At 32.4% G+C, this 144179-nt stretch overlaps 8 protein-coding genes and 1 long non-coding RNA gene across 11 annotated transcripts in view; 4 read left to right on the top strand and 5 right to left on the bottom strand.

Moving 5' to 3' along the window:
- LOC134281323 (uncharacterized) overlaps positions 1–2413 on the bottom strand; it is a 5048-nt gene extending 2635 nt beyond the window's left edge. The window contains exons 1-3 of the mRNA XM_062763807.1: positions 1996–2413; positions 1318–1371; positions 1034–1192 (exon numbers count right to left, since the gene is read on the bottom strand). Of these exons, the coding sequence (XP_062619791.1) occupies positions 1034–1192; positions 1318–1371; positions 1996–2319 (537 nt within the window). The 5' untranslated portion in view covers positions 2320–2413. The remainder of the gene's footprint in view (positions 1–1033; positions 1193–1317; positions 1372–1995) is intronic.
- Positions 2414–11767: 9354 nt separating this feature from the next.
- On the top strand, positions 11768–14535 carry LOC134281322 (uncharacterized). The gene is made up of 2 exons (XM_062763806.1): positions 11768–13628; positions 14201–14535. The coding sequence occupies exons 1-2, from the start codon at positions 11768–11770 to the stop codon at positions 14533–14535; spliced, it is 2196 nt and encodes a 731-aa protein (XP_062619790.1).
- Positions 14536–34994: 20459 nt separating this feature from the next.
- LOC134281327 (tyramine beta-hydroxylase-like) lies at positions 34995–43186 on the bottom strand. The gene is made up of 9 exons (XM_062763811.1): positions 43080–43186; positions 42312–42504; positions 39685–39814; positions 38527–38625; positions 37967–38146; positions 37110–37264; positions 36439–36682; positions 36080–36176; positions 34995–35701 (listed from the first exon to the last, which is right to left on the bottom strand). The coding sequence occupies exons 1-9, from the start codon at positions 43088–43090 to the stop codon at positions 35125–35127; spliced, it is 1686 nt and encodes a 561-aa protein (XP_062619795.1). The 5' UTR covers positions 43091–43186; the 3' UTR covers positions 34995–35124.
- Positions 43187–62455: 19269 nt separating this feature from the next.
- On the bottom strand, positions 62456–76372 carry LOC134281321 (tyramine beta-hydroxylase-like). Its single transcript, XM_062763804.1, has 9 exons — positions 76315–76372; positions 72846–73126; positions 70593–70722; positions 68163–68261; positions 67322–67501; positions 65781–65938; positions 64952–65195; positions 63993–64089; positions 62456–63333 (listed from the first exon to the last, which is right to left on the bottom strand). Exons 1-9 carry the CDS (start codon positions 76370–76372, stop codon positions 62685–62687), a joined length of 1896 nt encoding a protein of 631 aa, XP_062619788.1. The 3' UTR covers positions 62456–62684.
- A 5243-nt stretch (positions 76373–81615) lies between these two features.
- LOC134281312 (uncharacterized) lies at positions 81616–106167 on the top strand. 3 transcript variants are annotated; one of them, XM_062763797.1, is made up of 8 exons: positions 81616–81677; positions 101012–101097; positions 101497–101625; positions 101898–102023; positions 102579–102713; positions 103439–103516; positions 103851–103927; positions 104276–106167. In XM_062763797.1, exons 2-8 carry the CDS (start codon positions 101025–101027, stop codon positions 104891–104893), a joined length of 1236 nt encoding a protein of 411 aa, XP_062619781.1. In that variant the 5' UTR covers positions 81616–81677; positions 101012–101024; the 3' UTR covers positions 104894–106167. The 3 variants fall into 3 exon arrangements, with proteins under 3 accessions (XP_062619781.1, XP_062619782.1, XP_062619780.1); XM_062763798.1 differs by lacking the exon at positions 81616–81677 and adding an exon at positions 98334–98402; XM_062763796.1 differs by lacking the exon at positions 81616–81677 and adding an exon at positions 100307–100382.
- LOC134281313 (uncharacterized) lies at positions 81815–83183 on the top strand. Its single transcript, XR_009995055.1, has 2 exons — positions 81815–82215; positions 82531–83183. It is a non-coding gene; the product is annotated as an uncharacterized LOC134281313 (long non-coding RNA).
- A 7137-nt stretch (positions 106168–113304) lies between the features above and the next one.
- On the top strand, positions 113305–125185 carry LOC134281320 (perlucin-like protein). Its single transcript, XM_062763803.1, has 5 exons — positions 113305–113407; positions 114463–114545; positions 114700–114781; positions 123213–123405; positions 125158–125185. The coding sequence occupies exons 1-5, from the start codon at positions 113305–113307 to the stop codon at positions 125183–125185; spliced, it is 489 nt and encodes a 162-aa protein (XP_062619787.1).
- A 5462-nt stretch (positions 125186–130647) lies between these two features.
- On the bottom strand, positions 130648–137910 carry LOC134281319 (uncharacterized). The gene is made up of 5 exons (XM_062763802.1): positions 137710–137910; positions 136818–136988; positions 134939–135202; positions 134188–134441; positions 130648–131653 (listed from the first exon to the last, which is right to left on the bottom strand). Exons 1-5 carry the CDS (start codon positions 137880–137882, stop codon positions 131034–131036), a joined length of 1482 nt encoding a protein of 493 aa, XP_062619786.1. The 5' UTR covers positions 137883–137910; the 3' UTR covers positions 130648–131033.
- A 2448-nt stretch (positions 137911–140358) lies between these two features.
- Positions 140359–141510, bottom strand: LOC134281332 (uncharacterized protein KIAA1958 homolog). The gene has a single exon (XM_062763818.1). The coding sequence runs from the start codon at positions 141508–141510 to the stop codon at positions 140359–140361; it is 1152 nt and encodes a 383-aa protein (XP_062619802.1).
- Between the last annotated feature and the right edge of the window lie 2669 nt (positions 141511–144179).

The raw sequence follows: 144179 nt of genomic DNA, 5'->3' as shown, positions 1-144179 counted from the left end.
TAGTATGTGATTTATATTTATAAATACCCCATGTTGAGTTTCATCAGATTTCTTCCCGTGTGTAGAAGTTCCAACTCCCCGTCGAGTTTCATTTGGAAGTAACCTGGAATTACTTGGAAGTATTTGGAAGCATTCGGAATTCCAAGTACTTCCATGTCATTCGGAAAATTTTATTTGGAAAAATCTTAACTCAATTTGGAATTTAATTGGAACCATTTGGAAGTGCAGAGATTTAACTTAGTCTGTATATTTAAATGAGCAGGTGTTATGTTAACAACTGATCGGGCTCGAGGTCTTGTCTCGGGCTCGACCTCGTAGAATTTGAAATCAGGCGGTTCAAACGTATATACAGTGTTGCATCTGAGTTGCATCATGATCACGTTGAATGGATGATAAATCTTATGTGTAGACTAGTAATCCAAAGGACAAATTTCACATTTTTAAGTGTGTGACTCCTCCAGTGGTACATGTATCTTCATTTTCCCGTGGAGAAACAGTAACATCAGTGGACAGTTTCAAACTGGATTTACTGAAACTGTGTGAAAAGTGCATTTCAAGATTTTTGGAATTATTTATTGCCTCGATACATGTTCTTGATAATAATAAAAAGGGTTTTATCATCTCCGTAAGTTCGTGAACCAAGCAAATACCTTGATTTACCGGAATTGACTCTTAATTGTGATTTGAATTTGCATATGATCGGTTGATGTTTTAATTCATAAAACAGTTTTGCGGGATAGTAGTTTACCAGGGAGGTTTGTTTTCTTGTAAATACAATAATAATATAATTGAATAAAAATATCATTAAATGATGCCAGGAGAATAATGTTTTTGTGATGAATATATTTTCAAATTGCTGGTTGTTGGTTATCTAAATAACATGTTTAAATGGGCCAATGGACATCTTGCATTAATTTGTTGAATACATTAATTTGATCATTTGGAAGTCATTTGGAAGCAACTTGGAAGTCATTTGGAAATTTCTAGAAATTTCTAGAAGAAAAAGTATGAGTTTTAGTCATTCGGAAACTACTTGGAAGTCATTTAGAACCATTTGGAAAGTTGTTCCAATACTACGAATGGTGATTCGGAAATTCCGAATGAAGAATTCCAAGTGATTTACTTGGAAATTCCAAATGCGACTTGGAACTTCTACACACGGGTTACTAGGTCCCGGAAGATCTTGATTATTCTGTTTTCAAATAAATCAATGAATACTTAATTATCATAATTGGTTTTCTTCTTATACAAGCATAAAGAATTATTTGAAATTGTTTTCTTTAATTTCAAATAGAAAGATTTTAACTTAATAAATACGTCATGTTGAATTTCATCAGATCTATAACTAGCTGCTGGAATATCTTGATATTTCTGTTAAACAAAAAAAAAATACATTTAATAGTTTTTACTTTGGAAATAAAAGAGGGTGGGGATATAATTAAAATTTTAGATGTACATGTTTAAGAATATTGTGTTTGATTCAGATTTTCTCCGATCGTTTGTCTAATTTCATTTACTAGAAAATTGATTATATTTGTTCCTAAATATATAAAAGGCATATTAGTAAAAAAATTTTTTACTTATTTAATTCATTTCTAGAATTTATAGTCAAAATTGTAAGATTGTTTTTGACACTTGTCAAAATGTTTGAGTTTCTCTCTCGTTCTGTTTTTGTCATTATTGCTTCCTTTTTGAAATACGGTATTAATAGGTGTAAAGTCAATTAAAAGTAATTTTTCTCTTATTGTAAAATAAGAAAGAACAACAAAAAAAAGAGTGTAATATGCCTTTTTTTTAAATGAATAAAATAATTACTTGATTTTTATGTCTAAAACCAAGAATCGTTAAATATTCTTTGCCAGTTAAGAAGTACCACATTTATTAAATATAAAGGTATTATTTGGAGAACCCCATCGTTATTTAGTCGAGCATGTTTAAGAATATTCTTAAACACGATCGCACTTCCGTGTTTTAATTTATGTAAATAATTCATACCTTGCATCTTCCTAGATGATGCTGAAGAGTCTTTTCACACAAGTATTCTTTTTTGCACCTTTCACATTTCAACAACTTATCCCTGTGTTCTTTAAGTATATGGATACGTCGTTGAATGGAAGTTTTGAAACATTTCTCGCAATGGGAACACGTTTTACTCTTTTCACATGTCTTCAAATGACGTTCGAAATTGTCTTTCCGATTTATTTCTTTTCCACAAAAATGACATTTCAATTTCACCTTGTTTGAATGTATGTCCAAATGACGTTTTCTTGCAAATTCACTGCTAAACGTCTTGTTGCAGTGAGGACAAGGATGCTCCATCGCTATAATTTGTCAATAACATTTATTCTCCGAATTTGTTTCAACATATTTTAACGTTCGTTTTATACATAACCAAGTAAATTCTGTATCTCTAGTTTCTCTTCTTATATGTTTCTGCTCATTTAATATTTTGAAGTACACGTATATATTATTATTAACGGAAACTGACGACTAACTGATCCTGATTTGTGTAATACGTTATAATGCAGTACCAGAATAGCTTTATTTCGGAAAATAACAACGGATCTGAATAAAGGAAATTTATTTGTAAATACAAATCCTTAATCATATTTGACTACATGATTTTACATTTGACTAAATTGTGAATCAAGTCAATTTTTTTCTCTTTGTCCAGTTGCAATCTTTGTATTTACTACTATCCAATCATGTAAATAATCTCGGCGGTGGTAGTTGTATTGTTCTTCCTCCACTGAGCTTCTCAGTTCACTTTAATATACTTTGATACATAAATATAATTCGTCAAATTTTGTGTCTCTCGTGATGACAGAGTTGAGTGCTGTTTAGTATTAGTTTATATCTCTCCAATTCCAATTTCTCCGTCTCTCTTTATTTGAATATTTCTTCTCTAAAATTTATTAAATGTCTATTTCTTAAGCAAATAGAGGTTTCACTCCAGCATGTTAATCATGTTTTAAGGTCTGGTTATAGACGTTAGTCTTGACTCAAAATTAGGCCTCATATACTTAAAATTTCTCGTTTCATTTGTTTGGTCTTAACACTAAAAAGAAACCGTTCGTATAAAAAAATACTATGATGAAAAAAGGCTATATACTTCTCATTTCAATAAATCAGTGATTGTTATAGTGTTGTAAAATATTGCTCTCATTCCCACTTCTCCGTGTCTCTTTTTTTATTTCTTCTCTTCAATTTATTAAACGACTAGTTTTTGAACATTTTCGACTTGTTTATCATTTTTCAAGGTTTTGTTTTAAAACTTGTGTTTTGACTCAGGCCACATGTTTAACATTTCTCGTCTCATTTGTTCGTATAGGACAAATCATTCTTATCAAACCCACTTTTATGAATCAAAGCAATATATACGTCTAATTCACACACTTTAGGATCTTTATACATTATTGTCGTAGTAAGTTTCAACTCGTCATAACATTAATATATTCACAGGACTAAACGTATGTGTATTAGCTAATCATAAGTAAAAAATCATCCGGGTTTGCTTCCCTATAAATACACATAGTCATTATCAGCATCCGGATTTACTTTATACTTCCGCCTTTAAAGTCCACCTCTCCACCTCAGATCAGTTTGCACCTCAAATTAGCATAAAAACGATCACTCTATACTACTCATAGTTAGGTTTTCCCGTACTCCAGAAATGTAAACATGACACGTTTTTTTCTCATGCTCATGTCTTGTTTAGCTATGCCCTGAGAAATATTGAGTTCAGCTTCACCAATCGAAATTTTTACAGTTAATCAATAAATGACGAACTTGCATTTCACCGTAAATTTCCAAATATTGAATAATAGGATTTTTTGCAAATTAAGTTTTTTGTTGTTTCAGTTGTCTTAAGAAGTACGTAATTTTCCGTCTTTAGATGCGGTGTGACAAAAGAATCTTGCTTTTTTGAATTCTTAACCATATTCATACTCTGAAATATTTTAAAAGACACATGTTCGCTGACATATTTTTTATCTATGCTGAAAAAATTCAATTTTCGTCCGAGTAATGGGCCCAGAAACACGGAGAATCAAAACTTCACTTTGACACTGTGGGGCAAAGTATTTGTTACTCAATATCTCAAAAATAAGTCTAGAAACATATTGGTATATCTGCTTTAAGGTATGTGGGACATACTAAATTAGAGATCTACAAAATATGAAAAAATTGAACGACAGGTATTTTTTCAGCTAAAGGTCCTTCTTCCCCTTAATACGATCAGCCCTGACTATTAAATTGAGGTGTTTAGAACATTTTTTTCGCGAAGAAAGTTGGTTTACAGTATTAATAAAGAAACACCCATTTGTCGTAATAGTCAGAGTATTACCTACCTTGTAGAACAAATATAAGAGCAAAGGATAGAGTTATCCTGGACATCTGAAAAATAAAATATAATGTATTATTAAATCACAATAATAGTATTCAAAATTTGTGTACTTCAGATCATTGATATACATGTACATGTATAATGATATAAATTAAATGAATAATGAAGGAAAAGAGTTTTTTAATTGTATCGATCTTTTATATCATCATGTAAAAAACAGTTTCGTAAAACGCTATTAGTTTGCAGCAAAGAATCATAAAGTTTATCACACACTGTATTCAGATAACTTTTTTAAAATTATTTTTTATTACATTTTTCATTATCACAAGAAAAAGTACCCCTATTCTGGAAACGGTTCCTCGGCCTTACTAGAAAATCATTGATTTTCAACAATAATTATGATTAAAAAAAAAAACACCTGCCGCTAAGAAAGAATAACATTGTATGATGAGACAACTTGCGAATACAGCGAAATCTAAAGAAAACTGTAACTTACATTCTAAATTCATTTCTGACGTGGATATCCGATGTAGATTACAGTACTTTTGTGAATACTTCTTTCAATATGTTTAATTTAAATTAGAATCTAATACATTCTTGACAAAGGAATAAAAAAAAGCGTTTTTACTGCAAGATCTGAGGTCAAATATCATACTTCAGAAATATGATTTTTATGATGTGATAAATCCAACGCTAATTAAAAAGACAAATGGTTTGTTATTGAGTTTGTGTGGTGAGTGGTAAGGTAATAAAATATCATTATGTTTATTGTATTTAATTTTTTCCTTAACTTACCTTGTCTAGCAACTTCCTGGCTCTGAAATAATTTCCAGAATGCAGGCCTCGAAGTCTCGAAAATAATCAATTTAAATTATTGAAAAACAATTTAAGAATGCAAAAGAGAGACATGACAGTATGACTTCTTAAAGAAAAATGTTAACGTAATCATGACATAAATGGTATTATTATATAGTCTATTTATAGTTCCTATATAATCCATACAAAGGCAAACAGTTCATAACACTACATATTCACTGGATTTTAGGTCGTCTTCTTCGGAGAGTCAGTGCGCGTTTTTTGCCGCTGAGTTTAAATAAGTAGCATATAAGTGGATATAACTTTCTTTGTTAACTTGCGCATTCTGTACATGATGTTTTATGGGTTATTACGCTTAATCAGTGATTTATCTGTACATCATATGATAGCTCATGTTACGTTTTATTTTATGCATTTGGTCTTTAAACCTTAGAAAATTTTGGGTGAACACGTAGTACCTGAGAAAATCGATTTGTGGCATTGACAAATTAAAACGTGCAATGGAAAAATATAAGCAAAAAAAATATTCTGTGCAATAATAAATTTATTTACGTTTAAGTATCGTTCCTTTCAAATTTAACATTCATTTAAAAAAACCATGAACGTAACTTTTGAATTCCACAATTTCTTCTAAAAGGTCCTTATAAAAATGACTAATAGAGATGTTGAACAATTCTAACATATCACGGTATCTGAACACCCTATATATGTTTTTTTTTTATTTTTTCTCGATACACTGGATGTCTTCTAGAAGAAAGTGCTTTATGATTGCTAAAATAATGTGATTGGATCTGCTTTCATCAAGAAAACTCCAATCTGTTCACTGTGCGGTAAATTACATACAGAATTATACATTTTTTGATACTCCAAACATGTGAATGTTTATTGCTTTAATTGGTTCTAATGAAAACAATTGACCTATATTCGAAATATATTCAAAAGAATATTTTGAATATTTTTGGTTTTACTAAATATCCTTTTAAAGTTTTTCAGTCTTTTTTCTCGTGGTCAATCATCGGAAAACCAGTTAATTTACCTTTCAACCTTTTTTACTATGTTGTAACCTGTGATTGATACATGTTGTTGTGTCGTTCCCAGCTCCTTTCCTGTATGACCAGTAGTCAAACCTCACTCCACACAACACTGAGTAATATTTAGGTGTGCCGCAATTTTGCTCAACGTCGCCCTTTTGTGCAGTATCTAACTAATATGTAGTACTGTAAAAGCACAAATATTTGTGGGGGATTAAATTTCGTTTATTTCATTGTTAACAATTATCAACGAAATTAAATCCCACACGAAATTTTATGTGACTATATATTGAATAGGGTTAATTTCAAAACAACGAAATTAATCCCCACGAAAGTATTCTAGATGACAAAACAACGAAATTTTATCCCCACGAAAATTTGTGCTTCTACAGTATCTGTGCGTAAAGGCCATATTTCTGCTGTTAATGTTATTCCAAATTATTACGTTTTTAAGGATTAAACTTTCGTCTAATTCTGTTTCCTTATAGCCTGGTTATCAAAAAAAACATTGCTGCCAATGCTATATTTTGAAAGTCAAGAATTTGTCTCCTGCCGACCACCTAGATTTGGAACCCTTTAAATGATATCTACAAAAGCAAATGTCAACGAAACCTTGTTTATTAACCGGAAATGACAAAATTAAAATTTCTCAAAAGTTTGCAAAGAAATATTCTATTCAGGTAGTTTATAAAATATTCAAAAAAAAATTTACTGGGACAACCCCGAGGCTCGCAAAAACAGACATCTGTTTAAAACACATTGAAGTGACATCTATAATAATGATGAAAATTCAATTTGTAAATTAATATTCACATACCATAAGCTACTTATAAATTTTAAATGTTTTACTCGCATAATTTTTTGCATTCACGGAAGAGTGGTAAAATGTCAGATACAAACAAAAAACCAAAGATAGCTGTAAAAACAACGATACCGACACTCCCAATGGACTTTGAAGAGAGTCGATAATCTGACGCGCATGTGAGTTTTCGAACATGTGAAGAAATTTGTGTTACATTTACACTTAATTCTTTCTTTCTTAGACTAATTAGATCCTCTAATGTTATGTTAGAATTTTTTACAGTTACAAACACATTTAACTGTCCCATTTGTTATTTGTTTCATAACAGTTGATTGATCGGTAACAATTATGTATTCCGTTGATGTTAAGGTTTCAAAACTACTTGAAGTGTCAATCTCATGACTTGTAGTCTGTTGATTTGTTGTCTTCTTTTCTGTGGTAACGGAAGCAGCTGTGGTTTCCGTAGTTCTCGTGGTTTCCATAGTTACTGTAGTTGTGGTTTCCATAGTACTTGTGGTTTCCAAAATAGATGTGGTTTCAAGGTCATTTGTAGTCATCTCCTCTTCAGTTGTAACCAATTTCATTGTTGTTTTATGTGCCAGTGTTGTATCACCTGGACACAACACGGGCCCGGTTGTTGGTTTCTTATCAGCAAAATAGCAGGTGCTGCAAGAGCTGTCGAAAATGTAAGTGTTGCAGGTACTGAGAAAGCATCCCCGATTAGAAGTATCAATAGCATATCCTTGACAAGATGGATCGTGGGTACACAAGGATTCACAATCAAAAACACTGTACTGTGTTTGGTAAGGAGAAGTTGCTCGCTTATAATTGCCGACATAATTGAAGCCAGACTGTACTAGAACCAGGGATAAAAAACAAAGCAATTGCAAATCCTTATACCTTACAATGTATTTTAGATCACGTTTAGATTTACTTCATTTAAACCTCTCTAATTATACTGCTATGGGAAACGGATTTTTGGGTCAGAATAGGCAGGGTGTCTAACTGAACAAAGTAAAAATGCAGGGGAAGTAATAATTATGCTTATGGCACATTTTTATCTGATACTAGAACGTATTTGAAAATCTCATTTGTTAGGTATAAAGCTTTCTATTGTCATATTGCCTATCTGAAGTCCTACTGAATATGCCTCTAAAAATTGAGCTATCGTAAAAAGATAAATAAAACAAAAACTAATGTAAAAAAATCAAATCATAAATGGAACAGTAAAGTATGATTTTTTTTTTACATCAATATTTAAAAAAAAAAAATGGGAGTATCATTAATGTTAATAAAGGAGCAAACAATCAGTTTTCAAAGTACGAAATAAACCTTCAAAATTTTTAAGAATTCAGGATGGTTGCTGCAGATATTCAAAAGTGGCAATATTTGACTCAAATTATGTTCAACTTTGAAAATTTTTACTTTTATCTGGAAAAAAGTCTGTAGGATTTCTAAAATTGTTCTTTTCATCTTTTTATGTAGATTAATTCTTATGGTTATAAAAACTTGTGAAGTATATTAATTATCTAACTTACCTTGCAGGAAAAGAAACGTCATCAAAATCAATGAGTAAACGGACATCTGAAACAAAATTAATATTCTGTAAACAGTAGAGTGCAATAACCTTGAACAATTAAGAAAAGCAAACACTCGAATTAAGTTTACAGAGAATGGAAGAAACAAGTTTCTTGTGAAAACTAAATCAATATCTTAGTTTTGCTTTCTCACATGTCAAACCTAATTTCTGGACATGTTTTATTTAACTGTAAGTAAACAAGACAGATATAGATGTAGAATCACCTTACTGTAACCACGCACCAGATACCTTTCTGAACATTATAAACGTGGAATTATTCTTATAAGGCCTGATGAAGTAGATCTATAGGAATACAGCTACTTAAGCTGATGAATTTGAATAGCAGGTTTATACGTTAAACTGGTTTAGGGTAGAAAAAAAATGTAAATTTTTCATTAAAAAAAGAAAAAAAAATTATTCTTACAGTTAATGAATATGCACTGATTCAAAAAATACGTAGGCAATGTTCATCATCGTCATATTATTATTACAAGATTATAGATCAGCATATTTTCGTAAATAAAAAAATTATTTTGTCGAATTTGTCCATTTTATTAAATAGAACTCAAGTTTACCGATTTTAAAAGCAACATGTTTTGTTACCACGGAGCACGGTTAACCAACATTGTAACGTCAAAAACAACATCGAGAAAGTTTCTCAAAATTACTCTGCTTTTTAATTTTATACACGGTTTGTAGTGTTTTGTCCATTTATAAAAACATATCCGTAACACTTATTTTAGGTTTCTAATAATTGAACAAATATTTTGAACTAGATTGTCAGTGTTTTCAACTTCCTTACTGCGTAACTCTATCAGTTTCGCAACAGTGAAGCGCACATCACGTTTAATGATTTCCTACCTCTTTTGACAAGATATTTATCTATAACCTGTTTCTTTACAGGCCATCCATCGTCCGATTCAAACTCGCTACCACTCAAAAATTGTATTTTCCTTTTTATACAAATACACAGCTTATTTTTCATACATTTTATGGCTTATACAGAATTTTTTAAGTTTGTTAAAGACGTTTCCCGAATGCAAAGCAAAATTTTGTTGCTACTCGCTACTCCGTGACGCCCTCAGTCGTCATGGTTTTTTGCCTTTTTAATTCAAGGCTATATGTATTTAGAAACTGATATCTTTTAACGGAGTGATATATTACACTATCTGATAGCATTTTAAGGAATACAAAAAAACTTCATTAAAATATGTAAATTTTATTTCAATTTAGGTCCATTTATTAAAAGTATGGCTATATTCACTATAAAGTGAAAATTAGATATTTACTCAATGTTGACCCCATTCCTGCTATTCTAAATCTTTGATGATTTTTATTAAGGTATGTCACAAGTGAAATTTGTTAAATCAAGGATTTTTTGAGAAGTATATTTCGGATAAGTACTCATAAAGTATGACTCAAAATTGCAGAGAAAATAGGGGGTCAGTGTGCGTCTTACTGAGCTACGGTACAATTAAGTTGACCTTTGTGCACTTAAAATTTAACTCTTCGGTTTATTGCATTAACCTTTCTAATATTTTATCAGAGGTAATCATGGCAATAAATATAATCTTATTTTACGTAACATAGTTTGAATAATATTTATCATTGAACAAATATTGCAAATTAATGCGCGTTAATTATTGTGTGACCTTTTTGCACTAAAAAGTAACATATTTGGGGTATTAAAAATCTAAATAGGCAATAAAATTTTTCTTGTATCAAACTCTTTACGACTTTAGTGCTGATCAGTCACAAGTATCGAGTAGTTTAAAGTAATGGAAGAAAAAGTAGAGGTCAGTGATGTTGATTTTGAAATATTGGTCAAATCGTGTGATTTTCAGGCGAAAAACACTGCAAAATTTTTCTTGACTTTTTAAATATATCTTCATTTCTCGGCAAAGTTTGTTGAGAGAAGGTGTAAAATTTGTTCTAAAAATATAAATTGAGACTAATACTAAATATTCCTAGCATATCATAACGGAAAATATTCTCCGAGTAAAAGTATGTGAGACTAAAGTTCCAAGATATTAAATTTAATGAATGTGCAGATTTGCAGAATTTTCTGCTAAATATCCTTCCACCACAAGAAATAGTCCGTCATAAATCTCGCTTCTTAGTGGATTTTTGAGCAGATTTTCCATTGAATGTTGAAAAGTATACATTGTTCAGTTTAAATATGTTATGAAAATTGACTTATAATAAATAATTTTGAAGTAAGAGGCTCTGCCTGAACTTTTCTAAAAAAAAACTGACGATTGACATACCTTAATATTAAGATATATTCCAATTTTTTACTCAAATTATTTATATTTGTTGTTAAAAATTTGTGTACAAATTTGGATAATATTATAATATGACGTTAAATAAAAAACTTAATTAGAACAAACAGATCACCAACACTTCGTAAGAATGCACATGTAAATTTATTTGGTTGACCGGTTTCGACCAGAGACGGTCGTCATCAGAACAATTATACAATAATATTCTTTGCTGAAGTCAAAAATGCGGATGACGTTACTATAAACAATTAGAAATGCGGAAGAATTATACAGTATGCGGATGACGTTGCTATGAAAATGCGGAAGATTTGTCCAGTATGCGGATTAGATTTACATTATTATATAACTTCTTTAACACTTTGACATTGTCAAATATAAACTTAAGTATGATTTACAATATAATGCATGGAATATTTTTTAAGGTAATTAATTAAATAGTCCATAAATTCCCCACTCCATCAAAAGCAGCCACCCCAGATAATCCCGACGGATCAACCGAGGTCCAAAAAATATCTGAAGAAAACGTAGCCATTTTTAGAACCCTCAGAAAACTATACATCAAACTCCACAGAACAAAAAACCACGCCACATATTTAAAGAAATGCCAAGAACAGGATTTGATACCCAAGACTTTAAGAGTGAAAATTATTCCGCAAATCCCGGATAGCAACGCCACATTCCTCCTAAACTGGGAGGAAGCACACTTGAACTTTAGTCGCAGCCTCATCCGCCTACTACATGATTATTGGAATATCAGAGTCGATACTATCAATACACAGATCCTTGAGCTTAAATCCAATCTCAAAAATACAGACAACGTCACTGAAATGGAACACATCAACAAATTATTAGCCGCAATTCCTACCTCAATGAACTACAACAGAACACAAAAGGAAACCAAAAAAGTCCCCGATGCCAAGAAAAAAGCCCAATAGAAAATTCATCCCTAGGCAACAATACAGAAAATTAAATAAACATTACAACCATAATAAAACAGCAGTCGTTAACCTTTCTAATTATCAACTAAGTCAACAAGAAATATCAGTTCTATCCAAAGGCCTATCTTTCTGCCCAACTCCAAAACCTCCAGACCAATCAACTATCTTAAGAGACATTTTTATTTTCAACCGCCGCCTCAGACTAAATGTACACTTTAAAGATCAAACTGATAACATCAATCCAAATCCATTTCATATTCCATCAGGATGGACCCCTCCGAGTGGCAAAAACATTTTCTTAGACTCATTCATCAACATACTAACCCACCAATGCACTCAAACGAATGAAAAACGGATCCCCTACCGCAACCTCACTAATGAAGAATTTCAAGCTTTATCCAACCTCAAAAATAATCAAAACATCATCATAAAACCCGCAGACAAAGGTGGAGCAATAGTCATTTTAAACCGTGAAGATTATATCTCAGAAGCTCATAGACAACTAAACAACCAAGAAAACTACACATTGTTGGAAACGGATATCACTCCAAAAATTATTAAAACCATCAATGAGTTCGTACAAAGAGTCAAACATTTGATACCACCAGAAATACTCAGATACAACAAACTTCAAATCAACCAGATACGTACACCAATCTTCTATATGCTTCCAAAAATACACAAAGCTGGCAATCCAGGCCGACCCATAGTATCCGCAGTTGGCGGACCAACCGAAAAATTATCAGCCACAGTCGATTTTTTCCCTAAACCACTCGCTCAAAATGTAAATTCATACATAAAAGACACAAATGATTTCCTACTAAAACTCCAGAATTTAAAAAAAGTTCCAAGAAACAGCATTTTAGTAACAGCAGATGTCTCTTCTCTCTACACGTCTATCCCACATCGCAATGGCATATTAGCATGCAAGAAAACACTGGACACAAGAGAAAATCCCACAATACCCACATGGATTATACTCCGATTCCTACACCTCATTTTAACTAAAACATGCTTCGAATTCAATGGTAACTACTATTTACAAACCCAGGGAACAAGTATGGGAACAAAATGCGCACCAAACTATGCAATTATATTTATGGACCACCTAGAAACTGAATTCCTCCGACAATCAGAAGTGAAACCGTTAATTTGGTGGAGATACATAGATGATATTTTCCTTATTTGGACGGAAAGTAGCGAGGATCTGCATGCCTTCATGTCCCATCTAAACGAATTCCATCGTACAATCAAATTCACCTATGAACATTCTACAGAAGAAATCAATTTCCTTGATACAACCGTGCGGATTAATAACCTAGGAGAACTATCTACCACCTTATACACGAAACCCACCGATGCCCACCTATATTTACACTATAATTCCAACCACCCGAAACACATGTTGAGGAGTATACCATTCAGCCAAGCATTAAGGATCAGACGAATATGCTCATCGGACAACGATTTTGAAGCACACGCAACAATAATGAAGGAACATTTTTTAGCCAGAAGCTATCCATCATCGATGCTTGAACAAGCTATAGAGAAAGCCAGGAAGCACAACCGTAACAATCTGCTCACTGAGAATAAAAATAAAACACACGAAAAACGAGTAATTCCACTAGTTACAACATTCAACAGACTTAATCCAGAATTCAGATCAATTATCAATAAATACAAAACGATCTTAGAACAATCCCCAGATACAAAAGAATTGATGGAGAGAATAATCATAGCATATAAAAGACCTCCAAATTTAAGAAGTATCCTAGTCCATTCAAAGTTAAACTCCAGTCCTGAAAACATCGGAAGCCACCCATGTTATGAGAATTGTAAAATTTGCCCTTTCGTCAGTAATACTAATAGCATCCTCATTTCTTCCACTGGCAAAACTTATTACATAAAACAAAATCTTGATTGCAACAGTACTTCAGTCATTTATGCAATCACATGTAAAAAATGTTTTATTCAATACATTGGCCAAACAGGAAACTCCCTAAGAGAAAGGATGTATGGACATTTCGCCGATATGAAAGTCGCCAATCAACATAAACCTGTGTCTCGTCACTTTACGTCACAAACTAATACGTCACAATCAGACACGTCACAATCACACACTCCACATGATGTTTCCATCACGCCGCTCGTGAAAATCAAAAACAATATAAACCAACGCCTAAGAACGGAGGAAGCCTTTATACATATATTCAAAACTCTACATCCACAAGGATTGAATCTAAAATATGGTTAAGGTTAAATATACCAAGAGAAAACAGATGGATAATATAGAGAAATCGGAAACAAACAAAGCGGACTTCCAGTGTACTACATGCAACCGTAAATTCAAACAAGCCAGCAATCTAAAGAGGTATAATGAACTTCAACATAATCCAATTGTAACTAGATACTACTGTGATATTTGTAAAAAAATCTTACTGTCGTAAAGATGTTGTTCAACGCCATATCGCTAAAGAGCACCCAGATACGGAATTTAAAGAAAGTTTAATATTCACCTGCACCAATCTGAGAGAAATAGCCGAAAAACCTAAAGAATGGAAACGTCCGTTTGAAAGCCGACCAAGATCTACAAAAACTCCAATCTTCAGAATTTTACCAGCCAACAAATCATACGAACCCACGCAATCAACATCCACAGAAACCGTATGTCAAGATGAACTTCCACCAGGATTACAGAACAGATCGATCACAGTTCACGGAATTTATGGACTATTTAATTAATTAACTTAAAAAATATTCCATGCATTATATTGTAGATGATACATAAGTTTTTATTTGATAATGTCAAAGTGTCAAAGAATTTATATAATAATGTAAATCTAATCCGCATACTGGACAAATCTTCCGCATTTTCATAGCAACGTCATCTGCATACTGTATAACTCTTCCGCATTTCTAATTGTTTATAGTAACGTCATCCGCAATTTTGACTTCAGCAAAGAATATTTTTGTATAATTGTTCTGATGACGACCGTCTCTGGTCGAAACCGGTCAACCAAATAAATTTACATGTGCATTCTTACGAAGTGTTGGTGATCTGTTTGTTCTAATTAAGTTTACTACTTTTGATCCAGACACTATTGAATACCACGTGGTATCCACTCGTAAGAATCTTCCGCAATTTTAACCTCAAGGTGTTGGTCTCCAGCTTTAATTTTGTTAAATAAAAAAGTAAGGACAAAAGTTTACAAACTTTTGGAATGACCCGCGTATTTACGTATTTATCATATATATTTTCTTCATTTTCAATTCTCTTTATATTCTAGCTTTTCGGTGTCTAAAATAATCTCTGTCGGTTAAATGAAATTCTTCTATATTTGTTTTATTAAAAATTCTTCAATTAAAAGATTTTTTACAGTTCTTCACCGATTTGTTAAATTTAAATTTAATATTTGTATAAATTTAGAATAAATAGCTGAATCTGATGAATATATTCCTGCAATAACTTGATAATTTCATCATGGGTTTTCTTTAAATACGTATTTTCTCCCACCTTTTGTGTTTACGGGGGTCATTTTGAATAACCTGCTCACAGATTTTTCTCATAAATTGAAGATTTCATGAGATTTTATTAAAAAAATCAATTTTAGAATTTAAATTTTTTTTTATCTAAAAGAAATAGTTTTCAGCTTACCTTCACTGTTCTATTATTTTGTCCAGCTGCACTAAAGAGTTTAAATTAAAGCTACACCGAGTAATTAAAGAGTTTAAATTTAAGATGGTCTTGAATAAAATCAATTAAATTGGTGAAAAGGGCAATAAAAACAGGGAAAGAACTGACTATTTAAAGAGATCATATAGAGACTGGGTCTTAGTTTTGAGTTGATAATTTGAAACATAAATGCTATTTCTATACTCTCTTAAAGGATAAAGTATTAATAGGAGAAACATTCAGAAAATCATCTTTTGTAAAAATAAATGAAAAAATGATAAATAAATAATTTATTATTAATTGATTATTTAAATAATGCTTAGTATACAAACAACCTAAAAAAAATGTTTAACCAAATCCGTGGAAAACCCAGAAATGAATATCAGAAATATATGTAAGCTTTTTGAAGAAAAATCTATTTAAATCAAGCGCGGATAAATTACTGGCCTCTCTGAGTATCCTAATCAGTCTTAAAGACCTCTGATAATTGTAGGATTCTGTGTTCTATATTCATTACATTCTTTTAATGGATATTGACTTTGATAATGGTTTTCTCAGAGGCCCATGGGCTACAATCCTTACCTGATTTCTTATGGTCTTTTCTTCTCTCTTCTCCTTTTCTTTGAATTCTTATGTATAACAATTGACACATCTTAGAAAATCAGGACATATCAGAACAAAAAAAGTTGCTTTCTTCGGAAATGTTCAATGTGTTGTGTGTCGCAACGCTTTTTTGCATCCCTGGGCGATTTTACAAAAATCGTTTGATCAAAAACTCTCCATGTTATACAACTGATAATGAATATTGATATAAATACTTTTTAAAAATTCAGGAATATTCCTTCAAGCTTAGTTGATAGAGCTCTCGTTCAGGTTTAAAAAGTTATTAGTTTGAACCCCGGCTTCAACAGATCCCGGTCTATTTAAGTCATTCCATTTCTTGCTATGCATGGCCATACTTTTTAAACACCCATATTAGAAAATAACACAAACAAATTTAATAGTTCTTCTATTTACTTTACTGGTCATCATATGTGAAATTTCTCTGAATATTCTTTATCAAAATGACAAAAAAGCATATCTGCAGCATATAAAATCTGTGTTGGGCAAAGGATATATTTCTTTTATTACAAAAATGAATGACTTAGTGAAATATCTTTTTTTAATGACATAATTTTAGAAGGTCTGTGTTTGTTCTGCTCATGATATTAATAATTGTTTGAAAGGCCTTTTGAGATTGTTCGTTATTTCCTTATATTTACATTTTCAAAGTTTTTGTCGGATTTAAAATTACAAATTGTAAATGTACTTTATTTCTACATTAATGTACTGGTTCATCGAAACGCGCGGTTTAAAAAATCACGTGCGGGGCGGAAAAATTAGAGACAGAAGCGGGGCTTAGTGAACGTTGTTTTGCGAATTAAGACTATGTAAATATAAGCAATAACTGTCAGTTTTATTTGTTTCATGACGATAATCAATCGTATCGCTTGCGTGATCATTTTATGCATATAATTACGCAAGTGACTTGATTGATCACATCATGAAATCAAAAAAATTTGACAGGTATTCCTTGAATACTTTGTACATGTTTTTCTTGCATACATGTATAGAATACTCGTTTTTTTTCTTTGGCTCCTTTTTGCGAAAAGTGTTGTGACTTTTTCAAAGATAAGTGGACGGTTAAAAGAAAAAAAGATGTCCCGATTGTGTAAAAAAAAAGAATACGTCTCCATTATATATTTAACATTTCATCCGTAGATTAAAAAAAGTCACAATTTATTTGCATATTTCCATAAATTATACATTTAATTTTAAAGTAGTAAAATATCTACACTACTTTTTTAAATACTTGTTCATGAGGTTTTCCTATTGTGCATTTAATGACTGAACACTTTCAACTTAAAGGTGTCTTATTTTCAAATTAATCAATGTTTAGATTTTTATCTAAATGCAGAAATCATACAAAAAATAACGAGATTTTATCTATGGTTCAATCTATAATCACGATTTAAAGATTTTAAAAAAAAATATTGAATAAAATTTTCTGTGGCATCCTTCTTGAAATATATGTTCATTTTTGTACAACAAACCCATCGAGTTTTAATATCTTTTAACACATAATCTCTCCCTAAGGATGTTTAGTGTAAAATCAAACGATGCTTGGTTTCTCCTTTAAAGTTTTTAAAAGTGGTTTCAGTAAAAGTTTTGCAAAAACATGATAAAGGAAAAGGATCCCCGAACAGATATCTGCAAATGATATTAATCCTACCACTAATACCAAAACACCAGCACCAACTGAACCAATTGTTGTAGAGGCAAGCCGAAAGTCAGGAGCGCTAGTACGTTTTCGAGTCGTTGAGGAAAGATCTTTCTTTTCCACTGTTAACTTTTTTTTCCTTTCCTCCATCGCTTCCTCCAACGTGGTTTTGGTATCTTTGCAAACACATATGCATTTAACAGTTCCGTTTGTAATTTCTACTGGTTGACCTTGTGATTTCTGTGTTGTGGATAATTCTTCGGTTGATATACCAGAAGGAAAACTGGTTGTATGGGTATCAGTATGCATACTTGAAGGATAATTGGTCTTTTGATCTGTTGTGTATGTCCTAGTAGAGACCGTCGATATATCGATATTCTCTGTTTGTAGTGATTGAGTGGGCGTCTCATTTGTACTCAAAGAAGATTCATGTTTTGAAGAGAGGAAAGTTTTTGTGGAAGTAAATGGTAAAAATGACACATGCGGAATCAATGTTGAAGAATCACTTTTTGAAGTAGAATCCGTTGCTTCCATCGATGTTGTATCACTCTGACCTATACTGGTGTCGGGTGAAACTGTCGTTATTGTATCTGCTACTAAGGACTTAGACGAGGTAACAGTCTGTGAGTTGTTTTCAGCTGTGGGGGATTGCGTTGTGGTGATGTTTTCTGTTAATGTCATAAATATGTCTGTTGCTTGAACATCCGAAATGGAACTCTCTGTGTTTGACGTTGATACTGTTGATGCAATAAGGGAAGTCAAATCAGGATTAGTTGAATACAATGGCTCTGATGAAGATATTTGAACATCAGTTGATTCTGATGAAGTCGATTCTGAGAATGAAAACTCATTAGTAGTTGTTGATGAAAAATCTGTATTCGTCGTCTGCAATGTGTTACTAATAGACGATGAGAGATTGTTGCCAGTATATTTTGTTGATAATACATCTGAGCTTGTTGGCGTTGATTCTGAATAAGAAATGCTCATTCCGTTTTCTTCTGTTGTATTGGACCCTGCAGGAAAATTTGTACTTGTACTTACTTCTGTTTGTTGAGAATTTAACGTTGTTAGCAAAAGAATGTTGGATGATGTTGTTACCAAATCATCATCAGAAGTAGACTTCCTTGATTGTGTAGAGGAAGAAACAGTGTGTGCTTCAGTATTTTCAGGAGAAACTTCGGTATTTGTTTCTGATGAATGTAAAACAGAAGAAGATGGATATCCTACAGAAGACGAGCTGTGTGTTGTTGTAGAGAATACTGTAGGTTTTTCTGATATGGTTTGCGGTGATTGAGTATCAGGAAATGGACTCGATAATGCAGTCGTACTTTGAATTGAATGCATTGTTGTACCAGTTTGTATTGAGAAAGAAGCAGTTTCTGTTGACAAAGTTTGGGTTTTTTCTTCTGTACTACTAATTGTCTCTTGTTGTAGATTTAACGAAGAGGTAAATGATGAAGTTAATGGTAATGATGAAGTTGATGACGATGATGATGTCGATGATTCCGATGACGATAATGATGTCGATGATTGCATTGACAATGATGAAGATGATGCCAAATGTGATGTATGGTTTTCTGTGCGTATGTCGCTTGTAATGGCATTTGTTGTTTCTATGGCTGTTATTGAAGATCCAAAAAAGGAAAACGTTCGTAATGAAATTGAATTCATGTCAGTAGATACACTTTGGGTTGTAGAATCCTTGTCTGTCAATATATATGGCGAAGTTGATTCAATCGTTAGATACTGCATTGTTGCTAAAAATATTAAAGTATTTTTTTTTAGGTTAATTATACATAATTTATAAAAAAGAAAATTATCGAACAAAGCAACAAACGTCATTGACGACAATTTGCCTTTTAATAATATGCAAGAATACATCGGAGATAATTCGACACATACTTATCTCGCGAGGCTGCTTCAAAGCAAAATTGCACAATGGACAGCTGACATTAAAGGAAGTGACGTTACTCAGACGACATATACTACTTCCGGTAGAGTTGTATTCGTAGCTCTGACAAGAATCCTCTCTGGAGCATAATAATTCACAATCAGTCCAGCTATAAACTTCAAGTGAGGAAGATATCGAGAAAACCCCAAATCCATGGTTCTGATAAGTGTAACAATGGAAAATATGCTGGTCTGTGTTTGTTTGCAGGGAAGAAGAATTTTCTGAAACTTTAATAAAAAAAATCATACTACAATATGTAATGATTATAAGTTCTCAGACGAAGAAAAAAATTATATGAAAAAGAAGAAGTATAACTCTTTTTTTCTCAGTGCTAAAAATATCGTAACTTGCACGATTTTCTAAGAAAATTAACGTTTGTAGTTTGTTTATCGACTGATTCAAAACAAAATTTAAGTATATAATAATTTGGTTATCAATGATAAATTGATTTTTATGTAGTATGAATTAAATTTAGATGACCAAGAATTAAGTCTACACGGGAAATATTTTATCCCTACGTACGTTATAGATTTCGTTCAATGATATGAATTTATAATGATTTAGATATACAATTAACCAACTTTTAAAGTTAATAAAGTTAAGACCATTCACTGTGTTACTTGTTAATATTGAGAAGGGCAAAATAACAATGTGTAAAATGTGTACTTTCGAAGCTGACTAAAACATGATCTTTTAATCAAATAACTATACCTACCGACATCGCATCTCTTCGCTGAAAACAAACAAAATTTACAATAAGGAAGCTCAACACTGACACTAAGGTAGCTCATTCGACATCTTTGAAAATCAGCTCGAAAGACATAGCTCACACACCGAAAGTCAGTCGAACACAAACTTTCGCATTCTGAGAGTGAGGCCACTTTTTTCCCATGAAAGTCAGAGGGACTACGTCGGCATACTTTACTCGTTGAATTAAAACGGAAATCCTTACACATGAGGTCTTCGAAGCATAAATTTCGGCAATGGAGATAGGAACTTGCGTTTTCAGACGTGTATTCAAATGCTATTCTGAACCGAGTCTTAGCGGGTATGAATGAAGTACTGTTACAAGTTTCGGGAATGATAATGTCTGGAAAAGATAAAATAAGAAATTTAAATTTTTATACCCCTTTAAAAGCATATATTGTTTTTTTTAATATTATATATTTTCTTTTGCCGATATCAATAAAAGAAAAGTACGAAATGTTTAACATTCATACCTGTTTCACATTGTTTCGAGTAGAAGTTACAAAATTCACAATTTGGTGAGTCGAACACAATTTTAATGTTACTTAATGCGCATTTCTGTTTATCACTGATGTAGGTGTATCCTTTGCATGTATCATCGCTCTTGCATTGCTCCTCACACTCCAATAGCGTAACAGATTGCTTTACTAAATCACTGGCACTCAGTTTGCATTGACCATTCTGGAATCTGTAAGCTCTGCACAGTTCATCGTTGAAGCACATCATTTCACATTCGGATGTAGAATTTGACGCCAATGTGATGTAAATATATCTGGTGCCAGTGTTCCCTCCATGGTCAATAAATGAGACGTTGAAACAAGTTTTGCTTGTTGTAGCACTTATCACAGCTGAACCTTTCAGACAAAAAATAGATAAAAAGGTTAATGTTCAAGGATTCTAAAAAAATAATTTATATCAGTTACCATTTTCATTTAGTAATGAGATATAACAATGAACTAAGGAAAGAAATGACGACCTTTCAATGTAAGTTTATTGTTAGGTACTAGACTAATACATGTATAGATATCATGGTAACTGCTTCGATTTTCTCTAAAGCATCTATTGGTCTGCTTGGTTGGCAGCTGTATCTAATTTTTTGTAATTTTTCATCAGGTTGTCACCTTATTTCTAATTACATTGATACGGCTTTAGTTCAAGTTCACACATTGTTGAGTAATAGAAAAGAGAATTAATCAGATTTTATTGATTATATACTCAGAAATAACAAAAAATATATTTAATTGAGAAGGAATATATATGCGTAAATTTAATTTCAACTTTGCTTTAAAATATAAATATATGGCAAATATTGCTTTAATGTTTTGACAAGTGTTTGAAATTTCATAATTAAAGATATGAAGGGATGCCTAGCGGTCTTTTGTGAGAAGCGTTGACGTTTACAGTTGACGGTTTACTTTGACATTAAAACCAATATCATGTGTGGAGGTACAGAATTGATTATACATAAGAAAACCTTTCTAGTGGTCATGATACCGTGTTAGGGACACTAACATGTGAAGGCCGGGAGTTGAAGGTAGGGTGGTTGTCGTTTTCTTCAAGGACACCTTATATATGCATTGAAATAACCTGTTATTTTCGTTGAATGAAATGTTGAGATAAATATTTATATCGTATAAGAGTTTCTCTACAGTGTCCTAGTGTAAAAATAAACCGTCAACCGTAAAAGTTAGCACGTCTCGCAAAAGTCCAGTATAAAATGGCAATGATGAAATATAAACTATGTGAGAACAGTTCAAGACGTAACAGAAAAAAAATATCTTACTGGAAATTTCTTGACAGGTCTTGGAGAAGAACCTACAACTTGTACATGGAGTGGGTTCAAAGGAAGTAGATTCATGAAGTCGACATGCGTCGTCACTTCCTCTGTGAGTGAAACCTTGACATTTGGCGTCGCCTTCACAGCTAGATCGACATTCAGACTCTGTCTTTATTGTCTGGCTGTAGTGGGAGAAACCAATAATATTTGTACCGTGTGAGACAAACACACACGGTCCTTGGATTCCAGAGCTTGGCAAAATTTCAGCTGAAATAGTTTTATTAAAATGAATTTAGGACGTGACATATCAGGTACCCCTTCATGTATCTACATCTTATTTTACTCATTTTTAAGTATTTACATGTTTAATCATATCCTTTTTCCTGAGATTTTACTATAATCAAAGAACGTATAAGTGGTTTTAATATGCATTTGAATATCGTAAAAAAGAGTGTCGACTCTGCGTTGAACAATACTTAATCGATCAGTCAAAAATGTATAGAAATTATATCGTGTATAGAATGAAAATGGTATATATGTACATAGACTGGAATTGAAGTTATTTCAAACTTTTTTTTCACGATCTCCATATTTGTGATATAAAATCTAGCTAATGCTGATGACATATTCGCAAAAAGGGTGTCATTTGTAGTTCAATATATATTATGAGGTTCTATTCAAAATGCCAAAGCCAAAGAACACACGGAGTGGCAAAGAAAGTAAGACTAGTTAAAAATACAATTCTTACTTGACGTCTCCACACAATTCTTGGAGAAGAAAAAGCAAGATGCACAGCTACTGGTCTGATAAGAAGTGGTTTCATGAAGTCGACATGTGTTATCACTACCTCTGTGAGTGAAACCATGGCATCTTGAGTCGCCATCACAGCTAGATTGACACTCAGACTCTGTCTTTGTTGTCTGGCTGTAGTAGGAACCACCAACTGTGTTTGTTCCGTGTGAGACAAACACACAAGGTGCTTGGAGTGCAGAGCTTGGTGAAATTTCAGCTGAAATAGTTTAAATCAAATGATTTAAGCACGTGACATTTGAGGTAAACATTTATATATATATAAAAGTATAGTCCTGTGCAGCATTCAAACGTAATGCGTATAATTTAAATAAAAAATTAAAAATATGAAGAAAATTTTGATTGATTTATTATGTTTCAATGATAAATGAGCAATGTATAAGCCATTTCTTGTCGGAATGTAGAAAAGGAAAATGTGTTTATATGAATTTAATTTTTTAAGATATTTCAGAAATTATCTTTGGGACAAATATCAAAACACGTACGTCTTATCCTTTTATACAATAAAATCTGTAAATTGTGGCATTTTATCGACCTCTGCATGTAATCGATCCTTATCCAATTTTACACATATAAGCTTCTACGATTCTAAAAAAAGTTTTCAATTAAAAGTATATAAAAGTACTCATATTTTGCCTTCAAATATAATAAAAAATAATTATCGACGACTAAGCGTTAAACAGTACCAAATCAATTATTCCAAATAATAGAGGAGTTATATAGTGCATATAATGCAAATGGTACATACATATACACGTATAGTGCATATGGATTGGAATTGAAGCTATTAAAATTGCTTTATGTTAACAATCACCTCATATCTGACACAACAAATATGCCTAATGTCGATGTCATACTCGGAAAATGGGTGTCATTTTACTGTTTTATATATATTATGAGTCTTAATTCAAAATGACAGAGAAACAGAAAACAAAAGGGCTAGCAAAAAAAAAAAGTAAGACTAGTTTCAAAAACAACTCTTACATGACGTCTCCACACAATTCTTGGAGAGGAAAAAGCAAGATGCACAGCTACTGGTCTGATAAGAAGTGGTTTCATGAAGTCGACATGTGTCATCACTACCTCTGTGAGTGAAACCATGGCATCTTGAGTCGCCATCACAGCTAGATTGACACTCAGACTCTGTCTTTGTTGTCTGGCTGTAGTAGGAACCACCAACTGTGTTTGTTCCATGTGAGACAAACACACAAGGTCCTTGGTTTCCAGAGCTTGGTAAAATTTCAGCTGAAATAGTTTTATTAAAATAAATTTAGGAGGTGACGATTCAGGTTAATATATATATAAACGCAAATATTATTGCATCATTCAAAGTAATGAATATTCCTTAAATAAACCAAAAAATAGAATGTTTTGATTGATTGATTATTTTTCAATATTACCTCGGCAATGTATCCTCCATATTTCGGTGGAATGTAAAATAAAACTCTTTATGAATTTTAGATACATAAAAAGTTACTTGAATCATTTAATGATTCATTTCTATGTGCCTAAGTGAATAACTCAATGAATTATATACTGTACATAAACTTTCAGTATGTGGACAATCATTTTATTATTTCATTTCTATGAGCACAAGAAAATTAGTCAAGAATTATACAATGTACATACACTATTAGTCCGTGAGGAAAATGTATGATTTAAATATAGGTGACTTATAGGCTCAAAGGGCCGGGTGTAAAGTTTTAGTCTATATTTGAGATATATTATAATATTATATTGTACTACACAAGTCACTATAATAAATAAATAAATAATTTTTATTATTTATGAATCACTTTTTCAAAAATGATCAAACGCATTTTAATTTTTTATACAATGAAAGCATTAAAATCTGATTTTTTACTGGACCCTACATGCTCATATGATTACATACTATTTTACTCATTTTTATGTATTTACATAAGTGCAGTTAGTTTTTATAATATCTCCTGAACTTTTTCTACAATCAAAAAACGTAAAAATAGTCTTACTTTGCCTTCGAATATCGTAAAAAAGATTGTTGAATCGGTGTTGAACAATACTCAGTCGATCAGTCAAAAAAGTTTAGAAATTATATCGTGTATAGAATGAAAATGGTATACATTTACATAGCGCATATAGACTGGAATTGAAGCTATTTCAAACTTTTTTTCACGATCGCCATATTTGTGATATAAAATTTAGCTAATGCTGATGACATATTCGCAGAAAGGGTGTCATTTGTAGTTCAATATAAAATGTCAAAGCCAAAGAACACACGGAGTGGCAAAGAAAGTAAGACTAGTTAAAAATACAATTCTTACTTGACGTCTCCACACAATTCTTGGAGAAGAAAAAGCAAGATGCACAGCTACTGGTCTGATAAGAAGTGGTTTCATGAAGTCGACATGTGTTATCACTACCTCTGTGAGTGAAACCATGGCATCTTGAGTCGCCATCACAGCTAGATTGACACTCAGACTCTGTCTTTGTTGTCTGGCTGTAGTAGGAACCACCAACTGTGTTTGTTCCATGTGAGACAAACACACAAGGTCCTTGGTTTCCAGAGCTTGGTAAAATATCAGCTGAAATAGGTTTTTAAAATGAATTTAGGAGTTAAAATTTCAGGTAAATATATATAACAACTCAAAGTCCTTGGCCTAATTCAAATGTAATGAATATTCCTTAAATAAACCAAAAAATAGAATGTTTTGATTGATTGATTATTTTTCAATATTACCTCGGCAATGTATTGTCCATATTTCGGTGGAATGTAAAAAAAAAACAACTCTTTATGAATTTTAAATATATAAAAAGTTACTTGAATCACGTTTGCAAGAATGATCAAACGCATTTTAACTTTTATACAATGAAAGCATTTAAATCTGATTTTTACTGACCCATACATGCTCATACATGTATGTCTACATGCCATTGTACTCATTTTTATGTATTTACATAAGTGCAGTTAGTTATTATATCTTTCCTGAACTTTTTCTACAATCAAAAAACGTAAAAATAGTCTTACTTTGCCTTCGAATATCGTAAAAAAGATTGTCAAATCGGTGTTGAACAATACTCAATCGATCAGTCCAGAAGGTATACAATTTATATAGTGCACAGACTTCAAATTGCATATAGTACATATGGATGCATATAATGCATATGAATTGATGCTTTTTCAAACTTTTTTTTTACAATCGCCTTATCTGTGACACATGAAATATAGATAATGCCCATGTCTTAATCGGAAAATGGGTGACATTTTATACTTCTATGTATAAATAGAAGCTTAATTCAAATGAAAAAAACAAAAAAAAAAAAAAAAACAAAGGACAATCAGTCTAGCAAATAAAGTAAAAATGAGTTAAAAACATTTTTTACTTGACGTCTCCACACAACTCTTGGAGAAGAAAAAGCAAGATGCACAGCTACTGGTCTGATAAGAAGTGGTTTCATGAAGTCGACATGTGTTATCACTACCTCTGTGAGTGAAACCATGGCATCTAGTGTCGACGTCACAACTAAATTGACAATCAGAGTATGTCATTGTTGTCGAAAAATAGGGGGAGACGCCAATAGTATTTGATCCATGTGAGACAAAAACACAGGGTCCTTTGATTTCAGAGCTTGGTAAAATTTCAGCTAAAATAGTTTTAATTAAATGAGTTAAGCACGTGACATTTGAGGTAAATACATATATATATATAAAAGCATATATGTAGTCCTGTGCAGCAGTCAAATGTAATGAGTATAATTTAAATAAAAAATTTAAAATATGAAGAAAATTTTGATTGATTTATTATGTTTCAATGATAAATGAGCAATGTATAAGCCATATTTTGTCGGAATGTAGAAAAGGAAAATGCGTTTATTTGAATTTAATTTTTTAAGATGTTCCAGAAATTATCTTTGCGAAAATATCAAAACACGCACGTCTTATCCTTTTATACAATGAAATCTGTAAAATTTGGCATTTAATCGACCTCTGCATGTATCCTTATCAAATTTCACACATATTTTATGCGATATATATTTTTGCAAATCAGTAATCTATAATTCTGAAATTTTTTTTACAATTAAAAGTATATATATTGAAAGTCATATTTTGCCTTCAAATATAATAAAAAGAATTATCGACGACTAGGTGTTAAACAATACGAAATCAATTATTCCAAATAATAGAGAAATTATGTAGTGCATATAATGCAAATGGTACATACATGTATAGTGCATATGGACTGGAATTGAAGCTATTAAAATTGCTTTATCTTAGCAATCTTCTCATCTTTGACACAGGAAATATGCCGAATGTTGATGTCATATTAGAAAAATGGGTGATATTTTAATGTTTTATATATTATGAGTCTTAATTCAAAAGGACAGAGAGCCAAAGAACAAAAGGGCTAGAAAAAAAGAAAGACTAGTTAAAAAACAATTCTTACTTGACGTCTCCACACAACTCTTGGAGAAGAAAAAGCAAGATGCACAGCCACTGCTCTGATAGGAAGTGGTTTCATGAAGTCGACATGTGTTATCGCTACCCCTGTGAGTGAAACCATGGCATCTAGAGTCGCCATCACAGCTAGATTGACACTCTGGCTCTGTCTTTGTTGTCTGGCTGTAGTAGGAATCACCAACTGTGTTTGTTCCGTGTGAGACAAACACACACGGTCCTTGGTTTCCAGAGCTTGGCAAAATTTCAGCTGAAATAGTGTCAATTAAATAAATGACATATACATGTATGAGGATTAGGAACAACATTCAAGCTCAAAAGTCCAATAAATAATGAAAAATAGGAGCAGAGCAAACAGGGGACATAGGGGTATTAAAACAAAAAACAAAGTCATACTTAGAAGTTAGAAAAAATCATACCGTGCAGAGACTGTAAATGTCGCATATGGTGGATATGGACCGAAATTGAAGCCTTTTAAAATGTTTTTTGTAATCACCCCATTTGTGACATAAAATATAGCTTATGCGCATGTCAGACAGAAAAAGTTAACATACCACCAGCACGCAGTTGCAAATGTCTTATTGGTTTATTGACATTTATGAGGAAAAATTTTAAAAGTTCATTGAAAAAATCAAATCTGAAGAACAAACAGTCTAGCAAACAAAGTAAGACGAGTAAAAATAATTCTTACTTGACGTTTCCACACAATGTTTGGAGAAGAAGAAACAAGATCCACAGGCATCGGTTTGATAGGAAGTGGATTCATGAAGTCGACATGCGTCATCGTTTCCTCTGTGTGAGAATCCCCGACATCTAGTGTCGTCGTCACAGCTAGATCGACACTCAGACAGTGTCTTTATTGTCTGGCTATACCGGTTGTCACCAACTGTGTTGGTTCCATGTGAAAGATATATACAGGATCCTGCACTTTCAGTAGTTTGGGTATATTCAGCTGAAAGTGATAATTTCAAAAAGAAAATGAAAGAAATAACGGGTTTTCATAAAACAGGTTTTAATAAAAGAACCACAAAGAAAAAGAAAATCTCTGAAAAATGTTCAATGTTTTTGTTCTATGCAAGTCTTTGGTTTATTTCATAAAGTGCTCCTTTGACCTTTTTCACTATAGTATAAAAAAGTATGCCATTTGAAATGGACCTCGATTTTAAGGAACATGCTTTACAAATTTATCAGTCATTTATAAGTCCATACAAAAATGATACCCGTTTTGAAATAATTACAAAGTGTAATGATTTCATTTCTTACGAGAGGATGTCTCACAACTTTTGGAGAAGAAACTGCAAGATGAACATCCGACGGATTGAAAGCTAGGCGATCCATGCAATCGACAACTATTGTCCATGCTTTTATGAGTGAATCCATTACAGAAATCGTCGCTTTCACAGCTAATCTGGCAATCTGGGGCCGACTTGAAAGAAGAGCTGTAAGGGGAAAAACCGGCTTTGCTTGTCCCATGGGAGACAAAAACACAGGTGCCTGGACTTATCGTAATGGTACCTTCCACATTTATTTCTAGGAAAAAATAACATGATATGTTTGTGAAACACTGATGAACTAGTAAGACAGTTTATGTCAAGGGTTGAAGTTTCTAAAATGTAAGTAAGCTCCAATGTCTAGGTCAAAATTGTTGACAGCCAAAGGAAAATTTTGTCACGATGAATACACGTGTAAAATTTGAAAGTCCCAGTGTTAACGGTTCAAAAGTTATTGTGAAGGTTAGAGTTTTGAAAGTGGGCCAAATTCTAAAGTCAAGGTCAAAATATCAAATATATTGATATCCAGTGAAAGGCCTTGTCATAGTGAATACACATGTGAAGTATAAAAGCTCTGGCATTGACTATTCAAAAGCAATATCCACTGTTAAAGTTCTGAGATTTTTGTAAAAGCGGATTAAACTCCAATGTCCAAGGTAGTATCAAAAATAATAAAAGGTCTTGTCACAAGGAATACACTTATGAAATACTAAAAACTCAAAAGTTTTTGGCAAGTTTATAGGTTCTTTTTTTGAAAACAGACAAACAGACGGACAGACAGAGCAAAAATTATACATCCCTGAATCCCGAACCTTTGATTACGAGGGGAGGAGGGCATCAGAAATGTACGAATGGAGAAATATATTGACATGTAAAGTTCATTTTCTGTTCGTCTGGAAAGAAACTATTTTTTAGATTCGAAAGAGAAATTCCAAATTTTGCAAAGGATAAATTCCTCGCCTTCTGCAGTCAAGTGCATATGTTTTGAAACTAAAATAACATAATTACATCTGTAATTTCAATAAAAATAAAAGAAAACAATATTTCGTTTTGTAAACTCAATAAAATCCAAGGAATACAACATGTCGTCCTGTATTCTAAATTCACTATAAGAAAACAACATTTCTGGGTTTTTTTAGCATCAACGCAGCCTAAAGAACATGCAATGTAACATAGTTCTATAAATAAAATTAAAAGAAAACGACAACTCATTCTGTACTTTCAATAAAACTGACTAAATACATCATTAAATTCTGTAATTTCAGTGACACTAAACCGAAAACAACATTTCGTTATGTAATAAAAATAAAATTTATAGAAAAACAAGTCCTCTATTTATCTCAATAAAACTGAAAAAAAATGTGTTTTTGTATTTTCGATTAAATTAAAGGGAAACAACATTTTGCGTTGTAATATTGGTAAAACTTATAGAAAATCAGTCGATTTGTTATTTCAAGAAAAACTGGAAAAAAGCATGTATATAACATCTCTTTCAGTAATTTCAATAAAGCCATGTACAAACATCATGTGGTATTGTAATTTCAATAGAATTTAAGAAAAACAACATGCCGTTATGTAATTTCAATAACACTGAACGAACTCAACATCAAGTTCCTTTATTTTCATATTTTGAAGAACACAACATTTCATTATGTAAGGCCTAATTGCTTTTCCTTTTAAAATTTAGACATACACTGTATCAATTTAATCTTTTCCTGGTACTGTATTTCTATTCAATGTAATGAGCCCAAGGCTGTATACCCAATATTTTTAATACAATTTGCTTTATATTGATTATAAATCTCACCTTTTACTGTTATAAAAATAAGCCCGATAAATATTGATTTGGACATCTGAGAAAAAAAGTAAAATATTATTATTTTAATACATGTCAAACGTCTTTTTCAATATTCTTTTTTCTCCGAAATCTGTGAGCAAATGAGGTCAAACTTTTGGTGTTTATTCACCAATTAGATTTACTATCTAATATTTTTTTAGAATTACACATGGAAAAAAAAAGTTATTCACCTGCATTATAATGGAAAATTACTTGAATCTTTTCCCTCATAATGAGAAACTATTCAATTTTTTTTTTCAATAAACATGGATATTTGAAATATTTTAAAGCATACCTTAACCCTTGTCTTTTCAAAATTAACCCATATCACAAACAGCTTTAACAAATATTTCTTTCCTCTGAGTCCTATGGAAACAATAGAGAATCTGAAACTAAGAATTCATTAAATTGTTGACAATCATTCTAACTAGTAAACTGGTTACGTAAAATTAAAACAAAAGATTATTCAAGGTATTTATATATCTTTAAATATAGAATGTACAATGTTAAACGTATTTCTTCAATAAAAAAGACGAAGAATTAAATAACGAGAATTATTTTTCATGCAATCAGGATAAAAAGCTGAAAACAGAAAATAAACGATATCTTACCATGAAATATATCACTTTTTTTTACATATGATTTAAAAGCATTAGAAATAATTATTATGTCATCCAAACAGCAATTATGATTAACTATTTATTGAAATATCAATGCCTATGTGTCTGAATCGACCCCTTTTATTAATCAACAATAAAACGTCTATCTTAGTTAGCATTACTGTTAAATTGAACCTTTTGAAAAGGCAACCCTTGAAAATATTAAAAATCCAAAAGATAAATAACTTGCAGGGACAAACTATTGATATTGCATTTTTTAAATAAATGCCAGTGGCCTCGATGCGTTGAGTTTTATTTTAATATATACAACTTTCTAAAGACCAAAAACAATTGCATTCAACTAGAACATATTAGGTATAAAAGAGAATAGTTTATTCAATAAGAAATGTTGTAGTGTAAATAACAATTAAAACAACTCATTTGTTTAAACTTGGAAATTTAAGGAGCCTACATTTTTCTTGCATTAACAGTAATTTCTAAGTGTTTACATACGTATGCAATTTAAACAAATCAATAAGTAATAAACGAGATGCCTGTGTACCACACTGCTCACCAGAGCACTTTGACTTGAAAAAAAACAGAATTCATTTCACTATATGAATATTTAAATAATATTTTAACCCGTCCCACCCTACACTGAGAGGGACAGAAAAGGGGGTCATCATGACTTGAACATACTTGAATCTAAAATTTCCGAAGATTCTTTCCTAAATATATTTTATGCTTTAATTTTCTGTTTTGAGGCAAAGATTTGTGAAAGGTTTATCTTACAAAATCACCGTCCATTTTGGCCCAAGCTCAATTTAATAGCATGGGTCATATTTTGAAAAGAAAAAACCCCGCAAAACTTGAGGTGGCTTCCAAATCAATTTGAACAATTCGCTGTTCATTTGAATATATTTTTTTTTAATTTCTCTGTATAAACTTAGGTTCCAATAGGTATTCAGATGGAAAAAGTCACCACACCACAGATTAAGGGCAGATGATAAAAAAGAAAGTATATGCATATATGTTTCACCCAACTGATGCAATTGATAAAATTCTGAAATACTAGAAAGTTGGAACTAGAATATCATACGGCTCGTTTAAAGTCATCGTTTCATTTTAAAAGCAAATAATATCAATTTTCTCAACATATGAATTGTTTAAAAGAGTATGGGGATCATCAACAATACAATCAAGAAATGTTGAAGTAGTTCTGGTGCACCATTAGTAGAACTGGTTTTCCTTTGACATATTTTGCCTCGGAGTTATTCCCCTTAGCCGCCATCTTGTAGGGCAGTGAATTTTCCTCTTTAAGCAACCAATTTTAAACATGCATGCCAGAATTATATGGGGGAAAATATTTACAATCTCAAAATTATGAATAAAAAGAGGCTTTATTAAACGTATTTTCATAAGGAAAATAGTGTTAACTTTACCTCAGTAACCATTATAACAAATTGAACCTGGTTGAATAATGACGGGATCTGGAAATGTTGCCCTACAACATGGCGGCCATGGGGAATAACTCTTGCTTAAATTACCTCAATGGAAAACCATCTATTCCTTCTCCGATCATTTCGTTCAACATCTGTTTTAAAAACAATGCAGTTAAATTTATTCATCTTATTCATATAAACATTACTTAAGTTGTTATTTCATGATTTTTTTTATTTTAAAAAAATTAATCTGCCCTTAAAGCTGGATATTCTTTGATAAGAAAATCTAATTTGATCCTTCTCTTCAGGTGAGCTAAAACATTTCATATTCTATATACAATACTCTGCATTTGCACTAAGAATTTAAAAGAAATATTTTAAAAATTAAAAAAAACTTTAGAATTAAAGAAGTGCTTTCAATTGGCGTGAATTTATTCCTGTTTATTTTAGATTAGTTAATAAAAATTCCAATAAAGTGTCAATATCATTGGCAATCATCTTTTAAATTTAATTGACAATAAAATTACCACTAAAAAATCAAATGAGAGCATTTTTAATCCTCATTATATTTTCTGTACATTCAATTTAATTTCCAATTATGTCCATTGGAAAAATACACATTTCAAAGTCTATTCATATAAAATATATAAATGTAGGTAAGACCAAAACGTACAATGTTTTGTCTCAATTTGATTAAAACGACTACATATACCCAATTACATTGTTGTATAAAGTAACGTTTTCAATGAGAAGAAATTATGAATTTTATTTGAACTACCTTATATGTAATGGATTCCGAAACTTCATAAGAATCCTTACAAACAAAGATACATAGCGGGTTCCAGTAGATATTCAACCGAGCCTCTTTCGTTACTCCTCACTAAGATATTAAAGTTAGTGAAGGAGAAACTTCAGGAATACTGTGCAACAATAAATTTAAGAAGTGGTGTAAATCAGATGTGGATACTTAAACATTCCAAGTAATTTTTGGACAATTTGAATCACAGGATTTTACCAATATCAACAACTTAAAATCTTACGACTTTTCAACTTTATACACAACCATCCCCCACCATAAATTAAAGTCCAAGCTTTTTGATATCTTTCAACAAGAATGGAACTCGTAAATTTACTTACCTGGTCATTGGTCATTTGCAAAATTATTTTGTTAAAAACCATTCTGATTGTGCATACAAGTACTCTGAAGTTGACATCAAAAAGATGCTTGAATTTCTGATTGACAATATCTATGTTGTTTTTTTTGGAAACCAGAGGCCTGTTAAACTGAGTGAACGTTCGCGAGCGCTAGCCAAAATTACAATTGGTGGTATAAGGAATTTTGGCGAGCGCTCGCGAACGTTCGCTCTGCTGAACAGGCCTCTGGTCTTCCAATAATCTTTTGGAATTTCTATGGGTACCAATTGCGCCCCGTTATTAGCAGACCTATTTTTGTACTCATATAAAGCAGAATTTGTGCAAAGTCTTATGCGTGATAAGAATATCGACGACGTATTGTCAATTAATTAACAATAGTATTTTCCACTCTTATGTCGATACGATATATCCTGGTGAATTTGAGATAAATAAAACCACAGAGTCTGACACATCTGTTTCGTATTTGGAAATTATACTTGAAAAAGACATTTATTCTATCAACAAGCTCTATGATTAAGGTGTTGACTTTAACTTTTCTTTCGTCAACTTCCCTTACTTACAATGTATGCAGCAGTATACCTTCATCACCTGCATACAGAGTTTATATATCGCAGCTGATTCGATATGCAAGAGCATTCTCTACGTATGAACAACTTCTAAAACTAAGTAAATTATTGACAAACAAGATGATGAAATAAGAATTTCAGCAGTCTCCTTTAAAGTCATCATTTGGTAAAATTTATAGTCGATACAATGACCTTGTCAGGAAAATACAATTTTGCACTGAGTCAAATGCTGACTGACGTTTTTCATACTTATTAATAGTCCATTATTTATACACTGAACTTGACGACGGATTTTTTTCCGTTTTTTCCGGAGCATTACAAGGAGCACACGGCGGGTGTGACCGGTAAGCAGGGGATGCTCACTCCTCCATGGCAACTGATCCCATCTCTGATGTTTTGGAGGTCCGTGTTTGCTCTGCTCCTATTTTGTATTGTTTTATGGACTTTTGATCTCAAGTACTGTTCTTTATCTCCATATGTTTCATATGTTAGCATTGATTTTTTCGGGGCCCTTGCCCAATGGAACGGTTCTCTAAGATTAACCCTTATATTATTTGATTGTGAATGACAAGTGATTACTATACAGAGTTTGTCTGACTTTTCTGTGTAATTCTGAAAGAACTCTGGAGAAAGTTATTTTTTTCATTTAATTATTTTTTTTGTTAACAAGATCAACAATAATATTTAACATTCTTTGGTAACAGTTCATTATTAAGTGAATGTATACATGAATTTTCAAGAAGTTAAAAGAATTAAATGTTAGAATTGAATACATAAAAGCAAATAATATCTTTTCTTCTTTTTTGGTTTAAAAGAACATGAAAATCAGCAATGATACAATGAAGAAATGTGGAAGTACTTGTGAGGCACCATTTGTATTTCTTCCCATCTCGTTCAACATCTGTTCTCTTAAAATTTCAAGGTCACATGATTCGATCTTAGAATAAAAAGTAAGCACATCAACATTTCTCGACAGCCTTGCGAACCATTTCATCGACTCTCCAATATCACCCTGCATACAAGGATGTAACTTAATCTCTTTGACCACTTCCTTGCACTCTTCTAAACATTTGGATAAAGGCAGACAACGCTGGTCGATTTTACGGTAGATTTCCACCATTTCCGGATGAGAAGCATTCGTAAACACCGTTCTGTCACAACCATTAATGACCTGGTTTGAGTATAATTGAATTAAGGAGATATCGTTCCAGCTGACGCACCACGGAACTCGGACGTTTGTTATAGGGTGTACGGTAAGAAAACCGAAGCACATCTCGTCGGAAGTGGCGTCGCCTTGGAATGTAGTGAAGGATTTCGATGATGATTTAAAGACGCATTTTGTTCTGATTTCATCTCCTGGCATAATTTTTATGGTTGTTTCGTACCTATAAATAGAAAAAAAAAACTGGCTAGAGGAAAACATTAAGAATGCTATGCGAGTCTTGCGTCAGGGTCGAAAAATGGATGAAAACTTATTAAGAAACAAGAATATGTTACACATCCTTGTTGTGCTATGAAAAGATAAACGAATCTGACGAAATAATAATCAATCTATTACAGATCTTTTATATTTCTCATACATTATTTCTAATAAAAGATAGCGTATATGTATGACACCATAATCCGCTTTATATGGGTTAAAAACCCTAATACTATTTTTAAATTTATTTTTTGTTTATCTTTATCCACATAATACGATGTTGTCCAATAGATCTATTTTAATGAGCAGGGCATTTTTAAAATCTAGGAAAAGATGACCTTACTCTAAAAATCGGGGTCGGTCATAGCTGTAGTCGGGCTCGTTAGTCAGAGTGTTTATCTTGACGCCATTTCTGTACTGGTCAATGTATTCTTCCCGACCTGCAAGTCAAATCATTGGAAAAAAATATAACATTAATATATAGTTTTTTCACAAAATTGCTCTTCGAAAAATAAAATTAAGAATTTAGGTAACAATTTTCAGATCTAATAAGGTAAAGAAGAACTTTATGAATACAAACATGTTTGATTTTCTCTTCAAACGGAATCAAAACCAAAACTGTCATTTATACTTTTACATCAGTTATACTCTAGATTAGAGGAAGAATTTGACAAGTCGAGCACTCTTTGCGTCATGTCGTACCTAAATAGTGCATGTGATTGAAGGCCTTGGTGATGTAAACAGGACCAGTAAAAATCATGTTAGTGTCTTTTGCGGAACATTTGGCGTCCACTTCCACGCGATCCTTCCCGGGTGGGATTTCCAGATAATCCTGACCTACCATCATAATGGCGGCGTCGTTTGGTCGTCTGTTAGGTGTGTAGTACAACGTCATACCGGAACTGTCTTTGTAGTCTGATCGTAGTTCAGGATTATTCCAATGAAACTTAAAGAAAAATGATTGGAATTATAATATACATGAAAAAAATGAGACACTCGGCACACCTCTGCTGTTTCCTGAAAGTACCCCAAAGGCAGAATATTCCGAGGTGAACCGCGAGGAGATTGACGATCTTAATATCATAATAAATGTTTGTTCCGCTAAAACAATATGGAATCAAAAGCATTCTTTGGGCATGTAATAATGCTGGGTAATTTTTAGAATGTGCCGATAAATGATAAACAATCACATTGAATGTAGTTTGTTTCAGCTAGAATCGTTTAGATGATATTATTCCAGTTATTTAAAACAATTTCAAAATATTGATGACGAATATGAATATAATGTAACTGTTAATGCAAAAAACAGGAACCGTTTTTCGATATGAAGCTTTTAAAATCTTAATAAGAAAAATGAAAAAGGGGCAATTCACCTGCATCATAGCAAATTTGAAGCCTTTCTGACCTATCCGGAACCCTACATCTTTGTGAGCACATTCTCCGTTGCCTCCCACGGCCCAAGCCCCGATAATAGTCCGGCATTTGTCAGAGCCCATTCCGCATTGTGTGGGTGTTGTCTCTTGGGTAACTATAATAAGAAAAACAAAAGTTATAACACAATACTGTATATACACGTAATCACCATTTCCAGAAACGCAAAAGCTACATGTGTATAAATAAACCTCTTGGGCTTATTCTGTGTTATATGACGAATGATTGATGGATTGTAAAGTGAAACATGTCTTATCCGATATGCACTGGGAGAGAATTTTCTCAAGATTCATAATTTATAATGATTGATTGATTTATTATGCAGTTGTATGTTGCTGGTCTTGCCAACGCTTATCATCAAATTGGAATTCTGTTTTTAAGGACGAGCGCTTGACGAAGAAACATTCTCTTCCTTTTTTTATCGATTTAAGTCAGTCGCAGTCGAGGTTCGAACTAACGACCTCTCCATCACGAATCGAGCGTTTCACCAAATGAGCTTTTCCGAGATTTACTTTAGTCATATATTTTTTAAGTCATCACATTTATGCAATGCCAGGGGCACTGAGTCATTACGTTTCGGATAGAATTTTTAGTGTACCAGTCGTGGATTCATTAACCTGGAAAAGGGGAAAGTGGCGATTTTTGGTCGGGGTAAGAGCCCACAACTCTACACACAAAAAATGTTGGTTTTTTTAAAATCATGTATATAATATGGATACAAAAATGGGTCCCGGACCCCCGGAGTCTCCTTCTTAATCTGTTAGTGTGTTCATCAGTCGGTAGAACTTTTTCACCTCACCTGAATCTTCGCATCCAAAGAGAAGAATATGATGCATGACGTATTCGTTGTCTATATATGGCGTTGTTGCGATCAGGTGATAGTCACCATCATTGGGAAGTTCAAAGGTCATACAGAAGTAATTGGTTTCTAAATTGGGTACCTGGGTTTGAGGATATCTTAAAGTTTTGTTCTTTACATCTGTAAAAAAAATTAGTACAGTTGTTATTTTAGAATCAATCTAATTAAAATGAGATGTTAGAGATCAGCTCGCATACTCGCTATACTAACATAGATACACAACATCCAATAGAAGGTTACGTCAGAGGTCAAATTCGGAATAACTCTAGACTTATTCGCTTTAACAGATAAAATTGCAGGCGACGATTTGATTGGTTGATTTGACCTCAGATGTGACCCTGTATAGGATTCTGTTAGATGTAAGTGTAGGGAGTATGCTAGAGGATCAAACATACAATCTTTTAAAATAAACATTATACATATAGACACTATCATGTATTTGAATAATTATACATTTTAATATAGCCCCTCCCCCTTCCCAGAAAAAAGCAACATCTGACCTGGTTGATTGATGGCGTCACATTTGAAACTCTCCAACTCACACTGAACCCACGTGTTCTTTGGCCGGCAGAGGTCGCTGTTGTATGGTTCACATACACCTGTGTATTAAAATTAGTATTTTATTAAGGAACACTGCAGGTTTAAAAAACACACACACAAATCCTTTCATGATAATTTACAACGTTAACTCATGTGCTAATACAAGAAGAGGACCGAGGACCGTAAGCGCAGCATAGGTTTAATACAACACTATATATATGTAGGATCCAATGAAATACGTATAAAAATGTAGCACAGTGATGAAAGAATATTTTGAAACTTTATCTGTTCAGATGAAAAAAAAGGGATGATCAGGGATCAGTAATAACTTATTATTATATAGCTAATAAATAGTCTCTAATAATCTAGAGAATTGCTTAGTTCAATATCTTGAAGTTTTATTGAACGCTGAGTTTGTATTACGTATATGTATATGAGCATATGCCTGAAACATTCCAAATACGAGCGTTCAATATCGAACGCCCCGTTGTAAAAAAAAAAAAGTCGTCTGGTCAAAATCTCAGAGTTAAATTACAGAAAGGAAGTGGCATCTAGGTAAGATGTGTTTATTGTTAACGTCTACACAAACTATTTATTAAGAACTTATACATATTACATGTAAAACCTAAATAAGCATATCATAACGCTAGGTAGGGTTCTCGGAATGATGCTATATACAGGACAGGCGTTAATTTGAATACCGATACTAAAAAAATCATTTATTTGAGTTTTTAAGTTGGAATAATTATTATAAATTATGAGTAAATGTTTTAGCTATATAATAAAGGAGTTATTGAACTTATACTGGTGAATACTGGCACTCGTTGGCTGTACAAATGCATTCGCAAGCTTGTGCATTTGTACAGACAACTAATTGTGTCAATATTTACCAATATAAGTTCAATAACCCTTTACTACTTCCCTTTACTACTGCTTCTTTTATTTAGTGACAAATCTTCAAAGTATATCTGTTTTCAGTAAAGACAATCATAGTCAATTTTAGTATTTCACTGACGCTTAAATGTACAGTCCTATAGCTTTAAAATATTTTGAACTTAATTGATTCAAAGAATTGAAAAAAAAAAAAGATTAAAAAAATAAATATACTGTTGTTTAACCTGGATGAGAAAATGCGTTTTTATCCGGAATAGCGTTTTCCCGCCATACGCAGTTTGGGTCGCCAAGTTCTTCTCCATTGGTTTTACCGTCCCCGTCCGAGTCCTTCCGACACAACTCCTGCGTCCAAATCTAAAATAATTTTAAAAAATTGCACAATTAAGTAATAATTCTCAAATATGTTTTTCTATTTCTGCATCTGACATAAATAAATCGGGAAAATGTCTAAGATGGTTCAGATAAAAGAACGCAGGATTTGGTTTTTATACACATATTTTCCCCCTATATTTTTCGATCTAACATTCAATATTAATAATGATGTATGCAACTGACCAGAAACGTACATGAGATATAGGGAATGGTTTTTTAGCTCATCGTGTTAAAAAAAAAAAAAAAAAAAAAAAAACTACGGACATACGGATAATATGTCAATATCTAATAAAATTCCAGATGCCAAAAATGCAATTGCCCTTTTGTGGATTTAGATTAACCATGAGTAAAGGACGATTTCACAAGCCAAATATTTTGAATGTAAAGAAAAACAATTGCGGAAAGTGGCATGATAAATAAAACTCTTTTTTTTTGTATACAACACTAGCATATAACATGCTATGAATATTTTTCTTCACAGCAAAGGATTTTTAGAAATAAAATTATTTACGCATTTGAACGCTGATAAAGAAGTAGCAATTGAAAAAATAACATTGCGACATGCATCCCACTGCGCAGATAATGGGTTTAACACGATTCTTTTGTTGTATGTCCCCGGTTTTGAACCGTTCCTATTTCTGAACCCGATAAACGTCTATAAACGTTACAGGTTACAAAGGGAATTTTAAATTCATGTGATTTCTACAGTTGCCCGAAGGTATAGACAAGAAAATAGTCTCTTAAAAAGAGTTCATTGAAAAATAAAACCAGAGACCTCCGTGGTGTGAAAATACATGTAAATGTTACTTTGAAAGCATAAAAAATACGCATCAATTTTGTTTTCCTCTATGGTTTTGAAAATACTGTATTGTTTAATTTCCCTTAAATCAAATATAGAAGTAAAAACGTAAAATTATCAACAAATAATAAAATTGAAATTTGCATTTTATCATTAGAAACTATAAACGTAACAATTAAAATATTTTCCCCGACGTTTTTTTCAGATATTTAATGTCATTTATTAATTTCAAGGCTAAGAATTCTTCAGTGAAAGGGTTGGGTCTTAAATTAGGACACATTCCGTTCTTATATATTGATACTTATTAGTGGGAATTACGTTTAAATATACGGGACATTTATCATCCACGAATCTTTTTCAGTTTGTTTGAATGGATACTGAAGGTGTCGAAAACATTAAATTCAATTTCATAACCTTCAAATGTCGCACATTCACAGGTTTTTAAGTGCATGTGTGATCGCTCTACAGACTTTGAGAATTTTAACATTATTGTTAAATGGCAAATAAAAATTCTATAGAAGGGAAGGATTAAATTTTATTTCAAGTCGAATCCTTAAACAAAGTTTCGCCCTCTCCAATATTTATTTTCATGTGGTTCAATTTACTGTATGCATTTTTCAGCTTTAAATGGTTTCATTTGTCGCTGACACCTTTCTTTTGTATTCCTAAAACTTTCAAAGATTTAACTGCTGATTTTTGGGTCAAAAGACTTTTTTCGAAATATATAGGGATTTACTCTTCAAGATGAAATGGTTGAATGTTGATCTAGAGGGAGGTGGAGAGAAACAAAACAAAGGTTTCCCAGATTTTATAAATAATTCTAAAATATTCATTGAATATGTTTAAACTGGTAAAAAGTGTTACATTGCTATTCAGGAGTTTCCCTTGATGTACTAGAAATAATAATTTGTTGGATTTGCACATTTATTTACCCCTTCTCTTATTTCATAAGTCATACATGTAGGTGATTGAATAATAATTATGCAATGGATCAAGTTTCGTCCAATACGATAACTTGCCCTCTTAACCCCCTTCCCCGCAGTCACGCATTTTAACGCATATACCATTTCCTATTTCTAACGCAAAATCATGCATATACCGTTTCCCCGCAATCACGCATTTTCACGCACTTTAAAAAGTTCATTTAATCTTCAATTTATTGCCAAATTCCTTCTATTTTTTACTTACATAAATCTAATAAAATAAGAAAAGTTATTTTTCTATTAAAATATTACGTCCTAATATTATTTACGCTAGACTTGAAAGAAACTTGTACCATGCCATAAAGTGCTTGCGGGGAAATGGTAAAGTCATATTTCTTTGAAGTGAACGTTAAGTGTATGTTTCATAACAGTTCAGTAAAGTTGTAAAAAGCTAATGTTTGACAACAGTTATGTAAATGTAATTCATGGGAAAAAATACCCTGAAGAATACAAATCAAAATAATCTTAAAATACAAGCATTTTCCGTTGTGAGTTTTCTCAAGCTAAAAAAAAAGGGTGGGCTAAATTGAGATACAAACGACATCGGACGATTGAAACATTTTATTGACTTCATGAATTAGAATTTTTAAAGAATGTCAAAGATTTGAAATAAATAAGTATCTTTTTACTCGGCCCGACATATTTCAATACCAGCACGACGTGTGTCATACATTTCTATCGGTCTTATTTAACTTACCTTCCCAGCAGCATCAAAATCCTCGCCAAAGGGATTTCTTGATCCGCCCCCTAATTCGTTTCTGTGACCTACTCCGTGCCAGAGATAATTTGGCTTACAAGGATGTGGCACGGAGTCTCCATTTGGGATTTTTGATTGGAAATATTTGAAACCAAGTGTACTTGCAAAGAGCAAGCAAAGGCATAGGCATATCCTTAAAAAAATTAAATTAATATAATTAAATAAATAAATAAATAAAAGAACTTATAAATCCTGAAAAAATATTATCTTTCACAAGTCATTCAAAAAAGGTAAATCTATATTACACAAATATTTTAGTAACAATTAAAAAAAAATTATGCATAAAAGCATTTGTTAGGGCAATTCAAGTCCATTTGGACTTAAGATCCTTTCTTTGACCTACTTACATGTCCTTTTAATTTAGAAAAGATTACGGTCAATTTATATTAGATCCGCGGTAAAGTAGATGACATTTAACAACACAAGTAAAATAAAAGTGACCCTTTCAAAAAACAAAAACAAAAAAAACAAAAACAAAAACAAAACTTTCTCATGTTCCTTTGCTTAATGAACTTTTGTTTCAAAAAATTTCTTTGATTAAAGAAATGTTATTTCAAATAATTAAAAGACAGAAAATGCGCATCGAGCGGTCTAAATGATTAAAAAAATTAATTTACGAGATATAAAATTTTTAAGCTGGATTTAAATAAGAAACCGTGCTTAAATTGACGAATTTCTTTAAAAGTGATGTTAAAATATGGGACTTACCCCTTCGCCATTCTGTGTATTGAAGAATTTTAACCGTCTTAAACTCGAAGTTTATATGCCGGCTGCTTTTCGGGGTGTTATTGACAAATAATGGCAAGTTTATCCTCTATACTTTAAAATCATCTACCGTGTCAATGAATACAAATTCGCTTTTACCTTCGTCGAGAATCGCTAGCCTAGATCCTGAGAACCAATATTTATTTTAATGGACAAAAGATTGAGGAATTCAGTTATTATTTTCTTAACATTATTTCAATCTCTTGATTTATTCAAAAGGTCATTTTCCTTTTGCATTTTCATCAAACACTGACCCATATTATGCACCCTCTTGGAAATGTCTTTCGTTCTTTAGGGGGATAAGAAGAATTTCAAGGAGAGAGAGAGAGAGAGAGAGAGAGAGAGAGAGAGAGAGAGAGAGAAAGAGTACCCGAGATCCCTACATTACGAGGAAATGGACTGGTCATAAGACCAACACTGTGGGGAAAGTTGGAAATTGTGGGGAAGACGTTAATTCCCCACAGTTACATGTGCCCTTTTCTCGTTCATTTTACGACATAACCAAAGGTTAACATTATAATTATAATGTCTTATCGATCTGAAACAACTTCTCACCTTCATTGATTTACATACTTCAATTGTTTAACGTATAACCTAAGCCAATCAAATTTCCCCACAAGAATTTTATTACGACTCACACTACCGAAAAACGACGTCTTTCGGAACACCCCAAAATAAATATTCTTTAGCGGGAAAAAGATATGGGATGTTGTTCTAGCGGTTTATAACAGTAATTTACAATGATAAAAATAGAATTTATAAAGTCTTTATGGTAAATAAATCAAGTACAAGATTTTGTATTATTAAGATTTTGCTGGTCGTTAGCTTAATGAACGTTTTCGCCATGTTAGTTGAATTGAATCAAACAGGCACATAGCATTCGGGATGCGGAAGGGGGGGGGGGGGGATCTGCCCACCTCCAACCCCCCACATAAAAGTTTTTACCCCCCCCTCCACTTAATTTAAGTTGCAGCATTGCCAAATAGGGGTGATTTAGTGTTTGAGTAAAAATATATCTATATATGTTGTACCTAAAGTTCTTGGACCCCCATCCCTAATTCCATGAATTAGAAAAGTTTATTTGACCATTTTCATTTTAAATTATTAGTTTTTTAGCTAGTGTCATTTTTTTTAAAATTTAATTGACCCCCCCCCCCCCACCTTTTTTTTTAAACGATGCTATGACTCCGCGATAGTGTTTGTCCAGGAAAATACATGAGAGTCTATTGCTTTGAGTATTTTTGTATTTTATTTTTCTATTTATTTGTGTGTGTGTGTGAGAGAGGGTGTGTGTGTGTGTGTGTGTTTGTTTAAATATGGAAACATGTTTGTTAAATTGGAATAGATTAGATCTTCGATTATTTGAAGGTAAAACCCTTGGGACAAACATAGTTTAAAATATTGTTTTATTAAGGCTTCTGACAGTGAGTCCAAAAATAATTTTTCACCCCCAGCCCCCAGCTGGGACGGGCTAGTCCAAGTTTTAATGACAGAACTTTACTACCCTCGAACTCCAATCACTTCTGATTAGCCATTACCCCTCTATGAGTATGTAAAACAAAAACGATTACAGCTTCATATTATTACCTATGTTTTAATCCATATCAGGTCCAATGTCAAACAGTATCTGTCTCAACTTTCGAAAGATGTCCCTTGTTCTTTAGCCATTTTTGAAAATTAGATGGCCATGAGCTTAAAATTAGTGGAAATGAAAACCATCATTATATATAAACAATTAAGAATATTAGGGTTTTCCCTTGGAAATGAATTGACCCCCACGCCCCCCCCTAAAAAAAACAGGGGCATTTTAAAAAATGACCATAACAGATGAGGGAATATCAGAATAAGTGGACGATACTTTATATTTATCATGGTCGTAGGCGCAACTATTTTGCGGATCCAGGGTAGTGTTAAACCCTGGATTCCATATTTTTTTTCTACGTCTTTGTTATATCATATAGTGTTCATATCCGTCCGTCTGTCTATCTGTTAGCTTTTTTCTTATCCGACACATAACTTTAACAGCGTTTAATACTATTAAATCAAAAAATTATCTTATCTTGTCAGCTGATTCATCTTTGGTAGAATGTATGTCGCGCATCAAAACTGCGCTGACCTTAAATTAATATGCTATGACCAAGTATGAAAAAATCCTGTCCGGCTCATAACTAGCTGCGAATCTATGGCATATTAAGGTTTTATATTTTTTATATTATTTATATTTTAGAGTCTTGAACCATAATGCTGTATACAGATCCCGTAAGGCAATAATTGTGCAATTAATGGCGCAAGATTTTATTCACAATTTTTGGGAGAATTTTTCCACTTTCCAACATCATCATCCAATCAACTACTTTTATTCCCTATATCTAGGCATATTTTTAAGGAGTTTGAATGTTTTATCCATATCCAAGCTCTCATATAATCGTCTCTACGGACCAAATAAATCTGGTTTTGACAAATTCACAACAGGCGAACTCAATACTATATAAAACTATTAGACCCAGAATCCCCAAACTCGGCCAAAACTGCAGTACTTGCATCTTAGGTAGAAGGTGTGTAGCGACCTATTTCATGGTCACTGTGATCTTTAATTTAAGGAGGGATTCCTGTCCGGTTTCTGACTTGATGAAATATTTAAAGTGTTTTCGCTTATAATTATGTATTATACATGAATATTTAGATGTATTAGGATTTTTCTTTCCTCGTCACAAACGTTGTAAAATACTAGATAGAAATGGTAAACTGGGTTTAAAATCTTAAGGTTATCCGATCCTCAGGTTCTGCAAATCAGGCATTGAGTAATTGAAAATGTTCACAAAGATGTCTCTAAATTCTCAAATTAAAATGTATTTACCCACGGTGTTTCTTTAAAATTCATCTTTAAATTTAATCATATTGTATAGGAAAAATTAGTAAATCTCGAATAATTTTTCAGGAAATGTGATTTGAACTACCTACTGCATATTTTTTAATTGATAATTGGTCAAGAAATACATTTTATGAATAAAAATCATAGGTATCCAGGCTTTTAAAGAAAATTGCATGAATTTTACACTTATTTGGACTTTACTTTCTCCTACGTACTTCCATTGTTTCATAATGCATAGTGTATGAATGTTTCCTTTCAAAGAAAACACTGTAAATTGCTTCTTATTTCAAACCATGCATATAAACATTGGTAACTAAGGCTAAATTTAAACAAATTAGATTTTTTAAAAATATGCAAGTTTTACTTCATTTTATGAGGTACAAATGTCAACTTTTTAAATACCGTTTGTTAAAACTTTAAAGAACATTGAATCATACGTAGAGGCATAAAATGAAAATTGTTGCATGAAAAAATTTCAATTTCAAGCTTTATTTTAAGACTTTTTGAATTAAATTATAAATTAAAGAGTTATCCTTCCTTGCTGAGGATCGTATATCCTTAAAGGGACTAACTTTTCGGTTTGGTATAGAAACATTATCTGCTTCTCAAAATTACTAAAAAGCAATGGATTTAGTTAAAATTTTGACACAATCAGACTTGCAAAATAGTCAAATGAAATTAATATTGTGACTAAATTTTTAAATTAATCAAATAAATATGATTTTCAAAACACAATACAATTATGTTTGCATTGAAAATTAAGCTTCCAGTCCAAGTACAAAGAATGAATGCACTTTTAAAAGCCATTAGAGTTGAACCCGATGTTTTGCGCAAAATAAAATTCCAAAATTCATTAAATTTATGGGTTTTTTTAATAGGTCTTTCAATTCTTTTTACCGATTTTCCATATAGTTTTTTTTCTGAGCATAATAAATTAACGTCGGGTACAATGAACTTGGTAGTTGTGGAAAATGTCTAAAGAACTGGGGCCCGTTTTACAAAAGGACTTACGACTTGAGACCAAATTTAATTTTTTTTAATAAACATTATATCAAAATTATTTTAACCTTGAAATGTGGTAAGACGTTTTTACACAAATAATTTCAAAGAGAATTGATTTTGCAAAATTTTACAATCATCTGAAGGTTTTGGTTTAAGTCATAAGTTCTTTTGTAAAACGGGCCCAAGGTTTTGGAATATTATATTACATAAAATTATTAAATAATGCCAAGCGACACAAATTTTTGACAGGTTTTGTCACATTTCTATTGTTATTCATATGCATACTAGTTTTCAACATTGTTTACATCGAGACGCAACTTGGCCATTGGTCTCATTTGCACAGAATATATATTTTAATTTAAACTTATACTTATCCAAAGGACCACGTTGGCCAAGTTGTGGCTCATATCTAATTGAAAAAAAAATGTCCTTAAACTAGGGTCGAGATAGCTGTACTAAATTAGCCTTATGTTAATTAACGATTGATATTATAATCACCTTACTCACGTGACATACTGCTGTTCGATACACGAACACTTTTTTTTTTTTTTTACATTTCATTGTCTTTAAGTTTCTGTTGTGACAGCATCTACCATACTACCAATATTAAACTATGGGAGATTTTTGCGCAAATTTTAATAGGGTTTGAAGATAATATGTCTCTTATTTAACTTTATTTTTCATTAGGCGTGCTCTGAAAGAATTTTGGTATTGACACTTGTAATTAGAAAGTACATGTATTGGCTCATGTCGCCTCTGTATTATGGTCTGCAGGGCAAGATATCTACCTCATCCCTAAAAAATAGAATCATTTATTATAATTGTGCACCATAAAATCAACATGATCTCTTCCTCTTCTCCATTCAAATTCGTAGTGCGAAAAAATCATAATATGCACTAATGCGGTATCGTTCAAACTTCCGGAATTTAAGGCTTTTACATGTTCTTTTCAATTACATTGTCTTTAATTATAGAAATATGTATGACAAAAAATTCTAGAAATAAATATCAAAAGCTTATGCTTGCACAAAATTCATTAAATTTAGCGAAAGCTTAAAATGGGTTACCGAAAAGGTTCCAAATGACGTTCTTAAGTATTCTTTGAGCCAAAAATGGGAAAAAAGTGTTTTTCTTGTTTAGTTAAAACGACATCGGGAAGCATAAACGGGAATTGACAAACGTAGAATTTTTACATAAACCATGCAAATTTGGTTTAATTCCTGAAAGTACCTGTATTAGATTTAAAAAGTTCTAGGTTCCAGAACCTAAAAAAATATATTTTTTATGCAAAACAATTAAAGTAAAAATAATTTGTGAATGCCCCAACACGAAAATATTGGCTTTCGTATTCCTCCCTACTGTGTCGCCCGTGTGGCGCAGTGGTTCGAGTGTCTGCTCTAGAGTCGCGAGGTAAGGAGTTGATCCTTACATCGTGGTTCAAATCCCACTGTGGGACGTGCAAGGAGACCGGTTCTTCGGATAAACCGAGGCCTCATGTCGCAGTCGGTGCTGGCATGAAAAAGATCCCTCCCTGCTCAATGGCTCCAAGAGCCGAGTAAATACAAAAAACTGCAGATCTCCAAGGGCAAGTTTTGGCGTCTCCATATGAGTGAAAACTCTCGAAAGGGACGTTAAACAATATAAAACCAATCAATGGAATCCTCCCTATTGTATGCGTGCGCAGAAAAAAAAAATACTATGGTGTCAAGTGTCAAAGAATAAATGTCGCCAGATCAATAATTTTAACACAATCTCTTATGAATGTTTTATTAAAAAAAAAAAAAAAAAACGTCGTCTGTCTGTCTGTCTGTAAACAATTTTTCCAAAATGCTACTCCTCCTACAGTTTTTGTCTGATTTCAATATAAATTGGAACACAAGTAGACTATACGAAGATACATAATTCTCTGCATCGGTTTTTGATTTCGATGAACGGTGTTGCTGTGCTTAATATAAATTCTATCACAGTTTGAGCATTTTAAGCCACAGAGTACTAACTAAAGAACCACTTTGGGAATAACTTTGACAGACTTTTTCTACTAGGGAAAGTGTCAAAACGGGTGTTAAATAAAGTGCATATATTTTTAAAGTCTTGATAACTTGAACTTGATAATTGCATTTCATATTTTATATTTGTATTTAATCTATTTAGATTATGGTTGGGGACTGTCCCCACTTTTATCCCAATTACTGTTTATTCCGTTTTCAAAAAGATTTTTCATTCTATAAATAAAAAACACCCTTTTCCCAATATTAATAAATAGAAGGAAAAAAACGTTAATCTTTAAAAATCAAGAAAATTTCAGGGACTTGTATCTTCTTTATATCTTAATAAGTGTACATCCTGTAATTAACAAAAGAGAAAATATATTAGTTCGGAGCAATTAATGCCGTCACTCTAGAAATTAGTGTGATTAGATGTTGTTGAGGAATGGTATTAGCCATAGACTCTTTGATTTGCAATAAATTATTTGTGCAGATCCAAATAAAAAGAAGAAAACTACTTTTAACTGAGGCACACGACTTTAAACTATCATCCGACTTTAGAACTAGAATTAACAATGGAAAATTCTAATGAAAGAATTTAGATGCAGTACTGGAAGTAGAGGTATCCAGTAATACAATCAGTTAACAATATATCAAGTAATATTTAGTGAGAGAGACTGAATATACTGTGGGGAAAATAAAGTAAGAGAAACAGTATGGGGAAAACTATGTGAAGGAGTCTGAAAACAGTCTGGGAAAAGTTCAGTGGGAGAGTCTAGGAACAGTATGGGGAAAATTCCGCGAAAGAGACTTAAAGTGAGAGAGTCTGGAACAGTATGGGGAAAGTTCAGTGAGAGAGTCTTGAAACAGTATGGGGAAAGAAAAGTGAGAGAGTAGAAACAGCATCGGAAAAGTATAAAGTGAGAGAGTCTAGAAACAGTATGGGGAAAGTTAAGTGAGAGAGTCTAGAAACAGAATGGGGAAAGTTTGGTGGAGGAGTCTGGATACAGTATGTTGAAAGTTTAGTGAGAGAGACTGAAAACAGTATGGGGAAAGTAAAGTGAGAGAGTCTTGAAACAGTATGGGGAAAGTAAAGTAAAAGAGACTGAAAACAGCACGGAGAAAGTAAAGTGCAAGAGTCTAGAGACAGTATGGGGAATGTTCTGTGAGAAAGACTAAAATCAGTTTTGGGAAAGTCAGGGATTCTAGAAACAGTAAGGGGAAAGTAACGTGAGAGAGTCTAGAAATAGTATTGGAGAAGTAAAGTGAGAGCGTCTATAAACAGTATGGGGAAAGTAAAATGAGAAAGTCTTAAAACAGTATGGGGAATGTTCAGTGAGAGAGTCTATAAACAGTTTGGGGAAAGTAAAATGAGAGAGACTGAAAACAGTATGGGAAAGTAAAGTGAGAGAGTCTAGAAACAGTATGGGGAAAGCAAAGTGAGAGAGTCTAGAAACAGTATAGGGAATGTTCAGTGAGAGAGTCTGGAAACAGTATGGGGAAAGTAACGTGAGAGAGTCTAGAAACAGTATGGGGAAAGTAAAGTATAAGAGTCTAGAAAGAGTATGGGGAATGTTCAGTGAGAGAGTCTAGAAACAGTATGGGGATTGTTCAGTGAGAGAGTCTAGAAACAGTATGGGGAAAGTAAAGTGAAAGAGTCTGGAAACAGTATGGGGAAAGTAAAGTGAGAAAGTCTAGAAACAGTATGGGGAAAGTAACGTGAGAGAGTCTAGAAACAGTATGGGGAAAGTAAAGTGAGAGAGTCTAGAAACAGTATGGGGAATGTTCAGTGAGAGAGTCTGGAAACAGTATGGGGAAAGTAAAGTGAGAGAGTCTAGAAACAGTATGGGGAAAATAAAGTGAGAGAGTCTAGAAACAGTGTGGGGAATGTTCAGTGAGAGATTCTAGAAACAGTATGGGGAAAATAACGTGAGAGAGTCTAGAAACAGTATGGGGAATGTTCAGTGAGAGATTCTAGAAACAGTATGGGGAAAGTGAAGTGAGAGAATCTAGAAACAGTGTGAGGAAAGTAAAATGAGAGAGTCTAAAAACAGTATGGGGAAAGTAAAGTGAGAGAGTCTAGAAACAGTATGGGGAATGTTCAGTGAGAGATTCTAGAAACAGTATGGGGAAAGTAACTTGAGAGAGCCTAGAAACAGTGTGGGGAAAGTAAAGTGAGAGAGTCTGGAAACAGTATGGGGAAAGTAAAGTGAGAGAGTCTAGAAACAGTATGGGGAATGTTCAGTGAGAGAATCTAGAAACAGTATGGGGAAAGTAAAGTGAGACAGTCTGGAAACAGTATGGGGAATGTTCAGTGAGAGAGTCTGGAAACAGTATGGGGAAAGTAACGTGAGAGAGTCTAGAAACAGTATGGGGAAAATAAAGTAAGAGATTCTACAAACAGTATGGGGAATGTTCAGTGAGAGATTCTAGAAACAGTATGGGGAAAGTAACATGAGAGAGTCTAGAAACAGTATGGGGAAAGTAAAGTGAGAGAGTCTAGAAACAGTATGGGGAAAGTAAAGTGAGAGAGTCTAGAAACAGTGTGGGGAATGTTCAGTGAGAGATTCTAGAAACAGTATGGGGAAAGTAACGTGAGAGAGTCTAGAAACAGTATGGGGAAAGTAAAGTGAGAGAGTCTAGAAACAGTATGGGGAAAGTAAAGTGAGAGAGACTGAAAACAGTATGAGGAAAGTAAAGTGAGAGAATCTAGAAACAGTATGGGGAAAGTAAAGTGAGAGAGTCTAGAAACAGTATGGGGAATGTTCAGTGAGAGATTCTAGAAACAGTATGGGGAAAGTGAAGTGAGAGAATCTAGAAACAGTGTGAGGAAAGTAAAATGAGAGAGTCTAAAAACAGTATGGGGAAAGTAAAGTGAGAGAGTTTAGAAACAGTATGGGGAATGTTCAGTGAGAGATTCTAGAAACAGTATGGGGAAAGTAACTTGAGAGAGCCTAGAAACAGTGTGGGGAAAGTAAAGTGAGAGAGTCTAGAAACAGTGTGGGAAAAGTAAAGTGAGAGAGACTGAAAACAGTATGAGGAAAGTAAAGTGTGAGAATCTTGAAACAGTATGGGGAAGGTAAAGTGAGAGAGTCTAGAAACAGTATGGGGAATGTTCAGTGAGAGATTCTAGAAACAGTATGGGGAAAGTAACGTGAGAGAGTCTAGAAACAGTATGGGGAAAGTAAAGTGAGAGAGTCTAGAAACAGTATGGGGAAAGTGAAGTGAGAGAATCTAGAAACAGTGTGAGGAAAGTAAAATGAGAGAGTCTAGAAACAGTATGGGGAAAGTAAAGTGAGAGAGTCTAGAAACAGTATGGGGAATGTTCAGTGAGAGAGTCTAGAAGCAGTATGGGGAAAGTAACGTGAGAGATTCTAGAAACAGTATGGGGAAAGTAAAGTGAGAGAGTCTAGAAACAGTATGGGGAAAGTTCAGTGAGAGAGACTGAAAACAGTATGAGGAAAGTAAAGTGAGAGAGTCTTGAAACAGTATGGGGAAAGTAAAGTGAGAGAGTCTAGAAACAGTATTTGGAAAGTAAAGGGAGAGAGTGTGGGGAAAGTAAAGTGAGAGAGTCTAGAACAGTATGGGGAAAGTAAAGTGAGAGAGTCTAGAAACAGTATGGGGAATGTTCTGTGAGAGAGTCTAGAAACAGTATGGGGAAAGTAAAGGGAGAGAGTCTAGAAACAGTGTGGGGAAAGTAAAGTGAGAGAGTCTAGAAACAGTATGGGGAATGTTCTGTGAGAGAGTCTAGAAACAGTAGGGGGAAAGTAAAGGGAGAGAGTCTAGAAACAGTGTGGGGAAAGTAAAGTGAGAGAGTCTAGAAACAGTATGGGGAAAGTAAAGTGAGAGAGTCTAGAAACAGTATGGGGAATGTTCAGTGAGAGAGTCTGGAAACAGTATGGGGAAAGTAAAGGGAGAGAGTCTAGAAACAGTGTGGGGAAAGTAAAGTGAGAGAGTCTAGAAACAGTATGGGGAATGTTCTGTGAGAGAGTCTAGAAACAGTATGGGGAAAGTAAAGTGAGAGAGTCTAGAAACAGTATGGGGAACGTAAAGGGAGAGAGTCTAGACACAGTGTGGGGAAAGTAAAGTGAGAGAAATTAAAGTGAGAGAGTCTAGAAACAGTATGGGGAATGTTCTGTGAGAGAGTCTGGAAACAGTATGGGGAAAGTAAAGGGAGAGAGTCTAGAAACAGTGTGGGGAAAGTAAAGTTAGAGAGACTAGAAACAGTATGGGGAAAGTAAAGGGAGAGAGTCTAGAAACAGTGTGGGGAAAGTAAAGGGAGAGAGTCTAGAACAGTATGGGGAAAGTAAAGTGAGAGAGTCTAGAAACAGTATGGGGAATGTTCTGTGAGAGAGTCTAGAAACAGTATGGGGAAAGTAAAGGGAGAGAGTCTAGAAACAGTATGGGGAAAGTAAAGGGAGAGAGTCTAGAAATAGTGTGGGGAAAGTAAAGGGAGAGACTCTAGACACAGTGTTGGGAAAGTAAAGGGAGAGAGTCTAGAAACAGTATGGGGAAAGTAAATTGAGAGTCTAGAAACAGTATTGGGAAAGTAAAGTGAGAGAGACTGAAAATATTACGGGGAAAGTAAAGTGAGAAGGTCTAGAAACAGTATGGGGAAAGTGAAGTGAGAGGGATTAGAAATAGCATTAGGCATATTGATGAGATGGTGTGTGGAAACAATTTGCGGTAGGAATAGTGTAAGATTTGAAAAAAGTTACGTGTAATTTCGGTTAGAAAGTCGGGGAATGTTTCGATGAAAGTTCAGAGTGGGAGAAAGAGACTCCAAAATAAGTATGGGGAAAATGAGAGAGTATGGTAACAGTATGGGGATTACTTAATTTTTTTAAATCAAAATAGTTTTTAATGTGGAAGTAATACTCTTTGCAGTGTCATATTTTAATATCAGCTATATGCAATCTAAATTTTCAAAATTAGCAACATTATACATGTATTGTTAAGTACATGTTGTTAAGTTCATATAAGAAGTACAGTTAATTATTGTATATTTTATATCGTATATTTAAAATTTAGAGGGATTCCGAAATACTTTCCCCTTTATTCAGTGAGAAAAATTCATTTCCCCATATACTAAAAATTGAAAAAATACACTTAAACGACAGAGTTTCGAAATAAGCAAGTAGAGTTTATAATTAAATAGATCTCTTAAAAAATAGTATATGCTTGTAAGTTTTAAAAAAGTACGATAAAGCACTTTCCCCATAGAACTGTTGTATGACCCATTCCTCTTAATTAAGGAAAGTCGGGTAAAAGAGAGAGAGAAAGAGATGAATTTTAAAATGTATATAATTTTTTTATCATTTTTTTGAAAGCAGTTGTCCCAATCAAGTTTCCATTAATTCACTAAAGATATCACTTAATGGCATGATTTACACTTAAACCTTAAAGATTAGCATACTATATAGAGTAATTATTTTCTTCTAATAAAAAGATATTTAGTTAATAGACTTATACATGAACATTGATTTAAATATTATTCATAAAAACAAATATTTCATTTTTTTTATCACTAAACCTATGACATATCGTATCACACTACAGAATTAACCTGATCAAATGTAGAACGTATAAAACTGAAGTAATGTATTATTTTATTTTCCATACACTTGGTTTAACATGATATTGGTTGCATAATATTTAAAAAAAAATGTTAATTTTTTGTAAACCAGTGTTGGCCCCGTCTGATATAGCTGAAGGCGAATGTTACAGTTTAAAAATTGCAAGTCAAACTACAATGAAAACTCTAGCACTACGAAGCAAAGGTCAAAGCTGGATAATTTCATGAAAAAGTGGGTCAAAGTCAAAGTCAAGAGGTCAACTATTTTGGTACAAAATGAAGGTCTTGTCACAAGGAATAGGTCCAACCAAACAAAATCTATAGGCAATGTTAAAGTTTATGTGGACAAACAGACAAACAAACAAACAGACAAACAGCTAGACAGCCAGACAGGGTAAAACCTATATACCCTTGAATCTTTGATAACGGGAGCATACGGGGGTAAAAAAAAAATAACAATAGTTGTGTAGTCTCAAAACAAGCTATCATTATTCATTTTTCAAAAGACCCCAGACCAGGGATATTTTGATTTTTTTCTTTGTTATTCTCATATCTAGATTCTTACTACTGAAAATGTCATTCTCTGAAACTGTGTACAAGGTTAACTATCTACGTGTATTACGAAATGACTGATTTAACGACGAAGATCTATGTTTTCGATAAAAAACATTTAATCTCTCCCCAGAGGGCGCACTTCGCAAGATTCACTTACACCTCCTGTTGTCGTCTAAAAAGTACGAGTAGTTCCATTTGTGACATAATTAAATGGATGTTTCAATGCCAGCTACAAGTGTAAACATTAATTGTTTTGAACGTTTCGCCAAAGTTGTTAAAGTGTTTTATGCTCTCTGGTCGAACATATCATCTAATTTTGACTCCTTGATTTCAATTGAAGTGAGTGTTAAAAATCAAAACAAAATAGTTCCGTATCTCTATATATATTTAAGTTTTTTTAATATATATATCGAACTTTTGATAAGACGAAAAAAAAAGAGTTCTACCAACTGAAGTTATTCTTTAATTTTCTGTTTTAAAAATCACAAAGTTGACGAAAATATTTCATTTTCTTTTGTTTTACAAGATTCTTTTAATTTAGACGATAACAGAGGTGTTGGAGCGGAGCGTCCCTAATAAAAAAATACTATAGTTAACTATAGTTTACTATAGTTAACTATAGTAAATCAAAGTGTCAAAGTTTTCGTCAAAGTTTGTCAAAGTGTCAAAGTTTTCGCCAAAGTTTTTCAAAGTGTCAAAGTTTTTCAAAGTGTCAAAGTTTTCGCCAAAGTTTTTCAAAGTGTCAAAGTTTTCGCCAAAGTTTTTCAAAGTGTCAAAGTTTTCGTCAAAGTTTTTCAAAGTTTCAAAGTTATCACTATAGTAAATCAAAGTTTTCAAAGTGTCAAAGTTATAACTATAGTTAACTATAGTATTTTTTTGTTAGGGGTAAAACGCCCTCTGGCGAGAGAAAAAAACCCCATTGATAGTGCTTTGTATTGAACGCTACTTTTAATAAGGAAGTAAGCAGAAAACTTCTAATGTTATAGCTTTGAAAAACAATGGATAGTGGGATCAGGCTTCGAGGCCATTAAGTACAGTTTTAACATTTAAAAAAGGAGTATATAGTTAAAAAAAAATAGATCCAGAGCCTAGATTTCGTACTATATAGAAATCGACTTCCCCTCCAGAGCCATAACCCCTTCCCCTCCCCGATGTACCAAAATAAAGTCTACCCAAGGGGGAGGGGTCCTTGGAGGCTTTATTCTCCCAGTAAGAATTTTTCTACATCGATACATGTATCACTCCCTTGTCAAAGATCTACATGTACTCTAGATCCAAGTTGACCAGTGGTTCAAAGTCTTCTTGAGGGAAGAAAATTACATCCTACTCAATAAACATCGTTGTTATTTTTTCGGGAAAGCAAAAAAAAAAAAAGCTTTCGTAAGCATTGGTCCTATTATATCTACCAATCGTTACAATTCTTCACATTGCTTTAATTTACCTACTGATGATTCCTTTAATAAGGAAACATGCCAGTATAGATTCCAAATTGCTCAATTTATTTGATAATTATTGTTATCATTGAGTTGACTAGCTCAAACTCTATTTTCGTAACAAAAATTCGTTCATTTTGCTGTCTAGCCCCCAAATTAAAAAAAAATATGTGAAATAAAACTTCACAATTTTTTTTTCAAAATCTAATAAAGTGGGGTTGATTGAACTGAACGCTCGTACACTACTCCCATATCCTTGTATTTAGTTCAAATTACAAACATGAATTGGTCGATTCACAAAGAAGGATAAGTTTATGTCCAGTTTATATCAATATCTGCATGAGGAGTGATAAACCTTTTGAGCAATACTTTTGTGGGTTTAAAATATGTCCTTACTTTACATTTTGAAAACCTTGTGTAAATGAAATCCTTGATTATAGAAAAATCATTGTTACACTACGTACTAAAGAGTTTTTCTTTAGTTGGGGGGGGGGGGCGGGGGGGGTTGCAAGTGGAGTGATCTGCCCTTGGATCTTAATTGAAAGCTACATTATACCTGTTAAGAATTGTTATTATGTTGGGGGGGGTGCAAGTGGAGTGATCTGCCCTTGGATCTAAATTGAAAGGTACACTGTTATATATAATACCTGTTATGAAATCATGCATTGTAAACATTTTAAAGGATGAATATAATTTAAAGTACATATTGTGTCGGAGTGTATCTATTCCGCTGATGTAAACTGTAGTAATGTGTGTTAATAATTTTTTTTCTTAAAAAGGAGGGGGGTGGGTGTGCCACTATCATATATTGAGAATGAAATAAGAAAATTCAATATTTAGGCCTTTGTGAAAAGAATTGTCTATTTTGTGCATCTGAAACGGGGATACAAATGTTCCTTGACTTGTTGAATTTCGTTGTTCATTATTGGACTAGTCCATTTATGTAGTAAACAAACCGCAGGATCGGGAAACAAATTAGAAAAAAATCATTTCTCTAGTGTTGCATGTCCATATTGATATATGCGATATATATACGATATGTTACTTAAAAGAATGAGATAAAATTTGTAGATAGAATTTCTGAAGTATTAGAAGGAGGTTAAAAGGACAAACTTTATTTTATTCCATAGATGTTAGCACACCCATTCACACAATAGTCTAAACAGTGTGACATTTAACTCCGGACACGACATAGTCCGGACTTTTTACTACCATTTCTAATTGTCATGTCCATCAAAATTTTATAACACCTGGTGGGATTTCTTAGCAGTATCACATATTCTCATGTTGAACTCATAGACATCTCTACTTTAAAAGATATGAAGTCCAAAGTATCAGAATCCCATGGGAGAATGATGGGATTTTCAGTCCCACCAGTTATCCCACCATTCTCCCATGGGAGAAAAAATGTCAGATGGGAGAAAAAATCTCAGATGGGATTTTTTCTCCCACAAAATTGTTCAAATGGGATAAATCCCACGGATACCTACAAATGGGATATTTTCTCCCATGAATTCAAATATGGGATAAATCCCATAGAACATGATATGTGGGACATTTACTCCCATAAACATTCAGATGTGGGATAAATCCCATAAGGCATAACCAAAACCAAGTTAGCATTCTAAATGTTATCAAATTATAGATGAATGTATGAAGAATTAGAGACCCAAGGGTCTTGAATCACCTGATAAGCCATAAAATTTCAAAAAGTAGGCCATGTTGACCTTCTATTCAGTTGACGTTCTCCGGGGACCCAAGTTTCAAAAAATTACAATGTTTTATGATTCTACACTTATCCTCAAACTTTGTCAGTTGATGCATCTAGGGTTTTCGGAGAATGTCGACCAAAAAATAGGTCACGGTGACCTACTTTTGACATAATATTAAGCATATTAACTTAGAATCATCAAACTTTGTCAGTTGATGCAACTTAGGTTTTCCGAGAATGTCGACCAAAAACTAGGTCACAGTGACCTACTTATGAATATCTCAGGTACTTATTGGCTTAGAATTATCAAACTTTGTCAGTTGATGCATCTTGGGTTTTCAAAGAATATCGTTCAAAAACTAGGTCATGGTGACCTACTTCTGACATTTTATGGCTACAATTAAGTATCTTGGATACTTACTTGTCTAGAATTGTTAAACTTTGTCAGTTGATGCATTTTGGGTTTTCGAAGAATGTTGACTTAAAAGTAGGTCACAGTGACCTACTTTTTACACTATCAGGTACTTATTGGCTTAGAATCATCAAAACTTTGTCAGTTAATGCATCATGGGTTTTCAGTGAATGTCGGCCAAAAACTAGGTCAGAGTGACCTAATTATGACATTTTATGGCTATATTTAAGTATCTCAGGTTCTTTTTTGCTTAGAATCTCCAAACTTTGTCAGTTGACGCATCTTGGGTTTTCAGAGAATGCTTTTTAAAATCTAGGTCATAGTGACATACTTGTGACATTTTATGGCTATATTTAAGTATCTTGGGTACTCTTTGGTTTAGAATCTTCAAACTTTGTCAGTTGATGCATCTTGGGTTTTCGGATAATGTCGACCAAAAAGTAGGTCATGATGACCTACTTTTGAATATCTCAGGTACTTATTGGCTTAGAATTATCAAACTTTGGCCATGATGACCTACTTTTAACATTTTATGGCTATATTTAAGTATCTCGGGTACTTTTTGGCTTAGAATCTTCAATCTCTGTCAGTTGATGCATCTTGGGTCATAGGATACTTAGTGTTAGAGGCTTCAAATAGAAGTGATAGATTGTACAATTTATCAGAAGCGATTCAAGGCCCTTGGGTCTCTTATATTATTTTTTAAACTAATAAGCAATGTTTGAATGAGATGATTGTTAATGAATTTCAAAAAAAGTATTTACTTCAGATAATATGCATATGAATATCGATTACTTAAAAATATTTGAATGCAACATTGATCAGTTACATATAGGATTTATCCCATATTTGAATATCTATGGGAGTAAATGTCCCACATATCATGTTCTATGGGATTTATCCCATATTTGACAATTCATGGGAGAAAAAATCCCATTTGTCAATATCCGTGGGATTTATCCCATTTGAACAATTTTGTGGGAGAAAAAATCCTAATGGGAGAAAAAATCCCATCTGAGATTTTTTCTCCCATCTGACATTTTTTCTCCCATGGGAGAATGGTGGGATAGTTGGTGAGACTGAAAATCCCACCATTCTCCCATGGGATTCTGACATTTAGGACTTCATATCTTTTAAAGTAGAGATGTCTATGAGTTCAACAAGAGAATATGTGATACTGCTAAGAAATCCCACCAGGTACTGTAAATTTTTTTGGATATGACAATTAGAAATGGTACTAAAAAGTCCGGACTATGTCATGTCCGGAGTTAAATGTCGCACTGTTTAGAACAATCCAAGGCAGCTTACTGTGACTTTTGGCGCGAAAAGAGCGATTCACCCCTTTCGTAGAATACAAATGGACTGATCCAGTATTATAGAAATGCAGAAAAAAGGATACACGGACATTTTGAAACGGTGAATGACATGAAATAATTGTTCCATGCAAAAAGTTTAAATGAAGTAAACACTACAGTATTTTGTATCAGTAATATCATTGTTTTTTCTGAAAACTGTTTCTTATAAAATGCAGGTAAAGAATTCCAATGTAAATCAGCTTGCACAAAATCGAGCTCTCGAGGTATGATCTATTAGTTTCGGATCTTGCAAATATCAATCCTTATACAACCTGACGCCGTGACGTCAGGCAATAATAGAATATTTACATTTCGAATGTATTTGTCCGAGATAGAATTACAAATAGAAAAAAAAAATACTTATTTCTACATTAATCTACTGGTTCATCGATAGGAGCGGTTAAACGTTAATTTGTGGAATCAAGAGCATGTATACAAAAATAAGGAATAACTTTCAGAATTTTTGGTGTCATGACGATGATCATTCGATTGGCTTGCGTGATAAGGACAAGGTATGGTAACGGCCGAATCTGGCCCCTTGTTTGAGGTAAAATTCAAAACAAAGTTAAACTTGTGATAGTTCGTAGTTGAGAAATTAAATTGAAGCTTGTTTCAAAATCAGCATTAAGTTTAATTCAAAGCTTACACAGAAGCCACAAGATGTCGCGGAAGTAGGCCATTTGGCCGAGAATTTCCTCAATTTTAGTTTAATTCGTCAACTTTGAGATAATCTTCACTTTGGGAAACATAGAACACAGACTTGCTTATCTGAGAATTTTATACAAAAGATGCTCCTGATACTGTGTATGAAATATATTAATTTGGTAGATAGGCAAGCTTGAGTCTATGTTTTCTGAAACAAAATGTACCAGAAAATCAATAGAAATTTGCATAAAATTGAGAAAACTCGGAAATTCACATATTTTCTGATTTTCTTGTTACCTCTATAATATCCCATAACTTAGAACCAATACGCATTTTGTGGCAGGAATAATAAGCGGTTTTTAATTGATAAACTGTTTCATCAACTAATTAATATTGTTTTGCTAACCTTTAAGTCTTTTTTAAAAAGTAGGAACAATCCTTTTAAAAAATATTTTTCCTCAACCTTTTAAAACGGTTTTTAAATACACATCCCATACTTTTTATCAACTAATTCTAAAAAAAAAGTTTTTCTGTTTCCTTTTCGGCACATTATCTGACTGAAATCTTTGACGAAATTTATATTTATCAAAAGTGATGCCAATAGAATCTAAGTTTTATTTACTAGTATATCAAATCAAAGGTAACACACATAGTTGTACAAAATTCTTTGGTGTCAGACAATTTATTTACATATACGAGGGGTTATCAAAAAGTTCGTGGACTAGCGCCATAAAATTAAAACCGCTTTAGGCACATCAACGAATTTTAAAATATCAAGTTTGCATCACCTTTTCTATCTTAAGTATAAACCATAGATCATAAATTTTATTTTCTAATAAATTAGTAATGTATTTATAAGCAATGGTATGTCCAGACGGCGCAACCTCGAAAACGACGTTTTTGCGACCTGTGTGCTAATGAGAAAAACTCTTTCGATATGATCATTTGACATCCAAAAATCCCGTTAATTCAGATATGTGTTGGGACACAATTGTTCCATAAAATTTGAAATTTTCACTTAATTCTGAAAGCTCTGTGAAATTTTATCGTAAATTTTACACGGAACGTCCAAAAAATTAGGCCTTGAAAATGACCTCAAAAGGGGGGAGGGGTTTCCGTTTCCAATATTCTATAAAGTTTTGCCCCTGAAAAAAACTGGTATAGACCTAAAATATATTTAAACTGGCTACAGAGTAATAATATCCATCCAGGGTTCTTGTCTTTTAATGTCAAAATAGATTTAGGGAGAAAAGGGATGCACGGTTTATGTCGATTTGCAGTCAAGATGTGAAAAATCAATTACGTCAAAAAATGACGTTGATCATGTGTTGTACAAACTGAACTCCCAAAAGTATAATATGCCGACACAATCAAGCGAGGATCTCTCCCAATGTGTTAATCTCTTTGGAATATTATATTCATTGAAGGCCACTGTTCATGGCATTGTAAAGTCATATAAACAATGCGGGTTTAAGTCCTTACTCAGCTCCAGGGAATCTCATCAAAAAAAGTGTATGAGGTAGAAGTTGACATTTAAAAAAAATAATGACGTTATTGGACGTCATGAAAATAAACGACGACAGCGCCGGGTGATCATATAATGTCGTTTTAATTTTATAATAATTCGGCAAATAATGAACGTATCAGGCTAAATTTTTCAACATTTCTTTATTTTTTGTTGTTTTATGTTTCATATAAATTTTGAAAGCACAGACTACATAGAACTAATTTTATAGCCTCAGTCCACGAACTTTTTGATAACCCCTCGTACAGTTATCTGCATAACTGGATGTCTAAATGATAGTACAAGTAATACAATTATTTGGTTTTGTTTGCAAAAATAATGCAAGACATGTTTACAAAGTAATTTTGAAAGAGCAAAGACATTGGGACCTTGATGAAAATGATCATATGGGGGAAAAATCTTGAAAAAACAGACATACTATCAAAAACCTAGGAAACTTGTATTTTTCAAATCCATGATCTGTTCCCCTTTCGACGATCTAAATGAAAATGTAAATCAGTAATGACACAGCCATCAAGAAATGAGGAAAGACTTTAGATCCACCACTTGTATTTGTTCTCATCTGATTTAACAAGTCTTCTCGGAGCTTCCCAAGGCCATCTAACATATCTTCTCTCAGCTTCTTAAGGTCATTAAACTTAGGATCCTCTTTAACCATCTCAAGGTCACAGGAGTCCAATTTCGAGTAAAAAGTGAGCGAATTAATATCCAGAGACTGTGAGACATACCATCGCATTACATCTCCCATGTCGCCTTGCATGCACGGATGACTTTTGAACTCTTTAACCGCTTCCTTGCATTCTTCTAGACATTTCGATAATGGTCTGCATCTCTGACTTACCTTTGCGTACAATTCCGCCATAACCGGATGTGTGTAGTTTGAGAAAACGGATAAATCGCAGCCATTAATGGTCTGCTGGGAATACAGTTTAAGCAAAGATACACTTTTGAAACTTGTGCAGGATGTTCTTTTTATGCTTGTTATGGGGTGTACGGTAAGAAAACCGTAGCACATCTCATCGGAAGTGGCGTCCCCTTGGAATGTTGTGAAGGACTTCGATGATGATTTAAAGACGCATTTTGTTCTGAGTTCATCCCCTGGCAATACTTCTATCGCAGAGTCATACCTATTAAAAATTCATACAAATCAGTGAAAAATATTGAACATTTAATACACGTCTTTGTTTAAAAATTTGCAAAAAATGCAATTCATTCCTGGTACTAGTAAATGAACTTACTCTACAAGCAAGAAAAAGGATTAACTCAGAAGCAGGCCACAAAAAGTCTCTAGTATATATGCAATAGTTCTTTCATTAATCAAAACTTTTAAATTTACTTTTTGCTTAGTAAATTGAAGGGAAAATGGAGAACGAGGCTTTAAATAGTAAAATCCTCTATCATCCTTGTCCTTTCAGTAAGGCGAAATATGGCTGAAAAATTGCTGATATTGTTAAACAATATAAAATCAAATCAGTAAGGCGTGGCATTCTCGACGCTAAGTAATTAGCGTCTCTCAAATGGTGATATAGATTCTTACGGGTTCAGAAATTAGTAACATCAGTGACTTTAAAGTGCTGTTGACAACAATAAGACGACGTACAAAACGCTATCATTGGATCTTTGCTACAATCGTTGACATTCGCCCAAATTTCTATCCCATGTATGTTTGAAAGGATGTGGAAAATTCAAACGCTTATTTTTTTACTGTCGAGAATGCCATGCTGTACTGAAAGTCCAACAATAACAGAGAATAGTGCCATATATAAATCTAAAAAAATAAACTTACTCTAAAAATCGGGGTCGATCATAACTGTAGTCGGGTTCGTTCGTCAGAGTGTTTATCTTGACGCCATATCTGTACTGGTCAATGTATTCTTCCCGTCCTGCAATTCAAGGATTCGAAAATAATAATTATATGCATTCAGTGGGAAAAGTAGGCGTAGATGAATTTTATAAAAAGAGTCCAAAATTTACTCGTATACAGTTTTGCATGATATACAGTGTAGTAGTCAGGAGACGGAAGAAAATTTGGGATATTTGATGATTTTCGAAATATCAAATATAAATTTTAATTACATAAATTACATTTTACTTTTTGTGATTGTTATGAACTGCAACTGCAAGTATATCAAAATTGAATATTATTTAAATATAAGGGCAAACTTCCTGCGACATTTGAAGATCTGACTTTCAATTATGTGTTTTAATAAATATCTCTTAGAAAATTTATATATTTTTCCCTTCTTTTGTACAAAAATACGGATATTTCATTGGAATCAATTTATAAAACATTTTCTATGAACACAGATGTTGTGTTTAAGAGGAGAACCCTATGATTAAGATCAAATAAATCAACATACCGTATAGCGGGTTATTTTAGCGGGGTGCTTATTTTGGCTTAGTTTGGCGTTTTGATGGTAGTCCGCTAAAATTTTAATCGCTAAAATATTAACTACTAGTTTGAGTGTTTATCTGCAAAGAGCTAAAACCCTGTGTCCGCTAAAATAAATTACGCTTAAATTATTGGCATACCTTTGAGCAGGCAAAACGCCAAATTTTACATCCGCCAAGAAAACACGCTAAACGGTATCTGAAATTTTCCTTTAACAAAAGGCCCTTAATTGGATTTTAGTAGGACATGACTGCAACCTCTTCATCAATTGGCAATGCTTTTTATAATTTATCTTGTGAAACTAGTACACACACATAAAACTTCACTTTGCGCATGCCTATCAAAATACGTACCTAAATAGTGCATGTGATTAAGGGCCCTAGTAATGTAAACAGGGCCAGTTAGAGACATCCGGGTGTCGTCTGCTGAACACACACCTTCCACCTCCACGCGCTCCTTCCCGGGTGGAATTTCCAGATACTGTTGCCCTACCATCATAATGGCGGCGTCGTTGGGTCGTCTGTTAGGTGTGTAGTACAATGTCATACCGGAACTGTCCATGTAGTCTGATCGTAGTTCGGGATTATTCCAGTGAAACTATAAAAATATTTGAAAACCATTTTATTCGAATGAAATAGCAACCCAGTTTATACTGTATAACCGGGTTGGGACAGTTTACGCTTTATAAATGGCGAAGCGGTTTATAAAAAGTGTAAACTGCTCCAACCCAGGTTATATCAGTATAACTTGGGTTGCTATTTAATTCATTCCTTATGATTTAATTTTCAATCATTAAGTATGAAAAACAAGACAATTTCTCCCTTTCTAACCGAATTCAAATTTTACATATTTTAAATGTGACGTCAGGCGGATTGATACTTTTTTGACATAAGTCTTTGTGATTGTAGGCAACAAGATTATACAATATAGACTAATATCTTATTCAATCAAATGACGGGTTACAACCAAAATTAAATCTAAACTTATTGTAATTTGGTTAAATTGGTATTAAAGGATGCTTACATTACTCGTTCGCGGTTTTACCGTTAGTTTTAAAGACTTGAGAAGTTGCTATTGTTGGTATATATACTTGTCTTATTTTTCACTACGCTTATAGAGACACGTTTGAATGCAACTGATAATTTTTTTTAAAGAACGTATTTGTTGAGGTATGGATTTTACCTGCATCATAGCAAATTTAAATCCGTTTTGTCCGATTCGGAATCCGACATCTTTGTGGGCACATTCTCCGTTGGCTCCCACGGCCCAAGCCCCGATAATTGTCCGGCATTTGTCAGAGCCCATTCCGCATTTAGCAGGGGCAGCTGTCCCTTGGGTAACTTTAGAAAAGAAAAGAATTAACTTTGCAATAAAAATGAGATTATGAGAAAATTAATGGCGTGACAAGTTTTATGTATGGAAAACATGATTCAACATGGCCATAGAGATAAAACCGGACAGTTCTTCCCAGAAAGATCTGAAAAGTGTACCATAGGACAAATTGATATAAAGCCACATTTCAGGAAGCTTTAAATCTTTTAGTTTACTGAATGGCATAGTTTTATCCTGTTAGTGTCAAATCCGTACCTAATGGGTGAGAAGCTGAACATCCGACAATAAGCTTATCAATCTACATTTATAGTATAATGAACAAATCTTGATTTTAAACTTGTGTCTTGCACATTATGGTTTTCAAGAAAAAAAAATTATATTTGTGTTTACAGACTTTCAACTGACTGTTCTATGTTAGTTGAACAATTCGATATGTTTTCAAAGAGATGAAGGATATGGAGATAACGAACAGTATTCAATATCAAAGTCCATAAAACCATACAAAACAGGAGCAGAGCAAACACGGAACTCCAAAACATTATAAATGGGATCAAGTGCCATGGAGAAGTGAGCAACTCCTGCCGACCGTTCACACCTGCCGTGTGCTCCTTGACATGCTCGGGAAATAACAGAAAAATCCGTCGTCAATTCAGTGTATAAATAATGGACTAACAATCAGTATGAAAAACGTCAGTCAGCATTTGACTCAATGATTAATTGTATTTGCTGACAAGGTCATTGTATCGACCACAGAACTTACGAAATGATGACTTTAAACAAGTCTTTTTTCATCAACTTGTTTGTCAATAATTTTTCTCGTTTATGAAATTGTTCATACGTAGAGCGTGCTCTTGCGTGTCGAATCAACTGAGAAATAAAAACTCCGTATGCAGGTGATGAAGGTGTATTGCTGCATAAGTAAGTGAAGTTGACGATGGAAAAGTTAAAGTCATCAGGTTCATCCTAGAGCCTGGTTGTAAGATTTCCATTAAACTCTTTATCAAGTAAAATATCCAAATATGAAACAGATGTGTCAGACTCTGTGGTATCTTTTATCCAAAGGTCACCAGGATATACCGTATCGACATAGGAATGGAATTAACCATTGTTAATTGACAACACGTCGTTGATATCTTAATGTCGAGTTGTAGGCCACAGCAAGAGTTTTCTTCTTTTCATGGATAAGATTTTGCACATATGAATACAAAAATAGGTCAGATAATAACGGCGCATAGAGATCTAATGTGGATTACCTAATATTTGCATTGTGTCAGGAGACATTGTACACCTTTACAACATCTTTTCAACTCACCTGAATCTAATGTGGATTACCTAATATTTGCATTGTGTCAGGAGACATTGTACACCTTTACAACATCTTTTCAACTCACCTGAATCTTCACATCCAAATAAAAGTATATGATGCATGACGTATTCGTTGTCTATATATGGTTTTGTTGCAATCATGTGATAGTCGCCATCTTTAGGAAGTTCAAAGGTCATGCAATAGTAGTTGGTTTCTGTATTTGGAACTTGAGTTGGAGGATATCTTATGGTGATGTTCTTTACTTCTACAAGAAAAAAGTTTTCAACCATACGTACTGAGCATTAATACATAGCTAAATACCATTTTAAAATATTTTTTTGCTTCAAGAAAGTCATATAAGGGATAAATCAAAAGTCGTGAATATTTCTATTTTCTGTTTCTTAAAGCAATATGAGCTGCAACTTTAGTGTCGGAAGTTTTTGTTGCAAAAATTGTAAACAAATATTTTAATGACAATGATATATGCAAAGGAAGAACAATTTATAAGCTTCGATTGATCCAAAATTACATTATTGTCGTCCTGTACAATAATGATTTCTTATATAAAACTGTATATTGGATTGTGTATAAAAGTCTTTCTTCTGCTTTATTTTAGTTTAAATAATCATTAAGGTTTAAGTTACTTATAAATTTATCATAATAACACATTTTAACAGCAAAGTAACATTTTCAAAAATGCAGCTGATATTGCTTTAAATGTTTTCTCACATACGAAACTGATGATACAATTTACAAATGTAGCTGGATCCCAATCAAGATTTCCACCTTGTTTCTTCCTACCTGCTGGTTGTCTCTGATACAATTTTTCCACGTCTTACAAATTAAGTCACATTTTTCAAAAATAACATTAATACATGTGTATAATTAGTAAATTATTAACTAAAAAATAAAATTGATTTGTTAACCTGGCTGGTTGATGGCATCACATCGGAAAGTTTCTAAATCACATTGTACCCAAGTGTTCTTAGATCGGCAACGAGGGCTGTCATACGGCTCGCATACACCTGAAAGAATGAGAAACATTATCGATGAAATATATGAAGATGAGGAACAGTATTGAAGCTCAAAAGTCATTAAAACGGTATAAATGTACATGTAATAGGAGTGGAGCAAACATGTACCTCCAAACATCAGGTGTGTTTTTTTTTTTTTTACTATCCTCTCCAAGTATATTAAGAAATTAAATTCAATTTCAAGAAAAGATAAAAAAAAATAATAATAACTAGATACGATCTCGTTGCGAGCAACGAGTGGGTCTTCCGTCTGATTCTTGATAAGATGAGATAAGATTTTGATTGAGAATTTTATTCTAAAATAATGATAACGATTGTGAAGAAGAACGATTTTGCCTCCATAATCTGTAAACAAACATGGAACATAAAGACTCAAAAATTCAACTTTTGGCCCCTCACGGCCCCTAATGTTAGGGATCAGCCGTTTTTTCTTCGTATCTTCTTAAACCTCTCAGGATTTTGAACACTTTTTGTTCAACAACTATTCAGAGATTCTCTTTCGTTTTCGAGTTATTTGAAATAGAAATATTTAGGGGCCAATTAACCCTTCAACTCCTTAATGGGGACATTTAGCGAGAAATGAAAGGTTGCATATTATTCAGAACATTATTTTGAACATCTTTTGTTCAATACTACTTATCAAAATATTTCCCAATTTTGAGATATAAAGCGTCAAAGATTGAGCATTTTGGCCCCTTGTGGCCCCTTATTATGCACCATACGACAATCAAATCATAATATATAGTTGTGGATTGTTGAGATAAACATCATTGCTTCAGTAATGTTTAACAAAATATTGACTGCTAAAGAGTTATCGATTAAAGACTTTTGGCCCCTTTTGGCCCTTAATTTGAGTTCCCAGTCCCTTTTTCTTGATCTGATTTTAAAGCTCTTTGGATTTTGAACACTTTTTGTTCAACAACTATTCAGAGATTCTTTTTCGTTTTCAAGTTATTTACAAAAGAAATATTAAGGGGCCAACCCTTCAACTCCTTAAAGGGGACGTTTAGCGAAAAACTAAAGGTTGCATATTGTTCAGAAAATTATTTTGAACATCTTTTGTTCAATATTACTTATCAAAGTATTTTCCACTTTTAAGATATAAAGCGTCAAAGATTTTGCATTCTGGCCCCTTATGGCCCCTTATTATGCACCATACGACATTCAAATCATAATATATAGTTGTAGATTGTTGAGATAAACATTCTTGCTTCAGTAATGTTTAACAAACTATTGACTGCTAAAGAGTTTTCGATTAAAGACTTTTGGCCCCTTTCGGCCCTTAATTTGAGTGCTAAGCCCCTTTTTCTTGATCTCATCTTGAAGCTCTCAGCATTTTGAACCCTTTTTGTTCAACAACTATTCAGAGATTCTCTTTCGTTTTGGAGTTATTTGCAAAAGAAATATTTAGGGGCCAACCCTTCAACTCCTTAAAGGGGACTTATAGCGAAAAACAAAGGTTGCATATTGTTCAGAACATTATTTTGAACATCTTTTGTTCAATATTACTTATCAAAATATTTCCTTCTTTTGAGATATAAAGCGTCAAAAATTTAGAATAATGGCCCCTTATGGCCCCTTATTATGCACCATACTACACTCAGATTGTAATATATAGTTGTAGATTGTTGAGATAAACATTTTTGCTTCAGTAATTAATAACAAAATATTGACTGTTAAAGAGTTATCGAATAAATACTTTTGGCCCCTCTCGGCCCCTAATGTGATGAGTCAGCACATTTTTCTTGATATCATATTAAAGATCTTGTCATTTTGCACAAATATTGCTCAGTATCTTTTAACAAAATAATTATATTTTAAAAGATATGATGCAAAATGTCTCAAAAATTCAGTCATGATACGTGTCCTAGATTTTGACCCCTACCGAGCTTCCATACTAGGCATTTCCGGAAAATTTTAAAACCATTGTGCATCTTGACAACATGTCCTTTATCTTTGGTAAAAATTTCAGTGTTCTAGCGTTAGCCGTTCTTGAGTTCTGGTGATGACAAGGAGGTCCCCTAAATTTTGATTAAAAGGCAATAACTTCCGACCGGAAGTGATTTTCGTAAAAATGAGAAAAATGGATCAGGTTTAGTTGACGACACACCTCTCCTGAAAATTTCAAGTTAATCGATCCAGCCATCTCCGAGAAATCTTCTGCACAAAAATTGTAAGAAGAAAAAGAATAATAATAATAATAATAAAAGTGAAAAAGAAACAATAGAATAATAGAAGTGTCTTCCGTTGGAGACGGAAGACCCTAATAAAATGATTGAGGGACCTTTATTTGAAAGGAATAGCGTATGTTTTAAATATTACCGGGATGAGAAAATGCATTTTTCTCCGGAATGGCGTTTTCCCGCCAAACACAGTTCGGGTCGCCAAGTTCTTCACCGTTAGTTTTACCGTCCCCGTCCGAGTCCTTCCGACACAACTCCTGCGTCCAAATCTAAAACGAGAGAATTTAATACATTCCTATACAGAATTTCCTGAACATAAAATAAAGAAATAAATCTTGTGTCTGTTAAAATTTTATTTGGTAAAAATCATCACTGATTCCTAAAAAAAATAGTCAGCTTAATTCTATTTTAATTTGCTATTGATACAATGATATATTTTATTTTTATCTCTATTGGTGTCTTTCTCAGTCTCTTTTGAAATTGACTACAGTAATTTTGTATGTAACAGGCAATCTACATAGAATTAAGATCAGAATATTTTTGTTGTTTCGATAAATACAGTATATGAACAATTTAAGCCAATAGGCAAAGTGCATCGTCTGTAAACGCGATTTCTGCAAATATTGTATTTACAAATATTTAATCACTGATCCAAAGCAAAAGACTTATATTTAACTCTCGAATAAAGTGGCATGCATTGCATATAAAACAGAAAGTATCAATTTTCTATCATGATGTTTTACGTACATAGATACGAGGGGCGTTCAATAAATAATGTCATTAGCAATTGTCAATAGCAATAAAATGTTTCACATTAAAAAATTCCTTTCAAAATGTGTCATTTAAAGAATTCTGTATTGAACCTTTAATTTTTATACGGATAGCAATGAAATACCGCAATATAGAACTTATGTAAGACGAAATGTCAAGGATTATTTTGTACCCGTAGAGTCGCAATACACAGCCATCTTCACGTGGTTTAAAGGTAGCGATTCGTTCTTATTAGTAACCTTTTTGCAATTTTAAATGGATTTCAAAATTCTCCCAGATATAAATAGAAATGATTTTTACATTTTTAGCTGTTTGTTATCTTTCATTGCATTTTATAAAATGTCAAAAATCTTCTTTGTGAAACATACATTCAAAACTTATGTAAATAATCAAACCAAAGAAGCGAATTTCTTTCCCTTCCGAGGAGTAAATAAAGTCAAACACTTTTCTATTTCCAAACATATCTGTAACTGTACTTGCAAAGTTTTATTGAAAAATTAAGAAAGAACTCGATCTTGTTTAATCATTAAAGTTCAATTTTCTTTCCCGCCTCAGCTTTATAAAGTGAAACACATACTACTTAATTTTTTAAAACCTTTATGAAAAAATATTCTTTTTCTTTTTATTCTTCATGAATAGATTATTCTTAATTAATTAAATTCAGATTTAAATTGTAATATTTTCATGCATTAATTTATTTTTTATTTTTTTTTTAAACGAATAGAAAGAAAAGGATAAACATCACGAGAGAGCCCTCCCTTAAGATTTCGAAATTTCACAAATTTTGTAGCTGACGAATTATCTCGTGGATCTTTGTCAATCATTAAATATTTGCCGTCTTTTTAAAATTTTGAATAAATATTGCAAAAGAAGGGAAAGTTTACCTTTTAGTTTAAAACATCATTGGTTTTACATATACTCTACCCCCCTATCAAGTGTATAATTACCATAAATTCTTTTCTTTAAAAGTCACAATTGTGCATTTTGTCAATTTTTTCCTACGGTTACGCTTATATCATTTCCCAGCTCCATTGCGACCTTGCAATCCGACTGAAAAAATAGTCAATGTTACGACATATGCTGGAAACGTAAGATTATTATGTGCATGCTTTTAATACATTAATACATTAACCTATGTAGTTATTTTAAGTTTGCATAATGATGTCAAAAGAAATTAATCTCCATTTTCTAATTTTTTTGTACTATTTAGGTACTATGATCAAATGTTGGCTGACTGAATAGTATCTATATCAAAAGAAATGTTACTTTCGATCCAAACCTTCCTCTGATATTTTTACTTTATCAGCCATCGCCCGATATTATTTTATAAACAAAACATAATTATATATTTTTGTGTGTTTATTGAAAACACTTATTGACATAACACATGTATAAGTAAAGAGTAAAAAAAAAGGACAAAGTTAACAAAAACAACCTAGATTTATAGGACTGTTTAACATGTTTAATTGATTATTAATAAAAACAAATAAACGCGATTTAAAAAAATAATAAATGCCTTACATTTCTCTTAACAGTTGTTAAACTCTATTGCAACTTCACATAAATCTTTTTTTTCTGTTTGTTTGCTTGTTTTTTCCTTTTTTTTGTATTTTTTATTTACCTTCCCCGCTGCATCAAAGTCCTCGCCAAAAGGATTTCTAGATCCGCCCCCTAACTCGTTCCTGTGACCCACTCCATGCCAGAGATAATTCGGCTTACAAGGGTGTGGTACGGAGTCTCCATTTGGGATTTTTGATTGGAAATATTTGTAACCAGATGAACTTGCTAAAAGCAAGCAAAGGCAAAGAAAAATCCTGTTAAGAAATAGTAAAAAGGTAAACAAAACATTTCCGACAGAAATGTAAATGAAAACAACAAGTGCTAACGAATACTTGGCATTTACTAAAACAAAAAAAGTTATTTATTTTATCATGTAAATGAGGTAGTTTTAATAACAATAATAAAAAAGACCGGCCGAAAATAGTTTATTTGCCACAATGCATTATATTGCGTCCCCGAAGAGGCGCAGTGGTAAGAGCGATTTGCTCTTAAACTAGTTCATCCATCCTTTTGAATCTACAAGAAGGCACGAATACCATTCTTTTTGATAATACCTTATAAACCGATATTTTATGTCCAATGTCGGAATGACAACGATATTGATTTTCGGTCCCCCAACATCAAGCGTCATCTCAATATGGGTGAAAAATTCTTAAGGACCGTTAAACAAAATAAACATTAATTTTTTGGTATGCTGTTTTGTCATATTTTTTCTTGCTCGTAGGGTAAATTAGAAGAAAAATGAGATGTATTTGTAATGCCTTTAAATTCGAATACTTTAGCAAAGCATTGCTTTAAGCTTAACTCTTTATGTCAAATAAATTCATGGTGTGAATTATGTAGCGATAAAATGGTAACATTTAAAGAAAATAATCCGGATTTTTTGTTAAAAAAATATTTTTCCTAAAATGAAAATAGTGTATTTTATGGTAATTTTTAACTGTTGTGATAATTGGTTAAAAGCTAGAACTCACCCTCTTGACATCCTGTTAAAAAGTGGGTTTAAATATCGCAAACCCGATTTTTATATGCAAATCGCTTCACGTGCTTTAATGACATTTAAGGAACCTCCCTCTCTCCAAACCTTAACAGTCACGATAGAATGTTTGTCATGATATTTATGAATAAGTACCTGCATGAATAAGATTATAACAGAAGATCCTTGTTTTTTTTTCTTTATATAATTTTTGTGTTTGTACTATGATGAAATATGCAGATATATAACGAATGGTAATCAGGTTCGAATATTCATTGAACAGTGCAAATCTGATAAGAACAAACGACAAATGTAGACTGACGTTTTAAATATCAATTTTAAGGCCATTATTTACCCACTGGATTTTCTTTTCCTTTTTTCAACACGAAAACGAAGCACAAGGCTGGAATGACCGGTTTTCAGGGGATGCTCACTCCTCTATGAGACCATATCCATTCTCTGGTGTATTTGAAGTATTTGGAGGTCTGTTTTTGCTCAACTTGCGATAAGTATTGTTAAAAGTCCTTTTAAGCTTGATTTGCGTTCTTTATTTCCATATTTTAATGACCAGGAAGAAAGAGAGATTTGTTGTTGAATTTCATATTAAACAATATAATAATTCCAAACACATAATTAAAACATGTTACACAAATTAAATCCATAGCTTTGTTTGCAAAATATGTCACTTGAATGAAAAATAAAATGTTCTTTACACAAAGTGCATTATATCATTGTTAATGTATATTTGTATGGTATGGACTTACCAAATTTATGAAAAATAGTTCTCAATTTTACAGTTGAAACATATGGCAATGAGAACAGTATTCAATATCAAAGGTCCATAAAACAATACAAAATAGGAGCATAGCAAACACAGACATCCAAAACACCAGAGGTGGGATCAGATGCCATGGACATTTATACAATAATCGTATAAAATGTTTTTAAAGGGAGTCAGGCTACTAACATATCTTCATCACCTGCCTACAGAGTTTACATGTCTCTGTTGTTCACATACACAGGAGCATGCTCTACGTATAAACAAATTCTACAAAGAGGTAAATTACTTACAAACAAGTTGATAAAACAGGAATTTCAGCAGGCTCGTTTAAAGTTATCATTTTATAAGTTCTATGGTCGATACAATGACTTTGTCAGCAAATGCAATTTATCATTGAGTCAAATGCTGACTGAAGTTTTTCATACTTATTGTTAGTTCATTATTTATACACTGAATTGACGAAGGATTTTTCTGTTATTTCCCGATCAAGACAAGGCGCACACGGCGAGTGTGACCATTCGGCAGGGCATACTCACTCCTTTACGGCATCTGATCCCACCTCTGATGTTTTTGAGGTCCCTGTTTGCTCTGCTCCTATTTTGTATTGTTTTATGGCCTTTTGATCTGGACTACTGTGCGTTATCTCTATATGTTTCATTACAAAAACGTATGCGTTTGTTCATCGTTCATTCTGCGTTCCACCAATGTTCGCTTATCGTTTGAGTTGGAAAAAAGAAAGTTTTGCAATCTAATTAAAACTACATGTCACATCCTCTCGTTTACTCGCTACACTGTATAATATCTAACAACATCCCATAGAGGGTCAAGTCAGAGGTCATTCGGTATATCTGTAGAATTATTCGCTTTAATAAATAACGATAATTTTGCACGCGACAATTTGATTGCTTGATAGAATTAGAACTCGGACGTGACCCTCTGTGGAATGTTGTTAGATGTTATTGTAGCGAGTATACGAGCATATCTAACATGTAATTTTAATTAGATTGGAAAGTTTCGGGAACTATAATTTTCTGTTTGGTCACATGAAATTATTATTACATACTTTCCAGTCAGTGTAAATTCATATTCTTTACTAGACCAGTGGAATATTTGCATTTACTTTTTTAGAAATCGAATTCAACTTTACTAATTTTCTGTTTTTTTTTTTTTTTTTTTTTTCATTGTTTTTTTGGCATTTTTAAGAAGTTTCATTATCATTGATATAACTCATAAAAAATTAAAAATATAAAAATAAAATCCGTGAATGGGCATGAACCACGAACACCGAAATGCCAGAGGTTTGGTATAATATGAAAAATTGAAAAACATGATAATAATCTTTGTATATAAAGATCTACAAGACCCTTCTAATCATTTACAGATTTTACATCTACGCAATGTGAATTTCAAAATGCCCAATATACTAGTACTGAATAAAAAGAAAATAGGGGTTAAAATCAAGTACAGTTTGTATTGCTTATTATGCAATGCTTGAACTTGATTTCAATCTAAAGGTTGGGTTTTGTGAAGTCAAATAGAACATCACATGCTATTTACTAAACTCGGCTCAGAAAAGAATTAAATAGAATATGCTTGAATTACAAATTTGTTTTTTAAGGATGGAAAGTCCAGAAGGACCCCTTCTAGATCAGATATGTTTTGATTTGTGAGCCATGTCAAGTGTACTGTAATGCCTCCTGATAGGAAAAGAATCAATGTCCTTGATATACTTTTCTAATAATACATGTAATTATCTGCTTGTATGTTTCCTACGGAAGCCGGTAGGTGCCATGCCAGGTAGAACAATTATCAGACGAATTTCTTGGGCCATCACTTATTAATGTTGCGTCCGCCAGATTAAATATTTCGAGAAACAATAATGAGAAATAACTCTTAATTGTTTAGCATTTCTCACAATGGTGAAGAGTTATTTATCTTTCGATATCAAGACGTAACAATTCATATTGATTTACATGGAAGATGTTTATCTCAGGTTTAAGTGTTACTGTACATATTAAATACACTATAGGTATCATGTTTAAACTATAAGAAATCAATTTCTATAAAAATTGCACCTCTAATTTTTTTTTTCAGTATTTACAAAGAAAGCACTAAAAATTATTAAAAAATATAATTTTTACATTTTTAATTATTCAATTCAATTCAATTAGAAACTAATAAGAACAGTATTCTTTGTAGATTTTCTAATAGGTCATCTTTCGTTATGATAACATTTTTGAAAGTACTCGTATTTAATCAAGATGGATTTTTTCAACACATCTACTTTGAATTTGGGGGCAATATTAAAAGCAAGATGATAATTAATATCCTTTATCCATCAGTTATGTCCAATATTGAATTCAACATATGTAACTTTTGGAGAGAAAAAAGTGCCATGACTAAGGAAGCGTTTAACTTATACAAAATACCAATTATAAGAGGTATGATTAGCTAGTTAACAAATGTTTTAAGAAATATTTTTAATAGACTTGTTTGAAATATCTCTATTCGGAATGATAACTTTCCTAGACAAACCAACATTCTCGCCAAAATAATTCGTTTACCCACCATCTAGTTCTTTTAATCTACCCTGAACCAGGAATAATTTCGGCTTACAAGGATGCAGTAGAGAATTTTCGTTTGTGAATTTTTATCAGAAATGATTTAAAACAAGTACATGGTTAAATGTAGCCCGGTTCTGTAAAAATAAAAAAAAAGCAACTAATTTGTTAGGAGGGAAAAAACGCCTGGTTTCAGGTATGCTAAAGAGGAGTAAGCATCTTCTGTCGAGCTGGCTCATCCGCTTTGAGCCCAAAATATTGATCAGGTGGGCGTAACATTTTGTAGTAAAATTTAGTATAAAACAGGGGCTCACAAATGGTATGGAACAAATCAGTCTAATACGACCCGATGCCATATTATTTGAACACAAAAATTATAAAAATATAGATAAGCTGTTGGTTCTGGTTGTTGATTTTAAATTTGTGACCCGATATCCTTGTATGATCGATATGAACCCGTTCACAAAAACTACATTCTGTTTTGTTACATTGTAACAACATAAAAAGAATTGCAATTCCGATCTCTCAAGTTTTGGATTAGAAGCTCTGTCCAGTAAGATTATTAGTACAAAAAAAAGTCAATTTTCAAAATGTCATCGATTTTTTGACAGTTTTCGCAGAACATATAGAAAAAAAGAAGACATGGGATAGGAAAAAAGGAATCTTCAATTTGTCTGTAATAGAATTTTTTTGTAAGAACAATTGGTTTAACTACCAGAACTGAGAATCTGAACTAGAATCATACTGCCCATGACATATGTTTGAAACCCCTGAGGATTATCCGCGAACCACAGAATACACTCTTTTGTGCTAAACTCACTCAAAAAAGCTATCTGTAAGTTATCTATAAAGAAAATCTTCCACAGAGAGAGAGAGAGAGAGAGAGAGAGAGAGAGAGAGAGAGAGAGAGATGTAATGAACGTTAAGTAGTAAGTTGGCAAATCTGAAAAATTCAAAGATATGGTGCATTGTTTTTTTCGTTCTCTTAGTATTTTATTTTAAGCAATAAACATTTATCTCTGGTCCCATGGCACCAGATCCCAAATCTACGGTTTAGAGGTCAGTATTTGCTCTGCTCTTTTGTATCGATAAATGGACTTTTAAGCTCAAATACTGTTTGTTTTCTTCATATATTTCATTCATTTCTGAGTAGTTAAAAAAAAGCAGCACAGGCAGTCCCCAAATATAAAAAGCGTCACTCTTTTGAGTGACGCAAAGGGATGCAGATTAGAAGAGTCCAATCGGTGTTCCTCAGGTGGTTATCTGGGTTATTATACAGAGTATTTCTTATCCATAGTCTTCAAACTCCCAGTCTTTCTAGAAAAAAACAACGTTAACGGTTCAAAAGAAATGAATAAATATCGTAGGCCTTTCAAGTTTGTCAAGTTGTACACTTGGTAAAAACATTTCAGATAGATTTATAGGTACATGAAATTATCAAAAAAGATAATAACTTATGCATACATTTAATTAAATCATTAAAAAGTTTTATTAATTATAAATGAATTGAACGATGTTGTGTTTTAAGGACAGGTAACTCAGGTGTGAAAAATGACCAACTAAGTGCCGATTTATGAGTTATCGGTTTTAGGAATGGCATATAGGCTTCTTCAGCATTCGTATTGTTTTGTAATTACACAATTTGAAGGGTTCCTTACATTGTTTTGTACACAAAAACGTTGACCAAAAGAAAGAGAATGTCTTCACTCTACCTGACATAACAGGGTCAAATGAATGGGGAACAGACTATATTCAATATTTTTAACTCCCTTTGACGATTGCTATGAGGAAGGAAATATAATGACATGTTTTTTTATGCGCACTTTTGCGCTTCCTAGATAAATATATATATTTTTACAAGCAAAAGCAACAATTACTTTTCTTATTTGTGTTACCTAGATAGCACGAAGAAGAACGACCGATTGATTGATTGATTGTATACTGTTTTACGTCCCTCTCCAGAATGTTTCACTGATATGGAGACGTCACCATTGCCGGTGAAGGGCTGCAAATTTAGGCCTATGCTCGGCACTTACGGCCTTTGAGCAGGGAGGGATCTTTATCGTGCCACACCTGCTGTGACACGGGGCCTCGGTTTATACGGTCTCATCCGAAGGACCGCCCCATCTAGTCGCCTTTTACGACAAGCAAGGGGGTACTGAGGACCTATTCCAACCCAGATTCCCACGGGGCAAGAACGACCGAGTATAAACATTTAATCAGGTTAGAACTAAGAAGGAGGGTAGATTTCACTTTTTATTTTAATTAAAAATTTTATTTATATCTAATTAAATATACTATATAACAACTATATAATAGGAAATAAGTTTAACATTATAGCTAAATTTTAAAAGCATGGATTCTACAGACAACAAAGAAACACTTGGGAAATGCTAAAAACTGACATGCGTATAAACAGTTAGATACCTCGGACCTGCTCTAAACAAGTTTCAGCAACGAGTTATCGTTCATAACAGCGAACCCTAGCGGCATTTGAAAGGCTTAAATATAGAATATATTTGAAAAAATCTTTATTATCCGATCCAAAGTCAACTATTTTTAATTGTTCGCCAAAACCTATTTACAAATAATCTTACTGGACGAAACTTCTGTACCAAAATAAATTTTTAAAAAACCCTGCAAATTTTCTATTTTTCTGATGTTAACTGTAAAATTTTCCAGGAAATAAAATGACTCTGGGCTTATTTATAGTAGTGAACTGATAAAAACTTTAACAAAAGGATATCGGGGCAGAGCTTTCAAATTATTTTAATTTCAAATAGGAATCGGAAGCCTGTCTACAAGGGATCTGCCTTATCAGTGATCGTTCTACTTGGTACATATCAGTTATACTTCCAAATATAACTTTGGGGAATTCCTCTGCGTGGTGATAAAAATAGCAACTGATGTTAAAAAGCTGCGCATGCGCAGAGGACACAAAAATTGTTCTTTTTAAAGAACAGATGCCTCATCTTTTCAATCACATTCTGTATTTTATGTAAGGATTGTATGTACATCACTTTTTATGAATATTGCATAATTGTTTGTGTTTGTGTGATCATTGTATAGTAAGTTTTGCTTGTTATTATTTGTGTTTCCGTATACATATGACTTTTTTATTATTCTGTCATGGTATGTTTTGCTTTGTCGCTTTTTTTGTGCATATACGTATGTTTTGTTTGATTATACTGTAATTTTTTTTGCAAATACTAGTAAATAACCTCTTCTATTCTTCTCCTGGCTGTTAGGTCCTGTCTTTAATAAGGAAGTTATTTTCATCAGGTGACCATAAAAGAGTTTTTAAAAGAAACGATCAAATTTGTATCCCCCACTTCATATCAACAACATGTTATATGTAAATTGTTTTCATGTATATTTCTAACACGATTTGCAAGCTGGAAAATAAGTGATAAAATGTGAACACGCTGGACGGTGGCACAGGTCAGTCACATCATCTCGGGTGTTTCCGTCAGAGTTCGAAAATACAACCTCAAATGCATTAACATCACCGGATATTAAACATTTATACATTTCCTGTTTATTCAAATATAGGATAGACGGAGTTAATTAGAAGTCCCTTCTGTAGTATATTTGAGGTAATATCATTGCATTGAATAAAGTTAAACTATCTATTCCACAGATAAAAGGTCTCTATACTTTTATTTCAAAGATCGTGAAAAGGGAGGTTGTCATCGCGTCTTTCTAATACATTCGAGGTCGTTTTTCCGCTAGTCGGAAAGGCCCAAGAAGTTGTGGCACAGGTGTATCGAAGCTGGAGCATTTAAAAAAAAAAACAAGATTGACAAGCGTCAAACGTATGCCATAAACTTATTATTCCTTTTACGAGAATTGGCAGCAATCTGAAATTTGTTTGATCATAATATGCCCAGCTGATGTAACAATTATGGCAAGCTAATATTAACATTAACTACAATATTTTTTTCCAAACCTACACATCGAGGTAGAAAAAGAAATGAAAAAAATCTTCCGAAAAATTTAAATAGAAAGCTTGATTTGTTGTTAAACTTGAAATATTCAAAAACAATAATGCTGATTATTTATCCAAGAGTATTATACATGTATTACGATCAAAAAACAAAAAAAAAAAACCCCAAAAAAAACGTCGTATGTCACGCTGATTATCAAACTTCAGGTTTGGTAAAACTGCTTTTCTATGAACTAACATATTTATGTAGATAAAATAGCAGCAAGAAAAAAATATCTATTTATGTTTTTAATTTCATAAAAATCGACAGATGTAGAACTGGAATGGCAAGGAATATATTTTTATTTTGCTTCTGTTTCTTGATCAGATTCCCATTAATAGTTATATGTATTTATAGTTTCTTTAATCTAATTATATATGCATGTACCACGTTTATTTATATATTATTTTCTAGGTTATAAACAAAGTACTTATGACGTAAGTTAAAATTAAAAATATGCAATACTCAGAGGCCAGGAAATACACACTTTAGGAGATGATGTTTGATTAAGACACGCATCCAAAGATACACAGAACCAAGCTGGAGAAACGTTTGTGAAACCCCCTGTTCTTGTTAGATTACCTTGAATGTAAGTAAATTTATAATCTCAACAAACGAGCATGTTTGTTCTTTATCTTTGTGAGTACAAGTTGAATTTTTTAGTAGCCATTGCTGTAAGAGAAAAATATTCCGGAGCTATAGTGTTTTCTTGTACATGTACACTGTAAAAAAAGCGCTTAGAAAATAAACACTTCCATTACGTGTTTTGACCTAAACATGTATAAGATTGTGTTTAACGGCTAAACACTTAGGTCTAAACGTGTGTTAGATTGTGTTTAACGGCTAAACACTTATGTCTAAACGTGTGTTATATCTAAATGATGTTAAGATTTAACACATGTTTAGATATAAATGTTTAGAAATTGAACACTTTTCTGTGAAGTACAGAGTTATCTTCCCGGAAATGACGCATATATATTCGAATGATAAATAGAGCGGTTATCGAAACAAAGGAAATCCCAATGTTAGCTAAAGAAGATGGATTAAAGGAAGTGAATGCTAATCAAAGTGATAACCATGAAGAGATTGTGAAATGCATTTAAACTGCAACATTACTGCGATAAAAGGTATGTTAACTATTATTTTTATTTTACATAAATTGACCAAGATGGGCTACGTAAATAGACATGCGTTTGCACATGTAGTTGTAGATCAAGATTACCTTTGGTTATATATTGCATTTTTGAAATCTAGAAAGGAGTACATTATATATTAGAATATCAATAATATCTATAACAGTATCAATATTAAATAGTGGTTATATAGACGAGGTTCAATGAAAGTAAACCAATAATAGCTATCAAACATGTAAACAAAAAAGGTTATACAAATCCAGCCAGTGAGGAGCATATTCTGATAAATTTTGAATTTCTTTCTTACAGGATATGGTCCACATCGAACTTGAAAGCAGAAATACACGTATCAGAGAAACTGACTCTCCAAGTCCACACTTCTTACTTTCTAGGGGAAACTGAGTTTTGTGAAGTCTGCTGTTCGTTATAGCTTTGAACAACCTAAAATATTCTCAAATAATAACAAGTGGATTACCTACTGACGGTCACAGATGAAAACAAATTATGCGTGTGTTGCTCAGTGAAAAATTGCTGGAAGTTAAACTTGATACAGACATGAGGAATAACTGCTTGCTAATCTGGTTAGAATTAAAACCAGCGTGTAAAAATATAATGTATATTTAATTTAAAATTCTTTATAAATAATCCATGCTTGAATGTTCATTGAATAAAATTTAAAATGTAAACAATTGTTATTTTTTCAGTTTTCTTGCAGGAAGACAACGAAAACATCCAAGTGTTTAGTTTGTAAACATGTATCATAACATGTTTTGTAAAGTGTTTAAAGTCTAAACATGTAAGTGTTTTGGCTCTAAACACTTTCCGTTACACGTAATGAAATTCAATGTGTTTAGAATTTCAACGCATCCCAAAAAGTGTGACAAGAAAGTGCTTAGGAAAGTGTCTATCATCTAAACACATTTTTTACAGTGTATCTGTGGTACAGTTTTTGTTGTTTTAAAGATGACTGTTGAAATCAAGCTTTAAATTTTACTGAAAGAGTACCTTTAAGAAAAAAAAGGGGGGGGGTTAACCTTTTGAAAAAGTAAAAGAAATAGTCAGGAAATAAAAAAATGACAATATATGATTTATAAAAATCAATTTTAGGATTAATATTAGAATTAAAATTTCAAATAGGCGTCTGGTTAGATTTTATTCCTGAATAATTTCAAAGTTTGCAAAATATTAAGTTCATCTGTTTATGGGAGTTTTTCCTTGAACGCGATAGCGTCAACATATCAAGACAATTAATACTTTTCAATAATTGGAATATACAAGACCTACTGTAAGTGGTTATATGGGTGCCATCTGTTTTTTTTAATTTCTTACTTACTAAGGAAATCTGAAAACGATCAGCCTTGTATAGTGAAAATGTATCGTAAATGGGTATCATTTTTAGTGCTTTAGTAAGAATCTCTATGCAGTGACATAACTGAAATTTGCATGTTCATGAACGGTTACGTGTATCAGCAATTTAATTTAAACAATATTTTATTCACAGATCTTAAGGTGAATAGGATTGGGCAGCAAGCTCAGCCTATTATAGCCCTCCCCCGACATCAAGGCACACTGTACAAAATAAATAATGTACTAGAATTGAACAAAGTAACAGAAAAGTGAAGCGATTCACAGAAAAAATGATGGTAATAAATGAATGTACAAAAGAGAAAAATGTATCGGTAATAGTCGAATAAGGTTGGTCGCTTGAGTCTCAATTATCTGTTTGCTCAACTAAAATTAGTTTTACGTCAGTGAATAACACCGTAGTCACTGCTACTCACAATTCTTTTTTGCTCTACTAAAAAGTATTTTTACTCTGGTAAAAAATATTTCCTTTCTCAGGTAAGAATTTGAGTAGAACGGTCAACCATAGTAAAATGTAGTGTAGCGTCCAACTCTCAAATATTTCATCAGACTGGAAAAGAAAATCCGGAAAAAAAAGCTTTGCCAATATATTCCTGTTACACAGCAGAGTTTACATATGCATGTTTATGCAGTCCCTAATATAAACACTAACTAAGACCAATCTTCGATTTTTTATAGGCAAACATTATTTAATTTTTTCGCTATCTGAATTTACCTAAGTCACACTATAAAGAGAAATAACTCTTATTTCTTTGCATTTTTTATATCTTTCACTATCGCGAAGAGTTGTTTTTCTTTCGAAATCAAGACGTAACAATGCATATTTATCCGACTTTCTACTGTTAATAGATATACTGTTCTACTGTTATTAGCCATTAAATTATCATTCATAGGATGTTAAAACTGCATTAATTTGAAATTAATATCGACAAAATTGCGCCTTTAAATAGCTTCAATAATTTACAAAGAAAATCTAGAACCATCACGATTTATTAGAAACTTGATATTCATCACTTATACTAAGCCCCGATACAGATTCTTTAAAATTAATAAAACAATGGGTGTAAGATGAACAGTTCAAGAAATTCCAGACTGTTTATATAAACAGTGTAATAATAAAACACCATCAGGTGGTATTGTTGGCAATAATCCACAAGGGCAGGTTATTTTGTGGAATAAGTCCTGTAAATCTCACGATACTTCAATGATAAATTCACAAGAAAAATTATATATATATTGGACTAAGGTGTCATTCAATCTAAAGAAGTGTTGAAAAGTACATGAAAATCAAAGATGTAACTATTGTCAGTCATATACATGTAAGAACTCAAGGTCAAATATTATTGATTGTGATCAGATTCATGAACTTTATTTGTTTTTATATAGTAGTCTTAATCATGGACTAGGTATTAATTTTCAAATATTTGAGGCAAAACATGCTTACATCGCGGCAACCAAGCATTTTATTTGACACTGTCCTGTATGTTTCATCTGCAATCATTTCCTATCCGGTGCTAAGTTGTAATTTTTCTATTACTTTTTTATGTTTCTCTTTCAACTATATTTCTTTATTTAATATTATACCTATATAGAGTGTATGTTTACCTTGAATTGACCTTGAAGGGAAATGACTAAAAGGCTTTCCTGCTGCCTTTTCCCATTTACTTTTGTTTGCAAATAAAATTTCGTATTCAAAAAAGGTAAGGTTTCCTCGACATCAAATTGCTACATCTGTGGTGGTATGAACTTTATAAAAAAAATGATTTGATAAATAAATCAACCAATAAATTATTAAATAATCGTAGATGATGTTGACAGCTTAAACACTGTCAAGGGCCGTAGTAAAAAAAATCAAATCAAATTATTTTGGGGTTTAAAATATTCATATTTCTGTTATTAAATTCACAGAATTTATATCAACTTCAAAACGAAAAAAATCCTGAAAAAATTACGTATGTTTGTTTTAAGAGTTTATGACGCTGTCTGTCCTCCTTAAAATATAACTATCTTCATTATTATCTGTTTCCTCCTCTTTTCATTTTGTACAATACATGTACATCGTATTGTTTATTTATATATATATATATATTTTACATCTGACTAGTTTGTTTGAAGCGTATCTATGATATTAATGTACCCCATGTACATGCAGTGTACCAGCATTTTGGTTTGGGAGATAATGCTGAACTTTAACTTGAATTGTTCTTCATTTATTTATTTATTTTATTGGGGTGGGTGGGGGAGACAAAGTAATTAATAGGTTTGTATTTAAAATCTTGAAGGTAGTTTGGAATAATTAATTACCGGTATATTTTTAAAATTAAATTCAAATGCAATTGCAAGTAATTAACAAAATAATCAATGTGCTTGAAATTATTTCAGTGCATGCTAATGTTATTTATGCTAACTCTGAAATTAATTTCAATCAAATCTATAATTTTTCCTGGAATCTAGGATATTTGACCATCAGAATCTCACGAGAATACATGTTTGTGATTTCACGGAATCTGTTTAGTCAGGCATTTTTATGATTTTATTACATTTCTTTGAGAGAGCTACGGGATTTTTTTTTAATTGAATAAACCTTTTAATTTTTTTATATCTTATGATTCTGCATAAAAATTTCGTAGATCTTTAGGTTTTAAACTGTTCAAAAAATTTAAAATCGATGTTTAAAAGAACAAAACATTGAAATACAAAACAAATTAATCTACGTACAAAATAACGAGCGCTATTTAAGTCTTTTTTTTTTGGTCTGATAGGGTTACTTAAATTGTATGATTCTATTTATACATGTATTACGTTCGTTAAAATGACCCTTCTGAGCTTGATAAGAGTTAAATATTTATTTAAAAATTGGTGGAAGCTGAATATGAATTATTATATACAATGATGATTAGTTTTGTGACATTGTATATGATTTTACAAAGATAAAGATGCCTAAAATATCTTGTATGGCTTTTTGTAAAGAGAGACAAATAGACAATCCTTAGCCCATTAGTTAATCCTTTTTGACTATAAATAGCAGTAGGGAAATACCACATGTATCGATCTCTTGTTTGGAAGGTTTTAAAATCTAAAATCTGGTTTTAGTCTTTTTAGACTCTGCTAAGCTTTGAAGAGAATAAAGATATAGTTGTTTGACATTTACTAAAAACTGTTTTCATACACAGGGAAAGTTCAAAAAGAAGTAACCCCGGCAAACCGACAATTAGTAGTGAGGTGGTGTTGCTAGTCAGTCTTTATATTACTATATCAATTATCTTTGAATGATATGTACAACCAAAACTTGTTTTGACTCCAATAAATTATTATGTTGTTTATAAAAAAGATTTTTCTTTTCACCATATTGATATCTCACAACCCAGAGTTTCAATACGTTTTATCAATTCGCTGACAATCGTTCATGCATCAAGGAAGAAAAATGAGACGGAAACCCCGCAAACGACTAAAATAGAAAAGCACACCCATTTACATTCATTACAAATATTTCATCATAATACATACGAATTTAATGCTTGCATTGGCCGTCCATAATCTCTAAGAAATTTGATATTTTTAACAAAAAGAAAGAGAAGAGGTACGTACTTTTTTTCATATATGTTGCAGATTTAAACATGCTATATGTGTATCCATTTAAATCCGCATGTTTTTTAAGCCATTCTTTTAAAAGTGTTATCTGAATTAGAACAGAACTAGAGCTGTGTATTGAACAAAAAAAATTCGATACGATGCGATATTTCTAAAGCGATATATTGGTTTCTTTAAAAGTCTTTAGAAAAGTTTAATGCTTGAATTTAAAAAAAATTGTTTTAAAACGTTTCGTAGTACTTGTCTCACTGTAATAACAAATTACACTTTATAGGCGTCGGAACCGGAAAAAAGGGGCGGAGGGTAGGGGGCCCACGTTTTTTGCAAATATATACATTATATAGACATTGAAAAATGGGGTTTACCTTTTTTGATTTAGCCCCCCACTTTGGATAAGCCACCGCCCCACTTTCAATTTGCTTCCAACGCGTATGCACTTCAAATTCAAACTTTTTTATTACTGTGAAAACAACATGCATGTCAAATAACGATGTGTATGCGTTTTATAATATTAATTTAAGATATGCTATCTCCTTAATGATTACATGTATATCAATATTGATCAATCTTAATTCAAAACATTAAATATTGTAACCTTTCCTAATTGAAATTCCTCACTTTTTCCACAGAAATAGTAGCCAATCTGTCTGTTCGATATGTATGGGGTTTTTTTTTTTCGATGCGATACATGTACATTTTTAATAGCGACACATATCGACTATTCGATATATTAATACAGCCCTAAACAGAACTCAACCAATCACATGAATGAATAAAAACAAACTCCTCCTACAATTGTGAAATTCTATTGTATATATACTTCATGCCTGAATTAGCCGATCATAGTACATGACTGTGCATATCCCAGGTAACACAACAACGTTATTAAAACGTTATAAAAACGTTTTCAAAATGTTATAAAAACATTTTCTAAAACGTTATTACAACGTTATTTTGTATGGTTTTTTAAACGTTATCATAACGTTTTTCAGAAACATTGTCCTGCAATGTTTTGAAAACATTTTTGAAAACGTTTTCAAAACGTTTTTAAAAACGTTTTCAGAACATTTCTTATATGTTTTAAATCGTTTAAAAATATTTTACAACATAAAAATCATTGTACTTCCTACAGTTTTAATTAGTTTAGATTTTTTACACAAATATAATCCATGAACTGTTGTAAACATCCGCACAGTCAATAAAAGTCTTCTTAACAGAAAAGATTTGTCACAATTGAAATTTAAAAAAAAAATCACAATATCCTTCTTCCTTTGAAAATCATGTTTGGCACTTTTGGCATTTGGATCACTTGGACTTCTTTGTTTTAATTCTTCTGAAAAACAAAGATTTAGAGAAAAACTTTAATTAACAAAATGAATGATCAATCTCGCAAATCATTTTCGTAAAATACATGTATACATGTATATCCATGCATTAGAAGAATTAAAACTATATATAGTCATACATCCGATAAATACAAGGAAAGTCTTTCTAAAATTATTTATAAAAAAAATAAACTTTGTTGTTGTTTTTTTTTGACAACATTGTGTTTTGGGCAAAAGTTCTATAAAATATATATTGTATACTAAATAAATTTATCTCCGTAATACATTCTTGTCAGGAAACTTCAAACATACCTTAAAAAAATAAATACCCTGGTAAATCCCTCCAGCATGGTGTGCCTAAGCAAACCTTATTATGTCAAATTCCTCTCACTACATGTGATCTTTAAAAAGGTATATTTAGTCTTTGCAAACAGCCGCTGTAAATGAAATATGATATTTATTTCCAAGAACTGTAAATTGTGAATATATACATGATACTGAATATAAATACAAATCATTTAACATTTTCAAAGAAGTATTTAACTTGTTAAGCCCCCCCCCCCCCACACACACATACACACTCTCTCCCTCGCAAACATACTCGATCTAATCAAATCATGTTTTGAAGCTCTCAATTTTAAAATTTATCTCTTAGCCTGGGGTTATTATACTACACATGAAGTTCACATTAATTAACAAAACTCACACTAGACACAAGTCATAAAACATTTATGTAAATGCACAATCATGATAAACTTAGATGATCAGTTTACTTCAAAAACAACAAATTACCCGCCCAGTTCAAATATCAGTGAAATGTTCAAACCATTTACAAGGAATGATTTAGGCTTATACATACACTTACTACTATAATACAATTTCTTAATATATGTATACATATTGAATACTACTTTAAATTCAACATACCATACGATGATGTAAAATATTACCTTAATCCTGTTCTTTGTCTTTCAAAATGCTGCCCGGTTTTTCAAAATCTTGATAAGTTGACCTATATAGATCACGTGGAAATAGTTTGCAGCAAGGAGCGAGCGCTAACCACGGCATCCCGCTGTGCGACTCAATTAACTTTTGATAAACACATTATCAAGGAGGAAACAACACAAGTGAATAAAATGCACTGCCTTACTTTGTTGAACTACATCACATCTTAGAAAAATACATTAAAAACGGCTTTTAATACATTTTTTTCACAATGTTTTTAGGAATGTGGCATAAAACAATTAAAGAAGAACTGAATTTAAAGAAAAAATTTTTTTTTGTCCAACCCCCCCCCCCCCCTCAATATGCTTTAAAAGACATCCCCTAGTAATCAATAACAAACAAACAAAAAAGTAAATGCTAAATCAGTAAATGTATTTTTTTTAAAATTGAATTATATAGATGTTTGTTGTTTCTATAACGTTTTAACAATGTTTTCCAAACATTTCAAAACAATGTTATATTCATGTTTTCTGGTAACATTTGTACCTAGAATTAATTACAATTTTAATTCAATTTAATTTTTTTTTAAATTTGAGTAAACGTGACACAATACACCACATACTGTGCAATATATTCTTAATATCATACGGTAGTTTTTAAGAATATTTTTTCCCCCAAACAATGGCATGTGAAAACACTTTTTACTATGCTTTTTAAGTAATAAAAATTATTCCTAATATCATTACATGTAAAAATGTTATGCAAAAATGTTTTTAAAAAACTTCCGTCCAACCAGTATCAAACGTTATAAAAAAACATTTTAAAAATGTTTTTGAGAAACGTTTTCTAAAATCGTCATTATAACCTAGATAAAACGTTATAAAAACATTTTTCAAACGTTATGTCAAAAACGTTTTGGAATAACATCCTTACAACCCGAATATAATGTTATGAAAACGTTTTGTGCTACCTGGGATCGAACATAACAATAACGAGTTTTGATTTCAACCCATTCAGGCTAGCAGTGACTTGATTAAATGAATATGCTAGATTTATTGGGACGCTGTGATAGTAAAGGTATTTAAGCTTTTGAGTAAATAAATGTAATTGTACGAAGCATCCTGAAATTTATTTTTTTAATGTCGTAGTCTTAACCAGCAAGAGTGGACATCGTTCTAGTGCAATATAAAGCTAACAACAGGAACCTTTTCCCCTACCGAAAAAAATAGTAATATACTATAGCTCCTCGTGCACCTAAATATAAAAATAGTACTTAAATCTGACTTCAGACCGGTCTCTGGAATACATGGTACTGATTGTATCGAGATGTGAACAAAATAAGTATTGAGGAAGGCGACAAACATTACTCTGGAAATGAATATTAAAACCTGAGATATTTTAATATATTATACTTTCATGTAAATTACTTGAATCTGATTCGTCGAGAAACATTTGATAAAAAACACTACTACCCGCTGAATAATGAAGCCACGCCCTCCTGCGTAGCAACAGTCAACATTGCTTGACGACGGGTGGTATTACAAAAAATAGCGACTGCGCGGAATTTATGCGCGCACGGTTCACTGTAAAATGTATTTGTATAAAATATTCAGTATAATATAATAAATACTGCATGTAGTTGAGTGTAACATTAAAAATGTTCACCCCTCGAAAACCATTGTAAACCTCGGCTGCGCCTCGGTTGACAATGGTTTTCTTGGGGTGAAAAATTTCAATGTTATACTCAACTACATGCAATATTTATATAAGATCTAATTGATTATTTACAATGGTTTAGAATCACTTTTTTCAATTCACATTTTAAGTGAGAAAGGAATCCTGTAAAGAAGTGCAAACAAAATTGATACGTGAACAAACATCGTTTATTATCTTCAGTGATGGAACAATTATTGGATAAATTATTTGAGAGTATTTGGATTATTATTATTCATTGAAAAAGTGGGTTATGTTTTAGAGTAATAATTTGCGTCTAAACAAGGTATTAAACTTTTCACAAACCAAAATATCAATGTTAAAAAGAATGAAACAGAAAGGATGAATCAACAAAAACATACTTAATTACGAGAATTCTTTTACTTATATTTGGTTTAGTAGAATTTATATCCGTGTTAAATAATTATCTTTTGATAAGTATATAAGCTGTATAACCCTTCCGGACTTGATCAAAGTTTTTTAAGAGTTAAAAACATTCTCCGATGCTATTTAAGTTTGACCTAACACATATACTATAGTTGTTAGGATACATTGTATTTTGTTTCAAAATGAATATAGTCTGACTTTCGAGTGTGTTGTTTTGTTTAGTGGAAAAGAGCACCTGCGACAAAGAAAGGCAATCCATAGACATTGAAATTGCATGCTTTAAGGTCACTATTTTTTCCCCTTTCTATAAATATACTGAGTTAGAAACAATGTTTGTTTTAAAGGTTCATACAGTGGTACACTACCTTATATGGAAGGCAATTTTCAACACGTGACGACGTTTTCGTCACACGTATTCTCCATTCAACTGAATGAGTCACAAAGCATGACTCTCTACTACGTGTTTACGATTCAATAGCGGCACGTGGTTTTCGTCTATTTACTTCGTCACCGCAAAAACTGTATAGCTTCTTTTCTCTTTATAAGAAAAAAATTGAAAATTATTTAAGAAATAAGGTATCATTTTAAAACATCTGTCGGGATATAAATACGAGTTGGTCACGAGATTAAATTCCACAGAACCCAAGGGCTTTATGTAAGCCTTTCAACTGCCGCTAGGGTTCGCTGTTATGAATGATAACTCGTTGTTGAAACTTGTTTAGAGCAGGCCCGAGGTATCTAACTTTTTATACGCAAGTCAGTTTTTAGCATTTCCCAAGTGTTTCTTTGCTGTCAATAGAATGCAGTGGTTTTAAAATTTAGCACTAATGTTAAATTTATTTACTATATAGTTGTGGACACCGTTTAATTAGATAAAAGTAAAATTCTTAATTAAAATAAAAAGTGAAATCTAGCCTCCTTCTTAGTTCTTACCTGATAAAATGTTAATTCTCGGTCGTTCTTCTTTGTGCTGGGTAACACAGATAAGATAAGTAATTCTTGCATTTACTTGTAAAAATATATATATTTATATAGGAAGCGCAAAAGTGCGCACAAAAAAACATGTCATTATATTTTCGCTCCTCATAACAATTAATCGTCAAAGAGAGTTAAAAATATTGAATATAGTCTGTTCCCCATTCATTTGACCCTGTTATTTCAGGTAGAGTGAAGACATTCTCCTTCTTTTGGTCAACGCTTTTGTGTACAAAAAAATGTAAGGAACCCTATTGTGTACATAACAATACCAATGCTGAAGTAGCCTATATGTCATTCCTATAAACGAAAACTCATAAATCGGCACTTACATGTAGTTGGTCATTTTTCACACCTGAGTTATCTTTCCTCAAAACACAACATCGTACATTTCAATGATAAATAATCATTTTTTTTAATGATTGTATTAAATGTATGCATAAGTTATTATCTTTTTGATAATTTCATGTACTTATAAATCTATCAAAGAAATGTTTTTAATATATGTGCAACTTGAAAAATTAGTTGAAAGGCCTACTTTATGATGAATTTAATCTCGTACCAACCCGTATTTATAGCCCGATAGATGTTTTAAAATGATACCTTATTACTTACATGTATATTTACATTTGTGACTTTTTCATACTTAAAATTTGCCTGATTGTGACTTTTAAACTGTGAAATGCATTATTTTTCATACCCAACGGCATGTATGTAATCCACTGAACGCGCGTCGACCCTTTATGACGTCACTGAAAAATAACATTGAACGTTTATCCATACGTACGCACATCCATGACCTCTTGACCCCGTACTTGTATTTATACAGCTATAGATACGCATTGCTTTCATTAGTGTTATATAAAGGAAAGCATTTTCAAATGTAAATATATTCAATTAGGCCTCTGGTTTGAGTTTTTCAAAATAATTTTAAAGTTTGCAAGATACTGCGTTTATGGGAGAGTTTCCTTGATAATGATAGCGTAAACATATAAAAAAAAATAGATTTTTACAAAATTAAATATCCAAGATATAAGTTGTTATATGGATGACGTCTGTTGTTTTATTTATATTTTTTACCAGCCACATCATTGAGATGTGCATGTTCATGATGAACAATATTTTATTTACTGATGTAAAGGTGGATAGTATTTGGCACCAGGCTCAGCCTATTTTAGCCCTCTCCCTACATCAAGGTCAAGGTGAATACAATTATAATACAAATAGTAATAATAATAAAAAAATTAACAAAGTAACAGAAAAAGAATCAAATTACAGAAAAAAAATATTGGTAATAAAAGAAAAACAGAAGAGAGAAAAAATGTATCGGTAACGGTAGAATAAGGTTGGCCGCTTTAATCTCAATTATCTTTTTTTTGTTCCACTGCAAATGTTTTTTCTGCAGTAAGAATATATAACACTGGCAACTGCTACCGACAAATATTCTTACTCTACTAAAAGTATTTTTTTCTCCGCAATAATTATTTACTTTCTCACAGAAGTAAAAATTTGAGTGGAACCTCCAACCATAATAGAAAGCCAGTATACAGCGCCCTAACTATCAAATATTACTATCAGATTTAAAAAGCAAATGAATCCGAAAATAAAACAACTTTTTTTAGTTAAATTAAATCTGGGTGAGAGAATAAGTTATAAAAAGCGTTGCCTAAATTCGTTACACACGGTCAAGGTTGCAGTTGTATGCACTCCCTAATTTAATCATTAAATAGGACCTATCTTAATCATATTTTAAGCAGACAACATTCCAAGATTAATTTTTAGCTATCTGAATTTACCTATCATGCCATGCCATAAAGAGAAATAACTCCTAAGTTTTTGCTTATCTTTTGACAACCGTGAAGAGTTGTTTTTCTTTCAAAATCAAGACGTAACAATTCATATCTATATGACTTTATCTTGTTAATGTAGAATGATATGAAAGTATTCTGAATATGGTACCGGTGTTTAAACCACACACACACACAAAAAGAAATTGATTTCTAAGAAATTGCGCCTTAAAGTGAATACAATAATTTACAAATAAAACATGAAATATTTTGATAAAGAAAATACATAACCATTAACATTTATTGGAAACTAAAACACTGTCATATACATATGTAGATACAACATTTTTCAATGTCTCCAAACCGGTACTACTTTGTATTTTTTCCTATATTTTCTGTAGTTTGATACTTTCTGTTACTTAAATCATTTTCGCTTTGTTTCTTTTGTATATTCTTTTGTTATTATTTTTAATTCTGTACATATATTATCCTTGACCTTGATGCAAAGAGAGGACTTAAATAGGCTGAGGCTGTTGCACAATCCTACTCATATTTACATTTGTAAATAAAATATAGTTTAAATCAAATTTATTGGAAACTTATAAGTTTGCCATTTATACTGGTCATCAATCTGAGAACTGAATTTAGTCAAAATTTGATTAAACTTTTTAATTTGTTTTAATTTGTCTTCAAAATTAAAAAAAACCAAAGGAATGATTATAAGATGAACAATTCCAGATATTTCAGAAGGTTAATATGTATACAGAAAATAACATCAGGTGGTATTGTGGACAAGACATTAGTGTCCACAAGGACACTTCATTTTTTGGTGATAAAACTCATAAATTGCAAATGTAGCGATACTTCAAGGATGAAACATATGGAGATAACGAACAGTAATCAAGATCAAAAGTCCGTGAGACAATACTAAATAGGGGCAGACCAAGCACGGACCTCCATACAAGGACAAAATCGCAAGAAAATTATATATATGTTAGACAAAGGTGTCGTCTAACCTAAAGGAGAGTTTAAAAGTACCTGAAAATAAAGGATGTAACTTACGGAAGTCATATGATAACTCTTGGTTTCCTCGACCGCGAAATTTGTTTTTATTCAATAATTAAATGGCCGATAATGTTGACAGCATAAACACTGCCAAGGGCCGTAGGAAAAGTCCAATCAAATAATATTGTTGCTTCAATATATAATTATTTCTGTTCTACATTTTTTGGGGAAAAACTAATATTATGTTCTTTATTAACATACTTTAAAGTAATTGAGAATGATTAATTACATTGTTAAAATCAGTTTAATAGTAATTGCAATTAATTATTAAAATATTCAACGTATTTGAATTTATAGCATTGCATTTTAACGTAATTTACGCTAACCCAAATCTGTTCCAATTGAATCTTAAATTTTTTCTGCAATCGCGGATATTTGACAGTTAGAGTTCCATGAGAATATGTTATTTCAATGAATCTGTTCTCAACAGTCAGTCATTATAACGATTTCATTACTTATCTAAATGAGAGCCACAGACGCTTTTACTTTACAATTAAACCTTTTAATGGTTTTTCAGATCTCGTGACTCTACGTAATATTATCCATAAAACTTATGGTACATGTATTAAATTGTTCAAAAGATTAGTTATCAATAATTAAAAGAACAAAACATAGAAAACGAGGCAAAGTAATTATCTATGTAGAAAATAAAGAGCACATTTTTTAAAGGATTTCTTCAAGTGTATGAGACTGTAATGCCCCTTCTGGACTTGATAACAGTTAAAAGTGTGTTATCAATTTGCTGGGAGCTAAATATGAAATTATCATTACATCTTATGATGATGATTTTGGAGAAATTGCATTTGATTTAAAAAAAATGTATATAAATAGACCTTAGATATCTTGTTCGGCTGATTTTAAAGAGAGAGAGAAAAAAACACTCCCTTAGACCTTGTGCACCAATCTCTACCAATCTCTACCAAGAGTTATTGTTCCATTTATACTTGTTGCTTAGCGTCTTATTTTTCGATTTCATGATTTGATAAATAGAGTGGCTTGCATGATAATTTGCATCAAGCTTTTATCATCATTGAAATCGAAAAATCTGACAGTCATTCTTTATACCGGTAATACATGGTACATGGTAATTATTTCGTCAAAGTGCTAGAAGCCCCGCTTCTTGTCTCTATTTTTCCCGCCCTGCACGTGATTTTTTTAACCGTAGCTATCGATGAACCAGTACATTGATGGAGAAATACAGTACATAAACTATTTGTAATTTTATCTCGAACAAAGACATTGGAAATGTAAATATAACAGCTGCTATTATTGATAAATATTTACAACCAAAGCCTGTTTTGACTCCAACGAATTGTTATGTTGTTTATTCAATTCAATTCATTTTATTGCCAACACTATCATACATTGGCATATAGCCATGAATACAACAAATAACATACATAAAATAAAATATCAAAGAAAGCATATCAGGTTTGTTGATTGTTTTTTTTATCTAATATGAAAGCACTTTTTCAAAAAGTTACAAACTCTCCTAGCAGTTCTAATACTTGTAGGATTGATAATGTCAATAATAGGGTTTTCCTTCATGTAACATTGTGCATTAAATATTATACAATTATTGCTGTTTTTTAGGTCAATACGATGATTTAGACACCTGAGGAGTACAATATTCACTGAGCCCGAAGGGCGAAGTGAATATTGTACTTCGAAGGTGGCTTAATCATCGTATTGACCTAAAAACAGCAATAATTGTTTTATTATATGACTAAATGATAGCAAACTCCTACAAAACTGTTTCTTTGATTTAATTGAAAGTTTTAACAAGAAATTTCAACAAGAAGACATCGTAATAGAAAAAATGGAACAGGTCAATAATTCTTTATATTGACCTGCAATAATTCCTTGTATTGACCTGGAACGTCACGTGCAGGTCAATACAACGTAGTATTTTTCTAACATAGTTGGATTTCAGCCAATCAGAGAGAAGGAAGTTATTCAATCATATAATAAATCGTAATGTTGTTATCTACATTGATCATAATTGGGACAATAAAGTACAAAATGGTTTTCAATTACACTAAAAAATTTACAAAAATGACATACACGTTTTTCTCTAGGAATAGTTGGCCTTGAGTATCTCCCCATTTCAATATGTAGTGTATGAGCAATAATTCGTAGTTTTGTTAGGATTGTTCTTTCAGATTTCTTCAATGGTAATTCTAGATAATTTGTAATTATTATTCATTTAAATCAATTATATTACTTTTAAAAGTTAATTTCCCAGAATTCGATTTTTAAATGTGCTTTAATTGTTCACTGATTTTGTTTCTATGCTGTTCCTCTAATTTATATTATAAAGTTTTTTTTGTGATATGTCAAATGAATATTCAGACAATTTCTCTTGTAGAGTATAAAGTTTTCTTTGCCAAGATATTCTAGACCCCAGTGTTTTATCTTCCTTAAATGCAGACACCACTAATTGGTCATTATGATCATTTCTCTCTCTAAGTTTTTCAGTCCTAAATAAGATTTATACATATTTTCATAACACAAATAAAACAGTGGGGACTGTCCCAACTCATACAGAACGGCAATATTAGATAATTTTCTATGAACACCCAAAATGTCTTTAAAAATCTGTTGTATTTTTTTAATGGGAAATAATCTGAGAATAATAAATCATATTTTTAGTCTGCTATCTAAATTTCAGAACCATAAGTTAAGATTGGAGTAATCATAGATCTATGAAGTTTAAGCATTGTCTTGACAGAAAAATTTGTATTAGCTGGAACATTGGTTTTAATAGCATAATAATCTTTTACTAAAAAGATATTTTTCACGTAGTGTGATATATTTTTTTCAACCAAGATATATTTGCTTTATTAATTGTTCGATTATCATTTATCAAGGAAGAAAAATGAGCCGGAAACTCCCAGGGATTAAAAAAAGATAATCATGCCATGATTTACTTGAAGAAAAAAAACATTCAAAACAAACATTTCATCATAGTACATATGGTTTTTATGCCTGCATTGGCCGATCATCATCATTGATATTTTAAAAAAAGGTACGTAAATTAATTCATAAGTGTGAAAGATTTCAATGTTAATTCTAAGAAAATGTAATATATGCACATTTAAATTGTTTTAAAAATATTATGTGTGTATAATGATATCCATTTAAATAGATAATTATGTTTTTCGCCATTTTTCGTGACGTCGATTTTCTTTTAAGGTATTATCTGACTTAGAACAGAACCCAGTCAATCAAATAAGTGAAAAACAAAAATCCTACTCCTACAACAATTGTGCAATAATATTGTATATATACTGCATGTCTGAATTAGCCGGTCATATATAGTACTTATTGAACATAACAATAAATAATATGGATTCCAGCCCATTAAGGCTAGCATGGACTTAAATGAAATTATACGATTCATTGGAAGACTGCGATGTTAAGGTATTAAAGCTTAATGACCATCTTGAACGAAGAATCCTGTTTGTTTTTAAAGAATTTATTTTCTTTATCAAATAATATAGCCTTCACCAGCAATGAAGGACATCGCTCTTGCGCTATATAAAAATAACAACAGGGCGTTTTCCTGTTCCGAAAGAAATAAGCAATACTCTCGCTCCTCCTGCATCAAATTTAAATATAAGAACATGAAGAAAATCTGTCTCAGAGACAGGATTGGTCTTCGAAATATACATGGCCCTGACTATACCGAAATGTTTACAAAATTAGTATTCAGGAAGGAGACAAAAGTTACATAAAAAATAAATTTTAAGACCAAAAAAATATTTAAATATTTTTAACATATAATGTATTTATTGATTTGGATAACCATTTTTTCTACTTTTTAAATGAGTAAATTTTTAAAAATACGCAAACATGACGGATATTTGAAACAATCAAAAGCCGTTTACTATTTTCACTGAAGGAATGATTATTTATCATGAAGAATAAATTTGTTGATAGTACTGGGAGCAATTTTATTTGCTGAACAGATAGACGGATTAAGCTTCAAGAATAATTTGCGTCAAATAATTAAGGCATCAAACTGTAAACAAAACTAAAATTCAATGTTGAAAAGAATGAAGCATAAAATATATTACACAAAAAATACTCTAGGAGAGATTTTTTAATTTAGTATTTTGGTTAAGTAGAATTGATTTCAGCGTAGAAAACTGTATCTTTTTTTTAAGTACACGTGCCTTCAAGACTTGATCCAATTTTTTCAAGTGTTAAAACAAATTCTCCCGATTCAATATTACGTTGAAACAATACATGTAGTTCTGATACATTGTATTTTAATTTAAAATGAACAGTATGACCTTAGATATCCTGTTTTGTTGAGAGAGAGAGAGGGAGAGAGAGAATGAGTAGAAAAAAGCCAATCCTTATACATTGCACGCTTCAAGGTCACTTACTTGTTTACATTTCTATAAATAACAGAGAGGGGAAACCCTGTTTGTTTTGAAGGTTTATACATATAGAAGTATATCTGTATTTACAGATGTATTTGTCTTTTAGGAGAATAAAAAAAATAACAGTCAGTCAAAAAAGAATAAATTCGTTCATTTGAGTAGAAATTAATTAACGAATCAAATTTTTTTGAATATGTTACAAACAAAACCTGTTGGACTCGCAAAAATTACTATGTGGTATATAAAAGAAGACCTTTCTCCGGATAAATATCTGAATAGTTTTAATATGTACTTGTCTTACTAATTAAATTACTTGTCATTTTTAATCAAGGAGAAAAAGAAGAAAGAGGGAAAAGCATAAATTAACATTATATCGGGAATCCCCTTGCATTTAAATATAAACTATCACGCCATATAAACCAGTGTTGACAAACGCCCACGAATGAAATTTGGGAAAATCGGTTTTCTTAAAAAAAACTTTAATATTCTTTCTTAAAGAGGTAAGATTAAGAATTCATTTGCGTTAAAGAACAATTGATGCAGGAGGGTGTTTTTTCACTCTGTTCTGTGTTTATTAAAAGGATGTTATCTGTGTATTATGGTCCTCACTTGAAAGGGTATGTCCTATTAATAATGTGACCTAGTTTGGCGCTCGATAAATCTTTTATTATTTTTTAATGTTTTATTTTTTTTCAATTGATGCATATTTTGATAAGAAAACTAATAAACTATTTTTTCCCCATACAACATACTTTAGGAATATTTTGTTCTACTTAATTAAGTTGACGTTAAATGAATGAAATTTTTGTTGCATGACAATTTTTTCTTTAATTAAATTTATTATTTCCTTTGCCATTAAAAGTAAAGCACTCTTCTGCAGAACGATAGCAAATTACTTAATTTAAGACTTATCCTTAGATAGTCGTGCTCGAGTACATGGAAAAAATAAATGTGATTCTAATTTGATTAAACTTTAAAATACAACGAAAAGAATTCTTCAAATTCAAATATTTGCAAGCTCTAAATTAGTAGAAGTACCCTCTCAATTGTAACATCAAGGATTATAATTATTAATTAGTATCATTCTGACAGTTTTATTCTTCTTTTAACTTACTTTGTACCCTAATTAACTTCAAAAGAGCGGATTGCTCTTTATATTAGCATTTTATATATTAAAATTAAAAAAAGAGAGAAATGTTCTATTTGATGTATTTGAGAATTAATTAATATTTCTTTTATTTTGCAGAAAATAATCGACAATGGTAATTGTCGATCAACCTGCCGTAAAATCGGCTGCCTCAAACACTGTGCAAGAAGAACAAACATACACTGGTATGATTAATAGTTTAATGTCTTACGAAATAAATATATTCCAAGATATATAATATTATATATGCTATATAGCTCAAAGTAAATTCATATTCAGAAAAGCTGCAAATTTTATAGCATTTTATCACAGATATATCTAAATGAAAAAAGACGTATTTGTTACATTTCTTATTTAAAAAACCGAAGGCCTTAAGAACTCCTTGCCTTAGATTCATTATTTATTGAAAAGCTTAATTACCTGAAAAATTCTTTTACGAATCATAAACCATTAGGTCATTGAATGTATATCGTCAGTGTAAATGTATTATGATACTCGATTGTCTTTTAAATAATTTATGCTTATAAATAATTTTATGGACTGGACATACATATACCAAATAATGTGTGTTTTTTCTGTTTCAGACAAACAAGGCGGAAACATTGATACCTCCAGAATGAGAAGATATAGGGTTGGGGGTACTAGAGTAATTCCAGAAAAAGAATTTCCCGAAAACCGAGAGGATCTAGTTGCAAGTAGCAACAATTTAACGGGTATTTTATTATTTACATAATTTGAAAAAAGCAAATGTTGTTTCAATACTTTTGATAAAAGAGCACTGGAAGTATATAGTGCCGTAATTATAATTTTTGTTTCTAAATACCTTACGTAATTTATATTACAAATCGATTGTTAAGTTATTTAATCAAAAATCATGATGGTGATAATTAGATTTTAAGAATAAAGATTACGAAATATCACTGAATTTATATTTCAAAATAAACACATAAAACTTAAATTTTTATGTATTTTTTAATGATTGTAGATGGACTGGGAGTAAATACCTATTGTGTCCCGAGCTTAAGTGATACAAAAGTTATTATAGCTGAGGGATCGAAAGACATACATTCACTCCCAGAGAAACAGTCTGAAAATGGGAGGAGCTTAACAGGTATTTGTTTTCATTTAGAAAACCATAAAATTGAAAGATAAAATTTAATTGTAAAAAGTGTTTAAATATTTATTACACCTCTTTAAACGTCTTCAATATAAAGGAGATACATGTACATAAAAAATACATTTATTGACTTGGTTGATGAAAATATGTTTTTTTGATAAATTCATTGCTTGCAACATTTAAAATCCCTTTTAATTCTACTTTTTTTTTAATTACAATGAATAATAAAAGAGGACAATATATATGAACATTTCAGACATGTTCTGTCCTTTTCAAAAGTAGGGGCTGAAGCCAGAAATTGTTAAAAACATTTTTTTTTAAAAAATTCCCCGTAGGGAAGTAAGACAGCCACTTAATGTCCATTTGCAATAGTAAAATATTATCTTGTTATATTATGTGGGCCGTCTCTGCTCCTTTCATACTACATGTCCCCCTCCTCCCGATATAACATACAGTGTATATGTCCTTTTTAAAGATGATCAGGTCTATGAATGCAGTTTGTCAGAATCATACCTTGTTGTAATGAAATATGTTTTATTTCATTTTTAGATGAAGGAGGGATAAATACACATTTTCTGAACACAGACAAGTATAGTTACCCTGAATCAAATGGTGGAAAAGTTATACCAGACGATGAATATCTCCCTCCAGTTAAACAAAGCAATGATGTTCTTGACTATTCAGGTAAATTCAATTACATTTAACATATAACTGAACCATATGTCAAAATGATCGTAAAATTTCATATGCTGAATACTGTAAAATCACATTTTTTGTGGGGTCAAATTTTCGTGGTTTGAGTAAAATCTCTTGGTTCTTGGGGATTTGAATTAGTGGATGAAGAATTGTTGAGTAGTTATGTATGTAACAATTTATATTTCGTGGTGGACATGAATTCATGGGTCTTTTCTTACCTCAAAAACAACAAAAATTAAACCCCATGAAAATTTTTGATTTCACATTATTTTATATACCGTCATGTATGGGTAATTGATCTGTGATTGATACAAAATCAACTTAATGTATAAAACATGACTCTCACTTGGAAAACGTATCACAGAAAAAAAATGTCACGCAAAAGTCATAATATGGTACAAAATACCATATTTCGAGCAAAGTATACAAATCAAACAATCAAATAAGTTTTTAAAAGAAAGTCAGGGATATATTTGGCAATTTATTCGTCAAATACTGAAATCTGTTGGTTAGTCATAATAACTCATCGAATTGATTGGTCTTGGGTAAGAATTGTGGTATTGAGTCCTATAAACCTTGATAGTTCCAAAGAATCAGAAAAAAATGCTTCATTTTTAACATAATCTTACATGTAAACTCTAATTTTTAGTAGGTTACATAATCATCGCTTCTTCTGCTTCACTTGAATTTTAACACTTTGCATTTTAAAATAGATTTCAGGGATATACAGGAAAAAAGAAAAATCAAAACTCAGCAAATAGAGGAGGACCAAAATGTCCGGAACAGGTGTGGTATGTAATTTTGGTGTGATTTTCATCTAGATTTTTGTTGAAAATTTTACAATGACATCTAACATGTACAAATTATCGTTTTAGTATATTTTTTTAAGTCAACTAAGTTTTTTGTCTCTATTTATCTATTTTTTTTCAAATTCCTCACTAAAATGTATTTTTGAAATTGACAAATAAACTGAAGTCCATAAATAAAATATAGAAAACTGAACTTGTCTATAATCCATGTTGCTTTAGCATTCGTATTTCATACATTTCAGGATTATTATCATATTGATTACATTTTTTTTAAAAGCATTAAACTTACAGGACATTTTTTAAAATCATTCAACAGAATCTGATTTAAATGATATCCTTACTGCGGACAAGCAAGAAGAACAATTAGAGCCACATCTGAAAGAAAACCCAGATGTAAGTTTCCTGGAAAGAAAATTATTTTGATTTTAAAAAGTCATCGTGATTTTGAAATCTTCTATTATACTTTTCCCCGGACTTCTACTAGCTACATGTGGTAGTTCATTTAAAAGAATAATATTTATTACAAATACTGTTATTTTTGAGCGGAACTCTTTCGAGCTAGAAATGAATTTCAAAATCATCACTTAAAAAATAAATTAAAGATGAAATTCGAACAAGTTACATGTAGCATTATATTCATTTCTTTTGTATGCATATTATATCTAAATAAAAAAAGTGTACTAGCAAACGAGCGGAACATTATTTACTTAAGTAAATATTTATGGGCATTATTGTTTTCAGGACACGGATAAGGTCAGTGATCTGGATCATTTTAAGGATTTAATTCAAGAAGGGGATGTGAAATATTTATCTCATGTCCGTGTTAAGAGACAATGTTGGATTCCGTATTTTGAATATCATCATCATTATCTGGTAATTGTTGCTAACGATGAAGGTATGACCATTCTCCACTTGACAACAGACCGACTCCTTAATTTGGTCTGCAGGAAAGAGTACATTGACTTTTCAAATAAGACACAATGTAATAATTTATTGAACTTTGACCTGGGTGTGGAACTTATGCACAGATATGAAATGCCGACAAAAGAAACAGATTTGGAAGCCATAGAAGAGAGAATTCAAAAAATGTGTAGAGTTGATTACGTAGAGTACAGTTTGACGTCACCAGAAAAGTGGTACTGTGAATCTCTGGTGTCATACGTCATGACTGGTAAAAAGGACTTTAGAGAGGTTGAAGAATGCATAAAGCGTTTTGGATATCGTGCAGAGATAATCATATTTGGAATAAATAATTTCTGCATGGTACAATCCATAACGAGGCGTGTTTGGTGTCGTTGCAAGGAGAAGTGGAGAACAACAGATTTGGTCAGCTATTTACACAGTTTAAACAGTGGATAAACCTGTTGTCCAATGAGACGGACACACTTGACTGAACGGTTTTTATGCATCACTGAACATTGCCGAACTTGTTTGAGGAAGGTTACGCAGTAGAGATTTGAATATGCAAGTCATTTATGCAACTTGAATATTTGATAGCAAACTATTTATCTTGTGTAATTTAAGTGTTTGCAACATTTCAATCAGGAGTTAAAGACGGTATGAGAAAGAAAGAGAGAGAGTATTTTTGACGTTACAATGTTGGTAGGAATGATTCATAACAAAGAAAAATGTATATATCAATTACATGTCTTAACGTGTTGCATAACTTCCACTAATAATATGGAATGAAACTTCACACTTTATAAAATAAATGTTTAAACATTTAAGGCAGGATATCGATTCTTCTCAATTTTTTTTAATTAAAAATTAATGAAATTTTCACAGGACAATATCACTAAGTGTTGGTATCAGTGAGATTAAATTTGACCGTTCAATGTTAGAGGCAAGGTCAGGTCAAGGTCATAAACTTTTTCCTGAACATTAAAAATTAAAAAAAAAATTACTGGTTCCAATCATGCGATCCCTACTTGTAATTAAAAAGATTGAATGTTTTTCTTTTTGCATAAAAAGATACTACCATATAGGGCCTATAAGATGATATTACCAAATTGACATGGATAATTTAAATAAATTGGATATTTGTTAATCCAAATTTCCTCTACTTTTCTTAATTTTTTAAAGATTTATTAGTTATTTTTATATCCTTCTTATATTTAACTTTCTCCAATTTCACATATAGTTAAGTTGTCACATACAGGTACCAAATGGTACAAAAACTCTAAGTTTTGATCGTTTACTAAGAGAGAAAAACATTTTTACGATTTTTTGGCTTAAATCTGTACTTAGATTTGAAGCATTTAAAAGATAAAATAATTCTAGTGTGTGTGAAAAATCTTATTTATTTGATATATTTTGAAACTTATGTCCCTTATTATTAATTTAACTTACATTTGAAAATTTCGTTTAGTCTTCGATTGCGTAAAAATTATAAATAAATTCAATGTTCTATAATAATATTGAGAGGCAGAAAAGAAGATATTTTCATACGCCACCATTCCGCCAAAAATATAGTCCCTGTTAGTTTTCAAACGCAGTTTACCATTTCTATTTACAGTTGTATAATTGTGATGAGGAAAGAAAAATATGGTCTTTTAAATCTCTTACATCTAAATATTTAAGATATATCAACAAGTGTACTTTGAATATTCTTCTAGTTAGAAACCAGAGAAGAATCCTACCTTAAGAAATCGTTTTTTGGTTTTAATTGAAGTATGAATAAAAGACCAGAAAAATCTTTCAGCAGTCTTTTTAAAACTTATTATGTGATATACATACATGTACATTGAGAAAGCACAGGCATTAATATATATTACGTAAACATAGGATCTCCCATTATTTGTAGTTGAATTTGATTTTTATTCAACGAATTGTGTGGGGTTTTTTTTATCATCGAGCCTTGGCGAGTGGATAAAAACACAAAATGAGATGGACGGAAGTCATATCTAACTACAAATCGAGAGATTCTTCACAACCAATGTCTTACAATGTTTTTATAAAGGACTTCACTTAAATTTACTTCATAACGCTAACACAAAAACCATTGTGACGTCATAATTGCACTTAACTGCGGTGTATCAAAAAAATATCCAATGAGGCATATCCATGGGATAACGATGTAAACATGTGATAATATCAGAATATAAAATCATAAACCAGATTGTGCTTCTTTGGTGATCCCCCTTTCAATATTTTTCAACGATATCGAGACGTCAACACTTGCCCTTGGAGGACGTTTATTCTGCATCCAGGGTGTACCTGAGACTAAAATTGATCTATGTTCCTTATCGTCACATCTTATCAGTATGAAACTTCAGCAGTTTTATCTCACATGACTACAGTGTCAGTCGAGAAATGAGCAAACTCGTTTTTAAAAAACCAAATGAATTTACAGTCAAGCCAAAAAACTCATAAAACTGAATAAAGGGCATAACATTTTCACGGCATCTTTTAAATTTCTTTAATGAAAGAAATATATAAAGCCACTTATTAACTCTTAATAATTTGTTTGTTTCATTTCTTCTTAAAAGAATTGTATAGATTGTATAGATATATATTCTTCATTTAGAATTTATTTTATTTAATTTTTCCTTTAATATTCATATTTTTAAAATATATAAAAGCAATGTAGAAAAAATTGATTTTCACAATCCATTTAAGGGGCAAGGGCCACGTGCACTTATGGTTTTTTTGGGATGTAAAATCCAGTTTGGTAGACAATGTAGTTTTTATTAATTGGACCATTGGTGACAGTGTATATCTTTAATATTGCCAATGTTTAAAGACGTCATGAAATCCTGTAATTTATTTAAAAATTGCCAAAAGTTGAATTCTTTAAAAAATATTTTAAATAGAGCAATCTCTGATCTATAATATGCGATTAAATATAGAGAGATTCATATTCAAAAGATCATTAAACATGTTCATTTAACTTTTGGATCGTTGGCCGTGCTCATATTGTGATTCTTTACTGAAAGGAAAAGGAATCAAAAACACTTGTGTTCTGTAAATCCAAGATCATTGCATTTTAACAAAAACATTTAAGAAATGAATTTAATTTTGGAAGATTCATGAGGTTATGAACTATCGACGCTTCACGCCGGCATATTTCATGAAGCGCGTAAGCGCTTCATGATAAATATGCCGGCGTGAAGCGTTGTAGCTCATATACCTCATGGATCTTCAAAAATTAAATTCATTGCTTTTATTAACATTATTTTCTAATCAGTTACCACATATCACTCCATTCAATTCCCATTTTTAAAGCAAAACAGTTTGCACTATATTTTTGACGTCAAGTAGGGTATTATAACGTAACAATGGAGATATTCATGCTCATCCATGGTCATTCATGAGAAAATGAAAATGAAAATTCTAATTTGTAAGGAATGTTAAGGACAAATAAATGGAAATGTAAATATGATCAAAAACCCGGTTTCCCAAAATAATTTTTTGTGTAGTAAATTAAAGCACCAGTTCTCTTTTTAAATATACAAATTGGGAAAAATAGTGTCAGTCAATAAATAGCTTCAAGGGTATGACAATTTAATGCATAAAATGAACCAATAGATTCCTTTGAAAAAAAGAAATAAGTTTTCCATTACATAATTTAGGATTCTAATTAAGCACTAAACCAGGAAATAATTAGTTTGAGAACGATCCATTGCTACCTTAGCGATATTACAAAATAATGTTGTTTGTCGAAGTTCATTTGTGAAGGAGGGTGCATTATTTTGTTTAAACATCTACAAATAATCTATTTTCAAGAATTTATTTGCATGAAAAAAAAAAACAATGAGTATATTTTTTAAAGTCTGTAAATTACATATTTAGGTTTCCTTATATAGTGTTTCTCAATTATGAAAAATAAGCCAATTTTAAATAAATTAACTCTCAAAAATAAATGCATTACATGTACAAAACTATTGTTTTTACAATTGCTTTTATCTTTGCACATTGGCAAAAATATTTACTATAGATTTATTTAAACTTAACTACGTGTATTTTTATATATCACCATTAATCTCCAAAGTATTATGTTAAACATAGAAATCCATCATTAATTCGTCTTTATTAATCTGAATTCAAATTAAAAATGAAAAAAAAGCATTCTAAGAGTTTTGAATAACCAAGACACGTTCCTTAACGGGATCCCCTTTTTGATTTAAGATGTTATTTGATAAAATCCTGTATTTAAAAAAGTGCCCACAATATGGACATTTCGCTTATTACATTTTTATGAATGAATATCTTGGAATTAAATCGATCTGCCTCACAAAGAAAGACGTGTTTGAATGCCAGAAGACATACACACATGCTTGATCAGAACAGTTTTTTACATATATAAAAAATAACGATGAAAAACTTAACTTGTTCTTTGATTTGTCACTTAGTGAGTACAATCTAACTGTTCCCTCACAACAGTTAGAATACCTCCCATAAAATTGCAATGTAGCAAAGAATTCCAGAATTCGAAACGATTTTGATGAATACAAGAGGGTTTGTATTAAAATTAAGTACCAAATTGATCATAAAAAATTTTTTTAAGCTTACATGCTTAACCCCCCCCCCTCACCCCCCCCCCCAAAAAAAAAACCCGCAGAAAGACAAAATTTTACTCATTTTATCAACGTTTTATTTAATTTTTTTCTTACTTCACAAAGCTCTAATTGGCAACTACTTTAGTTATGATATGTTTAGTTAAATTTTGATTGGCGCCAAAAAATCTCTTTAAAGGTCAAAATGGAAACCAGTTAAAAACGTTTGCGTTGGATCCTAAGTATTTCAAAACTAGAATTTTTTAACATTCTTTTTTGCTGAAGAGGAGAAAAGAATCTTTTTGATTGCAAAAGATTATCTCCCATTTCTAAGACTAACCAAATGAGTCCGTATATCTAAATAAGCACCTAAGAAAAATTTGCCTGGCGACTATTTTTGTTATTAGAAAACCAGCTGGCGCCTTAATTTTAGAGTAACTTAGAAGCCTATTGTTACCTGACCTCTCTGTAGAGTATACAACGACTGAGATCAATGCCACTGTTATAATAACAAGCATTCTTAGAGTATTGCATAAAAATACATGTCCCCTACCGGTTTCCCCTTTTCTCTTTCGGAGACAAACTCATTTGGAACTTTAATTTATTGCATAACGAACCCAATCGTAATCCAAATTATGAAAAAAATAAAAAAAATTCCGTCAAAAACCAATGAAGCGGAACGAAATTCAAACTTGATATGTAACTTATCAAGATACACTGACATACAAAAATCAGCTCAATATCTGCAAGTGTGTAGAAAAAAGTGCGGAAAACGAAGTAAAACAGACTGACAGACGGAAGGACAGACAAGCAGGCAGACAGACAGCTAGATAGACAATCGGACTGACTGACTCAGAGAAACCTAAAGTCGCCTCCGATTTCAACAGTTGAAAACTTGTAAATTTGTTTCCTATTTCTTTATTTTAAATGATAAACAATAAAACTCGGTTTTAACAAAGTCACTGGGACCTATGATATTACTTTGCGCTATCCATAATTTGTTATATACGTATAAGGTATCCGTTAATATATACAGTACCGACCAGACACAACCTAACAGAAAGCGAACCCGGAGCGAACCCCGGGTCGCTTATCCGGGTTCGCTCGGGGTCCGCTAGGGCTGACCCCGAGCGAACCCGGAGCCGACCCAAAGCGAACCCGTAGCGGACCCCCAGCGAACCCGAAGCGGACCCAGAGAGCGAACCCCAAATTCAGTAGCGGTCCCAGAGAGCGAACGCGGGTTCGGTATCTCTTTACAGAGCTGTCAATCAGGATTAGCGATTAACCAATCAGCGCATTAACCAATCAAAATAGCATATTGATCTGTCGATTTGGATATAAGATCGAACGTGTTGATTTAATTTGATATATATCCAAACACTGTACGTACAAGCAAAATTAAATGTGTGAACGTGCTGTGTAAATCTATTATGATTATTAAAATATTATTTAATATTTATTATAATATTTTAATTCTCCGGGTTGTATTTTATATTTTTATTCTTTTTTTATTAAAGCAATTAATTAATTATATGTTTTAATTTTCCACGTAGAATTATACATGAATATTTACGTTTTTATTTCTATGAGTCGTCCTCCCAATACTGTACTCAGATTGTTTTCTATAAGCCTGCTGCAGCTATTTTTTTCTTCAAAAACTATACATGTACAGGAAGATGTATATAAAGCACTAAAATGACCAACAGTTTTCGGGACGCTCTGTCCTTTCCTCGGGACAAAGAAAAAAGTTAAAAAGTCCTAAGAATAAAGGAAAAAGAGAAATCAAAAACAACTAGCAATTTACTACTAAACTACTTAACACTATATATTTACATAGTTACATGTTGAATTGGAAATTTATATAAACACTAATAAAGAAAGAAATCCGGACCGCTATGAAATGCATGAACATCTGGTTTATCGGGGTATACTCTGGTGAAGTGCGATTTACATACATGTAATTGAACGAATTAGTTACGCTAATTAATCACGACATTAAGTAAATCGTACATTGTTTCATTCTCTCAAAATGGCGTAACTATACTTGATAGAGAATAATCAAAGAAATATAATATAGAAGGGATATTTCAACATATGAATTATGATCTATTATAAATTTTGAAATGTTTGAGGACTTATTATTGGGAAAAAATAATTAATAAAGGGGTAAGCAATAAATAGTTATGTGGGTTGTTCGAGAGTTGGTAACGCAAACTAACTGTAGAGTTACACTAAATTGAAAGAATAATCTTGTTAGGTATCATCAGGAACTGGGTCTTATTCACGTTCATTCTGGTAAAGTCATTCAGTTTGTAAATACCATTAGGGTGGAATGACTTCAATCTGTGCACCCAGAAGGAAAATTTTCATATACACTCATTTTTTATGCCCAAGAAGATTAAGAAGATCAATAATTTTGATGTAATTTTTGAATAATTTAATGTTACACGTAAATTGAGAAATCATAAATAAAATAATAAAATAATAAGAATTTTTTTAAGACAATGTGTGTGTGAAATAGGGGGCATTTATTAATATATTCTTATCGGGAGGGGAGAACAATTATTAAAATTTTGCCTTTTTCTTTATTCTGATAAAAATCACACTCGCTCCAAAATTCTGACCGTGAAAAAGATCTAATATACAGTGTAATTTTGTTTTTGTTTTTTTAGAAAATGTCCGGTAAATATTCATTTCGAACTTTTAATGTTTAACTTCTATAAATGAAATCTAAATATATCAGATGTACAAAAGGTTACATGTAATTTATGCGATCATAATTCACGTGTTAAGAAAACATTTAAACTACGATTTAGCAAAACGTTAGGAATAACAAATGTACTTTAAACTATATAAAGCATGAATTTAAAAGGTATATTTCGTTTAGATTTCTTTCGTCAGTTTCACTTGAAAACTATTCGATACACTGAAAATCAATTCAACACTCTTTGCTTCCTCTTCTTTTTTGTTTTCTCGTTATAACTTAAGAAAAATAAATGCCTTTTAACCCGCTGTTAAATTAGTTTGAATTCCTCGGGATCGAGAAATCACGGAAATCAATTACATGTTATTCATGTACATGTTAATCTATGTCGAATGTACAGTTGAATTTTAGAAAATTTATCAACGTTCTCCATTATATCAATGTTTACATGTACAGTGTACATGTCCGCATCGTCGCATAAACAACAATGATCGATCCACAATACCATTACTGTACTGGAATATACAAGGGGCGGGGCTTACTGGCGGTGAGATTAAATTTGTCCGCTTCACGCATTTGCATAAAGCGGTAAGCGAACGCCGGGTAAACCCAAGCTACCCCGAGCGAACGCGGATTTTACCCGGAGCGCACCCAAAGCGCACCCGGAGCGCTCCCAAAATTTCTGAAAGCGAACCCGAAGCGATATCCATAAGCGAACCCAGTTATATACGGGTTCGCTCTGGTGTTAGGTTGTGTCCGGTCGGTACTGTATAGCCTGGGATACAAGATAACTTTGCATATCCGCGAACTCGAAATTTGCGTTTTCGTACTAAACGAATTTTACTGTAGTCTTAAAAATAAGGAGAAATTGTTTTAATTTCCTTTAGATTTGCATTGATGGAATACAGTCTCTTAGTTAATTTTTTAAATTACATTTCACATAAAAACGGTAATTTGATTAAAGTGTGAATCCGAAAACATTATCAATCTGTAAACATTAATTAGAGCTTATTGAAAATGAATCGTTTTCGACAATATTCTACAGTAATTAAATTTTCGAGAATAAACAATATTCACTGTATGCTATTTAACATTTTGATGACATTCCTTATGAAATTCAAATGATATTTTCCAACAATTATAGATCGTTGATCTGTTTAAATAAAGAACTTTTTCATTAAATATTGAAAATTAAAGGAATCTATTATCCTTTTGTTATTCCGGGAATATTTTGTTTCGATCAATCGGTGTAATTGTTCCTTTTTATAAGTTTAAATCAAACATTACCAATTTAATATATTGCAAACTGTCACTCAATATTTTACAGGTAAAAGATGAAGTTGAAAACTGGCGTCCAGCAATTTTATTTAAAGGCATTTTTATTTTATCTATTTATGACAATTTGTGGGCAATGCTTTGCAAGCAGTTTGGAAACAAATCTTCAGAGATTGTCTTATTTTGATAACTTTTTTCCATCAGACTCTAACGTCGTATTTTCTCAGTTCGAAGGAATAAGTCGCATTACTTGTGCTACGAAGTGTATTGAGGATAAATCTCTTTGTACCGGAGTCATGTACAACGATTTGGCAAAATCATGTGAACTACTGAACGCTCATTTAAATGAAACTTCGCTAAATTATCCAGAGGATGGATGGGGGTACTGGATAATTGTTGGTTTGTATTTGCCGAATGCAAAATAAAAATTTACTATAAATATATGCATAAAGAATAATGATTTTTTACTGATATTGTTATAAGCAGTTTTATTTGATTGATTGATTGATTGTATATTGTTTAACGTCCCTTCGAGCATTTTTCACTCATATGGACACGCAATCAATTGCCAGTGAAGAGCTTCAAATTTTGTCCTATGCTCGGAACTCAGGGCCATTGAGGGGTCTTTTTCCTGCCAGCACCAACTGCCACTAGGGACTTCAGTTTAGACAGTCTCATTCGAAGGACCGGTCTCCACGTCCCACAGTTTGATTCGAACCCGAAACGTAAGGATCATCTTCGCGACTCTATAGCAGACGCTATAACCACTAAGCCACACGGGCGACTAGACAGTTTCGAAGAAGAATTCAAGCATAGTTTATTTTTTCTGCTTTTATGAAATTTTTAATGTAGGTGAAACGTTTTTAAGAAACAATTTCTTCTTCGGAAAAGCTTAAAAAAATATTACATCTTTCAACGCAAACCATAACTACCGTATATACTCGCCTATAAGTCAGTATTTTGGGAGTAAAATTTTAGTCCAAAAGTCTATGTCCGACTTATAGGCGAGTCATAAAAAACTGGTAATTTTCTGGATGGCGAATCGTATTCTATAAACATTTTCAACAGCTATCATTGAACAAAGTATGGATACATTATATCATTTATATATTATAAGATTATACATAAATTACATGTATCTTGTATACATGTATGTAATAATTTTACTTTTTTTTCATAATTTAAAGTTATATGTCGACCTCATTTCTAAAAATATTAATTAAAAACTGGGTAAAACACCATAGCATTTATTAGACAATGTCATCTGATTCTGGCAAAAAGTTGTACCGACTTATGAGCGGGTCAATAGCAAATCCCTGCCAAATAACCTCAAAAAATACAACCGACTTATAGGCGGACCGACTTATAGGCGAGTATATACGGTACCTAGTGCTTTGAAATCAGACAGTTAAAAGGATTATATAATATTATATTAATATCTTAGTATATTTCAGGTTGTGATCCTGAGTGGACGTATTTTTCAGGATATTGTTATAATCACTTCAATCAAACGCCAATGTCATGGTTTGATGCTGCAGTGAGTGATTATAAAACTTTACTTAGGGAATATTATAATGAGTTAAATTAACTTACTTGTTAAGAAACAATCATTTAACTTTTGTAATGGATAATATTGAATACATTTAATATTGAATAAAATATCAATTAATATAATTACTTATTCTTTTTAGGTACAGTGTGAAAGACACAATGCATATCTTACGGATGTAAATTCCTTAGAAGAAAATACATGGATTTTTGAAAATCTTTTCGGTTTGTATCTTTAGAAAATTTATAAATATAATACCTTATTATTTTCAATGGTAATAATTAAGATAGATTGATCAAAATTAAAAGTAATAATACAATAATTAATTAATTATTAATTTGAGCAATGATCTAATCCAGCACTTGACTGTGGTGGGCTAAAATAAATTTTGACCTGTACTTGACACTTATTGCTTTTGAGCAGTGAATGGTCTTTTATGACAGCACCTTTACTGCAGCATAGGGTTTCAGTTAATATTATGCCATCCGAAGTACCGATCTCTACATCCAAAATTATCCCATGTTTCCCACTATTGTTGATGTCCCTGACATACCCTCCTAACTAGACAGTGATTCCTTATATTTCCATTTCATTGTGAAATAAAATTGTAGATTTAGACTTTAAACATGTCGATAAATAGATTTAAATCACATGATGACTTCCATACCAATTTCAATAGTCCTCGCCAACCGACGTCAAACACAAAGACAGCCGCACGAGATTTACATGCATATTTGGCCTCCTTAGCGTCAGACACACAGACAGATGCGCACGAGAATTGCACGCGTATTAGGCCTCCTTAGCACCCGACCTATCGACCTGCCAAATTTACATTCCGGCGGAATTATCCAGAAATAAACTACACCTAACTTTCAAAGAGTTATCACAGAGAAAAAAATTAGAAATGGAAATATTGACGGATATTTTTACAAAAATATTAACCAAACTATTCTGACTTGTATTTTCAACACTAATATTTTGGTATACAGTAAGCATTTATTGAATCATTCATTCTAACAAAAACGCCATTGTCCACGAAGTTTTTGGATAACCCATGTATAGGTCGTAATACGAAAGCCGGATAGGCTTATTTCTGAAAAGATAAAAAAAATATTTAACTCGTTATAACGAGTAAATTTTCTCGTTATAACGAGTAAATTATCTCATTATAACGACTTAGCATCTCGTTATAACGACTTAGTTGTCTCGTTATAACGAGTTAGTTATCTCGTTATAAAGAATTAGTTTTCTCGTTATAACGAGTTAATTATCTCGTTATAACGAAATAATAAGTTGCCCTTTTATTTCCAAATTAATAGCAATATAGGAATTAAAAATGGCTGCAGTTTTAATGCCATTGAAGTTTAGTTGATAATTATCAGTCGTACTTAACTTTCAAATTGATAAAGAGATGCAAATATAATTTGCAATATGGTTTTAATAATATTAATCCTATTCGAACTACAAGTATCTTGCCGTCAATAATCACAATTTGATAAAAATAGCAATCTTTTAATCGAACACATTTACACATTTATACGTTGTTGTGAGGTGTGTTGTATTTGTATTGTTTCATCATGTCTATTATTAGTAACATTAAGTTTCTTGAACATTCCAGAGTGGTCAACATGTTCGGTCATTGTTTCTAGAACATTCCTGAACTTTGTGTATGTCCAGAACTTTCCAGTAATATCATGTACTTACAACTTCTAGAATATTCTAGATTTATGATACTGTATAAATACCCTGTCAATTCGATGCATAGATACTTTTGTCGTATGAGCACCATTGAGTTACAACTGGGACATATTTTCACTGGGACATTGTGTGCAGCAACGGACACTCTGATGTATGTATTCTTAGATTCTTGCTAAGTTTGTACTTTATGTTTCATATACTTATTATATATTACTGTAAATAAATTATTGTTAAGTTTAATTTGTGTTATTGATCTTTGCTGGCATTTCGGGTAATTCTGACCCATAACAGAATTGGGGGCTCGTCCGGGATCAAGAATTTCTTGCACTTTTGCAGTTCATTGTCAGAATTTTGTTAATTAAATTGTTAAATTTGACTATAAGCCAGCAAAAATCAACATGGTATTTTCGGTCACAAACTTTCTTAGTTCGCCAAGTGTTCAGGTTTTTGATACGTTAAAAAAGGATGACTTGATCGCATTAGGTTTGCATTTTGGGTTAGATGTTAAATCCTCTCAGAGAAAGCAAGACATTAGAATTAAGGTTGCAAACAAACTAGTAGAAGAAAACATCTTTGAAAAATACGATCTTCCAGAATATACAGTTAGATCAGAGTTAGGCTCTTATAAAATGACAGACTATCAGTTTCAATTAGAGTTAGAGAAAATGCGATTTGAAAGAGAAGAGCGAGAAAGAGATAGAGAAAGAGAAGAACGAGAGCGTGAACGAAAATTTGAATTAGACAAATTAGCAGCAGAAAGAGAAGAGCGAGAAAGAGAGCGTGAAATGAACTTTGAATTAGAGAAATTAAAATTACAAAACCAACCAGAACCGTCATTTGTCAAGAATGAATTTGACGCAGCAAAAAATATTAGGTTAGTTCCAAAATTTCAAGAAAAATCTGTAGACAAATATTTTCCCCAATTCGAGAAAGTCGCAGAAAATCTTAAATGGCCACAACACGTTTGGTCAACAATGTTACAAAGTGTACTGGTTGGCAAAGCAGCTGAGGTATACTCTGCACTAGGGGTAGCTGAGAGTTCAGACTATGAGAAGGTCAAAGCAGCAATATTAAAAGCATATGAATTAGTACCTGAAGCATATAGACAAAAATTCAGAAAGTATAGGAAGTTTGATAATCAAACATTTGTTGAATTTTCACGAGAGAAAGAAGATTTATTCGATCATTGGTTTAGATCTAAGAAACTTGATAAAACTTTTGATAATTTGCGCCAAGTCATCCTGGTAGAAGAGTTTAAGGAATGTGTTTCTCAAGATTTGAAAACACATTTAGAAGATAAGAATGTGAAAACTCTTGAAGAGGCAGCAGTCATATCTGATACTTATGCTCTATCTCATAAAAAGAATTTTGTATCAAGATCTCAGACTAGCAGCAATTCTACCAATTCAGACACATATAAAAAGAGTGGTTCAGGGTCTCAGTCTTTCACAAGTTCCCAGTCTCCATCCCAAGGTGGTTCTAAGTCCGGTCCAGGACGTTTTGAAGGATCTTCTGGAATAGGGTCGCTTCCTACTTGTAGTTATTGTAAGAAAAAGGGTCATCTGATCAGTGAATGCTTTAAACTTAAGAGAAAAAATGATTTTGATAAAACTCAACCACACGCTTGTGCGGCAGTTAGAGGTGATAGAGAAGCCTTAGTTTCGATTTGTTCTGACACTCCTGATGTCCAGGGTTCACAGTCCAGTTCTATTGATTCTATGGAGGAATATAAGCCCTTTATGTCTCAGGGATTTGTTTCACTCGGTGACTCTAGCGAAATAAAACCTGTCCAGATTTTGAGAGATACTGGTGCTGCACAGACGTTATTGTTAGAGGGCGTGCTTCCTTTGTCTGAGCAGACTTCTACTGGTGGGTCAGTTTTATTACAGGGTGTGGAGCTAGGTGTCATTGATGTTCCCCTGCATAGAATTAGTTTGAAGTCAGATTTAGTTACTGGACCTGTTATCGTAGGTGTTCGACCTACTCTTCCCGTTCCAGGCATTTCTTTGTTGCTAGGCAACGATTTAGCTGGTGGAAAAGTTGTACCAGATCCTATAGTTTGTGAGAAAATCACTCCAGATGTTATGTGCGATGATGAAGATGATGACATTTATCCAGCCTGTGCTGTTACTAGAGCGATGGCCAGAAGACGAGAAATGGAGGCAGACCATACTCAAGCCTTTGACGAGACGAATTCCTCTGTTGATATTGATTTGAATGACACTTTCTTATCTGACTTTGATGGCACTCAAACCAGCATGGAATTACATAATATCAAGAAGCAAGAGAAGAAAGAATTTTTACCAAAATTTGGTGGTGAGGATGATGTTAGCCAAGGCAAGGACATCCTCAGCCGAGAACGTTTACTCTCTGAACAACATAAAGACCCAGATATCATTCAACTTAGTAAGAGGGCACTTCCACCAGAAGAGGCTATTAAAGTTGGAGAATGCTTTTATATGAAAGATGGCATCCTTATGCGAAAATGGCGACCACCTGACGCCTCTCCAGATGAAGTTTGGCGTGTTGTTCACCAGATAGTGGTCCCAGCTGCTTATCGTCGAGATGTCATGAGTTTAGCTCACGATACACCTATGGCTGGTCATTTAGGTATCAATAAGACTTATAATAGGATTTTGAGTCATTTTTATTGGCCTAAGCTAAGAAAGGATGTTTCGAAGTTTTGCAAGTCATGCCATGTCTGTCAGATGGTAGGTAAACCAAATCAGAAGATACCATCTGCTCCTCTCCAACCCATTCCAGCTTTTGAAGAACCGTTTAGTCGAGTGTTGGTGGATTGTGTAGGACCTTTGCCTAGGACTAGATCTGGAAACCAGTATTTACTTACCATTATGTGTACATCCACTCGGTTTCCTGAAGCCATACCTCTTAGGAATATAAAGGCAAAGAGCATAGTTAAGGCCCTAACCAAGTTTTTCAGTTTTGTAGGAGCACCCAAGGCAATTCAGTCGGATCAAGGCTCAAATTTTATGTCGGGGTTGTTCCAGCAAGTCATGCATGAGTTGGGTATTAGGCAGTATAGATCAACTGCTTATCATCCTGAGTCCCAGGGAGCGCTAGAACGTTTTCATCAAACCCTAAAAACAATGCTGAAGACCTATTGTTACCAGTATGAGAAAGAATGGGACGAAGGGGTTCATCTTGTGCTGTTTGCTGCACGAGAAGCAGTCCAGGAGTCTCTTGGGTTCAGTCCTTTTGAATTGGTGTTCGGACATACAGTTAGAGGTCCTTTGAAATTGTTGAAGGAAAAGTGGCTGACTGAGACTAGTGATCTTAATCTTTTAGATTATGTGTCTGATTTCAAAGAAAAACTTTACAATGCTTGTAAATTAGCACAAGAAAATTTGAAGAATTCTCAGATGAAAATGAAAATGTGGTATGACAAAGATGCCAGAAATAGGGTGTTTAAGCCAGGTGATAAGGTTCTTGTATTTTTACCTATTCCTGGTCATCCTTTACAGGCCAGATTTTATGGCCCTTATGAAATTGAAAGCAAGATCAGTGATGTAAACTATGTAGTTAAGACACCAGGTCGACGTAAAGAGAAACGGGTTTGTCACATTAACATGTTAAAAGAGTATTTTGAAAGGTGTGACCGAAATTCTGTAAAACCAGTTTCCACTTTAGCCAATGCTAAGACTGTTCAAAATTGTATTGAAAGTGATACGAGTGTAGAAATGAATGAGAAAGATTGTAATCAGAGTGTCCGCTTGAAAAACTCCGAAATTTTGGCTGATTTTGATGCCAAACTTGGACATTTGAACATTCACCAAAAAGAACAAGTTAAAAACTTGATGAATGAGTATCATCAAATCTTTTCGGATGTTCCAAAGAAAACTAATGCAGCTTGTCATGATGTTATAGTTGGCGACGCTCTGCCTATCAAACAACATCCGTACCGTCTCAATCCAATAAAATTGCAGTACCTAAGAAGGGAAGTGCAGTACATGTTGGACAATGACATTGTTGAACCTAGTAAAAGTGATTGGAGCTCACCGTGTATTCTTGTACCAAAACAGGACGGTTCCTACCGATTATGTACAGACTTTAGAAAGGTGAATTCTGTTACCAAAACTGATTCATATCCAATACCTAGAATCGATGACTGTATTGACAACATTGGAAACGCGAAATTTGTCAGTAAATTTGACCTGTTGAAAGGCTACTGGCAAGTGCCGTTAACAGAAAGAGCAAAAGAAATATCTGCTTTTGCTACACCAGATGGACTTTACCAGTATAAAGTAATGCCTTTTGGCATGAAAAACGCACCGGCTACATTCCAAAGGATGATTCACTCCCTTCTTCAAGACCTTGAGGGATGCGAGGCCTACATTGATGATGTCATCATATACAGTGACACATGGGACGAACATCTTCGAATCATGCGTGCTTTATTTGACATTTTAGCTAAAGCAAACTTAACTGTGAATCTTGAGAAGAGCGAATTTTGTCATGCTTATGTAGAGTATTTAGGTCATAAAGTAGGTCAAGGTTATGTTACACCCATAATGGCTAAAGTGGAAGCTATTGCAAAGTTCCCGATTCCTACAAACAAGAAAGAGTTAATGAGGTTTTTGGGCATGGCTGGGTTTTACAGAAAATTTTGTCCAAATTTTTCCTCAGTAGTTAGTCCACTTACAAATCTTTTTACAAAAGAGGGTTAATTTTGAATGGACAAAGGACTGTGAAAAATCATTTCATAAAATCAAATCTGTCCTTATGAGCAATCCAGTTCTGTCAACTCCAGATTTTTCTAAGCAATTTAAGCTTACTGTTGATGCTAGTGATGTTGGAATCGGGGCAGCTTTGTTTCAAGAACATAGTGATAATGTAGATAGAGTTGTTTCTTATTTTTCAAAGAAACTTACAAAATGTCAACAAAAGTATTCCACCATTGAAAAGGAATGCCTTGCTTTGTTGTTAGCCTTACAGCATTTTGATGTTTATCTGAATGTTACTTTGCATCCAATTCTTGTATATACGGATCACAACCCCCTGACATTTTTGCATAAATTGTCAAACAAGAATCAAAGACTGACTAGATGGAGTTTGTTGTTACAAGAATACAACATAGCAATTAAGCATATCAAAGGCAAAGATAATGTTATTGCAGATGCCTTGTCCAGAGTATCATAAACAAATTAGATTTTTGTATTAATGTACATATGTTTTACAATTTAAGTTTTTCATTGACATTCAAACTTTTTAAGGGGGGAGGTGTTGTGAGGTGTGTTGTATTTGTATTGTTTCATCATGTCTATTATTAGTAACATTAAGTTTCTTGAACATTCCAGAGTGGTCAACATGTTCGGTCATTGTTTCTAGAACATTCCTGAACTTTGTGTATGTCCAGAACTTTCCAGTAATATCATGTACTTACAACTTCTAGAATATTCTAGATTTATGATACTGTATAAATACCCTGTCAATTCGATGCATAGATACTTTTGTCGTATGAGCACCATTGAGTTACAACTGGGACATATTTTAACTGGGACATTGTGTGCAGCAACGGACACTCTGATGTATGTATTTTTAGATTCTTGCTAAGTTTGTACTTTATGTTTCATATACTTATTATATATTACTGTAAATAAATTATTGTTAAGTTTAATTTGTGTTATTGATCTTTGCTGGCATTTCGGGTAATTCTGACCCATAACAACGTGAACGTCTCTAAGTACACACTATTAAAAGTATATGGCCAAATGTACTTGCTTCAAAGGTTTGCAGTTTAAGTATAACAACTTTTTCCGATAAAACACGCTATTTTTTTATATATATGTTTAACTTTTGGATGACCTTATAGCTTCCATAATCAATGTCTAATTTCTTAATTAATGCATTATAATGGCAAGCTAAGGCAGGCGTTAGTTACGCAACATATCTTATATACACTTACAGTGTGATATATATTATTTTTAGAGTCAGAAATGTTTTGAAGAAGGGGGGTATGCAGACATCAGCAATTAGGTCTTGGGCCCGCGTAAAATTCGGGGGCTACTGTCCACTCATAACACAACATCACGAGGCAGTCATAAGGTTCCGTATACACGTATTTGTCTTTGGTTTTTTTTAGTAAAACAATACAAATCAACTGCATCGTTTATAATTAAACGAACTACAATCACAGACACAACCCCTCGAGAAAAAAAAAACAAAACTAGTTTGCTGTTTCTCAATGAAATATTTATCATACACACTTTAAACAAACTTGATCGACTCGATTTTATAAGCAATACTTCCTATTACTTACATATATCAACTTTAGATCAGTTTTTAACTCGTTATAACGAGAAAATTAACTCGTTATAACGAGATAATTAACTCGTTATAACGAGATAACTAACTCGTTATAACGAGATAACTAACTCGTTATAACGAGATAACTAAGTCGTTTTAACGAGATAATTAACTCGTTATAACGAGATAATTAACTCGTTATAACGAGATAATTAACTCGTTATAACGAGATACTAACTCGTTATAACGAGATAATTAACTCGTTATAACGAGATAACTAACTCGTTATAACGAGATAACTAACTCGTTATAACGAGATAACTAAGTCGTTATAACGAGATAATTAACTCGTTATAACGAGATAATTAACTCGTTATAACGAGATAATTAACTCGTTATAACGAGATAACTAACTCGTTATAACGAGATAACTAACTCATTATAACGAGATAACTAAGTCGTTATAACGAGATAATTAACTCGTTATAACGAGATAATTAACTCGTTATAACGAGATAATTAACTCGTTATAACGAGATACTAACTCGTTATAACGAGATAATTAACTCGTTATAACGAGTTAATTTTTTTTTATCTTCTCAGAAATGAGCCTATCCGGCTTTCGTATAGGTATTCAGATAGCTGAGATTTTATTTCGCGTGTCAATCATTTTCTCCTTTTCAATGAAAACAGATTCAGAAGAGTGCAGAGGATTTTCGAACTGTTATGTTTGGAGTGGAGGGCATAGGCTTGACGAAGATGGCAACTTTATGTGGATGGGAAGTAACTCTACTATTGAATTGGTCTCATCATGGGCTCCAAGTGAACCGAACGGTCGGTCGGGCGATGAAAACTGCATTGCAATAAAACGCTCAACAGGGAAGTGGTGCGATGCCTCCTGTTATTATCTGCTTTCATATATTTGCAAAAAAAAAAAAGATTATATATAAATGACAGAATAGCTGGATAATTGCGTTACTTATAAGTTTTTAATCTTTGAGACAGACATTGATGTAAGCAACGCCAGTTTAAGGGATATTGAAAATACTGTGTAACACAGGTAGCTTAAAAATAATCTTTTTTTCGAGTGCTCTTTATTGAGAAATATTACTCATGTAATGCTAAGCTCGTTCAACGTATGTTGAAAATTCTGTGAAAAACAGAATTTCTTTCTTGAAAAACAATTTTGATAAATATTATTTTCACTGTCTTTTTCGATTTTTCTTAATTGAGAAACATTACACATGTAATGCGAAACCCGTTTAACAGATGTTGTGCCACTAAGAATACATAGTTGTTGAACAATTATAATAAATATTCTTTTCACTATCTATATCGATTTGTCTTTTTGAGAAACATTACATATGTAATGTAAAGCCCATTTAACGAATGTTGAAATAACTGTGCAACTCAGGATTCACGGTTCAAAACAATGATAAAAATATTTTTTCACTTATCTTTTTTCATTTTTTTTAAAGAGAACATTACACAGTTATGTAACCTTATCCTTAATCAATATAAAATAAATAAAATAAAATTGTTAACAATTTCTAGCAGATGCTAACATATAAATTTTAAAAGATACCATTAAAAGGAAGTATCATAAAGCTTGGTGTGTGATTGGTTAATTTGTGATGATGATTTAGTAGGTAAAAAAAAGATGACTAAGCAGTGTCCGAGAATGTTTCACTATATAAAACTTTTTTACAAAATATTTTTACTTTTTGACTGATCTTTAACATGTGAAAAATGATCCTATTGCTAATTGTTTTATTGACAATACAATTTAAATTGATATATTGTTATCTATAATTTTCAGGAAAGAATACAGTAAAGCTTTTATTTCCTATTTATCTATGTTTAAATCGAATTAAATTTTTTTGGTAAAATTATAATTTCAAAACATTTTTTAAATTTTGTTTAAAGTACATTAGCAATTCAGACAGAAAATTTTGAAGTGTTTTATTCCCTATAAGGATTTTCTTAAAAGACTGTTTTTAAATCATTTTTGAGTTATGTTTCAGCGTGTATTTAATTAACAGCATTCTAAATTATTGTAATCATTCAGTAAAGTCAGATGCTGATCGACTTTTTCGACCATACTATTTTAAGGCATTATTTACACTCTAAATTGTTGACGATTTTCCTTTCACATTCGTAAATTGTTGTCCCCGATCATATCAAAGAGCACACGGCGGGTGTGACAGTTCGGCAGATGCCCACTCCTCCAAAGATCCTGGTCCCATCTTCGTGGTTGCTCTGCTCCTGTTTTGTTTTGTTAAATGGTCTTTAGAGCTTGAATACTCTTCGTTATCTTCTTACAAATATTCTACGTTTATGTTTTAGTGGGTGTTGTCATGTCCTTGCTTGTCATATCTGATGTAAAATACATATCATTTTGATCGAATGACAGATAAGAAGTTACATTTATTTTATACGATCAAAGTACATGTATATAAAATGTACTGCTTGTATACATTTTTTGATTAATTCATTAAAAGTTACCAAAAACTAAGCCATAGACATACAGTTAAAGGATTTCAGTTCCAGCAGATTTAAAATGGCCATCGTTCACATAATACAAAAAAGATATCCTGAAGTAACCTCAAGTACCAGTGTTTTACTTTTAACATTTCAGGTCACAGTCTGTACGTACACCCACTTAAAATGACTGTGTGACTAAAATAGAAGTACTTTTCCTCGGTTTTTCCATTTACATATACTCTACATGTATGTTTGTTTTCCATAATTAGAATAAAAACTGCGATGTATATTAATTCGAAAGAAAATGCGCATATTAATTTTATTCTATCCTCTTTCGCCAAGTTTTTTGCATTAGAAATGCATCACATTGAATGTTTATATTTCTATGATTGATTTTATCCATTTGTGTTGTATTCGCTTCGCTGTTGATTTCCAGGTTAATTATTTCCAAAAAACATTATGAATATATGAAACAGTGATTTATGTAAAATAAGTATATACAAACAAAGCAAATGTTTATAGCAGGGCATAAACGTTGACCCTCTAGGTGGAATCACAAGCTTAGAAGGAATAAACATCTCCTGTTGACCGTTATGAGCTCTATAAATATATTTTCATTAAAATAAGTAGGAACTTTCTAATTCAAGACTGTAAATTGAAGTTAACATCTTTAAATTCATACTTCCCTCTTCCTTTCTTTTTAAAATTGAGAGATGTTCATGCATCCGTTTTATTCTCAGTATTATAAAATATTTTAAAAAAACTTGATGGACAGTATATTATGAAAAAATAAGGAGTATCTCGACAGAAAAAAAGTGACATTTTTTCCCTTTATTTGATACAATTTCTATAACATAGATAGATATTATGTAAAAAAGTAAGTACATTTTAAGTATTTAGGTTTGCTTTAATTCCCACTTCGCGAAATCAAATGAATCAGAAATGTACAATCACTCGTAGCTTGCAGGACCTTATTTGCAGATTCATGCTTTGTTGTAAACATGTAAAATGATACAGATTTATATATATTATCATAACAGTAACTTAATTCGAAGGGTCTTATCACCTCAAGTTGACAGACGCAAATCATCAGATCTAACAATACGCGAAGTTTGTATCTTTGATCAGTTTATAAATAATATACCTTATTATTTTCACTGTTAGTAGACGAGAAAGATTAATTAAAATCAATTGTAAAATCAATTTGAGCAAATGATCTGATCCACCACGTGTCTGTGTGAGGTAGTAAATTTAGAGCTACACTAGACACAAACTACATTTGGGCATTGGAGGGTCTTTTTTGTGACAACAGCTACGGCAACACAGGATTTCAGTTGATGCAATGCTATCCGAAGTAGCGAAGTAGCTATCTCCACGTACCACCAGCCTGCACAGTTCATAAGGATCAATTCCTTACTCCCTTACACTACAAATTAAGATCAATTAGTGCTTACTTCTCCAAGGCACTTGATCCCCTTTCAGTGGTCCTTGTTCTCTACCCTTTTCACATAGAGGAACCGAAAATTGTTTTTAAAAAGGTTAAAGTTGGCTATTCTCTCGGTTCATTCGATACACAATAGCTTACAAAACGTAAGAACACTTTTGTAACAAGGTATATTATTGACAAACAAGTTGATGAAACAAGAATAACAGCAGTCCAGTTTTAGTAATCATTGCCTATATAAGATCTATGACTGATGCGATACTTTATAGCAAGTGCAATTTATCATTAAGTAAAATGCTGGAAGACGTTTTTCATCTTAGCTTTAGGCCATTATTTGCACGTCAAACTGTCGGTAGATTATTTTGCTCCATGATAGATAGGTATTCCGACCGCTGCATTTTTCCTTTGCGTAACAAAGATGTTCTTCTTTTTACTGAAATTAGATACAGAGGAGTGCGGAGGGACTGTGAACTTTTTTTTTTTTTTTTTTTTTTTTTTTTTTTTTGAGAGAGGGAATGACTTTGGTACAAATGGCAAATTTATGTGAAGGGGAACTAACTCTGTTGTTAAATTGGTCTCCACGAGGTCCCCAGGTGAACGGAGCGATGAGTTCGGCGATGAAAATTGTACTGCAATATTACACTTAACAGGAAAGTGGATCAACGTTCCCTAGGTCTGCTACTATCTGCTATATATTTGCAAAAAGGCTATATATAAATGACAAAAACAACCTGGCAGTTACGTTGCTTCTATGTTCTAAATCTGTAAGACAGACATTCATATAATGCAACGCCTGTTTAACGAATGTTGAAAATACCATGCAAACAGAATTCATGGTTGAAAAACACTTTTAATAAAAATTATTTTCACTTTCTTCTTTTCTTTATTGAGAAACATTACAGTAATGTAAAACCCGTTTCACAGATTTTGAAAATACTACGCTACTCAGTATTTATAGTTGTAAAATATTTTTGATAAATATTCGTTTAACAATCTTTTACGATTTTTCTTTTCTTTTTTTTTTTTGAGAAGCATTACACATGTAAGTAGTTCCTTAGTCAATATAAACTAAACCTTTTTAACCTAACCTACAACAGAAGAATGTATACAAGGATATATACAATTTTTTAAACAGACACAAATATATCAATATTTAAGATATGCAATTAAAAGGAGGTATGAAGCTTAAGTTTGTAATGGTTTAATTCAGGTTTTAGTTAATTCATCAACAGTGTCCAAAATGCAAGCAAAAATATATACAGTAGATTTGAGTTGAAAAGTTTACTTTGAGCTGTTTTAAAATGAAAAAAAACAACACACCGTTCCCCTATTTTGAAAAAAACAAAAGACATCCTGAAGTACCCTCAAGCACCAGTGTTTATATTAAACTTTTTGAGATGCAATCTCTGCTAATACACACTTATAGTGATAGTGTGACTAAAAAATGAATACTTTTTAGCTCATCTGAGCCGGAGGCTCAAGTGAGCTTTTCTGATCTCATTTTGTCCGGCGTCCGTCTGTCTGTCTGTCTGTAAACTTTTTACTTTTTTAACTTCTCTCAAAAACCCAAGCAAATTTCAACCAAACTTGCCACACAAAAAAATTGGGTGAAGGGGGTTCAAATTTTACAAATTTTAGGCCCAACCCCTCTTCAAAGGGGAGATAATAAAGAATTAGTGAAAAACTAATGGCATCTTTTAAAATTTTCTCAAGAGCCACTGGACTAGGAAGGAATACTTTCTCAGGATACAAGTGGATTTAAGATTGTGCAAATCAAGACCCCCGTGGGTAGGGCGGAGGCATAATTTACGATCAAAGTTAAACAAAGTAATATACTTGTATAGGAAAAATCCTTCAAAATCCTCTTTTCAAGAACAACTTATTCACGGTAGCTCAGTCGGTAGAGCGCTCGCTCCGTGATCGGGAGGTCGTGAGTTCGTATCTCGACCGCGACTGACCTAGTCGTTAAAACAGGTAGCAACTGTTCCTTCGCCATGCGTTCGGCACTCTCAAGTGAAAGTTGCGGGTCCACCGAATGAGACCTTAAAAACCGAGGCCCCGTGTAGGCGGCAGGCGTTGGCACGATAAAGATCCCTCACTGCTCAATGGCCCTGAGTGCTGAGTAAAGGTCAAAATTTGAAGCCCTTCACCGGCATACGGTGACGTCTCCATATGAGTGAAAAATTCTCGAGAGGGACGTTAAACAATATATAATCAATCAAGAACAACTTGGCCGGAAAAGATTATTTCATATGGAAATATTTACATAGTCTAACATAGGAATATATAGAGCGAAAAATCTTTTAGAATCTTCTTCTCAAGAACCATTGGGCCAGGAAAGATGAAAATCATATGAAACATACTAAGGTATAGGGAAGATTCAATTTTATTCACATCATGACCCAGGGTGCTGGCGGGGCCACAAAGTACGATAAAAGTTTTACATTTGAATTAATACATCCGGATTTTTTTAAGCTTGTTTGTAAGAACCACAAAACTATGGTTGGCTATATCTTAATGGAAGAAGGATATGGAGATAACGAACAGAATCTGAAAGTCCATAAACAATACAAAATAGCAGCATCATCATGGAGTGTTGATTCAAGTTGCTCAAGTCATGACCAGGGGAGTAGGGGTGAGTAGGGAGGGGCACAATTGCGGATCAAAGTTTTACTTAGAAATATCAAAGAATTTTTTTTCTCATAAGAACAGAAAAGCCATGTTCAATCATATTAATATGGAGGCATACTGATTCAAATAAGCCCACCGGGGTAGAATTGGTCCCCAATTTGGGGGTGGGTGGTGATCAAATCAATAAATAGGAAAAAATCATCTGATCGAAAACATCAGAGCCATTTGTGATATTGATATGGAAGCATCGTCAGGTAGTTTGAAATTCAAGCCACCATCTCAACACTAAAGGGATTTCTGCTTTTTTCCATAGCCAATTTGCTCAGGGGAGCGATGTGACCCATGGGTCTCTTGTTCGGTTTTCCATTTATGTATGCTGTGTTTTTAATTATCCAGATTTTGACCCCCCCCCCCCCGGAAAAAAATGTTATTATTCAAAAGAAAAATATGCGTGTGAATTATATACTTCCTTCTTCCGCCAAGTTTTTACAGTAAAAATACATTTAATTGAATCTTTTTGTTTCTATTGAAAATTATATTCATTTGTATTAATATATCTTAATTTGTTATCGATGTCAAGGATAATAACTTTTGAATAAAACAGAAGATAATATACACAGCGATCGATTATATATATATACAAATGATGCGAATGTGTTATCAGGGGATAAACGCAGGCCCTCAGAAAAAAAAAACAGAGGTGGGAGCACGTGCTTAGAATGAATTAACATCTCCAATGGACTGCCATGAGTCCTCTATATACAGTCAAACTTGTTTTAAGAGGCCACCTTGGGGATGTCTGGAAACTGGCCACTTAAGACAGGTGGCCTCTTATTCCAGTTTGTCCTCAAAAAGGACATTCGGTCAATAAATAAACAACATTAAGCACTACAGTTAAATTAATTAATCATACGTAATTAAACAGGTCAATTTCACAAAAGCTTTTTATGAGTATATATAATAATGCAAGCTCATTTAAAAAGAATATTTAAGAATTCCAAATGTTTAGGTTTTGTGCATGTTTCTATTCCTACATAATATTTAAAAATCTTGCATTCATCATTGTGCTTTTGCTACATTAGAATATAAAATTCTTTTAATTTTCATTTGAAGAAATAAATACAGTGCCTGACTTTTATCCTTTTTTTTATAAAAAAGAAAAAAAACACAAAAATACAGTTTAATGGTAAATAAAAGAAAGCATAGAAATAAAGAATATGTCCACTTTCATGAGTTAAAAAATGGTCAGCAGTTTAACACCCCCCTTAATTAATCGGTAATTAACTTACTTGCTGATGTTTTTTTTAAAGTCTGATTCATCTTATTGTTGATAAAGCTTTATAAAAGAATTTCTATGTAACATACACAGACACACAAATACTCTGTAGAATTAAACCAGTTGACCAGTGAGATGTATTTACGCTGTTGAAAATCATTCCATAACACAGGTGTCAAGGTGTCAAGTGCAGTTTAATCCCTATTGATCATCTTTCACGAGATAATCATGGCATATGAAGCACTTTGTATTAGTTTTACTTTTCTAGTTAATAAATCTCTCTAAAAATGTCCAAGTCCACACTTTACTTCACTAACATAATTAACAACACATTTTATGCATTTCAGCGCACTATGAGATGATGCAAGGGTTTTATTGTTTTCACATAACATGAACAAAACAGTATAAAACATCTATGAATTTATACAAAATTGAAATAAACACAACTATTGAACTATGCTTCCCTCGCCGCCCAGGAAAAACCATAGATAAAAAGCAACACTGATTTATGTTGAAAATACAATGGAAACCTGTAAGTCCGCAGCAATATTGCGAGGTAAACAAAATGAATGGCGGACTCATTCTCACAAACCTAACATATGAAACTGCCATTTATTACGATTTACAGCTTACTCGGGTAGAGCGTGCGCTAGAGAATAAATACTGATATCTCGTTAACTCATTCGAACACGTTATTACTTAAAAAGCTGATTTCCATTAGCCGATTAAGAAAATCTTTTTGACTTTTATGTGTTTCAGTTCCTTTGAGTCTAGTAAACATTGCCTTGGGAGCATCACGGATACCAAATCCTTTAATTTCAACATCAATTCTGTCTTTTTCTGTCTTGAATGTAAGAGAACTTATATCAATCAGATCTTTGATTAACCCAGTTCCTTCCGCTTCAAATGTCTGATTATTCTGTTTCCATAGGTTCCATCTGCAGATGCCGTATTCTAAAGTCGGATTAGTGTGATAAGTTTTGATTTCTAGGTGTCCATATATTGAGTTGGAATACACTCCCATATACTCTTCGAAATTTTGAACTGAATCCTTTTTGTCTGCAGAAATAAAAGGACGGTCTTTTGGTTTTTGAATCTTAGAATATATGGAATCAGCATCCAAATACGGTGTCACTTCTAATGCAACGTCCGACAGGTAGTTGTGTAGAAATAAGCGCATACTAGTATTGTGATCGTTTCCATTCATAGCTGTGAAGATTCCAATTTTTTGTTTGGGGAAAAGGGTTATAAAAGAAGAATAACCGAATGTATTGCCATTATGTTGGAGAATGTCATGTCCTGTCAAATGAAAGAATAATTTTGTTTATTTGAAACAAAGTGAAAATGATTAAAATACAAATTCTTAAAACAATTGCTAAGTTTGAGTAATATCTTGAAAAAGAATAAAAGTTACATAAACATTCTATAAAAGGCTCATAAAATAGCTAAAGAAGACAACTTTGAATAAAGTTTGGAAATAATACGTAAGACTGTATGATTAACAATTGTTCAGGCTTGTACCTTGTGCATAAGGAGTCATGTTTCATATTTTCAACTTTGAGTTTCTATTACATGTAGCAGAACACATGCTCCTTGATTGAACTAGCATTTACCCTCCAGAAGAGACGATACATTTCAATTAAATTATGTAAGTATGCAAATACTTCGTTATTTGCACCATACTGCACTTTCATGTGATACTAAGTTTTCTAAACTACAATTAAGTGGCTTTACATACAAGGGTTGTTAGAGATGTTTGCAGATAAGTTCTATTTTGAGTGCGCTATTTGTAGAAAAGTGGTGATACCCCGAAAAAAAAACATTTTTAATTCATAAAAATATACAGATTTCTTTTATTTTACTATAAAATAAGCTGAGTGTGTGCACGATTACATTACATAGCCATTTCATGATTTTTCAGATAGCGTTACAATATCCATCAGATATCATTTAGTGAAGTTTTGAAGTAAATTAAAGGGGGTTTGAGTGTTTTATCGCTTGTTTTAGATGATCAATGCATATAATCAAAGTCAAAAATGGCAACGTTATTGAACCTCTTAAAGCACCAATTGAGTTGTTCAAAAATAATGTGTGCATGCAAAATAATGCCATAAAAAAGACAAACATGTTTTAGATGCTTTCTGTGCATTAATTACCAACAAGTATCTAATACCAAAATGTTCAAGTTGCACAAATTGTAGTTCTGTAAATCTGTAAGAATGGAAAGCTTCAAACCTTAGTTTATCAAATCTTGCGATTACCCGATGCCCGACTTATATCATATGGATTTCTGCAACCATTGTTTGTATTGTTCCCATACCTGATCGCTTAATTGCGTTATCGTTTATTTATATCCGAAACACTTTAAAATGGCTTTAAAAATAAATTTCCTTGATGCTATCCTAGCCTTTAAGTTTTAAAAAAAACATATAAGGTCATAATAACTGAAAGATAATTAGAACTGCGAGAAAGCTTAACAGGTCTGGAATACATTTGCCAGGTCACAGAATAATAAAGTGAATCCTATGTCCGCACGGTAAAACTTCTTTAATAATGGGCCTGACCGTTTTTTCTTATTAAAAAAAAGGACTTAACCAGACATACGTAACTCTTCGCGAATCAATGTTTTGCCAGCTTTCCTGACCACCCGTGTGTATACAATAACGTATTTCTGTATATGATATATGACACTTTAAATTCACTGGAACCAAGCTAGAGCTACACAGTTTCTTGTAGTTCTTAAAAATATATTGTCTTATCTGAAAGAAGGTCGACATCTAATCTGTGAAGAATTTTTATTTCTTTATAAATATTTATACTGTTTGTGCTCAGTATTCTTTTCGACCGTATTACAGTGGAGTAGAAAAAAATACATTGCTATAAAGCAAAGACATGAGCCCATCATACCTGATATTGGGATTGAAGAAAACGAGAGTCAAAAAGTATTTTCAAAGCGATTATATGCACATTGTACAGGTTAAACAATGATATAAATTGAAGAAAATATGTATATTAAAAAAAAATCGAAGTACATAATTTGCTTCTCAAATGATACTACTGTTGTGTAAACTTCTGTACTGCGCTTAAAAGAACTATATGCGGTATATTGCATATCTCTGCCCCCATAAAAGTCAAATTTTGAAAAATTCTTGAAATGTACTGAATTCTTGAAATTATTTGAGAAATATTAATTGATACAACATATCATAGTTTGAAAGTAGTTTATTGACTATTTGTGTTTATATGACGTCACAAACTAGTCCGTTTTTAAATCATTATTTTAAAGGGACAAAATGGACAAAATTTCGACAATTTTAGCTTTACAAGTTATAGAACTCAAGTTTGCTCATGAACAATATTTACATATTTCATTGAAATTATCATTCTACATATCATATCATATCAAAATATTGAGCCTTATCAGACATGCGCATGGACTTTTACTCGAAATATCGATGTAAAATATACATTTTTTTCTGTAGAAATCATAGAAATTTTTAATTTACGTCTTTTTTTGTGACGTCATTTTAAACATATGACGTCATTGCTTCCAAAAAAATGCTGTGTTTTGAAGTCAGCATATATTCCCCTGTCTAAGAACAGAATTAAATATTTCTCCGTCAAAGTTTGATTTGGTGGGCAAACATTGGTTATTACCGAAAAAAGTTCTTTAGGGAGTTTTTTACGTCTTTTTTCATTGTTCTTCTGAAGATAAATCTAGCGCATAATTTCAGTTCCTTTGATTAAAAGCAAGAAAATTTATTCTATGAAAGTTATTTAATTGTTATAAACCTCTCTAATAGTATGCCTTATACCTAATGTTATACATGTACCTCTGTATTTTCCTAGTTTCCAACCAAGACCATAGCCGTTTTCAAGTGTTGGTTCATCTTGATCTTTAGATATGTTGTTCACAACAGAACGGGGCAAATTGTTATGCTTTTTATGCAAATTAAGAAAAGACTCGTCTGACATGAATTTTTTGCCGTCTTTGTCCGTATTGCTGAGGTGGAAATTCATGTATTTTGCCATATCCTCTGCGTTGGACATTAATCCACCCGAGCCTGTCCAGCTGGTTTCCCATTGCCTTAGGAAGGAAAAAGGATGACAATTGCAAAAATACTAATATTTTTTTTATCAAATGTTTTAACTATAACTGGAAAAATTGCGTCATATGTTGATATTTCCTCGTTTGAATTCATTTAGGCAATTATGTCTTTTCTTTTATTTTTGTTATATATTTTATCCTATAGCATGGGATATCCATATCCCACACTTAAGTGCACATATAGCAGAGTCCTATATAAAACAGTGTTAAACATCGGTTGTGAAGTATTATACCCATGATGATTTTTACCTTTAAATGCACATATATAAATGATTATGTTATACTGAAGTTTATGGTGATATTTGAATGAACCACAATTTGTACAGAAGTTTTTTTCATTAGAATTTAAAACGAATTATCCATTCAACCAACCTACACATTTTTATTGAATATGAAAAGATAAAACTACTCGTTACGGTTAACTGCAGATTTCCTAAGATATGAGGTAAAAAATGAACAGTTATAAAAAGATCTACCTGGTTAATTCAAACGGAACAGGTACTAATGATGCATATGTTCTATAGGAATGGCCTTGTGCAGCATTTTTCTCCGTTTGCATTTTTGTTACAACCAAAGATGATGTCATATCAAGAGGTGCAAATATCTCTGATACCATCAGGTCTTCAAATGGTTGTCCATCAGCTAGTTTTTCGATCAAGTATGTGGCAAATCCGTACATCATGCTGGAATACTTAAAATCTTTTCTAAAATCCATATCCGGTTTCATGTGTTTAAACAGCCTAAAAACAAAACAAAAAATGAACTTTTATCATTTATATACATGTACATTGACTGTTTAAGAGAAATAAAATACGCTGCTATGTAACTTTCTCATAAATGAATAAATTCTATGGAATAGTAAGTATACAAGTATCAACAACTTATAAGTGTGTTTGAGGTCAATATCATTATCTAACAACCTGAGGAGGACAGTTTTCACTCAGCTAAAAAAAAACTAGGAATAATTAACATATTTTATTATACCTCTACTGATTTTTCAATTATTAAAGCAATATGAGCTGCATTTTGAAGAATTTTATTTTACCAATGAAAAGTGTTATTATGATAGATTTTGATGTAAAGTAAACATTTATGTTTAATTAGACAAAAATAATGTTTCAAATTGTTTCGGAAGATTTACAATCAATTATATAGCATTATTTATGAAATCAATATTGTACTTGACAACAATAATACAATTGGGCTTCGATCATTGCTTATAAAATGTTCTTCTATCGCAAATATGAACAACAGAAGATTAAAAATATTCTTTTTCTCTGTTCTTGAAATAGTTATTTATGGTTTTGCGGTAACAATTCCCGACATCAAAGTTAGAGCTCATATTGCTTTAAGAGTAAAGCAATATATTTTGCTGATTCCCTGAAAATCACCATAAAAGACTGTTGCTCTGCAGAATGGTGCATCAGTTTGATGGAACTATTAAAAACACAGAGCATTTTCTTTAAATCCGCGGAAAAGCACCGATGTGTTTCAAAAATCATGAACATTCATAACGCAGCTATATAAGGAGGCGAGACCTAACTTATACGGGAAAATAGTAACTTGGTATTGAGAGGTCATCCTTGTTTACTAACTTGCAATGAGAGCTATCAATGGACCCCTTTAACATTGTCACAGTGTAGATTGTTTATAGAATAATCAAAGTTTCTTGCAGATACATGTATCATTGTTTGTCAAATTGATTGAAATGCACAGATCTATTGAATTTGTTTTATCAATATTCTAAGTAATTAATAGATCTATTATTTCTATTTCCTCATATAATTGCACAGCGTTTAAAATAGAATTGCAGTTATTAGCTTTGATAAGGTATTTTTTGTCTCGGTATGATAAAACAGTTACAGTATATTATTGAGAAAGTCACCACGTTTCCAGTTCCCCATAGGTAAGTCTGTTTCCAAAGACGCAGACAAGAGAAACAGGCTGGGTCGAGGGGAATCGGAAACCTGCTTACTCCAAATATGATATACTTTATTTGCATAATATGATTCAATATGATAACACAAACTCTTAAAACAGTTTATGCTTCCTTACTTGCTTACTGCTGTCCTAGCAAAATACAACGAGAGGAGCCGAATTGATTTTACATTTCCAATCGTTTTAATTCATTCTTAAAAAGCTATCTACTTTAGTTTATGTAAAAATAAAGTAGGGTTTCTTATATTAGAAAGAAATTGAAGGGGACATTTTGGAAGAAATATTTGATGAGCACCAAAAAAAGAGAATTCTTTCAATTTCAAATTTTGTTTAACTTTTTAAATAACGTAGTGGTATTGACAATCATTTTTCTTAAAATATTGTACTGAATCTTAAAAAGTCTCTAATTTTCCTTACCTGGGTAAATCTGCTCTTTTTATTGAAGGATTAAGTCGTAAAAAATCGTGTTCCGAGCATCCTATCTTGTGTGCTAGAATATCAATCATATTTGCGTTCTTGGTTCTTTCGTCATCAAAGAAAACAAAATCAGGCCCCATCATGTCTTTTACTTTAGTTGAGATGTCCAATCTAGACAAAAATGCCAAAAGTATAGTCACCATTTCTGACTTCTTTACGCCATTTTTAAACATAACATCAGTCTTTCTTTGAGTCGGGTCAATTGTCATAAATTTTTCTTGCAATATTATTCTTTTGCTTTTGAAAATGCGCGTAGATATTTGCTGTTCTTCGATTCAACCTTGTCGTGTGATTTTACGCTAAAACTGATAATCTGATTAACATTCCTGCCATATGTTTTTACCACAACATGTAATAAATAGATTTGTCGACTTTACAGATGTTTATGTTGACTTGTCAGATATTTAAAAAAATACTGTCTAGTAGTAGGTTGAACTCGATATTTTGTTATTAAAGCATCTCAATGCCATTAGATTTAGCATATATTTGTCATCATAGTAAATGTATATGACAAGTAGAAATAATTTATTGACAAGACGGCTAGAATTTGTTGTGTCGACGTGTTGATAATGATGTCTTTTTAAAAAAATGTATTGACCTGTCAGGGAAAAAGAAACGTTGACTTACTTTGGCAAATGAATATATGGACTTAGCTGATACTCGTATTTATATTGCCTTCTCATAAAAAAGTGTCATTGGTTGATGGCTAAAACTGACCAAAGACTTATTACATGTCGATTTTTTGAAAACATAAATTAAGTGACTCAGTGACAAGCTAACAAAAAATTCTGACAAGTCGGTATTATTATCGAACAATACTCATAGTACTTACGGGGGATTTTTCTTTTCCATAAGCTTAAGAAGCAATGTTGCTGTGAAAGATTTTGAAATTGAACCAAGAAGAAACAGAGTGTTCTCAGTTACTGGTGTGTCTGAGTCTGCGGCTTGTTTTCCATAACCTTTTATGAAAATAATCTCGGAATTCTTCACAACAACAACTACCATACCAGGGATCCAGGGGACTCTGTCAAAAACCTTTAAATGAAAGCGTTTGATGAGTAAAAAAAAAGCATACACATAACAATTAAACGAAGTATTGGTTTTCATCACTGACCGAGTACATTCATTATTTTTGTCCTTTTCAATATACATTCTTATCGAGCTGCAATTACTGTAAAAAAACAAAATTACTTTGTGAAATTGATTTCAGAACAAAATCTTGTCTTGCATAGTTTAAATGTTTTTTGAGAGAATCGTACTATATTGAAGGCAGAATTCGAAGATAGGAATAAATTGCTACATGTAGTTTACGTTTTAAGGTCATATGCCAACCTTATAAAAGCATTAACCAATATTGAACAAAAGAATGCTTCGGAGCACAACATGATATATACGAGGACTATTCGTTGCGTAATGAGACTAAATGTAATCCGTTTAAATTTTACACTTGATTGAATTGAAACTTCTTTTGAATGTTTATTGTCTTCCATACTTTTGATTTGACTCGTAGTAAAAACCATAAAGCACATCTTGTTTGGACCCACCTTGAGGACACGATTACCATGAAGACAGACAGAGAGTCCCGAAAGGACATTTGAATATCAGATCATTTATCAAATATCCTTTTTATTCATGACTATTAAGGAATACGAAATTTTCAAAGACCCCGTGTCATGATAGGGAAACTTTTTTGTATCTATCAAAACGTTTTCGATGGATAAATCATTTCAAACCTGGTTATGATTAAGTTAAAATATCAAACAGCCAAGAAGGGCTCGATCATTTATCAACAAGTAAGCTGTTGCAGTACTAAGACACTATCGACAGAGACAGCATAGTGAGTGTGAACTAGATTGCCAAGAAGCTGGAAATTTCATCAGGTATAACTTTTAAGATTTTAAAACAACATAAAGGAGTCAGGAAATTATCTGTAAGTTGGAATCCTCACATATTAAATGGCAAGCAAAAAAGGTAGGCAATGCAAATTTCTCGAAAACTTTTGAAAATTTACGGTAAAAAAAAATATGATAAAAGAAATTATTATAGGGAATGAAACTTGGTTACATTTTCATAAAACTGAGAGATTTTTTTCTTTTATTCTAACGGAGTTGTTACACCAGCTATATCACCCCTTTATTCACCAGAATTATCTCCGTGGGACATTTACTTATTTCTTAAATTGAAAAAAATGCTATCTGGACGGCGACTCCATTCTCGTTCTGCATTTAGTTCAGCTGTGTATCAGTGTCTAAAGAGTATACCTCTTTTGGAGTATAGAGGTGTGTTCCAAAGCTGGATAAAATGACCTCAGAGATGTGCATAGTAAAGGATTGTTATTTTGAAGGTATGTATCTAAAAACGATAAGAATGATCTGTTATTTCTTATTTTATTGAAGAAGTGTCTCCATTTAATGAATAGCCTTCGTATTTTGAACATACGGAAACGGAAAGGTCTCAATACTTTTTGTGTTATTACTAGCAAATTCTCTTATGTTGTATTGTCTTATCAACTTATGGAACGTGAATACTCCGTTTGTAAACATATATTTTAATTTGCAGTTAGCTATAGGTTATTTTACATAATTTAAAATGCCTTCTTTTATTGAATTGATTTTATGACTGTAAGGTTTATAGACTTAAAAAATATATTGATTTTAGGATATCAAGCAAAGAGAGACTTAAACATATCAATAGAGGTTCATCAATATGAGAAAAAAAATTAAAAATATTTTTATCGTTATAAATATATGAATATTTACGAAAAAGAATGAAACAAATGGAGATAAATATATATTATTATAACAGTAACTTGATCCGAACAGCCAGATCACGTCGAGTTGACAGGCGCGGATCATCAGATCAAACGAGACGCGAAGCGTCGAGTTTGATCTGATGATCCGCGCCTGTCAACGAGACGTGATCTGGCTGTTCGGATCAAGTTACTGTTATAATGATAAATTTATTATATACCTTTTCATTTTTTAGCTTAAAAGAACAAAAAATAATCTTTGGAATAACTATGCAACATTTATTCATTAAACAATAACATTTTAAAGGAACTCTTTTTTATACGCGCATTAATTTTTCTTGCGGGAGTTATTTGAGTTCGAATTGTCATTCAGAATCATCACTTTCAATGCAACGGATGCGTTTCCGCTTTGGAGCTTCATGAGTGGAATAATTATTAATGTTAATGGAACAGTTCATCAATCTTGCATTTGTAAAGTATGCCCCCTCCGACGAAGTGTTACGAAAGGATGAATTGGTGGAATTGATAGAGAGGTTCGAATTTTCTCGATATGAACTTGGCGCAAGGCCTGAACATGCTGAAGGTGCATCTTTTTGGAAACGGTAAGAAGAAACTGATTTTTTATTCATTGATACCTGGTTTATGGTATTTTCATTGTTGGTTAAAATGTCACTCATATTTTTCTGCATTTCCATTGAAGCTACCGCATAGTTATTCACACTCTGGACATTTTTATGCCCAGTGAGTTGTTGAATCGTTGTTGGAGCAATCCCTGCATGAAGCAGGCGCAGAATGGTTTGTTTTCTTTCCAGGTAAATTTGCCTTGGTTGCCATGTCCTTCATGATGGAGCGAAGAGAATTTTCTCCAATTGGCTGGTTCTTGTACCAGAACTGAGAGTCTGGAGTCCTCTTGTGATTTATGGCAACATAGAAAGGACTGCTTGGTGTTTTAGTAGAAGGTGGTCTGTGGTCTCGGAATGTTTTGTAAGCTTCCACGGGACAGTTCAGGGGATCATCTGGATTAGCAAATTGTTTTGGCCTGAAAGCTCGAAGATAAGTAACTTCTCCTGTTCTAGTTTTAGTATCACGTTCATGAAATTCTAGGTATTCTTTCCCATTTTCATCCTTACATAATTCAATATCAGCCCATTGTAATTTATGGTTTTCCGTGCCACCACGAATACCAAATAACATAGTGTTTTGCAGCCATATTTTGTTTAATAAAGCCTTGGGGCTATGTAAGCCAATGCAGCCTTCTTCCTTTAATTTGTTTTCCTCGGAAACAGTTAATGGCTCGGCCGCGTTGGGTTTGCTACCCTTGCCTTTCTGTTTAAGCTCTTTTCTTTTTGACATTAGGACAGTTCTGCTAGTTTCAAATTCCTTGTCATTTACCAGACTGTAAGGGTATTTTTTTTCTTTCAGGTATCTGTCAATAGAGCGATGGTAGCTGGTCAATGTGTCTGGCTCATACTCTGACCCATCCGCCTTCCATATGGATAGCAGAAATGACCCAATGAAGTTGTCCAGTTCACTTGTCGGTATTCTGTTAATTTCACGGGTTTCATTTCTAGGGCTCAGCTGCAGCCATGTAGTGAATTGTTTTACAGCAGACTGTGTTTTCCTGACAGTGTTCTTGTTTTTCATGTTTTCAATAAAATTTGATTTTTTTTCATCAGATATCTCAATAAAAGTTGGAGCTTTTCTTTGTTCTTTGTTTTCCTTTGAATTTTCTACACTTACATTTTGCTTGATTTCTTCAGGCAGCATAGCAGAATTATCCTCATTAAGAATACTTGCCAAGTCTAAGTCAGAATTAATGGTGTTGTCAAGAAGTTCAAAATCAGATAAAAAGTCTAAATCGCCAAATTCTGGTAATTCTGTCATTTTGCAGGTTTTACTGTGTGCAGTCATAAGAATGTAAGGATGCAGACGAAATTCTTGTTTTAGTTAACAAGTAAAGTGCAGCTTAATTATAAAATAATCTTGTAAATTTGGATCTTTTGCTTTTGTTTTTAATCAATTTATTATACATATATCAATTGCGTAAATATCTTGAAACGAACGAATATGGATTTGTTTACTATTAGTTTAATTACTTCCGGCATTGTTACTATGGAAAAAAGTAGTACGCGCAAGAAAAAAATGTGTGTACTGCGTACTACGTCATCAGTTTCAGAGAGTGGTGATATGGATTCAGAAAACAACATGTTGGTGATCCGGAAAGTCGGATCACGACGTCACGTGATAGCGTAAATTCAAAAGTAAAATTTAGTGATACACTTTAGGTATATAATAATAAACAGTTTTCAAGATCAAAACAATGCCAATCTGGAGGAGACAAAATACGGATCTTAGGTGCCATGGAGGAGTGAGCATCCTCTGAGAACTGGTCATGATCGAGAAATAACGAAAAAACCCAACGTCATTCATTGCGTTAAAAATGGACTAACAATTAGTATGAAAAACGTCAGTCAGCATTTGACTCAATGATAAATTGCTAAAAAGATTATTGTATCAACCATAGAACTTACGAAATGATGACTTTAAACGAGACTACTGATTTTCTTGTTCCATCAACTTGTTTGTCAATAATTTACCTAGTAAATACTGTTTATTTTAATTGATTTACGTCGCAGCTGTGGGAAATCTATTGAATCTTCGTTTCACTTGGAATGTGGTATAAGCTCGTGGAAGTACATATATGTACATGTACTATATATTAGATCACAAGCATTGACATTGGGGAGGGGGGTATTGTACCTTAGTTACAACGCATTATGTACGAAACCAGTCAGCATATAGGAATTGGGGTTTTTGAAAATTACGATTCCATACACTTTTGAAAATTATATGCATTTATGACCAGCAACAATAACGTACTCTCTTTTTTCCATTCTCTTACTTTTCTGGTACTCTCTCTAATTATAGAATGGATTGCTTCTGTATGTGCATGAAATTAAAAAAATCATAAACCATGTATCACACCGCCGAAACACTTAGGGTATATTCTATTAAGCGAGAGGGGTTACAAAAGTTACTAGAGTTATAAATAAAACAAGACATTTTCGACAAGGGCGACCAACCCGTGTTATGCGAGTATACTGCTCAGTTTTCCTGGGGTAACAGGGAGGAAATGGCGGCAAGGGAACATGCTGGTTTGCTGTTAACAAAAAATACACTCTGTACACTTAAAAAAATATTATTACTATATAAACACTACCTTGTCAGCATTTCACAGAAATCGTAATAATTTTTGTATCATTTCATTAAAAGTAAGTCAAACTCCAAAGGGTCAAGGTCAATAAGTGAATTATTGGATCACTAGTCCTTAGCGTTCAAAAGTCATTCCAAAGGTGAACGTTTTTTCATTAGTACAAAATTGTCCAAGGTCAAGGTCAAAAGGTCAAAGTAATTGGTATTCAATGAAAGGTCTTTACACAAAAAAATACATATGTAAAGTATGGAAGCCCTAGCCCTAACCATTAAGAAATTCTGGCCAAAGGTATTTTTTGAAGTAGGCCAAACTCCAAAGTCAAGGTATTAGGGTCAAAGGTCGCACTATCAAGTGCTAGTCGTCTCCTGAGGAATAAATATGTTATTTATGAAAGCATTAGCCTTAATTCTTTTAAAGTTATTGTGAAGCATTGCTTTTCTAAAAAGAAGCTGAAACTCTAAGGTCAAGGTCAAAGAGTCAAAGTTCTTGGTTTTCAATGAAGGGTCTTTTCACAAGGATAACATATTTGAAAAAAGCCCCATCTTTTACCGTGAAAAAGTTAGAGTCAGGGTTAAAGTTTTTTTTACAAGAACGAAAATCTCCAAGATCCATGTCAAAAGGTCAAGGTTGTTTGTAATAAATAAAAGGTATTTCAACAACGACATATGTGAAGTATAAATGACCTTGTAAATGTATCTACTGTTCAAAAGATATGGCCAAAGTAAACGTTTGGAACTTTTGGGTAAAAGTGGCTCAAACTCCAAGGTAAAAGTCAAGATGCCAAACTTGGTGGTACCCAAAGAAAGGTCTTCACAAAAGGAATTTTACATGTGAAATGTGAAAGTCATAGCTCCACTAAATCAAAAGTTTTAGGCAAGGTAAAAGTTTTTGTTGACACTTAGACAGATACACATGTAGATAGAGAGACAGACAGACTGATGGACAGGACAGGAAAAAAAATATTTACGAGGGCATAAAAATCCTATATCGCTGGAGGGGAGTTAGGTGTAGGTTCCACCTCTTTCAGTGTCAAATTTTATTCATACAAAACTACTCAAAATCAACCTTTCTTGAATTTACTGCAACAAAAATTGGGGGTTGGGCATGGTTGGCTAACGACCTTTCAATGACGATTTTCATTAGTAAAAAGGTTATGTTTCCAATGAAGTAGGGAACACCTCCCCAGTAGCTAAATGTCTGTATTATATCCCTTGTAACCTTTTGCAGGGGGTATAATCATCATATATTGGTCAGAAAAATACAACAACTGAAATTTCCATTCATCCAGTGTTATTCACAGAATATTAGAGACATTAACTTGTATAATTTGTTAAAGATT

This window comes from Saccostrea cucullata, unplaced genomic scaffold, assembly GCF_032062105.1.
Source record: "Saccostrea cucullata isolate Sc308-1 unplaced genomic scaffold, CSIRO_AGI_Scuc_v1 ctg393, whole genome shotgun sequence".
Classification (NCBI taxonomy): Eukaryota; Metazoa; Mollusca; class Bivalvia; order Ostreida; family Ostreidae; genus Saccostrea; species Saccostrea cuccullata.
Note: the sequence above shows the minus strand (reverse complement) of the source record. Positions and strands in the feature narration are given on the sequence as shown.

Excerpts from the sequence above, each read along its gene's own strand:
- LOC134281322 (XM_062763806.1), top strand. The coding sequence starts at position 11,768 with ATGCCAAGAAAAAAGCCCAATAGAAAATTCATCCCTAGGCAACAATAC. Across the intron at positions 13,629-14,200 it reads CCACCCATGTTATGAGAATT|ATACTACTGTGATATTTGTA; the intron begins GTAAAATTTGCC and ends AATTGTAACTAG.
- LOC134281327 (XM_062763811.1), bottom strand. Across the intron at positions 38,626-39,684 it reads AAACGCATTTTCTCATCCAG|GTGTATGTGAACCATACAAC; the intron begins GTTAAACAACAG and ends TTTAATACACAG. Across the intron at positions 36,683-37,109 it reads TCAAATTTGCTATGATGCAG|TTTCATTGGAATAATCCTGA; the intron begins GTGAATTGCCCC and ends TTTTTCTTTAAG.
- LOC134281321 (XM_062763804.1), bottom strand. The coding sequence starts at position 76,372 with ATGGCCCAAGAAATTCGTCTGATAATTGTTCTACCTGGCATGGCACCT. Across the intron at positions 68,262-70,592 it reads AAATGCATTTTCTCATCCCG|GTGTATGCGAGCCGTATGAC; the intron begins GTAATATTTAAA and ends TCATTCTTTCAG. Across the intron at positions 65,196-65,780 it reads TTAAATTTGCTATGATGCAG|TTTCACTGGAATAATCCCGA; the intron begins GTAAAATCCATA and ends ATATTTTTATAG.
- LOC134281312 (XM_062763797.1), top strand. The coding sequence starts at position 101,025 with ATGGTAATTGTCGATCAACCTGCCGTAAAATCGGCTGCCTCAAACACT. Across the intron at positions 103,517-103,850 it reads AAATGTCCGGAACAGGTGTG|AATCTGATTTAAATGATATC; the intron begins GTATGTAATTTT and ends ATCATTCAACAG. Across the intron at positions 103,928-104,275 it reads ATCTGAAAGAAAACCCAGAT|GACACGGATAAGGTCAGTGA; the intron begins GTAAGTTTCCTG and ends TATTGTTTTCAG.
- LOC134281320 (XM_062763803.1), top strand. The coding sequence starts at position 113,305 with ATGTACAACGATTTGGCAAAATCATGTGAACTACTGAACGCTCATTTA. Across the intron at positions 114,546-114,699 it reads TGTCATGGTTTGATGCTGCA|GTACAGTGTGAAAGACACAA; the intron begins GTGAGTGATTAT and ends TATTCTTTTTAG. Across the intron at positions 123,406-125,157 it reads AAACGCTCAACAGGGAAGTG|GTCACAGTCTGTACGTACAC; the intron begins GTGCGATGCCTC and ends TTAACATTTCAG.
- LOC134281319 (XM_062763802.1), bottom strand. The coding sequence starts at position 137,882 with ATGGTAGTTGTTGTTGTGAAGAATTCCGAGATTATTTTCATAAAAGGT. Across the intron at positions 136,989-137,709 it reads ATGGAAAAGAAAAATCCCCC|ATTGGACATCTCAACTAAAG; the intron begins GTAAGTACTATG and ends ATTTTTGTCTAG. Across the intron at positions 135,203-136,817 it reads AAAAGAGCAGATTTACCCAG|GCTGTTTAAACACATGAAAC; the intron begins GTAAGGAAAATT and ends TTTTGTTTTTAG.
- LOC134281332 (XM_062763818.1), bottom strand. The coding sequence starts at position 141,510 with ATGACAGAATTACCAGAATTTGGCGATTTAGACTTTTTATCTGATTTT.